General features: G+C 51.4%; 5 protein-coding genes and 1 pseudogene across 5 annotated transcripts; 2 read left to right on the forward strand and 4 right to left on the reverse strand.

The window, feature by feature from the left end:
* The first annotated feature begins 2,131 nt into the window (after window positions 1-2,131).
* LOC132334646 (olfactory receptor 14A16-like) lies at window positions 2,132-3,078 on the forward strand. Its single transcript, XM_059860742.1, has one exon. The coding sequence runs from the start codon at window positions 2,146-2,148 to the stop codon at window positions 3,076-3,078; it is 933 nt and encodes a 310-aa protein (XP_059716725.1). The 5' UTR covers window positions 2,132-2,145.
* A 3,097-nt stretch (window positions 3,079-6,175) lies between these two features.
* On the forward strand, window positions 6,176-10,618 carry LOC132334647 (serine/threonine-protein kinase pim-1-like). Its single transcript, XM_059860743.1, has 6 exons — window positions 6,176-6,189; window positions 8,012-8,669; window positions 8,786-8,836; window positions 9,041-9,407; window positions 10,050-10,226; window positions 10,475-10,618. The coding sequence occupies exons 1-6, from the start codon at window positions 6,176-6,178 to the stop codon at window positions 10,579-10,581; spliced, it is 1,374 nt and encodes a 457-aa protein (XP_059716726.1). The 3' UTR covers window positions 10,582-10,618.
* Window positions 10,619-25,371: 14,753 nt separating this feature from the next.
* Window positions 25,372-55,779, reverse strand: LOC132334648 (hydrocephalus-inducing protein-like). The gene is made up of 14 exons (XM_059860744.1): window positions 55,708-55,779; window positions 53,106-53,225; window positions 51,168-51,302; window positions 49,511-49,710; window positions 46,793-46,901; window positions 43,604-43,703; window positions 42,941-43,059; window positions 41,587-41,810; window positions 39,624-39,691; window positions 37,229-37,461; window positions 35,654-35,754; window positions 34,274-34,409; window positions 33,661-33,765; window positions 25,372-25,455 (listed from the first exon to the last, which is right to left on the reverse strand). The coding sequence occupies exons 1-14, from the start codon at window positions 55,777-55,779 to the stop codon at window positions 25,372-25,374; spliced, it is 1,806 nt and encodes a 601-aa protein (XP_059716727.1).
* A 4,670-nt stretch (window positions 55,780-60,449) lies between these two features.
* LOC132334743 (telomere repeats-binding bouquet formation protein 1-like) lies at window positions 60,450-67,137 on the reverse strand (annotated as a pseudogene).
* A 58,215-nt stretch (window positions 67,138-125,352) lies between these two features.
* LOC132334649 (serine/threonine-protein kinase pim-1-like) lies at window positions 125,353-127,867 on the reverse strand (the record flags this gene model as incomplete). The annotated part of the gene is made up of 5 exons (XM_059860745.1): window positions 125,353-125,459; window positions 125,708-125,884; window positions 126,527-126,893; window positions 127,098-127,148; window positions 127,265-127,867. Coding segments are annotated over 5 exons (1,305 nt in total), but the record flags the coding sequence as incomplete, so codon positions are not given.
* Window positions 127,868-132,615: 4,748 nt separating this feature from the next.
* LOC132334781 (olfactory receptor 14C36-like) lies at window positions 132,616-133,521 on the reverse strand (the record flags this gene model as incomplete). The annotated part of the gene is made up of 1 exon (XM_059860895.1): window positions 132,616-133,521. A coding segment is annotated over exon 1 (906 nt), but the record flags the coding sequence as incomplete, so codon positions are not given.
* Window positions 133,522-140,652: the final 7,131 nt, after the last annotated feature.

Consider the following 140,652-nt stretch of genomic DNA (forward strand, 5'->3'; position numbering starts at 1 on the left):
ATTTGGAGCTGAGCCCTTGAACCTCAGGGCCTGAGAGGAGATTGCACAAACCTTTCCAAGAGCCAAAGGCAGAAGAAAAGCCCAAAGTGCTTCAAAGCATGAATGGGTCCCACTGAGGTCCATCCCCAACACAGGCTCTTCATGGACTCCTTGGAGGAGAGAATTGGAGGAAAGGATTGCACTAAAATCTCTCAAAAATTCAGTGTGGAAAGGAAAATCCAAAGTACCTTAAAAACCTTGAGTATTTCAAGGTATTAATGAGCCCCACTGAGTGTCAATACAAAGCTATCAAGAGACTTCTTAAAGCAGATAATTGGGGCCATGATTGCACAAACCTCTCATAGAGTCTGTATCCAAAGGGAAACACCAAGTACCTTAAAAGAACTGAAGTACCTTGAAGCAATAATGAGCCCCACTGAGTGTTGTTACTGACAAAGCCTCTCCAGGGACTAATTACAGCAGGTAATTGGAGGCCATGATTGCTCACACCTCTCAGAGACTCCAAGGCAAAAGCCAAACCCAAAGTCCTTTGAAAACCCTGCAGTCCCTGGGAGCATTCAGGAGCCCCCAGGGCCATTGCTGAGCAAGGCTCCCCAGGGACTCCTTCCAGCAGATCCTTGAGGCCACTGGGATGTGGGCTAGGGGGGGATGCTGAGGGCAGGACAAGGGGCTGACAGTGCCCAGCTTGGCTGGGGCTGTGCCAGGAGGCCCCAGTGCCTCAGGACAAGGTGTCTCCTCCCAGCCCTTGGTGGCACAGACCCTGCTGTGCCCCAGGGCACCAAGACTTTGCTTCTCTTTGTCCCCAGCTGTCATCAGTGCCTCCAGTTCTCTGCTCTGCCTGGGGCCTGGGGACACTTTCTCAGTTGTGTCCCTCAGTGGGACCCATTAAAAGTTCAAGAAACTTTGGAGTTGGATTCTGACTTGGAATTCTGGAGAGGTTTCTTCAGCTCCCTGTCAGGAGCCTGAGCACAAAGCCCCAGAGGGTCATTAAAGTCCTTGTGCTGTGTCTGTGCTGCTGAGCTGGGCTGGGCTCCTGGCACAGAGGCAGCTCCTGGTAACCAAGAAGAGCTTCAAAAGCACATTTCTCTTGATGAGAAGCTTTTCTCCCTCCCAGCAGGGCTGGGGCAATGCCTGCAGCCACCCCGGGCACAGCACAGAGGCACAGAGAGCTTCAATCAGTCAGGGCTGGGAAGGTGCTGAGAAGTGCCTGGGGCACAATCACTGCCAGCCCTTGGCACAGGAACCTCTGGCTGCAGGACAATGCAGCTGCAGCTCCTGCAGTGATCTCCTAAAGCTGCAACATCCCAATGCCTGCAGACTCTGTGAGTACATTCTCTGATTCTCTCTTGTGCAGAGCAGCCAGGGGTGCCCAGGGCTGTCCTGCAGAGCAGGGTCCTGCAGCCCAGGGCGCTGTGCTGGGGCAGGGACTCTGCTGCCTGCCAGGGACAGCTCTCAGCCAGCCCGGGAGCTGCTCCCAGCCCTGGGGGACAAGATCTTGGTGAGAGGAGAGAGCTGGTAAGGCTTGGAAGTGTTCTCCTTCTGTGGGGAGGATGCTGCATTGTTCAGGACTGCTCCCATCATGGCATTTAGCTGCAGAACATTTCCATGTAGATTATACAGGGAGCACAGCAAGGGAGGGGCTGCATAAAAGGGAAAATCCTGCTTTATTTATCTACTGCTCTGGGTTGCCTGGATGGGAAATTGCCCAAAGATATTTCTCTTTCAGTTGAGGTTGAAAAAAAAAAAAAAATTACAGATCTGAATAAATGAGGCAGTGACAGAAATCAGCACAGGGCCCCTTAGAGGCAGCATCAGTGTTGCTTTTCCAGCCTCCTCAGGTATGCTCTGATGTTGCCATCAGAGCCTGCAGAGCCAGAGCTGCCCCTGGGCAGTGCCAGAGCTGGGAGGGGTCTGCAGGGCAGAGCTGAGCCCCCAGTGCTGTGCTGGGCTCTGGCAGCAGTGGCAGGGCCCAGCCCTGGGCACAGGGAAGCAGCTGCTGGCAGGGACAGCTCCAGGCAGAAGAGCCCTGGGCAGGCAGTGGGGGTAAAGTTGTCCCCAGGATGTGCTGGGATATTTAAAGTCCTCACCAAACAGAACTATTTCCTGATTACTTTTCTTACAGATCCCCATGCAAAGGCACTGCAAATGTCCAACAGCAGCTCCATCAGCCACTTCCTCCTGCTGGCACTGGCAGACACGCGGCAGCTGCAGCTCCTGCACTTCTGCCTCTTGCTGGGCATCTCCCTGGCTGCCCTCCTGGGCAACGGCCTCATCATCAGCGCCGTAGCCTGCGGCCACCACCTGCACACGCCCATGTTCTTCTTCCTGCTCGACCTGGCCCTCACTGACCTGGGCTCCATCTGCACCACTGTCCCCAAAGCCATGCACAATTCCCTCTGGGACACCAGGAACATCTCCTACTCAGGATGTGCTGCTCAGGTCCTTCTTTTGTATTTCTTTATCTCAGCAGAGTATTTCCTCCTGACCATCATGTGCTACGACCGCTACGTGTCCATCTGCAAACCCCTGCACCACGGGACCCTCCTGGGCAGCAGAGCTTGTGCCCACATGGCAGCAGCTGCCTGGGCCAGTGCCTTTCTCAATGCTCTGCTGCTCACAGCCAATACATTTTCCCTGCCCCTGTGCCATGGCAATGTCCTGGGCCAGTTCTTCTGTGAAATCCCCCCGATCCTCAAGCTCTCCTGCTCCAAATCACAACTCAGGGAACTGGGACTCATTGCAGTTAGTGCCTGTTTAGGACTCAGTTGTTTTGCGTTCATTGTTTTCTCCTATGTGCAGATCTTCAGGGCTGTGCTGAGGATCCCCTCAGAGCAGGGACGGCACAAAGCCTTTTCCACCTGCCTCCCTCACCTGGCCGTGGTCTCCCTGTTCCTCAGCACTGGCACATTTGCTCACCTGAAGCCCTCCTCCATGTCCTCTCCATCCCTGGATCTGGCCCTCTCAGTTCTGTACTCGGTGGTGCCTCCAGCCCTGAATCCCCTCATTTACAGCCTGAGGAACCAGGAGCTCAAGGCTGCAGTGTGGACACTGATGACTGGATGGTTTTGGAAACATTAAACTGCTGGCCAATTTCTGCCACTTGCTTGTAATACAAGTCGTCTTTGATACTTCTTGTTGGTTTCACTTTGGAGATTCTTTTTCTTTGTTTTAGTTTTTTCATACTATCCACAAGGAAAAGTCATTGTTTGTGCCATTATTCATTTTGTTTCTCTCCACCTTCCCTGTGGCCACAGGCTGTGTCAATTTGGGGCTGTGCTCTCAGTGGCTTTAAAGGAACTAAAGAATCTTCCAGCAGAGTTTTCTGCAGAGATGCCCATGTGTTGCCTTCTCTGGAGCTGCAGCAGCAATGTCTGTGTGCAGAGCTGGGGGCAGATCAGTGCTGGCCCAGCAGCTGTGCCCAGCAGCAGCAGCACTTGGTGTTGCCAGTGCTGCTCCCGTGGCCCTGCCCCGCTGCCCTGGTGGCCCTGGTGTTGCTGTAGGGCCTGAGTGCTCTCGGGGCCGGGCACAGCCCTGGGGGTGGCAGTGCCAGGGCTGCAGCAGGGACAGGCCATGGGCACTGCTGGGGCAGCGCTGACACCTCAGGCCAGGCCCTGGGGGCTCCAGGCTCCTTGCCCAGGCTCTCTCAAGAACACGGCCAGGCCAATGCTGAGCACAGAAAACCCCCGTGAGCAGCCCCAGGGTGGCCGTGGGCAGGCTGGGGGCAAACAGCATGGCTGGTGCTCTGCAAGGGCCCTGGGGGAGATGGGAAGGAGCAGCAGAGCAGGGGCTGATCCATCCCCAATGTGCTGGACAGCCCAGGGCAGCATCCCAGAGCGTCCTCATGGAGCTGCCAACAACATCCCCCCTCTGCAGCCCTGGCCTCTCCCCCAGCTCACACAGGTGCCCCATCCTTGCAGGCACAGACACGGCAGCACTGGAGCCCCTGTTTGCATTGCACAGAGCAGGGGGGAGCACCCCCATGGTGTTGGTGTGGGGACATGAACCTGAGGGAGCACAAATGCCATCAGCCCCTGGGGCCAGCAAGGGCTGGGGGACACCAGAGAAACCCCTCAGCTTTGTCCTGGCTTCTGCAGTCAGCCAGAAAGTTTGTTCCCATCAGCTGGGAGTGTCCTGTCCCACTGCAGATGCTGTTGCTCAGAGCCAGGGCTGCCTGGCAGCCACCCCCAAACTGCCCTGAACATTTCCTTGGCTTCACCTTTGCTTTCCTTACTCTTCCTGCTACAAATTTCTTCTCATTGCCCACCGCTGTTCCCTCCCCTGCAAACAGCCCATCCCTGTTTGCCCTTCCCTCTCTGGCCCCACTCCCCATTGCAGTTCCTGACTTGGCACCATGGGAACGTCCCTTGGGGAGCAGGATCATCCTACAAGTGCTGCAGGAATTGTCTGCAGGCTCCTGCAGTGCCTCCTGCTGCTCCCTTGCCAGAGGCACCACAGGCCAGGGGGACACATCTGGGCTGCTGTGTCTGGCTCTGGGGCTCCCTGTTCTGGGCAATGAGGAGGAGCTGCAGAGGCTCTGCAGGACTGACAGGATGGGCTTTGGGGCTGGCAGGAGAAGCTGAGGGACCTGGGCTGCTGGAGCTTCTGAAGAGGAGGCCCAGAGCTCATCCTGCAACTGCTCCAAGGGTGGTTTCAGAGAATCCCAGAATCAGCAAGGTTGGAAAAGACCCTGGAGATCACGAAGTCCAGCCTGTGCCCTGACACAACCTTGTCCCCCCTGAGCCTCCTCTTCTCCAGGATAAACAACCCCAGCTCCCTCAGCCACTCTGAATAGGACTTGTGCTCCAGACTCCTCCCCAGCCTTGTTGCCCTTCTCTGGACACGCTCCAGCCCCTCCATGTCCTTCCTAAATTGGGGGCCAGAACTGGACACAGCACTCAAGGCGCTGCCCAAGCAGTGCTGAGCACAGGGGAAGAATCACTGCCCTGCTCCTGCTGGCCACACCATTCCTGAGCCAGGCCAGGAGCCATTGGCCTTCTTGGCCACCTGGACACACTGCTGCCTCATGTCCAGCCTGCTGCCCATCAGTCCCTGCAGGTCCCTTTCTGCCTGGCTGCTGTCCAGCCACTCTGTCCCCAGCCTGTAGAGTGGGAGGGAGGAAGGGAGGAAGGAAGGAAGGAAAAGAGGAAGAGGGTCCAGATCCAGTCCTTCCTGAAATGTGCTGTTTGCTGGCACTGCCAGTTCCCAGATCTGGATATTTCCCTATTCTGGCACAGCCCAATTGCAGCAACGTGCTGGCACAGGAATCTGAATTCCTGGTACTTGTACGTACTATATAAACCTTCTTGTAAACCTCCTTGTAGACATACTATATAAACCTTCTGTCAAACCTTAAAAATTCTCTACAAATTCATGTCTAGCATTACTGGGTCTGGCCCCACCCAGATCTGGTGTTTGCTGGCACCGCCAGTGCTCAGATCCAGCTGTTTCCCAGTGGCAGCACAGCCCAAGTCCAGCAGGTTGCTGGCACAGAAAGCCAAAACCCGGCAATTTTCTGGTGTCAGCACCGGCACTGCCCAGATCTGCTATTAGTTGGCACTGCCAGTACCCAGATCTGGCAATTTCCCAGTGCTGGAACAACCCAAATGCAGCAATTTTCTGGCAAAGAAAGCCAAAACCTTGCAGCTTCCTGGTGCAGCCACCAGCACCGCCCAGATCTGGTGTTGGCTGCCACTGCCTGTGCCCAGATCCGGATATTTCCAGGTTCCAGCACAGCCCAAGTGCAGCAAGTTTTTGGAAAAGAAAGATAAAACACAGCAATTTCCTGGTGCCAGGACTGCCACTGCCCAGATCTGGGGTTTCCCAGCACTGCCAGTGCCCAAATCCAGAGATTTCTGGGTGCCAGCACAGCTCAAGTGCAGCAATTTGCTGGCGCAGAAAGCCAAAACCAAGCAAATACCTGGTACCTACAGCAACCCGATCTCATGTTTGCTGACACTGCTAGTGTCCCGATCAGGAATATTTCAGATGCCTGTCCAGTGTAATTCCAGCAGTTTGCTGGCACAGAAAGGTAACATTTGGCAATTTCCCAGTGGCGGCACAATCCCCGCCCAGATCTGGTGTGCGTTGGCACTGCCAGTGCCCAGATCTGGCAATTTCCCAGTGCCAGCACAACCCAAATGCAGCAATTTTCTGGCAAAGAAAGCAAAAACCTGTCATGGCCCAGACCTGGTGTGTGTTTGGGCTGGTTTAAAAGAAGAAGGAGGCCTTGGTTAAGGCCGTGGGAAAACCCTCTTTAGTTAGGGTCAGCAGGAGCTCCTGCCCATAATCCTCTTGTTCAGTTATATAGACTGTAACTAGAAAGTTCTGAGTTCTCTTTGCTACCATTGGTTACTTTTTACTGCAAAAATTATAATATTCTTAATTGTTCCTTCCTCTTGGATCCTTCCCTCAGATCCCACCTTAACCCCTCCCCATAAATAAATGTATAAATATCCCTGCTAGACCCTGGACCCAGGCTTTTTTCTGCTTCGCTCTCTGAACTGTGCACGCCGTCCTGTTTGTTGTGTTTGCCTTCATTAAAGTTCTGTTTCCAGACACCCAGATGAAAGCAGTCTCTCTCTGTAAAGGGCCAGAGCTGGTTCTCAGGGCAACCACTGGTCAAGGGTCTGGACAAGGACCAGAAGATTTCACTGGTGTTTGCTGGCACCACCAGTTCCCAGATCTGGAAATTTCCCTGTTCCAACACTGCCCACGTCCAGCAATTTGCTGGCAAAGAAAGCTGAAACCTGGCAATTTCCCCTTGCCAGCACTGCCCAATCTGGTGTTTGCTGCCAGCAGGACTCCAGGAAGGAAGGAAGGAAAGAAGGAAGGAAAGGGTCCAGATCCAGTCCTTCCTGGAGCCTGGAGCCTGGAATGGGATGTTTGCTGGCACTGCCAGTGCCCAGATCTAGAAATTTCCTTATTCTGGCACAGCCCAAGTGCAGCAATTTGCTGGTACAGAAATCCAAAACCCGGCAACTTCCTGCAACTGGCTCTGGGACCTCCCACATCTTGTGTTTGCTGCACCAGTGCCCCGATTTGGAAATTTCCCAGTGCCAGCAGAGCCCAAATCCAGCAGATTTCTGCCACTGGCAGCGACACGTCCCAGATCTGGTGTTTGCTGGCAGTGCCAGCGCCCAGATCTGAAAACTTCCTGGTGCTGCCACAGCCCAAGTCCAGTGATTTTCTGGCACAGAAAGACAAAATTTGGAAATTTCCAGGTTCTGGCTCCAGCAACATCAAGATCTGGTGCTGCACACACAGTGCAGTGTGGAAAGCCAAGAGAAGCGGCAGCTGGTGGCTGCAGAAGTTCAACCTTGTTCTCCACAAGAGGTTCTTGAAAAGAACAGACAGGAGAAGATTCCTGGAAAACTGAAACAGCTTTCCAGAAGTGACATGAAAACAGAAGACACAATCCAGGACATTTTCCTCTATTTATTTCTATGCTCCCCTTCTCCATGTTGCACTACTTCTCCATCCCAGTAATTGTAGATGCACCTCACCTACAAGACTGGTGACTTAGCAAGTTTTAGGCACTTTAAAATACCATGAGCCACACACACTTTTCCTTGCTCTGTTTTTACTGGAAAGCAACACTGGAGATGGAAGAGCAGTGCTGGGGTCAGGTAAGAATCCTACACCAAGGGAAGGTGTCCCAACAGTGTTTGACCCTCAGCAAGGACAATGCCCAGCAGCAAGCGAGGGGATTGCTCTGCCAGCATGCAGGAGTCAGGGCTCTGCATCTGGGCTCAACACAGCAAAGTTCCCGTGTTCAGACAGACGAAGGGGCTGTCCCCGGGGCGCGCGGGGCTCGGCCGTGGGGCTCGTGGGGCGAGCGGGGAAAGGACACGGGGACGAACGGCCCCGGGGCTTCAGTTGCAGCGGCGGCAGCGACAGCGGCGGCAGTAGCAGCGGCAGCAAAAAAACAGAGAAGCCTCTCTATTCTTTTTCTCTTTATCTTTCTCTTTTTCTTTCTCTCCCTTTCCCGCTCTCGGGCACCCCTCTCTCGGAGCCCGTTTCCCGGCGTTCCTCTCCTCTCCCCGCCTCCCTCTCTCCCCTTGCCGGGCCCGGCCATGCCCCCAGCCCGCCCCCGGCCCCGGCCGGGGCTGCCCCGTTCCCGTCCCCGTCCCCGTCCCCGTCCCCGGGCGTCCCGCCGCAGTCTCGCCTCCGCCCGGCTCTGGCCGTACTGGCGGTGGCGCTGCTGGGCGGGCATCAGTGCCTGGGGCTCGGGCGGCATCGCCGCCCTTTGTCTCCGCCTGGCCCGAGCCCGGCCCCGGCCCCGACGCCGGGCCCGACGCATGGTCCATCCCCGACCCCGACCCCGGCCCCAGCTCCTCCCGGGGCCCGCGGAGGACACACGCGGCGCGGCCGCTCCCGCCGCCTCCGCTGCGGCTTCCCCGGCCCGAGCTCCGCCGCTCGGCAGCGCGGCCGCCGGCCCCGAGCCTCCCGTGTCGCGTTCCCAAGAGCGAACGCCCGGGGATGGCCGGCCCGGGGCGGGTGAGGGGCGCTCGGGGGCCGTAGCTGGCCCCGGGCCGAGCGCTGACAGCCGCGTCCCGCCCGCAGGGAAGGCGCAGGAGGCCCTGCAGGAGCGGTACCGGCTGGGTTCGCTGCTGGGGCGCGGCGGCTTCGGCAGCGTCTTCGCGGCCACGCGGCTCTCGGACGGCGCCCCGGTGAGCGGCGGGGCCGGCGGCGGGCGCAGGAGGAGGGGGCGGAGGAGGAGGAGGATGGGGCTGTGCCTGGGCAGGGCGGGCGGCGAGCTCAGCCCGCTCTTCCCCTTGGCTTGCAGGTGGCCATCAAAAGGGTGCCACGAAACCGTGTCCGGTACTGGGGCGAGCTGGTGAGTGAGCGGAGCCAGCGGCAGAAGCCGGGGCTGCCGGGCGGGGATGAGCCGAGGCCCGGCAGGGTGGAAGCCTCCAGGACGTCTCGAGGGGGAGCGGGCGTGGGGCCAGCACAGGACGCAGAGCATCCCGGGCTGGGTGAGGGCTTCCCCAGGCCTGGCACGGCATCGGCTCCCACTGACGGCATCGTGCTCCTCCCGCAGCCCGACGGCACCAGCGCACCGCTGGAGATCGTGCTGCTGGACAAGGTGTCCACCGGCTTTCCTGGTGTGGTGCAGCTGCTGGAGTGGCTCGAGCTCCCCAACAAAATTGTGATGGTGCTGGAGCGGCCAGAGCGGTGTCAGGACCTGCGGGATTTCATTCGGGCACGGCGGTTCCTGTCCGAGGAGGTGGCGCGGGAGCTGTTCCGCCAGGTGCTGGAGGCCGCGCGGCACTGCACCAGCTGCGGGGTCCTGCACCGCGACATCAAACCAGAGAACATCCTGGTTGACCTGGCCACCGGGCAGGCCAAACTGATTGACTTTGGCTGTGGCACCTACCTGCAAGACACAGCCTACATGCACTTTGCAGGTGAGCCTCCACAGGGGTGTGCTCCTGGTGCTGGCATCTCATGGCCCAGCATCTCCCAGGCCAAGCTGGCTGTGGCAGAGGGGATTCTCCCTTTTGCTGCCAGTCAGGGGACTGAGTCTTCAGCTGAGTTGCTTTGGAGGGGGGCTGGGTGGGGAGCCATCTTCCAGCCCTGCTGGCAGCCTTTTCCAGCCACTCTGCCCAGGACAGGGGCTGGGCTGGGGCAGCCAGCCCGACAAAAACCCCCGTGGGTGGGGGTAGCAGAGAGGGGTGGCCAGAACCTGTGCCCCAGCCAGTTTGCTGTGCAGGCAAGAGGAAGGGCTTGGACTGCTCCACTCGCCCTGTTTGCCTTGGATTCATAATATTTTAGGAGCAATGCAAGCAGGGAGGATAAGGGAATGTTTTTTCCCCAGCACGGAGGGGTTTTCCCTTTGCATGTCATGGTCAGGCCTAGCCAGGCCTGCCCTCTTCCAACACCAGTGGCTTATTTTGCAACCCTGAGTTTGTGCACAAGTCCCAGGTGCTGGCGAGAGGGCAGTGGTCACCCTGTGTGCCACTGATGCAGCCCCTGCACACCCAGGGATGCTGGGGCCAGGCTGTGGGAGCAGCAGCATCCCCCTGCTGAACTCCATCTGTATTCCATAGGAACACCGTCATACAGCCCCCCAGAATGGAACCACTATGGCTGGTACCACGGCAGGGCAGCAACGATCTGGTCCCTGGGCATCCTGCTGCACCAGATGGTCTGCGGGGAGCACCCTTTCAGGAGGGGCTGGAACATCTGCTGGGGCCAGCTCTCACTGCCACAAGGGCTCTCTCAAGGTGAATCCTCTTCTCTGGGCATGGGGGGAATACCAGTGCTGGGAGCCAGCAGCGGGCTCGTGAGCATCCCGCTCTGGCAGCTGCTGAGGAGGGGGCACGTGTCCTGCTCTTCTCCAGAACAGGGAATTGATGGGAAAGTTGAGGCCCAGCTCTGAGCACATCCAGAATGGCCTGGGCATGGGAATAGTGGGGCAAAGCAGACAGGAGCCTTCTCCAGCTGAGCGGCAGTTTCTGCTTTCTCTCCCCAGAGTGCAAAGATCTGATCAGGTGGTGTTTATCTGTGCACTTCTTGGACAGACCCACATTAGAAGACCTGTTCTGTGATCCTTGGGTGCAGGATATTCCTCTGCCATAGAAGAAGGGAGAGAGCCACAGGCACACTTTGATCCAGGGCCCTGGTAAGTTCCAGCTCCACACACACTGTGGCAATCAGAAGCAAAGGAGCCCAGACCTTTTTGTGCTGCCTGTGTCACTGCCCAGGGGTCATGGGATGGGAACACGCAGCCCTTTTGCTGGAGCTGAGCTGCCCTGCCCAGCACTGGTGGCCACCATCCAGGCTGGTTTTGCTTGTCCTGGTTCCCTGACAGCTGGGGCCCTGGGCAGAGCCCTGAGAGCCTGGTCTCACTGCAGGCAAGGAGAAGGAGCCCCTGGAGAAGCTGTACCAGGTGGGGATGTTGCTGCTGCTGCTGCTGGAGACAGTGAGGATGACATCAAGGATGATAAGCTCTTCTCAACCTGGCCACCAGTGGCTGAGGGTGATGGACTTTGATTCTGGCACCTTCTTCAAAGCCAGAGTCCACAGGGTATTTGCAGATGAGTCCAGAGCTGGGGAAATGCTCCCAGATTCGGGCATTGCCCAGCCTGGCAGGGAAGCAAAGGTTCCCCCTTTGCTGGGGCAGATGCAACTCATTCTTCAGTCGGCTGCCCAGCTGCTTTTTGGCAGGGCTGGGGGGATGGGCTGGGGTGGGTACAAAATGGGAGTGGGCTCCTGGCCCTGCCAACAGCCCCAGTACCCACCGTGGCCTGGGCTGGGGCTGGGGCAGCCAGCCCGACACAAACAAACCCCATGGTGGGAGCAGAGGTGGGACTCCAGAAGCTGTGCCCAGCTGCTTTGCTTTGCAGGCAAGGAAGGGCTTGGGCTGCTCCACTGCTCTTGTTTGCTTTGGGATCCCTGTGATTTTGGGGGGCAGTGCAGGGGGGAAGAGAGAAAGTGTGGGCTTCCCTCCCCAAGGCTGGGTTCTTCCCTAGCATGTAGGGGTTGGGCCTTCCTCAGCCTTTGACAGAGATAAGAGTTTTTCCCTTTTTGTCTCTAATCTCTTTTCCATAATGTGTTGTTTCTTTTTCCAGAGCAAGCATTCTGGGTGGTCCAGACTGGATGGGAAGTGCTTGGGAGCAGCTGTAGCGTGGATGTGCCGTGCCCTTGGGGAAGGCTGAGGACATGGTTTGGGAGCAGCTTTTCTTCCAGCCGTGGATGGCGTGGGGTGGGTCCCTGTCTGCTTGGCAGGGTGGGATCAGAGCTTTTGGGAGATGGCAGCGAGCACAGGAGCATCCTGCTCTGGGCAGCTGCTGAGGGCTGGATGTGCCATGGCTGGCTGCAGGCTGGGCACATGTCCTGCCCTCCTGCTCTGTTCCAAAGGCAGCAGGGATGGGCAGCTCTGGGCACAGCTCTGGGCACAGCCAGCATGGTCTGGGCACCGCAGGCCTTGGCACAAGGGGACAGGAGCCCTCAGCTGACGGGCAGTTTCTGCTTTCTCTCCTTGCAGCCGGGCTCTGCGGGTGCTGAGGCTGCTCTGGGCTCTGCCAGGGCTCTGCTGGGCTCAGCCCTGGGCCCAGCTGGGCTGGCTCTGCCCTCTCATTGCTCTGACAGCTTTGCATCAGACGAGCCCGTTCTGAGCACAGCGCCTGAGCTTTCTGCTTTGGCAGGTGAGTGAGACTCTCCTGCAGGCCCAGAGATTGCAGCTGGGGACACACATCCAATTGGCAAGGACCCAGACTCTCCACAGTCCCATCTAAATGCCTGGGTCTCCACAGGGTGTTTTGTATGTCCCATTCTTCCTTCTTTATTGGCTGGAATTGTGCAATTGCACTTTTTTCCTCTAGAGATGCCACGAGTGGGCCAAAGCTGGCGAGTGGGCCGTGTTCCTGAGGCAGTGCAGGCTGGAGCTGATGGATGGAGAATTGCCCTTCTGCACTTCCCAGCCAGAGCAAGAAGCCGTAAGTGGGATTTGGTGTCTTTAAGAAATCCCTGACAGTTTCAAAGGGAATGTGCAGCTCATTACCAGGGTGAGGAGGAAGGTCATCTTCTAAAGGATTTGGGGATTGATGGGGCTTCAATTCCCAGTCCTGCTTGGAGCTAGAAGGGCACAAAACAATTTCCTCTTGCTTTGAGCACAATTTCAAATACCAGTGTTGGAAACTAAGCCCAAAATCTTTTAAAAGGCTGCTGAGGTCAGTAAGATGGATCCATGCCATCAGCCCATTTACAATGTAAATAACTAAGTTCTCTTTTTAAAAAGATCATTTACCTCTTAATTCAAAGAATGTAACTTTGCATTTATGTTTTGTTTTTTTCACTAACATTCTGTTATGTTTTTTCACTAACCGTTGATTTTATTCTTATCTTTTACAATTTATCAAGTTTTTTTTCTTTTTCTTTTTTTTCTCTTTCAATAGAAAACATGCCCTACAAAAGGAATGTCCTTTGCTCCTGGTTCCCGTGTGGAGCAGCTCCCTTCCTGCTGGCTGAGCTGCTCAGGCAGAGCCCAGCAGCTCCTGGCCCTGCAGGGCTGAGGCTTTTCCCCGTTGCTGGGCACAGACTGATGGAGCAGCACTGCTGAACACGGGCACACCCAGAGGGACCAGCAGCAGCTGCCTTTGGCCACCTGAGGCTCCAAGGGCCAAACTCTGAGCAGACAGGGCTGGAAGAGACTGGCAGGCTCCCTGCTGGCTGTGCTGCCCCACTTGTGCCTGGCCCAGCTTTGCTTGGGGCAGAGGGAGAACAAGGGGCAGCTCCCTGCCAGCCCCAGCCCAGGGACCCCTCCAGCCCCGGGGTTTGGGGCACTGTCAGCACCTGCAGCTCCAGCCAGGGCTTCTGCTGGCCCTGACAGCAACAGCCAAAGTGGGGCTGATCCCGAGGGAGCAGCAGCAGGGCCTGGATCTGATCCCTGACTCTGGGCCAGGGCTGCACAAATGACCCCACAGCAGCAGCAGCAGCAGCAGCAGCAGATGGAGCTGACTTTCAGCACAGCCCCTGCCCCTCTTCCCTCCCGTGTGCAGCGGTGTCACAGCAGCCTGAGGCACCTGGGAGCCCCCAGTGCCAGCAGGGACTTGAGATGGCAGCCCTGGGCTCCTGGAGATTGTGCAAGGAATGGAGCTGGGGACTCCCTGTCCATGGGGAGCTTCCAGATGGAAAAGGCTGCTGTGCCCAGGCAGCTCCAAGGGCACAGAAAGGAGGGTCTGGAGCACTGGATCTGTGCCAGTCCCACAGTCCTGGGCAGCAGCCAGTGAGCCCTGGGGGAACAGAGGGCACAGCAAGAGGGACAGAACCAGGCGAGGTCAGAGACTGGAGAGAGCCAGACCCAGGAGCAGGAACAGCTGCTCCATTGCACTCTTGGAGAAAGCTCTTGGCTGGTTCAGAGCGCTGAAAGGCGTGAAGGGCAGAGAGGAGGCCACAGCAAACAATGCTCCTGTTTCCACAGCCTCCCCTCTCAGTGTCCCAGAAGGAATTGGATGGACTGTGTTTGTCTCTCCGAGTCGTCTCGTTCAGCATGAGCAGCTCAGCACCAGGAGCTGAAGGAGCTGAAGCCTCAGGCCACAGGAGCTGGGCAAGAGGGAACTTTCTGAGCAAAGTCATGCTGCTAAAATAGCCCCAGCTGAATGCAGTGGATATAACCATGGAATCCCAGAATCCTTTCACTTGGAAAAGACCTCTGAGCTCACCAGTGCAGTCGGTCACCCAGCAGTGCCAAGCCCAGCACTAAACCACGTCCCTGAAGTGCCAAGGCCTGGACAACAGCCCTGAGTGAGGCCTGGACAGCAGGCCCTGAGCCAAAGGTGCCTCTGGATGAACCTTCCACCCAAAGGTTATCTTTGTATCTGCTCCCTAATGAAATATGCATGGTCATTAGCACTGTGATAGATGTAGGCACTCCTCAGTGAAACATGCATTGACCTTTCTGTGTTTAGAAGCCAGACAAGGCCATGAAATCTGACATCTGGCCTTGTTTGGGGCTGAAGGACCAAAGTCACCTCCCTTGGTTCCTCCTGGGGCCCTGGCCAGGCTTTGGGAGGGAGCCAAGAGGAGCATGAAACCAGATGTTCCCCCACTGGAAGTGCTGTCAGTTTGTTCATCCAGCACTGTCAGAGCTGGGCCCTCTCCCAGCGGGGTTGGAGCCTCACCTGTGGCTGGAGGCACCTGCAGGAATTCCCAGTGCCCAGGAGTGGCTCTGCAGCCCTGGGCTGTGACAGCTTCCCCCAGCTGCTCTGTGGATCTGGGGGATGGAAAAGGCTGGGGGTAAATGCTGCTGGATCTTTGTTAATGACTGCAGGCAATCTTTGGTGGGGAAGATTGGGTGCATTGCTGAGCTGCTCCTTTTGTGATTCTTTGCTGCTTTGAGCTGCAGGAAATGACACTGATTCCTTCAGCTGGAGTCTGTGTCCTTGGTGCTGTCCTTGTCCTCTGGCCCACTGGTAAAACAGAACTGGCACAGTCTGGCCAGATGACAACAAAATGTCACTTGTTCAATGTAAATGTGAGGAATCAGTCCCATCAGAAATTCCCAGATGGGAAGCCCTTCCTGGAGTTCCCTGGCTCTGGAGTGGGCTGAGGTCGGGGCACCGTGTGAGCAGTGGGGCAGTTAGTGAAAAGAAGCTGCACCCCTGGATGTCTTCAAATGCATCCAAAAATTATATATGGAAAAGGAAAAGAACTTGTGGGTTTGGGCAGACAAAGATGAATTTGTTAAGAGTTCATTGGAAATATCACCTTCAGAAGGAACAATTATTGTTGGAATGCTCCCACATGGAGCAAGAAAAGAAGGTTTTAATCTTGAGATCAGATGCATTTGTGCAAGTGAAATATTAATATAATAAATAATTATATATGTATTTATAGTATAATAGGACCTTTATATATTTTTTATATTTTTATATGTATGTCTATATCTATCTATATCTATACCAATATGAATATCTACATATAAAAGAATAATAATGTGAAATAGTGCTGACATTACTAATTTGGTAGCTTTGGCTTCTCAGGGATGTAACACTAAATTCCCTACAGAACAGGATTGGCCAGGACCCTAATGTCAGTGGTCAACTTTGTGAGATTGTATTCAATGAAAAAAGGAGGAAGGGATGAAATTGGCTATTTTTACAGGGTTTGCTGATACTGTGATGCAGAGTGCTTTGTCTGTTCCTGTGAAAAATACAATGGTTAAGCCTGCAGGGTTTTTTATGTACCAGACCATCCACAAGCTGCAGGATTGGTTGAACGGGTGAAGGGGTTGTGAAAAGAGCAGTTGAAAGAATGAGGAGATGGGAACCTGTGCCCATGGAGAACCCATCTCCCAGATGTGCTCCATGCCCTTAACAATGGCCCACTGGGGAAATGGAAACCCCCTGGCTGTGCAGGGCTGCCCCCAATTTGCAAATACAGCCATGGGCAGTGAGACTTGGACTGCCTGGGAAATTGCTCTGGCTGGGATGGCCCCTGGCAGGGCCAGCCCAGAGGCTGCAGGGCTGGGCCTTCATGCACTGGAATTAATTGGGATAAATTCAAAGCAAATGAGAGCTATCAATACTGAAACAGGAATTCAGATTCCTCCAGGACACTTTGCTTTGGTAACTGCTCACTTGGAGCTTGGCCTTGCAAAGTGTTCATGTCATGGCAGGAGGAATTGATGCAGAATATCAAGGAGAAATTGCAGTAATTCTGTTAAACAATAGTGAACAAGTTTGGATTATTCAACCCCATGACAGGGTAGCACAATTATTGAAATTGCAATTTTAAGAAAAGTTGTGAAAAAAGGAGCTCCACCTCCAATCACCACCATTTGTGGAGATAAAGGGTTTGGATCCAGCAGCCCTAATAATGGAGCCAGAGTGTGGGTGTGGAGGCCAAAAGGCCCTCCCAAGGCAGCTGAAGGAACAGCTCCTAGGAAAGACAACTCTGAGTCCTGAAACCTGGGCAGGAGCAATGGGAATGTGTCCCTGCAGCCAAGTGTTCTGTGTGAGACCCAGCAGATCTGACAGGATATTGTTTTACACATCCTGCCAGAGCAAATCTCCCTGTTTGCCCCAAGGGCCCCCTTGGAAAATGCTCTGATCCACGGGGCTCCATGTGCAGGCTGCTGTGACCCTGAGGGACTTCCAGAGGAATTCCATCCGGGAGCCTGGGTGCCCCTCAGGGACTGGGACCCGGCCCCCTTCCAGCCAGAGGGGAAAGGGCCCCCCCAAGCCTTGTTAGGCACAGACAACATGGAAAAGCTGAACAGCAAAGGGCCTCGGGGCATTATTCTGGAATTAAAAAGGCACCAGCTCCATGGACAACAGAATTATTGTTCCCAACTTGAATGAGACTGAGAAAAAAGAATGAAGAACTGTGTCACTAAAGTACTACTGATGTCTGTAAGTTGTACCTTGATGGTCAGCCAGAATCTTTGTCTGCACAAACACCTCTAGTGTTTCACCAAGGGGTGAGTGATCAAAATGGAATGATTAGTTATGAAAATGTGAAGGTCAGGGTAGCCAAAGCAGTGCATGTCACCAATTGCTGGGGATGTTCTCAGCTGGAGTTGGGAGGGAGGGATGGGGTTCCCTTGGAGGGCCCACCCTGTGGGGTGGCCAGAACTCTGTCCCTGGGCTCTGACTGTCACTGTCAGTGAAGGGACAGTTAAAGAAAACACAGGAATACAAGGATCACTTGGACAGGATTCCCTAAGATTTCCCTCCAGGAGAAACCCAACCCTGTTCTAGTTCTAGAGGCCCCAGTGTGAGAGGATTTCTGTGCTTTTCCATCCCTGCCAGTGTCAGTAGAACTCGGGGTGCTGGAGCTGCTCGGTGTCAGTGTCACACCACTCTTGGCTGCAGGGCCACCATTTCGGGTCCTTCAGCAACAACCACAAGGAAGAGTTGGGGCCCAGGGAACATTTTCCCCCCAAGGAGTGCCCTGGATTTCAGCAAGCAAAAGATTCTGGTTCATCCTGTGCCCCATGTGTGCTGCCCTGTCCTGTGGAGTTTCCATGAATAAACTGAATGGATTATTAGAAGAAGTAGCAACTGATCATGCTGAAATGTGCAATAGCACTTAATTGAAGCAGAAGAGGAGGTGCCTTTATGCCTAATATGGAAATCTAAACTGTGTTATTGAAAGAATTGTTGAGGGTTTTAGTTCATTGTAGGTCTGAGGGCTGATCAAAGTACCAAGGCCTGAACAGGCCCTGAGGCAAAGTTCACCTCTAGATGAACCTTCCAACCAAATGTTAGATTTGTATCCACTCCTTAAGGAAGCATTATTACCAACATGATCTGTGTATGTGTTCCTTGATAAAACATGGATTTATCTTTCTGTATTTAGAAACCAGAGCAGGCCCCACCTGGCCTTGTTTGGGCTGAAGGATCAAAGCCAACTCCCCTGGTTCCTCCTTGAGCCCTGGCCAGGCTTTGGGAGAAAGCAATGAGGAGAATGAAACCAGATGTTCCCAGAGTAGCAGTGATGTCAGCTTGTGTGTTTAACAGAGTAAAAGCTGTGCCCTCTCCCAGCAGGCTTGGAGCCTCCTTGCCTGCAGAGGTGGAGGCACCTGCAGGAATTCCCAGTGTCTGGGAGTGGCTCTGCAGCCCTTGGCTTCCCCAGCTGATGTGTGGATCTGGGTGATGGTAGAGCCTGAGGGGAACTGCTGATGGATCATTCTGTAATCACTGCAGGCAATCTTTGGTAGTAATGACTGGATGGATTGCTGAGCTTCTTTTGTAATTCTTTGCTAACAATGATGTGCTTTGCTGAGCTTATCCTTTTGTAATTCTTTGCAGCTGTGCATGATATAAATGACACAATTCCTTAAGTTGGTGTCTGTGTCTTTGGTAGTGACCCTGCCCACTGGTGAAACAGGGCCCCCTCTTGCCTAAGTGTTCCCTGGCAAGGCAAAATCCCTCCCTCCAAAATTACCCCCCTCCTCCTTGTTCCCCCCCTTCATACACTGAGCATGATGTCCTATGGTCTGGGGTATCCCCGGGCTCAGTTGGGGTCCCCTGTCCTGGCTGTGTCCCCTGCCCAGCTGCCCCGCAGCCCCAGCCCCTCCCCAGCGTGGCTGGACCAGGGGCAGGACAGGCCTTGGCTCTGCTGCAGCTCAGCAAGAACAAAACCATCTCTGCGTGCTCAGCCCTGTGCTCAGCACCCGGCCCAGCAGTGCCTCAGTGCCAGTGTCTGTGCCCTCAGTCCCTGCCAGGGCTTTCCATGGCAACTGCCAGCACAGGTGAGCCAGGTGTCACCCCCAGGGACGGCTGCCATGGAAACAGTGCCCAGCACTGCCCCTTTCTGTCTGGCTGACCTGGCCTTTGGCCCTGGCAGTGGCGTTGGCTGCTGGTTCCTGGTGCCTGAGCGGCCAGCGCGGCACAGGGCAGGTGGCCATGGCACAAGCCCCCAGCCAGGGATCCCCTCTGGCTCTGGGCAGTGACACCAGCCCCGAGCAAGGGGCCCAGGGCAGGTTTCCATGGCCACCAACCACCACAACGGGTCTGGGCATTGGTTGCCATGGCACCAAACTAAGGAACGGGTCCCCATGGCTGTTGCCATAGCACCTGGTGGCACCAAGGAGTGTTGCTGCAATTGTACCTGGAACAGCCCTGGCACCGCTTTGTCCTGAGGGCTGCCATGGCAGCCAAGGGCAGCAACAGCTCTGCAGGCACGTGGCCATGGAACCTGGCTGCAGAAATGGCTCCTTGGGCTGGTTTCCAAGGAAACCTGAACTGATGGGGTGTCCATGGCACCCAAACCCAGCAGTGGGGTCACTGCAGTGTCCATGGCAACAGTCCCTTGCAATGGCCCACTGCATGTTGGGATGATGATCCACCCTCTCAGCTGGCCCAGGGCAGGTCTGGAGTGCTCTTGGTGGCACCTTGGACTTGGCCTACACTTGAGGAGGATGTCTGTTTGCAATGGGGAAACTCAGGAGTTTTAGATTGCTTCAAAAATAAAGGAAGGAAAATTCCTCTTTGGCTGTGTGCAGCCAGTTCTCCAAGCAAAGCAGGTCCCAGGTGAGTGAGGAGAGACACGATGGGCTTGGGGAATGTGGAGCAAGGTTGTCCACGCTGGCTCAGACCTCAAGGCACAGCTTCTCTGAGCAGGCCAGACCTCCTTAGGACAATTCCTGCATCAATATCAGTCCCTGATTGCTGCAATCACCTCTTGTGTAATAAGAACAGCCATAAAAGACACTCTTTAAAATAGGAATCCATATTTCCTAGAAGCTCTTTGAACTATTTCTCCATAACTGTCAAAGGAAACCCTCCTCATGAACTGCACTAGAGCAGAGGGAAATCAAGGCAGAGCCATGGTTTGTCAGGACTTGTTTGATCCTAATGAGCCTCACTGTGCATTTGGAGCTGAGCCCTGGAACCTCAGGGCCTGGAAGGAGATTGCACAAACTTTTCCAGGAGTTCAAGACAGAGGAAACATCCAAAGGGTCTCAAGGCATGAATGGGTCCCACTGAGGTCCCTCTCCAACACAGACTCCTCATGGGCTCCTTGGAGGAGAGAATTGGTGGCCAGGATGGCACAAAAACCTCTCAGAGACTCAGTGTGTGAAGGAAAATCCAAAGTACCTTAAACACCTTGAGTGTCTCAAAGCATTAATGAGCCCCACTGAGTGTCAGTACAAATCTCTCCAGGGACTCATTAAAGCAGATAATTGGGGCCATGATTGCACAAACCCCTCACACAGTCTGTATCCAAAGGGAAACACCAAGTACCTTGAAAGAACTGAAGTACCTTGAAGCATTAATGACCCCCACTGAGTGTTGTTACAGACAAAGCCTCTCCAGGGACTAATTACAGCAGATAATTGGAGGCCATGATTGCTCAAACCTCTCAGAGACTCCCAGGCAAAAACCAAACCCAAAGTCCTTTGAAAACCCTGCAGTCCCTGGGAGCATTCAGGAGCCCCCAGGGCCATTGCTGAGCAAGGCTCCCCAGGGACTCCTTCCAGCAGATCCTTGAGGCCACTGGGATGTGGGCTAGGGGGGGATGCTGAGGGCAGGACAAGGGGCTGACAGTGCCCAGCTTGGCTGGGGCTGTGCCAGGAGGCCCCAGTGCCTCAGGACAAGGTGTCTCCTCCCAGCCCTTGGTGGCACAGACCCTGCTGTGCCCCAGGGCACCAAGACTTGGCTTCTCTTTGTCCCCAGCTGCCATCAGTGCCTCCAGTTCTCTGCTCTGCCTGGGGCCTGGGGACACTTTCTCAGTCATGTCCCTCAGTGGGACCCATTAAAAGTCCAAGAAACTTTGGAGTTGGATTCTGACTTGGAATTCTGGAGAGGTCTCTTCAGCTCCCTCTCAAGGACTGATGTTCAGGGCCTGAGCACAAAGCCCCAGAGGGTCACTAAAGTCCTTGTGCTGTGTCTGTGCTGCTGAGCTGGGCTGGGCTCCTGGCCCAGAGGCAGCTCCTGGCAAGGGCAGCGCTGCAGAGAGACAGCTCTGGGCAGGAGCAGCTCCTGGGCACAGCCCAGCAGGGCTGGGGCACTGCCAGGGCACCTCAGGGACACGAGCAGGGCACAGACAGAGCTCACAGGGGCTCAGCACTGGCAGGGGCTGTGGGATGTCCCTGAGGGGGCTGTGTCACAGCAACACCTCTGTGGCTGTGTCATAGAGGCACAGAGCAGCTGGGATGTCAGAAAGGGCCTGTGTGACATCACAGAGTGGGCTGTGTGACATCACTGATGGTGTTGTGACATCACAGAGTTAGCAGTGACATCATAGATGGTGGTTCTGTGACATCAGAATGTGGGTTGTGACATAGGGTATGATATCACAGAGCAGCTGTGTGATGTCACAGAGAAGGCTGTGACATCACAGACAAGGCTGTGACATCACAGGCTGGCTGTGACATCACAAAGCTGGTCTGTGACATCACATAGCAGCTGAATGCCATCATATGGAGACTGTGTGACATAACAGAGGGGCTGTGTGACATCACAGGGGCTGTGTGACATCACAGATGGCTGTGTGACATCACAGGTGCTGTGTGACATCACAGGTGCTGTGTGACATCCCAGGGGCTCTGTGACATCAAAGGGGCTGTATGACATCACAGGGGGCTGTGTGACATCACAGGGGCTGTGTGAGGTCACTCTGCCCTGTCCCCCCTCACAGCCCCCCCAGAGCAGTCCAACCCTGCTCGTGCCCAGCAGGGTCCCCTGTCCCCCCGGGTCCCCCCGCCCCCGGCCCCGCAGCCTCCCCCAGAGGATGTTCCACGAGATCGACCCCAGAGCCTGACACGGGGACGGGGGGCCGGGGCCATGGGGGTGGGACAGGGGGACAGGGACCCCCCGGCAGTGTCCCCGTGTCCCCCAGGGCCAGAGCCTGGGCCAGGGCTCCTTCACCCTGTTATAGATACATATTATAATATTGGCTTTTTGCAAATATTAAAATGGATTTTCTTTGTGTGATGTTAAAGTAACTTTGTTCTAAAGATACAGTTTTTATTTCTGTTGTTAATTGAGCTTAGACATGGTAGTGAAATAGCTGAGAGAAACATGCTTGTGTTAAAATGCCTGCTGGGATGGGATAACATCCAATGCACACAGGATGAGGACACCTGCACAGATCTGCCAACTATCAGCACTCCCCATCTGAAGGCAGAGTGGACCAAGGCCCAAAAACTGGAGGTGATAAAGAGAAGGAGCCAAAACCACAGCCAAGAAACACACATGCTCTGAAAAGGCAGACCCAAGGAGGGGCCATGTAGAACAGTTCCTGGAATATGTGAAGTAGTTTATGGATATGCATGAGGGTCTATGAATATGCAACAGGCTGGTGTAAGGGAAAAGGTATTCCAGGGGGATCCCCGAAGGGAACAGGGTGCTCCTGGCTGAGTGCCAAGATGCACCCGGCCATAATAACCTTTGCTCCATTGTCCTGGTCTCCCATTGTCCTTTATTAAACTTTTTACATTTTCACAGGAGGGTGAACGTGTTTTTCACAAATGGAATCTCAAGGAAACAAGGGTCAGTTTTTAACCCAAGGCTCTGCTTTGACCAAGTGGGGCCTCATGGACACAGGTGCCACTGGGACATTGTCAGGCCCAGTAGGAACAAGACACCCCTGTGGCAGACCAAGGCCTCATGGGACCCAGGAGAGCTCTGTGACACAATGGAACCTGATGGAGCCAAGGGCCCCTTGGGACACGGCAGGGTCTCATGGAACCCCTGTGCCCCTGGGACATTGCTAAGGCTCCTGCAAGCAAGGTTCCACTGGGACAAAGGCAGGCCTCATGGCACCCAGGAGACCACTGTGGGACAATGGAATCTCATGGAACCAAGGCTCCATTGTGACAAAGCATGGCCTCATGGAAGCCCAGTGCCACTGGGACATCTCCAGCCTTGGAGGAAGCAAGTGTCCATGGTGACACAACATGGCACCTGTGTCCCATGAGGCCCCACTTGGTCAAAGCAGAGCCTTGCTTCCATGAGATTGCCCTGTGTCACAATGTTCTGCTTGGTCTCATGAGAACCTGATGTGTTGGCAATTGATCCTTGGATCCATGAGATTCCATTGCATCACGGGGTGTCCTTGGTTTCATGAGGCCCAGCTTTGTCACAACTGGACCTTGGTTCCATGAGATTCCATTGCATCCCAGCGGTGTCCTTGGTTCCATGAGGCCCTGCTGGGTCCCAGTGGAGCCTTTGTGCCATTCATTCCATGGTGCCACAATGGTCTCCAGCATTCCATGGGGCCACGCAGCCAAAGAGTGGGCCCTTGGTTCCATGAGTTTCCATTCCATCAGGATGATCTCTTGCATTCCATGAGGCCCTGTTGTGTCACAGTGGAGCCTTTGTTCCCTGTGTTCCCACTGGGACACCATGGTCTCCAGCACTCCATGGGGCTGAGCCATGAAACTCTGGACACTTGGTTCCAAGAGATTCCACGGTGTCACCATGGTCTCCTGGGTCCTGCCACAATTCAGACTTGGTTCCATGAGGTTCCACGGTGTCACCATGGTCTCCTGGGTCCCATGAGGCCCACTGTGTGTCACAGTGGTTTTTTTCCTTGGTTTCCTGAGAAGCTGATGTGTTGACAATTGACCCTTGGTTCCTTGAAATTCCATTGCATCCCAGCGGTGTCCTTGTTTTCATAAAGCCCAGGTTTGCCACAACACAGCCTTGATTTCAGGATATTCCATTGTGTCACAATGGTCTCCCCACTCTCTGAGGCTGCACTGTGAAACAGTGGACACCTGGTTCCATGAGATTCCGTGGGGGAACAGTCAGTTCTTTTGCTTCTTCTCTGCCAAGGTCGGGATTAAATCACAAGACAGTGTTTCTTGTTTGGACTCAGGTGTTCATTAGCTCTTGTCTATACAACAGTCTCACAAGCTGTGAGTTCTGCAGCACTTTGCTAACAAGGTAAAAATGGAGCCCCATCTCTCCCTCTACAAGGTCTTTGAAGGATAAACTGTCCAATTAAGAAATGACACCTCAATTATTTTTCCTTTTAACCCAATAACCAACCACCCGTGCCTGACAACGGGGTCTCTTTTATCCAATTACACAATACCACCCAAACCTGAGGAGGAGGAGGAAGAGAGAGGACAAGGGTGAGGAAGAGGAGGAGGAGAAGAAGGTGAAGAAGGAGGAGAAGGAGAAGGAAAAGAAGAAGGTGAGGAAGAAGAAGAAGAAGGTGAAGAAAAAGGCAAAGAAAAAGGATCAGCCTCTGCCCTAAAACCTCCATCTTGTTTTATTTATATTACTATACTCTAAAACCTTAAACTCTAAGTTTTCCACCATGTGCTATTACACCCTTCCATTCAAGGGTGTAATCCCAGTTCCATCATTCCATTTTGGAAGCCTTCTCCACAGCCTCAGGTCAAATGCAGTGTTCTCTTAGGGGTCAGTGTCTGTCAGCTCAAAAGTCTAAAATTCTCAGCAGCCAGGGTTCCAACAGGTAACAATGTTCTCCTGTGTTCCATTAGGTTCCATCAGGCCTGGCTCTGTCACCATGGACACCTGGTTCCATGAGATTCCATGGGGTAACAATGTTCTCCAGCGTTCCATCAGGCCTGGCTCTGTCACCATGGACACCTGGTTCCATGAGATTCCATGGGGTAACAATGTTCTCCAGTGTTCCATCAGGCCTGGCCCTGTCACCATGGACACCTGGTTCCATGGGATTCCATGGGGTAACAATGTTCTCCAGTGTTCCATCAGGCCTGGCTCTGTCACCATGGACACCTGGTTCCATGGGCAGTGGCCGTGTCCCAGTGGCACCTGTGTTCCATGGCACCCCGCTGTCTGACAAGGGACAGTTTGTTCCAGGACATTCCATGGAGTCACAGCGGTCACTTGGGTTCCATGCAGGTGCCTGGGGAGTGGGAGCTCAGCCAAAATATCCTGGGGGTCCCTGGGCTGGTGATTTTTGGGGGGAAATCTTTGGATCTTGCAGGGCTCCAAAGGTGAGCCACGGATGCCCCTTGGGACAGAGTGGAGCATCATGGAAGCCAGGAGACCCTCATGGAAGCCAGGAGACCCTGATGGAGCCAGGAGACCCTGATGGAGCCAAGGCTGCAGGGACACAGAGGGACCTCATGGAAGCCAGGAGAGCGCTGTGAGGCTGTGGAACAATGCGGCACTGAGGTTCCACTGGGGCTTGACAGAAGCTCCTGGAGACAAGGAAGCTCTGGGAGCCTCCAGAGTCAGCGTCTGCAGGAGGATTTGGGGTTTGAAAAGGAAGATTTGGGTTGAGCTGAGCCTACCTGGGAGAGTGGGGGGTGGGGCAGGGTCAGGACTAGTTTTGGGCAGTTTTCTGGGATTTTGGAGTATTTCTATGGGATTAGAGGGCAGGTCTGTGGGATTTGGGACCAATTATATGGGATTTAGGGTGTTTTGCAGTGGTTTTTAGGGATTTTCTGGTATTTCTATTCGATTTGAGAGCATTTTATGACATTTTGGGTTTTTCCAACTGCACCCAGGCGATGTTGCGGTGCCTGGGCACCAGGGCAGCTCCTGGAACCCTGGGAACCTGGGATGGGAATTGGGTCAGGAGAGCCCCAGAAACCCGGGAACATTCCCCAGACACCTGGGAATGTTCTCCGAAAAAAATCAAGAAATGTTCCCCCCCCAAATTCAGAAATGTTCCCTGATGTGTAACAGTTCCCAAAAAAAGTCCAAAAATGTTCTCAAAAAGAAATCCTGAAAAATTCCCCCAAAAAGTCAGAAATGTTCCACAACGAAATCCAGAAATGTTCCTCCAAAAAATCCTGGAACATTCCCAAAAAACGAACTTTGCCCAGAAAATCCAGAACCAGTCCTCCTCAAAAAATCCAAAACCAACCTCAGTTCCCATCCAGAATAATTCCCAAAAACTACAGAAACATACCCAAAAATCCAGAAATCCCCTCACCCCAAATCCAGAAACATTCCTACAAAAATCCTGAAATTCCCCCTCAAAAAAAATCCAGAACCTCCCCAAAAATCCAAAATCTCCACCCTAATTCAGAAATTCACCCCCCAAAAAATCCAGAAATTTCCTATCAAAAATCCAGACATTCCTCCTAAAACCCCAGAAATTCACCCTCAAAAATGCAGACATTCCACCCCAAATCCCGATACTTCCCCCAAACAATCCAGCCCCAAGCCCCCCTCACCCCTCTCACCCCCCAAGCCCCCAAATCCCGCAATGCCCAAAGGCCGCCCGGAATCCCCGGAATCCCCGGGATGCCGGGATCGCCCCAGATGTCCCTGGGGGCAGAGCATGGAGAGCATCAGCTCCTTGGGCTCCTCAGGAGCTGGGGCAGGAACAGGATGTGCTTCGGGGCTTTGCCCACAGCTGGGCAAATGGGAGAAAAACCCCAACATCAGCAACAAACCTGCCCCAAACCTGCCCCAAGCAGGCCCCAAATCTGCCCAAAGTCACTCTGGATACACCAAACAATCTGCCCCAAATCCCACCAAAATCCTCCATGGTTTGACCCAGGGCTATCTCAGCATTTTCAAGGATTTTTCAGAGTTCCAAGAAATGATCTCTCAGCTCTGTGGGAAGCCTCCTCTAAACTGATGGTGTTGTGACATCTCCTCCAAGGAATCAGATGCAGCCCCAATTATTATTACAGAACCACTCCAACAGTTTGCTGGGTTTAAAGCATCTCTGTGCTGGGGGAATTTTGGAGGAGACAGCTATTGGATGGTTCATTAGTCTGTCACCCCCAGACCTTCACTCCTAAGTGCCATTCTCTAGAGCCTTGTTTTAAATTACCTTTAGGGAATTCTCTCCCACTTAGAGCTTGGGTGGTGGCCAGGCCTCAGCTCTGCCTGGACGGGAATTTGCCCACAGAGCCAGATGTTTTCTGCATCAAAACTAGATTTGAGTTGCTTGGACATGGCAATCTAACCCTCTAGACATGACTGTTGAACTATTTTTAAAGGGAGCTTGGGAATTATTGTCTGGAAATAATGATCCAAGTCCCCCCTGAATGGAGGTTTGTCAGCTGTTTGCAGACTCTGGGATGATGGTACATTATTTCAGGGATTGCTATTTACCTAATTCCACCTATGCTGTTAGTTTTGTCTGCTATTTGAAATATTCCTGATTGTTGTGTCCAAATTATTTCTAATTGCTGTAAGTTTCTTGTCCACTGCATGTATTAATTTACTATGATGTTGCTTCACACTCATAACAAAAGACATGCATCTCATTCTTAAAAAACCAAAAAGAAGAGGAAATAACACCTTAAGAACGTTCAGATAATGCAAATTGTACATGAGAAATTTGGACAACTAATCATTCTGAATGATGCAGTATTTACATGAGAAATTTGGAAAAAAAGCTCACCACATCTAAATCCCAACTGAGTGCACCACAGTGAAGCCCAATTGATTCATTACCTTCAGGAGAAGATGTGCCTGTGTTTTATCATCAGCAGCTCAAAGCTGTCACCTGTTCATTCCATCAGACACTGATCAGCTCTGAAAAAATGAGGCCCAGGGCAAAGAGAAATAACCTCATCACCTTGCAGCCTCTGTGGCCAGAGCAGGAGCAGGAGGAGGACTGCCAAGACATGGCTGGGTCTGGAAACTGACAGAGGCAATTTGCCAACAAAAGCCTCATGGCACCCTCATGGTACAGTGCTCCTACTGACCTTCTCCAGTTATTCCCTGTTCCAGCTCCCAGGAGGACATTCAGGGATGGCAAAGATCAACATTTCCAGCTAATGGACTTTCTCATCCTTCTCAACTAATTGGAAACAATGGTCATTTCTTTCCATTTCCCCAAGAGACATTGGACATTATTCTTCTGTTTTCTCATGCTGCAAAACCCTGTGTCAATGACTTGATAGAATTTGGTAAGTTTTGTTGATTGTAATTGCTCTTTTATCTACCTTATCCCATATCTAATAGATAACCAGTGATAACCTTGATGAGATAATACCCTCACAAGAGTGAGCAGTTTCAACATCAGAACATAGGAGCCTTTTTTAAATGAACAAAAAGGGGGAGATGCCATAGACAGGTAGAATAATGATAAAAGAAAGGCCCTATGAAATCAGGCCTTGCTCTGCTCTATTAACAGCTGGCCTGTCATCTCCTCTGAGTGCAGCTAAGCAGTTACAAGTTCCCATGTGAAGCGATTTTGAGAATGAGACTTTGTGAACAATCTATTCTGAGGGTGAGAAACAAATGCACCTGCAAGAACAAGGGATTTGTGCCATGAGAATCAGTGAAGAGAACAGAAAAACAATACAATAGAGAGATTTGATGCACAACTAAAATCTATTTATTAAACAATAATAGAAAAACTGCTAAGAAATTTGTTAACTAGCTAAAATTAAACAAGATGTCTAATAAACTGAGTATAATTAGTTGTGTGAATAAAAAAATTAGGAGTCCTTCTCCATCCCATGTGGTTTTTCTGGAATTTCAGTTCCCCCCCTTCTTTTGGACTTTGGCTTTCCCCTTCTGTGGGGCTTTGGTGACCTTCTTCTCTGGGGCGTTGGTTTCTTTCTTCTCTGGGCCTTTCTTTTCCTTCTTCTCAGGGGATTTTGTTTCTTTTTTTGGGATTTTGGTTTCCTTCATCTCTGGTGGTTTGCTTTTCCCCTTCTCTGCTTTTGGAGGCTGCTTCCCCACACAAACTCCTTTCTTTCCCTTCTTCCACCTCTCTTCCTCCTTCTGCCTCTTTTCTTCCTCTAAGGTTTTGGCCTCCTCCTGAAGCTTTTGAGCGGGCTGCTTCAGTTCCCTTCTGCAGACAAAACAGAAAACATGGCTGAGAGTCCCACCAGAAACTTGGGCTCACCAGTCCTGGCTGGCCCTGCACTTAATTCCTTCACCCTGAGGCCATTTCCGTGAATTCTCCTCAACCCACAGAGGCCGGGAACATCCCAAGTGAGGGCACTGGTGGAAGGGGACCTCCAGGACCAGCCAAACCTGAGCTTTGCCATCATCAGCTCTTGACTGTGCAAGCTCCCTCTTAAGGCTCAGCCAGAGCCCTCCAGCCCAGTGCCAAAGGCTGATCCACCAGCTCTCTGTGCTGGTGCTGAAAACGCCCTTTGTCTCTTGGCTCCCCAGGTTAGAGCAGAGCACAGATTGCTCACATCTGCTTCTCTCTCCTACCATTCTGACTCAGCTCATTCAGCCCCTTCTCCCTGGGCACAGCTGAAGCATGATTTTAAAGGGTTAAGATTTCAGCTGAGGGTTAGAAGCAATTCCCATGGATCAGGATGTAAGGTAGATAGGCAGACCATAGGTTAATGATTATGAGATGCTTAAGCTGGAGCTGATTGTTCTATTGTTTACCATTAGGAGCTTCTTTCTAGAAGGAAGGGGAGTAAGTGAACTGTTCCAAGAACAAATTGAAACCAGTAGAACAATGGGTTAGCACCTGGACTTGATGTCAATCAATCACTAAGCAGGGGACCTTGGATCATGCCAGAGGGTCACAGAGACCTGATGAAGACATTCCTGACTTCATCCCTTAAAACCACTGACCAATTTCAGACCACCGACCCAATTCAAGAGAAGAATTGCACAGGTGTGAAGGACCAATGACCTCATTTGAATACAGAGCAGGGATGGGAGGTGCTGGGGCTGTGCAGATGTATTGTATGTAAGATCTTGGGAAATAAAGAGAGGGCAGAGAACCTTGGGCAGCGCGGTCACGCCTTTTAGGGACGGCTCTGGTGCCGCCCGCCGGTGTTAATAAACACACCACTGTCTGACTTTAATTAGTTAGAGAGTCTCTGTCCCTCATCTTCAGTTTTAAGGACTCCTAGCCTGCTCCTTAATGAGAACAATCCTGTCAGTCAGAAAGCAAAGGCTGCAGGAACTCCTCTCCTGCCAGACAGGCTCTTGGCAGCCAGATTTCCTGCTGGAACCCAGCTGTGACCAAGCAAACCAGGGCTGGCTGCCGTGGAAACCATTGGAAGCAGCCTCATCCATCTCCTCCCCATGAAACCAACTTCAGCCTGGCCTGAAGAAGTCCTGATGCACAGGCTTACTTTGAGCAGCCTCCACTCCCAGCTCCACACTTGGCCTGTGTGTCCTGAGCTGGGCTGCCTTGCTGGAGCTGAGCTTCTCCTGTGCTTGCCTACTGCTGCAGCTGAAGGGGAGCCTCAAGGACATGAGCTTTTCTGGGTGCTGTCCCACCACAAGGAGAACCTGGCAGATCAGCATTGCAAGGACTTCATCTGGGGCAGGAGCAGGACCCAAAGCAAGGTTTGGTCTGTGCCCCATGCCTGCACATCCCACAGTCCCACTGCTTTGGTGAAGAAGGGAGATGATGAAGAAGATGCCACTCAACACCATGGACTTCAAGACACCTCCAGAGGCAGTGCCAAGGCAAGCCCAGAGCCCAGCTCCCTGCAGGCAGCAGCTAAGCCAGGAGGGCTCAGCACTCCTATAGAGCAGATGATGTTCTGTCTCAACAGAAGAAGGTCCTTCCTCTCTTGGGAGCCAGGGAGCTCAGAGTGGCCATCCCTGTGCTGCTTCTGGCCTTTGCTATGCAGCACCTCTGAGCTCAGAGTCCTTGGAGCAGGGAAGCCCTGCAGGGACAAGAACCCATGGCAGAGCAGTAACCCATGCAAGGCTCACTCACCTCTCCCTGAGAGGTGCCTGAGAGCCACAGCTGATCTCCCGGGGGCTCAGGGAGGAGCTGACACCTGAGGCCTCCCCGGTCACCAGCACCTCGCAGGTGGGGCCTCCCTCCACGTGGCACAGCTCCGTGACATTGGAGGTGCTGCTGAGGTGGCCAGAGAAGGTGGAGGAGACCTGCTGGCTCTGTCCTGGCTGCAGCACACCTGAGAGTGGCAGGATACTGAAAGCCTGGATGGAAGACAGGAGAGATTGAGGTGTTGAGCATGGAAATGGATGCAGAAGAGCATCTTGGAGCAAAGTGCAGCTGGACCTGGAGGGGCCTATTCTCCAAACACTGCCAGAATCGCCCTCACCTCATCCTGCATCCATGCCACTGACCAGGGCAGGGACCATGGGGAAAATCTTCTCCCATGCTCACAGGTCAATGCATTAATTAGTACATTACATGAAAGGGAACTGGGATGTCTCCCGGCAGTAGAAATTCTCTCTGATGCACAACTTGCCTTGAAAAAGTTTAAAAACTTCCTGCTTTTAGAGAAGGAGAAGACTCAGAGTGAAAGCTCTTGCAGCTGAGGGAAGGAGTCCAGCCCAGCTCATCTGACTCCTGAGGCTCTTCCCCTCTCTCTCTGATTGAAATGCTGCTTTCTCAAGGTGCTACAGCAAAAGCTCCTGCAAAAATTTCCTATGGACCACCTGAGGAGTTCCAGGGGGAGCAGTGCCCTCCACAGGTGCTGCACAGCGTCCTTGGGCAGCCCCACAACGTGTCCTGCACGGCCTCTCCAACAAGCAGCTGCTTCAGCAGCACTTTGTGCTGGGCCTGGAGGGAGGGGAGGCCCCTCTGTGGCCAATGCTGAGGGCCCCCAGTGGCACTGGGAGCTCCAGCCCTGCTGGCCACACTGACAATGGGCAAGTGAGACAGATTCCCTCTTGCCTTCCAGGGGAGTGTGTGCTACGTCCAGGGAGCACCTGAATCCCTCCAAGCCCCGTGGGAGGGGAGGGTTTTCAGGAGTTTGTGCTGGCACCTGAAAAACAAGCCATTTTCTGTGCTGGGAGGAAGAGACAGCCACTCTGCAAAGTCTCCCTTTGTAAGAGAGCTTCAGGGCCAGCAGTGCAACAGCAGCTCTGGGGTGAAAGCAGAGCCCTGCACACAGGGAGTCTGGCTGGCTTGGGAAGAGGCTCCATGGAGATCAGGACTCATCCCAGCTTGCTCTGGGAAGGAAGCTGGAGCTCTGAGCATGATGATGCAGATAAAAGTCTCATCTTACATTGGGAAGGAAACAAGGCAAAACATCCCACACTCAGCACAGGCCTGTAGGATCTGAGTCAGCTTCTCCAAGGAAAACTCTCCTCTTTCTCCCTCCCACTCACCCCATGTCCAGCCACTGGCCCTGCTGCCCAGCCCACTGCCAGGGCACAGGACAGCAGGGCAGCAGAAAGGGAGGTCAGCACGAGCATGACTTGGTGCTGGCAGGCTGGGGAGGCAACACAAGCACTGGGTGGACAAGAAAATCTACCTCTGCTCCTGAAGACTGGGCAAGATCCTGCACTTCTCTCAGGGCTGGGACTGGCTCCTCCCTTCTGATCTTGAAGTTCCGCCATCGAGATGCTGAGGAGTCCAAGCCGGTTCTCTGCTCCTTGGGTGGTTGGGGCTTGAATTTAGGTGGGTGAAGCTCATCTCTGGAAAATAAGAGAACTATGAACAGGGACCTGCAGTGGGAGGGAGGGACACCTGCACCAGCAGCTCCTGGTCAGGATGCAGCCCCTGGCTGGGTGCTGGCACCTTGAACTGAGAAATGGTTTGATCCAGCCCTTCCCAATCCAGGCTGGAGCAGCTCTGCTCTAAAGGCAGCCCAGGGATGACACTGAGCTGCTGCAGCAGCTGCAACTGCTTGCACTGAGCAGCTCCAGAGGACAGGCATGAACACCTTGTGGGGATGCCAAAAGCACAGTGGGAGAGGAAAGGACAGAGAAGGCAAGCAAAAAGGGGAGATCTGAGGCAGACCCAGGGGCAGACCCAGCCAGTGCCCAGCCAGCACAGCCCCCCCCCCAGTGCCCAAGGCCAGAAACTCTGCAGCTCCACCAGGGATTTATCAGGAATGTTCCCCTGACACTGCTGGGGCCTTGGTTGACATTTTCCAGCACTCCCAGGTGACTCAGGTCACATTCCCCATCCATACATACACAGGCTGTGGTGCTGGGATCCTGCCAAGCTCTGTCAGCCTTGGGCTTGGGGAGGTTTCTGCCAGCCGTCCTGAGCTCCGTAACTGTGCTCTCTGTGCCAGGAAGCAAGCAAGAAAGATTTTTAAAAAAACCCAAACCAAACTACAACAGGGAAACCTAAAAAACCTTCAACAGCTCAACCCTGCTCACGTTATTTCTTTAGGGACACCTAGCACTCTCCAGCTGAAATGCTGGGCTTTTGGGGAAAAAGAAAATTACATGTTCACCTCCAAATTGAAAAGGATTAAGGTAAGAGAACCTTTCAAAGTACAAATTATTGGCCCAAAGGTAAAAGATTTGCCAGAAATCTCTAGTTAAGACCATGCTGACAGTTAAACAACTGGTTCTTCTGGTGGGCAGAAACCCTCCTCTTTAAGGGAAGCAGCCTGAGAGTTGAAAGCAACTGTTTTGTCAAACTTCAGGCTCCCTGGCACAGCCTGCACTGCCTGTCCTTCCTGTTCACTGATTTACAGGCAGTGCCACAATGGCCCAGGTTCAGATGTTTGCTGCCATCCAGGGAATTTGGCATCACCATTTCCATATGTCTTAAGATAAGTTTCAATCTTTGCATCCACACTTCAAATGCCAGCTTTCCTTTCTTTTATAGAAAGCTCAAGGTTCTTAGAAGTCTTCTGACCTCCTCTTTTGTGCTCAGAGAGATGGCATTTAAACCAGATGTTTCCAAAGTGAACAGCATTTTAAAGAACAATGAACTAAAATGACCCTGGATCCCAGCTTAGCCCAACTCCATTCTGTGTCAGACACTGAGATTCCCACCTCTAAGGCACGAGCTGTTTGTGCCACCCATCCCTCCTGTCCTTCTCCACAGCAGCCTGTGCCTGTTTTCCCCAGAAGAATCCCTGTCCCTGTGGCCCCTGCCAGGAGCAGTTGCCCACAGGCACACAGCTCCCCTTGCCCTCACCAGGGGGTTTCTCTCATCCCCGAACACGCCGATGAGAACGTTGGTGCGATGCTCGCCCAGCGCCTGCACCTCCACCACAACTGGGATCTCTGCTGTGCTCTGGGGCTGGACAATCCCACAGGGCTGGGGGCTGGAGTAGAACACAGCAGAGTCCTCCTTGTGTTTCTGGAAGGGACAGAATGAAATGCAGCTTCAGAGGCACCTCTCAAGAAACTTTAGACTCCTTAACATCCACCGCAACAGCAACTTACACACACGTTTAAAACTCCCCAGGACAAAGGTAAAAGGAACAAACAAGATGCAAGAATTGGAGGCTTAACATTCGCAGGGGATCCTGCAAGGAGGCTGCCAGCACAGGCACTGGTGTCTCTGGATGCAGCAGCTTTTCACAACCCTCTAAGATCTCCCACAAGAAAACACCCTGAAGACTAGAACATCAACTGTTCCCTCAGCAGCTTACACTGCCTCCTCAAGTTTACATTCGGGTAGGATCCTGTTCTCAGACGATCTTTAAGACTGAATAGAAAGCAGCAAAGTCTTATCCAAACCATTTTTTTCCCCTAAGAATCTCCTCAATAATATTTGACAGGAGGAGGTGGATGTGATGCCAAACCTGGGGAATAAGCCCGTAGCAGCCAGGGAGGTGGCTGGGATTCCTGATGACGAGCTTCTTCTCATAGGGCACCTTCAGGTGGCACTCATCGTACTGGAGCACATAGGGGGACACTTGGAGCTCAGGAACGAGACATCTGGGCAAAGAGATGACCCCAGGGGAATCAGAGATACTGAGAGAATGGAGAACGTTTACCCCCAAAGATTGTGCAATGGAGCAGAACACATTGGTCACTGTCAAATGGACATTTAACAGCCCTACAGGGATAAATTGCCTTCTGCCTCTTCCCACTCAAACAGGTCCTGTCAAGGAGGGGCAAACCCTGAGGCAGCACCCAGAGGCTGCCAAGTGCCCCAGGCACAGCACTTTGTGCCACAGCTGCCTCAGCCCCTCCTTTGCCCAGGAAGCCTTGCAAGGACTCCTGTCACAGTCCCAGTGATCCACGAGCTCTGGGGGAGCCTTCCCAACAAGGATCAGGGCTCACTAAGGCTCAAGGAACACACAACTCCAGTGTCTCAGGAAAAATGACTCCCTTCTCTGCCATGGTGCTGTTGCCCTGCCTGAGAACTCAGCTCTTTGCCCCAGCCCTGGAGGGCACGAGACACCAGCTGCCCTCCAGAGTGGCTGATCACCCCCTCCCAGGCCCTGCAGCTCCCTCCCTCCTTCCCTGCACAGCTCCAGGCACTGAATGGCCCCAGCTCCACCTGCTTTACAGAATCGCAGCCCAGGCACTGACTGGATGGCTCTGCCTGGGACAGGGAACAGCACCAGGGAGCTGCATCCCTCTGGGCATTCAACTGGCACCCACAGCAGCACTGCAGGATGGAATTCTGCTGCAGCAACAACGGCCTTTAGTCTCAACTCTGAGAATATTAAAGCTCAAAATGGGAAGGAGAGGGAAGGAGAAAAACTGGACTGAGCTGCCACATCCAGGGCTGCTTTCCCCTCCTAAGACCTTGCCCTCGCCACTCTTGCTGAGAGCCACTTCCCCCCTGCCATGTGCCCTCATGAACAGAAGCAGAGCCTGACTCTCAGCAGGCTGCTTGCTGTGGCCCAAACCAATGCACGCTGGTCACAACCAGCACAACTCCACCTCTTGCAGCAAGAAAGAGAGGAGGCCCTCGGGAAATTTGTTCCACCTCAAGCACCAAAACCCAGGCCAAGAAATGATACCATTCCTGGTCCCTTTAGAAGAGGGCCCAGGACCGTGCTGGGCTGTGAGCAGGGCTGCTTTTCACCACAGGCTGCTGCCCAAGCCCTGCTGTTCTCATGTCCAGCTGGCACAACATGAGGCCATTAAGCAGCACTTCTCCTTGGCAGCTGCAGCCAGCAAAGCCTGTGCAAGGCAGTGCCTGGGGGAGGCCAGGCAAGGGCTGGTACCTGGCTGTGATGAACAGTTTTGTCACTCCCTTGCCAATGCCCTCCAGGTCCACCAGCATCCTCCGGCGGAACTCCATCACCGTGTTGGAACACAGGGTCACCTGGTGGAAGAGAAGAACAGGAAATTCTTCCTTACAAAAGCTCATTACCCACCTGTGATATCCTCCAGTTCTTGAGGAGGATTTGGCCTTCATTCTTCTGCAGCTCCATGTGCAGAGCACAGTCTCAGAGGAACAAAAGCCTTCTGGCAATACCAGATTTGTTAAACACACCTTGCTATCAGGGCATAGGTCAGCTACATTCAGACATTAGACTAAAGCTCTTTGCAATACTGAATTCAAATTAGGGGTCCAATTTCTCATCTGACTACAATGACATCCATGCAGAGGAAATCTGACTTGAACACAATGAGTTCAGCTTTACAGCAGCAAGCTGAGGGCAAAGTGTGGCCCAGCAGGTGCTGGGCACTTCATGGCTGCCGTGGGACCCGGAGCCCGGGCTGGCTCTCAGAACTCTGGCCCCATGCCAGGAGTGGGGAACTGCCTCAGGATGGGCACTTACCAGAGGCAGAACCCTCAGAGCCACTTGCTCTATGGTGCAAGAGACAAGCCACGACAGGGAGCAGGCAGAGAAGAAAGGAGGAGGCTCCCTGTCTTGAAGTTCCACAAGGAAGGGTTTATTCCAAGCAAGGGGATCAGAGGCAAAAGAGCCCTGGGCAATCATGTGAAACGGCTTTTGTACAGACACAAATCAGGGCGGGGGGGATACAAACAGCAAACCATTAGGGAATCCTCAGGGGAGCAGGGAGGGGATTACATCAAGTGTACATCTGGGGCCACTTGGGGTAGGAGGGTGGAGAGGATGGCTCACAAGGGCCAATGGGACCTCCAGGAATAGGGGAATTCCAAAGGAGTGTTGCAGACAGGGAATGGCTCGAGGTCAAATTGGCAAAGAAGGCTGGGGAACAAAAGGGGGTGGGTTGCCTTGAAAGGCAGGGAAAGAGCTGGAACAAGGGGCAAGGAATGGCATGAGGGACAGCTTTGAGGGAGGGTGAAACCCAGGGGTAAACCAACTCGGGGAGAACATGGGGGTACAACAGAACAAACCACTTAAGAAGAAATCAATAAAATAAATTTGAACCACTACACATGGCTGCAAAGTTTTCTGTCCCCTCTAGAGATTCCTGCAGTGAACACAAATCATTCTGCTCCCCAGGAGGGGGGAAATGAGACCAAGAAGAAAAGCCAACTGCTTTATACAATGACATCTCTCTAACAGCCACCTTCTGCCATCATCCTTGCTCTGCCCACTTGCAATCAAATCAATTGCTCTCAAAAACACAAGAATGGCTTCAGGCCTTGACCATAAGGTATGTGACCTCAGCAGATGATTTTGGAAACCAAACAGTGCTCCTGGAGGAACATCCCGAGTAAGCCAGCTAGCAGAGGCCTCCCAGCAGTGCAGATCTCTCCCTCCCACCATGCTCAAAGCTGGCACCAGAGCTAAAGCCCTCCCACACTCCAGTGCAGCTTCAGCCCTGGTGCTGCAGCGTCTGTGGCTGGACTCTGGCTGTACCTCAATGTCCTGGTGTCCCTGGGGGAGGATGGTCCCTCGGCTGGGATTCATGGTGAACTCCCTGGGCTCAACATAGAAATGGATTCCCTTCCTCCAGGCTGGGTCGCTGTGCCTGCGGATCTGATCCACGCTGTCAACAGCCGGCTGCGTGCCATCGTCCGACATGCGGAGCTGGAACGTCAGCGGCACCGCGGAGCTGTTGGTGAGGCGACAGCGCTGGGTGTAGGGAAAGCCTGGCAAAGGACACAAATATCCAGTCAGGCACCCATGATGGCATGATCCTGGGGTGAATATCCTGGCAGGATCAAAGTGGGATTGGAGTTCAGCTCTTTATTATCTGAACTACAGCTCACCGAGAAGGTGCGTGAGGAATTAATTGTCACTTAGTTCCCTTTGACACAGATTCCAGACTGCAGCCTTGAAAATGCCCACTCCTAGCCCTGCTCAACACTGCAAGCTTCTCTCTTTGGGATGGGGAGGAGCTCCCTCACCTGCCCCAAACCAGCACCACTTATCTCTCAGTGATGGGTGTGCATCCAGACCCAGCATTTACTCTGAGAATTCAAGCTGTCAAATTCCCTGGGAAGCCTGCCAACACTCCCACTGTTTTCAAGAGATATAAACAGGGAGTCGTCATTGAGAAGAAGCTACAGCAAAAGAAAGTGAGGATGGAATCAGGAACTAGAACGTGAGGCAAAGCACCCTAATGCAGCTTCTCTCTGCAGCATCCTTGAGGCATCTCTTGATTTGGGCCAAACAGACTGAGCACGGGACAGCTCAGAGCCCACTCAGCTGGGGGCACACCCAAGCCTTGCTTTGAGATTAGCAATTAGGAATCAGGTCCCACCTCACCCAACAAACAGGGACATCACAGCCATGCTGCTCACTGGGATTGCTGCCTGCAAGGGTTTAGCCCACTTTAGCTCTGAGATTTGCTTTCCATCCTGGAAAGCCAGAGATACAGCCACTCATGGTGGGGATGTCCTGCCGAGCCCGCAGAGCAGCCACAACCTGCTCTGCAGGGCACACCTGGCTGGGCTGGCCAGCTCTGTGGGGAGGAGACTTCTCCCCAGGCCTGCTCACCAAGAGTCCCTGGAACACAGATGGGGACTGCAGGTGCAGCCCAGAGCTTCTCTGGGCCCATCCAAATGACCACTGCCAGCTCCAGCAGTGACTCCAGCAGGGAGGTAGGAGAGGCACAAAAAGGACAAACCCAGATGTCAAAACATGAGCTCAATGAGACTGAGCTCAGCACATGCAGACAACAGTCAACAGTCACAAAGAAGCAAAGATACAACAGCTGCCTTCAGCTGGAGAGACCTTAGGAATGAAATTGGATTCAGCAGGATCAATCTCCTGGTTCAGAACCATATTTCTATCTGTTGCCTTGCTTGTTTCATTTCTTCACAAGGCAACTTGACAAGTGCCTCCATGCCGATGCAGGCTGGGGAAGAAGCAGCTCAGGAAAGGCAATGAGTTTCCTTCCAAAGTTCAGGAACTTCATTGTTCTGGGTTTAGGCTTGGCAGTGAATGTTGCCCTTGGTCTGGGAAGGGGCAGAGGGGTTTTGGGGTGTTTTGGCCCTGGGGCTGGGCTTTTCCCTTCGGGGTTTTTTGGGATTTCGGGCGTGATACTGGGGGCGGCTGTGCAGTCGGAGCTGAGCTCGGGCAGGGAGCGGAGCTTCCCTTCCTCCCGCTCGGGGATCGAAGCTCGGCCGCTGCTGCTGCGGGAGGTTGTGTGCTTGGCCCCGGGACTGCCCTGGCTGCAGCTCAGCGCTGCCATCGACCCTGCCTGCCTGCCCTGCTCCTGCCTGCTGCTGCTCCGCACTGCCGACATCCCCCTGCCCTTTGGCAGTTTGCAAAAGGAGCATTTCCTTCCTTCCTCCCTTCCCTTCCCTCCTTCCCTCCCTGCACCGGCTGGGAGGGGATCACTGCCCTGCCGGATCCCACAGCTCCTCCTGCTGGGACCCGAACTCCACTCAAGGGGAAAAACGGGACTTGGCGCCTGGGAAACGTCTGTTCTTGCCTTCTTATCTGTGCTCTCCTGATCGAGTCTAGGAAAGAACTGTTATTCCTTTTCCCATAGTTTTGCCTGGGAGCCCTCTCATTTCAAAGGTAGAATTATTTGGAGGGATGGGCTCATCTTTCCATTGCAGGAAGATTCCCACCTTCCTTGACAGACATCTGTCTTTTAAAGCAGCACAGAGACACCAGAAAACACTGACTTTATATTCCTTGCTTCTGTTGGATCTCCCAATGGCAAAATGCCACCTGAGGCAGCAGCAGCCCTGCAGTTCACAGCCTGGAGAGGCTGCTGGGGCAGAGCGTGAGTGAGGGATGCTGTTCTGTTGGAAGGCACAGATTCCTGAGGCTGTGTCCCAGCCCAGAGAACACTCACCAAAGGAGATGTCCCCGAAGTCGAGCTCAGGGAGGTCGAAGTGTAAACTCAGTGCACTGACGCTGCCCCTGGAGGGCGAGGACAGAGGAGGAAATGGCTCGGTTAAAGGAATTGCAAAGGTCTGGCTGTCCTGGCTCGGGGGCACAAAACCTGGGCTCAGGGCACCCTGGGTTTCCAACCAACACAGCCCCATGTGCTCAGCACAGGGCCCCGTGCACAGGAGGCAGCTAAAGCCAAGTGGCCAGCAGCCAACAGCCACTGATGGGCTCTGGGCACAGGGCAGGCAGGAGAAGCCCCCAGGTTGTTGCTGGTCCCATGAAGGACCCTGAACACACACCCAGACATGGCTCTGTGCCTCAGTTTCCCCGTCTGCAAGGGGATGGACATAAAGGTGTCCCCACACACTTCTGTAAGCAGCCCTTGCAGCCACAGGTTCCCTGCTTTGCTCCTTCTTAGCTGGAACTGCTGTTCCCATGGAGGAGCTTTCTCAGCAGAGTTTGACCCACACAATCATGACAGACAGAGTTCTGAGACATGAATCCAGGCCATGCCCAATCATCCTCTGAAAGGAGCAGCAACAGTTCTAGCCGGGGACAGATGGATCCCAGAGGAAAGGACCAGCTTGTCAGCAGTGCACCAGCTGGCACAGCCAAGAGCAACAGCTTCAGCAACCAAACCAGGGTGTCCTGAATCCAGCACAGCACCTCAGCTGTTCTTGAACTCAGCAGACAAACTCCAAAAGTCACCAACATCCACTGAAATCAGCACTTGAAGCTGCACAACACTCACCAGTTGATTTCATGATTGCTGCCAATCAATGCCCACTCTGCCTTTTGGTTCAAACTCAAGGAGCAGTGACCTGGGCCTTGTGTTGTGTTCACAGGACTGCCCCTGGCTCTGCTCTGCACATCTCAACAAGAGACACCTGCCCTTGCCCAAGGAGAAAGCTGCTTATGCAGAAACACCCCTGATCACTTTTGGGGAGGGACAGAGGAGAATCAATTATTTGATGGTGAAAGGTTCCCTCTTGATTTCCAAAATACAAAAGCAGCACTTTTCCTCCAAAAACAAAGCCAGCATCATTGTTTCTCCACTGTGGGCACACCTACTTGCCACTTTTCTCTTGCTAGGTAAGAACTTCCTTGCTCTTTTTTATCCCTCTCCCTTATCTTCTTGGTGTAATCCAGTGCAGATTGCTTCCATTTCTTTACTGCCTTGAGCCAGTGCCTGCCAACAGCAGCAGCCCAGCTCCAAAGCTGCAGAGCAGCCAGAACAGCTCTCCTGCTCCCACTACATTATCCCAGCAGCACATGGCTCAGCCTGGCAGGGACAAGGCCTCACGCTGCTGTGCTTCTGAGGACTGAGCTCTGCTTCCCCTGTGATCAGCCCTTCTCCCTTGTGCTGGGTCAGGATTATCTCTTGCCATGGCCCCAGCCCACGGGAGGATGCCCAAGTCCTTGGGACAGTTCCTGCTGCAGTTCCCTGACTCCCACCTCAGCCCTTTCCTGGCTGTGCCAAGGAGGCACCAGAGCACTCTGTGCACAGGAGCTGGGAGCACAGCTTGTCCCTCCCAGCAGGGCTGGCAGAGGTGAGCTGAGGCTGCTGCTGCCCACCTGCAATGGATTATTAACACAAGTTTTTACAAGCACTGCTGCTGCTGCAGAATCAGCCAGGCTGGCCCATTCAGGTGGGACATCCCAGAGCAGCTGCTGCCCAAGTCTGATCCATCCCACTGCCTGCCATGGCCCAAGGCACAGGGAGATCTCTGCAGGGAGGAGTCATTCCAGCTCCCAGGCACCACCAAGGGCAGGAGGCATCCTCACACTAAAGCAGTGCCAGCATCAGAGCACAGATTCAGACCTCAGGAAACACCTTTTTTCTCTGCTCCAGCCCAACATGAGGTAGGTGGGGGATGTCCCAGAGACAGCTACAGATGTGCCCACCCAGCTCCTAGGGTCCTTACTTGATGGTCAGGATGGCAGGCATAGGAGATCCAGCCACTCTGAGCTGGAACTCTTCCTCAAAGCTGCCCAACACGGTGGCACTGAAGGAGATCTGCACAGTCTGGCTCCCTCCTGCTGCAATGATGCCCTCCTCGGGTGCAAACTTGAAGCAGGAGCCCACCTTGGTGGCTGAAGGGATGCAGGTGAAGGGAGCATCAAGAGCTCCTTGGTTCATCAGTTTCACCTGCAGCAGCAAGAAAGCAAAGTGGAAATACATGTGGAACCTTCCCTTCTTGGGAGTTATTGTTTCATGATGCCAAGAACAGCCAGAAAAGGCAGAAGATGCTTTGTGCTGCTGAGTGGCAGAAGTCAAAAGATACAACAGGACAAGTTCTGCCTTTGGGTTTTCCTGCAGAGCAGAGGTAACTCCCCAGAACTGCACTCACCCTGGGGTGATCCCATGGACACAGAGCTGTGCACCTCTGCTCAGCATCACCAAGCTCACTGAGAGCTGGCCCTGAGAGCAACATGGGCTGATTGCAGCTGCGTAGGGAATCACCCCAGAGCTGCTGCTGCCCCAGTTAGCACAGCTCCACCAGCACCATCTGCTCATTCACCTTTCCCCACACCATGAAAACAATACATTGGGAATGAGGCATCAGCATCAAAATGTACAGACAGCACCAACTTTTGGTAAGAAAACTCAGGGTGTCTTTCTCTTCCCCAGCCAAGCTTTTGAAAATGTCTGGCATGATGCAGTGCCTCACTTTCTACCCCTTCAGTTGATCTCTCATGGGTTTTTTTGGCAAGCTTGACACTATTGTGCGGGAGGCAAATAGGTAGAAAAATGCTTTGCTTTATTCCCAGGGACACTTTTCTCTTTCTAGAGCCAGAGATGCACCAAGGCTGAAGTGTGCTGAGGGACTGGTCAGCAAGGGAGAGAACTCCCAAGGCTTTCCTGTGCCTTGCAGCAATCAGCAGGAGACACTTGCCTGGAAGCTGTTGCAGTGGGCTGAAGCTCAAAGGCAGCCAGTTTGTGTCAGCTGCTTCTGCAGAGCCCAGGCCAAAGGAACCTTGTGTCTGCACTGCCACAAAAGCCTCTGAACATGCAGCTTTTGGAGCCAGTGCTGGGTTCATGGGCCAAGGGGTTGTGGTGCAGGAAGCCTCCCAGCTGATCCCTAAGGAAGGCTGCCCAAAAGCAGGGACTGGGGCTTCAGGAACAACAGACACACCTTCCTGACCCCCCCCAGATTTGAGCAGGACATCAAATATTCCCTGCTCACGAGTGCCCAGGGTGGCAGGAATTCCACAGCTCCAGCATGCTTGCTGCTGCCTCAGGAGCCATCAGGATCCATCCCAAGTCCTGCTGCTCACCTCATAGACGTGGGGGGTGTTGACAAAAACGTTCCCAAGGTCCAGAGTCTGAGAGCTGAGTTCAACCAAGGGTCCTTGGCCTTCCCCTCGGAGCTGCAGGGGCAGCCTGCTCTCATGGCCTGGGGAGAGATGTCCATTGCAGTGCAATCATTCCCTCTGTTACACTGCATTTTCCAGGCTGCCTCAGTGCTAGTGCCTGAATGAGCTGGATGCAACCAGCTCCTGATGCTGCAGGAGAAGATCTGGACCCTGCGCTCCCCTCAGGAGGTGTCCCTTGGGGCTGACTTCTAATTTCTAACCCATTCCTCAGGCTGCTTTCCAATTTGAGCCACCACTTTGCTGAGTTTAAAACATCTCTGGTGTCCTGGAGTGGCAGGCCAAGGAGTAATGGGTAGAAATTGAAAGAAAGGAAATTGAGGTTAGATATCAGGGAAGGAATTTTTTACTGTGAGTGATTGGAGCAGGTTCCCCAGGGAAGCTGTGGAGGTTCCAGCCCTGCAAGTGCTCCAAGCTAGGCTGGATGGGGCTTGGAGCTTCCTGGTCTAGGGGGAGGTGTCCCTGCTGACCAGGGACTCTTCCCAGCAGTTCCATGGGAGCCCAGTGGGCTCAGGCTTGCACCATGGCTTTACTGAGGGGCAGAGAAGCAGGGCAAAGGAGCTGCACCTGAGATGCTGCAGTAAGCCACACTTCCATACTCCAGTGCTTCCAGGGGTTTGAAGGTCACCTTGATTTCGGCCGAACAATTCGGCCCGATTTCTCCTTCCTACAACAGAGAGAGACAGCAAAACATTGCTCTGCACACTTCACACTGCTTGTTTGCAACCACACTCCTGTAAGCCTTTGTTTAGAGCATCAGTGATGAGTGAACCACCCAAGGAGCCAAGGAAACCCTCCAAACCCAGCTCAACCCAGCGCTGGAAGCTCTCAATGCTCAGCTGATCAGCTCCCACTCTCCACAAGATTCCTGCTGCTCTGACACAAGCTCTTGCTCACATCATGCTGCTGGCAGCCACAGTGGGATGCAACTGCCCCTGTGCACTGGTGGCTCTTGGCCTTAGATGGGCCATAGGAGTGATCAAGAAGAGAACATGATGCCCTTCCTTGAAATGCAAATATTAGTTAAGCTGTTTTGAAAGAAAGCAGAGGTTGGGATTATTCTGGGCTTTACTCCAAGATGAGAAGGGATTTTGCACTGTGCACACACCAGGTACTCATCATCTCTCACAATGCCAGCACTCAGAATCAGGGCTCAGCTTGATGGTAGCACGTGGCAGTTTGCTTGCATCACCAGAAAAGGAAAAGGTTTTGTGTCCCTGTGTGCAGGACAACTCCAAAGGCCCATTTCAGCCTTGCACCCTGGTGTCCAGGCTCACAGATGACACTGGAAGGCAGACTCAGAAATAGTGCAAGGCATGCTTACAGGAGGGGATTGGCATTTCTGGCATTACCCTTGGGCTGAATTTGACCTCCTTTTGCCAGGGAACCATGGCAAGCTTCAGGTCAGTGTGTGAGCTGGCAGTGCTCCAACAGCCTCTGCTGAACCCCATGTGTTGGGGGAGCCCCTGCCTGCAATAACTGCTCCCTGTGACACTGCAGGGACACGCACACAGTGCCTTGAGCAGCTCGAGCCTGACAGCAGAGCTCGGCTTTGTCAGGCTCCCAGCCCTGCCTTGAGCCTGCAGGGCACAAATGCTTTGAGCAGGGAGCTCTGCAGCCACTCCAGAAACTCCATGTCCTCCCTCCCACCACATGGGGCCAGCTGAGGATCTGCCCAGTGACTGCAGCCGGGGGAAGGGGGACGGGGGCAGGGTGCTTGGGAGGAGCAAGTAGAAGAGGAGGAGGAGGAGGAAAATGAGGTTCTCAGCTATCACTTACCATTGGCTCGATGGAAAAAATGTCATGGGAGAACAGCATGGGGTCTTCTGGCACCTTTGCCATCTTCTCCTGGACCATGCTTTTGAAGGAACTAAGGGAAAGAAGAGGGTGTATCACCTTTGGAAAGAGGGGCTGGCAATTCAGGAAATGTTTAGGGATGTTGCCAGGTCATGTAGGAAGAAGATTAGAGAGACAAGAGCCCAATGAGAACCTGAGGAAATCCAGTCATCACAATCGACCTTTCCTTCCCAAAATGCCATCCCTGGCTGGAGTATCAATGGAACTGGAATGCTGAGTGCTGAGCTCCTGAAGGCCAGGGACACACACCCCAGTGCCGGGGATGGTTTACTTGGCCCAAAACATTCAAAAGCACCAACACCCCCCTGAGGCCAAACATTAGTTTCACTCTTGGGCCATGGATCTCACTGAAATGCATCTTTCAAACCAACCTCCTCTTCTCTTCATTCTCTTCTTCCTCACTAGGAAAAGCCTTCCACTGGAAGTGGGCTGTGATGTTACTCCTGTTCTCAATGAACACAGTTCTGTGGCTTGACATGGAGATGAAAGTCTTGTCAAGCTCCACGGAACTTGTGCTCAGCCCAACGTTGACATCCACAGCTTCTCCGTGGAGCTTTGTGTGGATAATTTCTTCCCCTGGAACAAAGCAAAGGGGAGTCTTTGCTCAGCTCACTGCCTGATGGAAGCACAAGGAACGGAGCAAACCACAGGGCACAGAAGAAAGTGTCCCAGTTTTGAGCTGAATGAGCAGTTCTGTGAATCAGTGCATTTATCCCATCCTGACAGCTCTGTGTTAGAGTGTGGGGATGTCCTGGGCAGCTCCTTAAACACCTTATTTCTGAGGGTGTTTGTGGAGATTTGGCCCCAAGGTGACAGTATGGACAGGGAGATTGGTCCATGTGCTCTGGTGACCACTCAGATCACCAGGATTTCTGCATCCAAGTCCTTCAGGTGACAGGGCTGAGGAGCCTTGCTCAGTCCTGCCTTGCCCAGACTCTCCCTGGGCATCCCACCAGACTCTGTCTCTCCTGATCCCTTGGATCCCTTGTTGCTGACCAGCAAATATGCCTGGGGGCAGGTGGGCAGCAAAAGGAGGCCCAGAGGAACAAGTGAAGTGACAGCCCCCAGCAGGAGGGGACACAGGGGAGGAAATACAACCAGCCTGTCTCTGCAATGTGACAAACCACTGCAAAATGAACACCATGAAAATCATCATCATCATCATCATCATCATCTCCCTGGCCAAAGCCACAGCCACATCAGTCTTGAAATATTTGATATTGTTCTGATCTGAAAAACCAAGCTGCAGCATTGCAAATGAAATAAAAAAGGGACAAAGATGAGTAAGTACAGAGCAGCTTCTCCATTAAGACAGAATGGGATTCCTCAGTGTAGAAATCAAATGGGAGACAGATGTGAGAGGTTTGCAACAGCAGGAACAGCCTGGGAAATGGGGACAGGGAAAAATTTGTTTGGGTTTGTCACAAAAAAAAGAACTAGAGCACCTGAAAATGTTGTTAGACAGAAACTACATCTATGTCTAAGGGCCACAGAGAAAAAGGGTCTGTGGCAAGCCAGGGGAGAAGACACACATGGGACAGAGGTGTGCAAGAAATCCACTGCATTGGAGAGAGTCTGATGGAGACCTCACCTACAGCACTGCCCAGGAATCAAATAAAACTTCAGCCAGGCATAGCCACATGGGAGTGGAGAATCAGGGATCCTCTTTCCTCCACTCAGCAACTCCCAGCACAACAGGAGTCCAAAATCTCTGCCTGTTAGAGGGGATTCACTTTCTCAAGCCCCTAAAGACCAAGGAGTTCTCAGTTTGCTTTGGGGTGAAGCTGAGCAGGGGAGGTACCTCTGGAGGGAATGCAGGGGATGGGACAGCAGGGAGCCATGGTGCAGAACTGTCCTGTGCCCGTGCAGGGCCCAGCACTCACCTGTGCTGCAGCTCACTGCCAGGGAGCCCCAGTGGTCACCGCTGGCCCGCGGGTGAAATCCCACTGTCACCTGCACGGTGTCACCAGCGCCCAGAGCTCCTGTGGCCGGCACCACGGAGAAAGGACTGCAACACAGAGAGAGGGAGCAGGGCTGGGGGGACACCTGGCCAGGAGATTCCTTCTGCACTGCAGCTCACTGCAGCTCCCTGGGGCAAGCAGGGAGCAAACCAAGCACAGGCAGCAGAAGACAGCCAGAACAGACAGCATCAGAAACAGCCACTGAGCCACTGCTGAGGAGATCCAGCCCTCACCAGATCCTGGGGCTAAAATGACCTCAGCTCCCCCATACTCTGCATCCAGCTCTCTGCAATGAGGCTCAAGGGTCCCACTGCCACCAATCCCATCAGAGAATGGTTTCTGAAGAGCACAGAGAGGGTTCAGAGCTATCTGCATGACGACTTGACACTGACTGCCTCAGGAATTTCTCTTTTCCTGCTGCCTATGAACCTCATCTCAGGAGATGCAAACGTTAGGGCACTCCCTGTCCTGGCAGATTACAGCCTAGCAATCAGACAGGGAGAAGGAACTATTCCCTGAAGACCAAGGAATAGTTACTGTTGCAGTGTGGTTCTTTGGTTTCTTTTCCATTGAAAACATCCTGATTTAGCCAAAAAGACACATTTTATCAGCATTTCAATGAGAGCTTCCTTTTCTAAGAAAAGGAGCAATAGAAACTCTGAAAGAGTGCAACTGCAGATTAGAGCAATACAGTGACCTGGAAACAAGACCCAAAAGGAGGATGCCATTTACAGTCCGAAGGGTACAATCCCAGCTCAATGAAGCACCATCAGCAGGAGCACATCAAGGAAACAGAACAGGAGGTTTCTGTGTATTTACCAGCAATGCAGTCTGGGACTCTGGGTTGTCATGCAGGCTGGTAACTGCTTGCTTGGCCCACCAGACAAACTCTGTGCAATGTGTTGGAAATAATTATGCAACTGTGTTGGTGCACACTTTGGATTTACCAGGAGCAATCAGCATTGATCACCAGGTAAAGAGCTCTTGCCTGACAAACACAAGACTCTGTGCTTTGATGCTCAGGGACAGCCCAGGGGAAAAGTGCTTCTGCCCAGCAGCTGCTGGGCTTTGTGCTCTTCTACAGCCCCACTGAGCAAACAAAAGTTCCTGGCCTTGGTGCTTTGCTGCTGGTCAATCTGTCACTTCAAAGTGTCTTCTGGGGACTTTGGTGATGAATGCATCACACACAAAAACAAAGAGAACATCTGGCAAGCTGAGCTTTGCTCATGTCAGCAGTGACAGCTGATGAACTTGCTTCAGGTTCTGCTCATGAAGGACCTCTTGCTGCAATGATGGGCTGAGCTGTTCCCATTGCCACTGGGGAGAACATCACTGCTGGCTGGTGGAGAAGCCTTGGGCCACCAATGTTTATGGGCTGGACGTGAGACTTTGGAGGGAGGGGAGGAAAGACAAGGCCCCAGCAGCCCCAGAGCCAGATCAGTGCACGTGCTCCTGCATCTGCCCCGGGGCTGATGCCAGCCCTGCTGCAGCTCTCTGCTGGGGCTCGGGGGATCAGTGCCTGCTGGGGGCAAGGCACAGGATTCTTCCCTTAGTCTTTTGCCAGAAATTTCATCAGAACAGAGAAGTTGCCAGTTAGGGGAATCCCTGGCCAGGCTTCAGCACTCCCTTCCATTCCATTCCCTTCCCACTCCTGCCCCCTGTTACATGCTCCTGCCCTCAGATGGCAGGATGGGAAGAACATTCCTGGAGGTGACTTCAGGGCTTGCCTGAGAAAGAAGGTGTCTTCTTTTTTTCAAATTATCAGGAGAAGAGGATCCAGCCAAGTCCAGGACTCAGTTTCAGGCCGAAAAAACTGAGTGCAATTCAGCCCCTTCACCTGCTACATCCCACCCTGGGCTGGACCCACCAGACTCTTCTGTTCCTGCTGTAGCAGTCATCTCTCAACTCCTCTGAATTTCAGCCAACAGCACTAAGCTGTTCCCTGAGCCCACAGATAGAAGAGCTGTGCAGGAGACATCCCTGACACTGTAATAACCAAATGAAAACCACTGCCAAGAGATGGGGCTGGCAAGCTCAGTTTTGGCCTTTTCTCTGTTCATTGTGAGCTGCTCCTTAAGACACTTCTCACCCTGTTAGATCCATCCTCTCAATGAATCACTACTGCAACTGACAGGCAGAAAAGATAAGGGACGGAGGGGGTTTTCTTGAAAAACACGTTGTTTTCTTCTGCTTTTTAGCTAGGTCCATTGATATGTTTGTTCCCTTCTATGGCATCTAAAGCCAGGTCCAGATCTCCCAATGGCACCTTGCAGTCCCCAGACTCTGCTCTTGCTTTCAGCAGTGTGTTTGCTCAGATGATTGCCAGAGGTCCCCTCCAGGACCACTGGAAAGCCACGTGCCTGTGGCCTCTCAGGGAATGGGTCTATTTGGCTGACAGTGCTGAGGAAGCATTTCAGAAGCTGCTTGTGCTCAGGAGGGCGCAAGCCAGCTACCAACATGTTCCAGCAGCCTCCAGGAAATCTGGGACCGAGAAAGCTCCAAGGCCACTGAAAGCAAGAGCAGATGCCATCCATCCTGCTCCCTTCCAGCCAGGCTGCAGGCCAGCAGCTGCAATGCTCTGGTTCCTTTTGCTGCTCTTTCCCAGCTCTGCTGTCACCCAAAGGTGTTTTGCACAAGGACAGATGAGCTGCCTCACCTCTGGGTGCTCAGCTGGTAACGAGCTGCCTGGGTACCGACATTGCGCACCAGCAGAGTCTTCTGGGTGCTGCCCTGGACTGCACACTTGGAGAAATCCAGCTGGGCAGGGAAGTCCAGGACAGCTCGGGCACCAATGGCCCGGATGGGCACAACGATCCTTTCCCTTGATGTCATGCAGACCAGCTGGTGGCAATAATCCTGCAGGAAAAGAAACTGCCTCAGCACAGGGCATTTAGTGCCATCCCCATGGCAGAAGAAAAACTTATTGTTCATTTTAGGGTGCAATAGGTAAATTGATGCTCCAAGGGCATCGATTTACCTATTGCACCCTAAAATGAGCACTAAGTTCTACTAATATGTCACATTTTAAAGGCACCGGGGCACTTTTGCAAAACCTATCTCTGTGGCATTCAGCTCTTGTATCACTAGGTCATACCCATACCCTAGGCCACCAAAATTTTACTCTAAATTTTAATGATTGTTAAACAATTCCTAAGTTCATTCTAAAGAACATGGTGCTTGGGAACACAGGACATTCCTCTAGGTTTCTATATTCCAACTGTCTGAGAATAGGACAAAGTCTTCAACTGGCTCTAAGCAGCAAAAGGAAGATGAGAAAACAGCTGCACCCAAAGAGATCCTGCACCTCTGGCCTGCTGTAGAAACATCAGTTGGCTCAGAACTCCTCTCTAACTTTGCCTCTCCTACCAAGCCAGGAGAAGAACAGTGCCAAGAGGTAGCAGGATGCTGTTGGAAAGGGCCTCTCTTTGTTTCCCTGCAAGGTTTCCTCCCTTCCATGCCATGTCCTAAACCCTTCCCTATGAACAAGCCTCCAGATCAGAACATGAACCCTCCAGATCCCAGCACTGAGATCAGACTTGCCAGGGCCTCAGCACTGCTGTTCAAACCTCCCCACAAAAGCACCTTTGGCACGGGATGGGTGCCAGCTGACAGAGCAAGCACAGGGACAGGCATGAAGACAGAGCCCCAGCAGTGTCACTGCCACAAGCCCTGGGCTCACAGCTCTGCCTGCAGCTTGTACCTGCCCTGCACGAGCTCCTTCAGGCAGGTGTCCCAGTCCCCTGCAGCTCAGCAACCTCCTGCTGACCAAGGGCACCCAGAGCCCAGTGTGCCTGTGCCAGGCCGGGCTCACGGGCACAGCACATCCTCTGCCCTGGCCCTGCAGCTGTACCATGCTCACTTGTGCTCTGGGACAGCACAGCTGCAAGGCTGGAGAGCAGAGGGGGTGAAAAAGCACCGTCTTTGCTCCAGCCCAGGGGCAGGCAGGGAAGCTGGTGCCAGTCAGCAAGGAGGAAAGCTCTCTGACCTCTTGGTTCCTCTGGTGTTTTCCATCATAATGAAACCCCTTCCCCTAGACCTAGAGATGGCCCAACATCTATCAACAGCCCTCTGTCATTTCCATCCTGTTCCCTCTGCATCTTCCCTTGGCAATGCTCAGGGATGTGCAGGGAGGGGAAGCAGAGCCTGTCAGGCCTGGCTGCAGTGCCTGCCAGTAGGGGCCAAGGTGTGACTGGCTGCAGGCTGCCTGCCCATGGCCTGAAGCCAAGCTCACAGCATGCAATGGGCTGGAGCCAGAGTGCAGGGAAAACAATGGCTGTGCAGATCATTCTGTGCTTTGGCTCCTCCACTCTCACCTTGTTCTCGGTGGGGCTGAAGCGGATGCGCACAGGGGCAGAGGCGCCTGCTGGCACCACATGGTACACATCCCTGGGGCACGCCAGCTGGAAATAAGGGCAGCTCTCCATGGACACCTTCACCAGCCAAGGAATCTGCAGCAAAGACACCAAATGATCATTGTGCCACTTGTGCCAACAGGACCAGAGGAGACCTGTCCGTGCCCTGCTGGCATCCCTCCTTGGCCCCTTCCCAAAGCACTTTCAGCTCTGCAGGCACAGGCACATCCTTCACAAGGGTGAACTGGAATCCCTTCTGTCTGCCTCCAGCATTTTGGCCAGGGCCAGTAGGGCAGTGCCTGCTGGCAAGGAAGGGCTGAGCAGGTCAGCACCAGGAGGATGGAGACAGAGCACCTGAACCAAGTCATCTGCCTATTCAACAAGGCCAAAAAACCTGCTGGCTTCTGCCTCCACACAGCCATGCAGTTGTCATGTTCCAGAGGGGAATGTGCTCCCTGAAAGCAAACCAGCACATTGTCCTGGGGGAAGGAAGAAATTCCCTTCTAGCAAATCTAGCTTTGGTAAGGATGTTGTGGGGATACAGTCAGGCAGGCAGAGCAGCAAGAGAGGAGACCAAGCCCTGTGGCCTTACTGGGAAGAAAAGCAAACCTGAAAAGCAAAAGAAGGAAGGAACACAGCAAGACAACCCCTAAAACAAGGAGATGGCAAAGAGAATTGCAATGCCCATTAAATCCCCAGTAAAGCAGCAAGGAAGAATCATTAAACCATGAGAGCAATCAGCTTGCCAAAAGTGACAGAAACACAGACAGGCTGTGCCTGTTGACTGTGGGCTTCAAAGGCCTTTTCTGCCTGGAGAAACATGACCAGCACTGACTGACAGTGTGGTTCCAGGATAAAAAGCCAGTCTTGGCTCTCCAGGCCTTCTTGCTGCCTGTGCAGGCAGGCCGGGCTGCTGGGCATTCCTGCCTGCAGCCAGCAGGCCAGGTTCTGCCCTCTGGCATTCACAGACACAGCAAACATGCATTTTCTGGCACACTGAGAGCATCAACCCCTGAGCACCAAAATGCTCTCCAAAAGTCTAAACCAGATGATTTGGATTCCCTCCTGTCTCCTCCCACCAGCCCACACTTGGCACAAGCCCCCCTTGAGAAAATAATTCCCTGACTGAAATTCCAATGGTCTCAAGTTTTCCTCTTTACGCTGGAACACAACTGCTGACATTTTTCAACTTTTCCCCCCTCTCAGCTCTCTTGGCAAAATGCAAAACAATCCCAATTTCTTCAAGTGAACGTGGAAACCTCCAGGAGCACATGGCTTTGGATCTGCTGTGGTTCTCCAAAGGGAAAGCAGAGCACTCTGTTCCTTTTGGAAAAGCTGAGCAGAACTGGATGAAGCTGAGCAGGAGCCTGAAGTGGCACCTAAAGGCCTCTCACTGCTTCTGCTCCATCAGCCTGATTGCAGGGCTCTTTCAGAACACGTCTCCTGCAGTGCCAATGCCATTGATGAGAAGTGATTCCAGCACAAAGTGCAGAAGACTCAGCCCCTGAGCTTTGACTGTCAGCTGCACAAAGGGAGCCAAACTGGCTGAGAGAGGCAGAGACTCCTACCAGGAGCCAAGATTAATTAAGGAGACACAGGGTGTGGGATAGACTCAAGGCACAGCATGAGAGCAGGAAAGAACTGTACAGCCCTCAACATTCCTGTCAATGCAGAGCTTGCAAGAGAAGGAAACTCCTTTGGGATAGAGACCATCACTGCATGGCCAAAATCAGGGGACAATTCCCAGCACAGGAAGATTTCCAGCATCTTGCAGAACAAGGTGCTGAGACATTTTCTTCTGCATGTGCTGCAGCAGACAACTTGCTTTGCTGTACACTGGGGAATGACAGCACTCTCCTCTTCCAGCACAGTGTTAAAGCTTTGGGTGCCAGCACTTACCTTGTCCTTATTAATGAGAGACAGCTCCATCTCAGAGACCTCCCGAGCGACGAAGTTCTGAAATACCAGCTCTGGTGGGGAAACCCCAAACCAGCTCTGTTTCGGGGCAGCTGACGGCAGCTGGAGAGGTGAGAGAGAGCAGGGAGAGCTTCAGCTGCTGGGAGGAAGGTTCATGAAGGAAAATCTTCCACTGATCCCCAGGGAAGTACAGACTCTGGGCGAGCACGTCTGCCCAGCCCACACTGGGCAAACAGTGGCTCACCCACCTCTGCTCTGAGTGATCCAGAGCTGCTGGGCCACACAGAGCAGGCTCAGGCCAAGCTGCTCTTTTGGCATCTATTTCTCCAGGTTTCTTTCTCCACAATGCCAGGCAGCACTTCCCTTAAGCACAGCCCTGTGCCCATGTGGTCACAGAGCTCTGGGGCACTGACTGAGCACTCATGGAGTAAGTAAAACCCATGGATTTACAGGAGACTCCATGGGAAACAATTCTGGGATGTCCTTTATTCTGAGACAGGGAAACCCAGGCCCACACAACTGCAAATATCTTTTTTGCTCTAGAACTTAAACATCAGAAGAAGAGCACAGGACCAGAGGAGGTCAAAAGCAGGTCTCCTATGGGACTTCACAGCAGACACATTCTGCTGAAGGGAATGGCTGCAGCACACTGTCCCTTAGTTGTGCCCTTCCCTGAGGTGTTCCCAATGCCCCTCTCCAGGACAATCCTTAACCACTTTGTTCCATGTCTCCTGCTGCCAATTTCCTGCTCAACAGCCCACCTTGGTCACCTACCCCTTTGGACTGTGCTTTCTACTGAGCCAATCCTGCCAGAAAAGCAGCTTTAAACACACCTCTAAGTAGGCACTGATCCTGATAAAGCACATCCATTCCTCTCTGCCCAGGGCCAGTCCCCTGCACATCTGGCAGCCTGCATAATCTAACACCCTGTAAGGGTCCAACACATTCTTCCAGCCCAAAGCAGGAATGCAATTTGTTTTGCTAAATCTGAAGTAATTCCTGCACATCCTTGGCCTTCAAAGGCCAACACTGCCACTCTGGAGGGAATCCTGTGACCCCAAGCATTTGATAGTGACCACACCAAAGCTAGAGGAGGCTCTCTCAGCAGGAGAATGGCAAATGGCAATGTTGTGCCTTTGTGTCCCCAGCCTTCCCCCATTAGCAATGGCAGCTACACTCCAGCACAGCCCAGCAGCTCCAGCAGAGGTTATTTGTGTAACTTAGTGCACACCAGGACTCCCAGTCCACCCCTTCCAGCAGTTTGCAATGACAACAGCACCTGGACACTGAGCTGTTTTGCTGGAGGCAAGCCTGTCACAAGCACACACCCCCTTCAAACTTCATGTTCAACAGAAAGGAAAAGAGCAGGAAAAGGCTACCTTTGGACCAGTCTCACTCCTGTCTGGAAATGGGCCAATTCTGGGCAGAATACTCCCCCCAGTGCTGGCCTCCTTCTTCCTGCTGGGAGTCTTCTCCCTCTGGAACTTAGAGGGAAGCAGCTGAAAGGCAAAAATACACCAGCTAGAGCCTCAGAGATGGCTTGTTCAGAAAGGCTTTTCTTGAACAAGTGGCACTGGTGAATAACTTGTGATCACAGCCACTAGGACAGTCCTGGGAGCCCTGGAAGTTTCCTGCTGAAATCCTTAGCATCAGTAAATTAATAATACAGAGTGCAATACACACACTCCAGCCACATGGCTCCGTCCCATTGGCTTCTCCAGGACAGGATGGGACATGGTTGGGGATTTCTGCTCTTTGGGCATTTGTTTCCTCTTACATTTCCTTGGATTGAGGCAGTGACCTTTCCAGAAAATGGGCAGGAGCTCTCAGAACTGCCTGAACTCCATCCCTGCACAACACTCAGAACTCACAGCAAGGAGATATCGCTGCTGGCTGAGTCCAACAGATGCAAGAAAACAAAGCTGTACCAAGAGGGAGGTGCACAGGAATGTGTCCAGGTTTTGGTTCTCCCTGTTAAATTGCTTTCTCTGTCTGGGCTGACAGAGCCCTCCACAGAAGAAAACAGAGGGATCTCCTTGACAGAGCCTCAGCACTGGGGCATCTTCAGCCAAGGGAGATCCAGACAGCAAGGGACCTTTGTGGCCATGGCTCCAGTGCTGCCTGCAGGGCTGGATCTGTGCCCACACAGCAGCTGGGAGAGAACAGCTGCTTTGGAAGCTCTTCCAGCTGGGACCAGCCATGGCTCCCAAGGCTTTGGGCAGAGTTTGAGGTTTCCTCCCCGACATGCCCGGGTGGCCAAGGGCAGGATGGTCAGAGCAGCACAGGTGAGTGCCCAGTCTGACAGAAGGAATTCCTGTGGCAAAGGGAAAGGGACAGAACACCTGCTCAGGGCTTCAGCTGTACATTGGTTTCACTTGGCTCCACTGGCACAGCCAGGCAAGACACAACTGAAGCATCCCACAGTGTTCCCTGCTGCACCAGGACAGCCCCCAGCAACAGGAGCACGGCACAGAGGGCTGGGGAGGGGCTCTGCAGCTTCACAGCGCTGCTGGACAACAGGGCCAGGGAGAGCAGGGACACCAGGGCAGGTGCCAGCCTTAACACAGCCCCAGTGGCCACTCACAGTGTCTGGCTTCAGCCTTTCCCTGAGCAAAAGACGAGGTGGTGGTGTCTTCTTGGGCAATCCAGACGCCATCTCCAAGGGATGATGTCACAGAGGGCGACAGTGCCTCAACAAAACTGGAAGGAGCAACAACGGAACTCTGAAAATCCACAACCCAATCCATGGCAGTTTCAAGGCATATACTGGTGCTAAACAATTTGATATGATTTGAAAGTAGCTGAGTGCTTGTTTGGCATAAATAGCTAGTATTGTTAGGCCTCTAGTTGGACTTTATTTGAGCTATATGGCTGCCTTGTGCAACTTAAATATGGATTGTACTGAAACCTGGAGCTCAGAAGATGAATATTAAGAATAGTTGGAACAGACCAAGCTGTAGCTTAAATATTACTTAAAAATAGCTAGAGTGGGCCTCCTCTTCTTTAGGCTAAAGCACCCCTGCTCTCTCAGCTGCTTCTCACAGGACTTGGGAGAGACTGAAATGTAATGGCTAATGGCTTAAATCTTGTTAGGAAGGACTTTTTGCCCATTCTGACAAAACTGAATCAAGAATCTGCCACCACTGAAGCCCACCCCTCCCTGAAAATGCCTCCTTATTCAAACTTGGGACTGTGAGTTAAGCCACCTAAGGGAACTTGAGACAAGATCAAGGAGACACTATTGTCCTCCTAGCTCAGGTCTGGGGAGAACTAAACAAGGCTAATTGAGAAAAATGTATCCACAACCAAGCCAAACCCAGCAGCTGTCCTGAAAATCAGCTCTCTCTGCCTTCAGGCTGGGGAAGTCATAGCTACAGACTCATCTGCTGAGGCCAGCTTTGCACACAAACCTCCCATCAACATAGGGGGAAAGAGGAAATTTTGGGCTTGTGGCACAACCTCTGGTAAGGGGCAGTGGACACCCATCCTCCCTCAGACAATCTGGCTCAGCTCTAAAACCCCCCAGCCCCAGAAGGCCACATCCAGGGGACATTCCCATCAGGGGCAGCTGACGGGGTGTCAGAACCCATCAAAGACCTCCAGAGTGCCCCCAGACCCATTCCTGAGGCCTTGCACCAGGTGACTGCATGGCATGCAAAGGAACACAACAGATCTGAAAATCCACAACCCAATTCACAGCAGGCTCAAAAGGATATACTGGTGCTAAAGATTTTATCTTATTTGAAAGTAGCAAGAGACAGAGTCCAACTTGCCCCACCCCAGGCAGGAACCTGGGCAGTCCCACCTTGCCCAAATCTGCATGAATCCATTGGAGTCTCATGTTTTGTGACACCTCACCACAGAGAAGACCAGAAGAGGATTTCATGGAATGCCAGTGAGATCCATGCAATGGTGATACTTTCTACTTTCTATTTAATTGGCCACTCTCTTTCTCTCCCCCTCCCCAACTCCCTTCTCTATTTCTCTCTCTCTCTCTTCCTCACATTTGCTGTTACATCAAATCCAGACAATTGACTTTGGCATATGGTCCTGTTTGCACCTTAATTCAGGAGCATCTCCCTAATAATTTTAAGAACCAGACCATAACAACCCACAGACACCTGAGTAGAACTCATTCACCTTTAAGCAGTTTAAGTCATCACTATAGGGAAAAAAAATGCCTATAGACTACTACATTTAGGAAATTCTGCATTTCTTCAGGGGAAAAAAAGCACCATCAGTAGACCATATATCGTTCATCTATTCAGCTGCACATTATCCCATCCTCTGTTTCCTTTTGGAATTCTCTTTCAGAGCACAGATGGGACAAAACAAAAAAGCACAATCAATCTTTACCTTCAAATGAAATTGAGGACTCCTCGCTGGCAGAGACCAATGCCCTGCGAGTCCAGGGATGGCTGGCAGAGACAATCTCTGTGCACAAGACCCTTAGTGAATCGCTGAGTGCAGCCGTTGCACGAGCCCAGGCTGCGAACAACCAGCCCGGAGCGCGCTCTGCGGCAACTGAGGCGGCGGCGCCGTCACAGCCGCTGTGGCCGCGCCCGCGGTTCCCCGGCAACCGCAGCACCCGATTGTCGGGGCCGGGCCGGGGGCGGTGACGCCGGGCGGGCCTCGGTCCCCGCTCCTTCCAGCCCTGCTGCCCCCTCGGTCCCCGGCCGGAGGGGGAGGAATCCGCTCCGGGGCCCGGAACGTGACGGGCCACAGCGGCAGCGCTCGATATCGCCGGGGCCTCGGCCCCAGCTCCGGGCTGCTCCTGCACAAGGAAGGTGCGGCCGGGGGGGAACCCAGGCTCTCGACACTTCCCATAAGTGTCTTAAATCATGCACTTCAATTAAAACAGTGAGATGATTGCACAGAAAGAAGGAGTGTTCAGCCTTGAAGTGGAGGGAGAAGCAAAGGCTCTGATCTGTCTGTCCAAGTGGCTCGACTTTGTATTCAGTTCCCTTCAATCCCGTGTCTCAGATCTTTGCCCTTCCGTGCAGCAATGCACACTAGAATAGCACAGAGGGGGAAGCATGTCCAAGTGGCTGGTAACGATTTTAGTCGGGGGAAGGGAGAAAAGGACAATTTCTTCTGCAAAATCATATCTATTCTTGCTTTTCCTGTGCACTTCAGAAGAACCTGAGAACCTCCTGGACAGTCACTAGAAAGACTGACTGGATACCTGATGCTTAAAGCAACTGTTTCTACAGAGCATTGTGGTTACTTGACAGACACAGGGATATTCCACACAATTTCTTTTGAGATCTACTAAAAGCAGATCTAGAATGCTACTTGAAGTCATCTTCCCAGGGCTGACAGACTCTCAGATTCTGAAAACCTCTATGGTTGACAGTATGAAGAAATATTATGAGTGTTGTCATTCTAGTATGGAGGCAACTGAGGTGGTGTTAGAAAAGCTATGGAAAGAGCTGAATTTCCTTCAAACATAAAGTAAGAAACAGGGAATCCATCAGACTTGATGACTGCATGGCAAGAGCCATAAAACCTTTTTATAATTATCTGAGCAGTGAAGATGGCAGTGCCCTGGTCCCTTTCCCAGCTGAAGAAACAGTTAATTTTTCAGCAGCTGGATAAGGATTACTTCCTGCATTTGCTTCCTCCCATTCCAAACTTCAAGCCAAACAAGCACCTGTCAGCATACACTGCCTATTGACCCAAATGAGTTGAAGATGTTAGTTAGTGGCTTTATCCTTGTACCTTACAAGGATCTACCTCTTACCATCCCTTGGTTTCTTGTCTTTTATTTTGGAAAGCAGAGCTTTCATTGTTCCACCAGTCTCAATCATGTCCTGAAAGACATAAAAAAGGAAATGATCTTTCAGGTTGGAAAGGAAACCAGACTGTCAGTGGATGAAATGAGAGCATACCAACCTGGCAGCAGAGTAAGATACTTTATTTTATGCAGTATGTATTAATTTGAAAAGAAGGGGAAAAAAATCCATGTCATTGCACGCCTCCTTCAGTCATTACCTACCTCTACTACTAACACATTCTCTAGGAGAGGGGAGGTTATATATATATATATATATATATATAAAAAAAATATCCACCATTTGGGGTAGATCAGTAAATCAGTTCCCACAGCCATACAATCCTGAGCATTTCATGCACCCAAATATTAAAATTACAGGTTTGAATGTCTAGCAATTACAAATTACTTCAACTTCTTTTTCTAGCTTATAGAAAATCTGGGTTTACAGGAAACTAGAATACTTCCTACAATACAGATGCCTCCATTCTCTGCACATCTGTAACTCAGGCTGATCTACAATACTGATAAATGTTGCAGGTTGTCGTTTCACACAAATTCAACGTTTTTTCCTAGGTTTTTTGCTCACATTGAACTTATCTTAAGGCTTTACTTTTGCTTGCTCCTCAAACTCTGGAAAGATGTGATTAGTTTTATCCCATTTCGGTAAGTAGGCCAACCTCATCATGCTGTTTTTCAATTGAGTTTATTCTCTGTAAAATTACTTTTGCTTTCTTCCAGCTATCTTGCAGACATCTTTTTCTGACTTGCATATCCAATTCTTCTGCACTGTTCACATTTAATGAGTTATCATATCATTTCAGAGCAACTGTTCAGCTTTATAAAATATAAAACAACATTAATAAATAAAATTTTATCATGTAAACACAACATTTAAGAAGCATTTATTACATTTTTGTATGCTAAGGGACAGCCCCAATAATTTAATGCAAAATTACAATTTTTATAAAACTATGATTTCTACATAAATGTTAACACACATGAAATATAAGCTGCTGTTACAAAAGGTGAACTTGCAATTAGAGTTCCTACAAACTGTTTCCACAATGATGCTGTGAAAGAAAAAAAAGCTTTTTCATTGAATTAACTCTGGGTTCTTCACCAGTACGAGTCACTGCTTTTTTAAAAAAACAACTCCATAGTAATGGACACTACAAATCTCCACACCTCCCTAATCTGACACAAACCTCTCTGTTGTGCTTGCAGCACAGAAATGGAGATACAGGTTTGTTTTTTCCTAATTAGCAACTGCACACCCTCCACACTCTAGAGATTAGAGGACAAGGTCTCTCTGCTTCATGGGAGGAATTGTACAGATAATTTATAAAAAACTGAAACGGGGCCCAAAAATACATCCTACTTTAGGAAAAAAAGATCAAGATTTCTTCAGATTGGAAATCAGTGCAGACACAATGATTTCAGGCTTGATTATCTCCTGGTTTATCCTCTCCCACTAGTGGTACATCCCCAGGAAGAAAGTATCCCCTGGGTGTTAAATGACAATGTTGATCTTTTCCACACATATTAGAGATGGGAAAGCTTTAAGAACTGGCCCTACATGGAGAGGTTTCACAAATGCATTTTTTCAACACTCTTGGAATTTTTTTACTTCTTTTTTATTTTTGCCTAAGTCAGTTCTTGATGACAAATAGGCAATTTCTGTGCAGAAAACAAAGATATTTTGGAGTACACAGAATTACAAAAAAAGCTGCCACAAAAGTTAAAATCACTTGGGGAATCAGCAGAACACAGAGATGGAAACAATCCCTCTGCTTTTTAAAGCAGTCACAGCAAGCTTACTCATTTGTTTGCAGCTCTGCAGCACAAAAGTAGCAGCTTTGACGAGCTCCTCGTCCTGAGATTCTGTCAATACCTGAATCATGAGTGGCAGACCATTGTTCTGAGGCAGCTCACACTGGTTCTCTTCTAGAACAAGACATGGTAAAGGAAAGGTTTGGTTTCAGCCCCACACACCTTCACCTTACAGTCATTGTAGGGGCCAATACTGGCAACTCTCTGCAAGTTTCTGCAGAAAGAGAGATTTTCATTCCAGACCCGAGCCTGCTGCAGTGACAGCAGGAGAGCTTTACATCCCACAGGATGATGTGACCAGAACTCAGGTTGCTGTAAGAAAACTGAAGGACTGAGACCACTTATTCGATGGAGTTCCAAGCTCATTTAATTGTGGCCTAAAACATTTGAATAATGACTCCTGTATTTCTTCTCTTCCATGACCTGCTCTTGGAGTAGATAGGAAACATTTCTGTGAGGCCTGGGATGCAGAAATATCAAAATCTCAAGGTTTCTATTTAGCAAAATAAAATTAGTAGCTTAAGCCTGGTCTAGCCAATCTGTTCCTCCTCATTTCTTCTGTCATTGGCTGAATTTTTATTGTGATCTCATTCACATACGGAATCATATAACTGGTAACTTGCTAAACATTATTCTTTCTTCTTTAAACTTAAAAAAAAAAGGAAATAAAAACTTTTAACATTTTTATTTTGACAGTGTTGACATTTGAAGAGAAACCTTTTTTCTGTTGAAATAATTTTTAAATAATTTTTCTATTCAAAAGACATTTTCCATTAATTCTTGTTTCACTAATTCTTCATGAAAAATGTCTGTTCAAATAAATTTGTGACCTCTTGAGCTAATTATTGAACATGTTATTGGCACTCAGAGGATAAAAATCAACCTTTTTGAACAAAAGGCCTTTTTCTTGTTTCTCTGAACATACATGAGAAAAAACAGAAGTACAAATGAATTTCCCTTTCTCTTTGCTTGCACTACCACAAAATACCAACTGAAGTGCTGTATTTGTACCAGATATGCTTGGGCAAGCCCTGAGGAACATGACAAAACCATTTCAGAGCTACCAACTGCTTCTGTGTCTTGAAACCAATGCTCTTACATGGCTTTTACAAATATCCCTGGCCTTGTAAGCAGTGGAGAGAAGCTGTATGTGCCAAGGACCATGAAAAGGGTGCTCAAGATAACCCATTTAGGGTTGTAGGTAGGATTGTAGTAGGATTGCTAGGTCTGGATTGTAGTAGCTTTCAGGTCTGGATTAATTATTCCCTGTGACACCTAAGCCCAGCTCTGCATTCTAGCAATATTAGTCTACTTTTCAAAGCTACTAAAGACACTTCCTGCTAACAAGCTTTAAAATTTAAAGATGGAACATTCTAGAAAACTTTTTGTCCAAATACTGACATTGTATTATTTAACTGAACTCTCTCATGTTCCAGTCTTGATGAAGTGACACCACAGGAGGAGTCAGTGGATGAGAATTTAGGAAAAGCTGACAGACAGGAAAAAGAAAAAGCAAATCTTACCACAAACTTCAGTACAGTGTCCAATTGTTAGAACAATACTGATTTTTTTCTCCTGTGCTCAGTGTCTCATTGGACAGCAGCTTCAGCAGCTCTGACACAGTGGGATACTTTGCCAAGACAACACTCATGGCAGCTGTTGGTTAAAACGATTGGAAGGAAAAGAAAGTCGATTGTGAGTGTACAGGAATTATCCAAGGATCAAATGCTGGGTTTGGAGGGAACTGTACAGAGCCCTCAAAGCCTTGGGCCTGCTCAGCCCTGCCCTGCTCCACCTTGAACAGCTCAGATTACCCCACCCCTCCTGTGCTGCTCCCAAATCCAGTCCTGCCCATCCTCCCAGCCTGTGCTCCACGGAGAGGAGGCAGAAGATCTGATGAATGAGGAGGGCTTTGCACTGTGCAGCTTCTGGAGATCCCTGCTGAGTTTCTCCATGTCCGTGATCAGCTCCAGCATGGAGCCAGAGAGAGTTGAAAAAGCTTTGACACGCAGAGTATCTGCCATAAAAAGAGCAGGGGGCAAGCCCTTCCTGGCACTGGCAACACCACTGCTAGAGCATCCACGCTGAGGCCCAGTCCTGTCACACCCAACTGAGCTGAAACTACCCTCACAACTAGTGCAGGCTGATGCTTTTCAACTTTTGGCAACTTCCATTTGAAGCTCTTATGGCAGAAGTGTGAGATACAGCCACCATGGCCACAGCACAGGCTCGTCAGGATCACAGGTTTCTGCAAACCTTCTGTGGAAAACACAAAACCTCATCAGGAGAGCAGTACCCGGCCAGCAAACCAGAGCAGAGTGTGCTGTGCAGAAACACCACGTCCGTTCAGCTCCACCTCTAAATGACTAAAGCTTCCTAAAGCTACACAATTTATTATTCAGCCATAGGCACAACTCCAGGATCCAAACTGACTGGTCAAATCCAGGCCCAGAGCTCAGCTTTACTTACCCAGCACGGGCTGGAGCATCTCAGTTTTAATTTTCAGTTGGGTTTAAATTTCACTGCATTTATTTGAGCAACGATGGGACAGTAATCCACCTCAGATGAACTGAATCACTCCCCACTTACACCTCTGAGTTTTAAAAAGCATTGCAACATCCACTGGGATGTGGAGAACTTAACTGCCTTTAAGCATTCATTTCAGCAACTTTTCCACCAGCACAAGACTTTAAAAATAGCATTTTAAAGTTGCCACAGATCAAAAATGTCTTTCCACTCACAGTTAGTAGCATTACAGGCATCCAGAGTCTTTGTTACTACCACTGCAAGTCTCATGCTGGAGTGACACAAACAGGAATCAGGCACAAGCTCAAGGAGAACTTTGGCTAATGTATCCAATCCTCCAATAGAAACAAAAGAATTCTGCACATCTGCTCAGTGGAAAAAAGAAAAAATGTGATTTAAGCAACAGAGTCTGCAAATTCTTTTAGCATTTCACCAAGTAAGTCCATCAGAGTTTTTCTGTGCATGTGTCAGTCATTATAATTCTTCTACAACAGAAGCTGGAGATACATTAATCTCAAGAAATGCAGTAACTGCATATAAAATAGTTCCAGGAAAACATGACCCTGATATGTGCACACAAATGGCAAACATCATGCCTGAGTTCTACCTAAGTCATTGTTTTCAGCCATGTCACAAGGACTTTTTTTTGGACACACTTTTAATCAGAGCAGCTCCCAGCAGTTTCACTGACCCTATCAAATGTAAGCAGACTGTGGCTCTTTCTGGACTTGAGCACAGCGCAGTGTAAGTAAAGATGGTGGAGTACAGTGGTCAGAGTAAAAGTGGGAAGAACAGCAAATGACTCTGTAGAGATTGACAAGAAAGAAAAACCCATTTAGCTCTCGAATTAAACTTCCTTTTATCAAATGCAAAGCTGTGTAAAGCTTGAGCTGCACTTCCAGTTGTTTGCAACTGTGAGACCAAGAAATGAACAGATGGGACGAACTATCTCAGGCTCTGTGCAACTCTCGAGCCACCCTTTGGCATAGGAAAAAACCCCACAGCAAATGTTCTGATTATCTTCTAGAAAAGTAAAAACAAATTACCCCAAATCAAAACACAATGAAATAAACTTCAGCTGAACAGTAAAAATGAAACCAAAGTGTTACTGATTAGGAGAATATCTCTGAACTTCTACCACAATTTCCAGAGAAACACTTCCCATTCTGGGGGTTGTTGACACAGGCACAGAGAGTGCTGCACACTGAGGACCAGAGCTGATGGCAGGGATCAGTGTTTTCAGCTGACAGATTCTTCTCAGATGTGGAGAGGGTTGTTCTGTTAAGGACAATTAAAACAAGTCCCAGACAGTCAAGGAAACATAGCTGCTAACCAGCCTACTATTTGTCTGTTTGAATTGCAACCCTGTTCACCTGAACAACTGCAGCAGCAGGCTGATGCAGCCTGTGTCTCTGACATGGGTTTGCCCATTTTCTAAAAGAGAACACACACAAGACTCCAGAGACAAATGCAACTGCAGACAAAATCTTAACAGCAAGTTGAATTTACATACATACATTCCCTTTCCTAAGCACATATCCTCCCCACAAGGAAATACAAAATCATATCAACATATTGGTAAATAACCTTCCTATGTCTCTCTCTTTCTAGACACTCTCAGAAACTATGGGTTTGCATTTGCAAACTCTCTTTTTTGAACTAAACCACATTCTGCTGTTTAAGGAAATCCCAGTGAGCAATGACCTACTTCGACAATTCAGGTTCGGTTACATGCAAACATTCATCTTTATAAATTCACTTCACCACAACATTGCTTATTGCATGTTCCAAATTTTGGACTGCAGATTGCCAAATAGAAAAGGACTGTTGTCATAACACAGAAAAAAAACCAATTTACCATTATTTGACACCAGTACTAAGATGACAGAAACAGACATTCTTTTCAAGTTCACATCAGAATCCTTTTTAATTCAAAATAAAATGAGTTCTTCAAGCAATGCAGAAGTACACAAAGTCTGTGGACAAGACACTGAAAACAAAAAGTGAAAACCATTAAGTCCTAAAGTAAGCTACTTATCAACCATTAAGTCCTAAAGTAAGCTACTTATCAATAACTTAAATTATTAAGTTTCAATTGTGGCCACTATGTGGGGAGCAGAGACAGGGCAGGACTATGAAGTGCCTGAGGGCTTCCCCCTGCAGTGAGTTCTACACCAAGCAGGACCCTGGCAAGCTTTGGAACAATCCAGGAGTCACTGAACACTTGCTGCTGAGGGACAGGGGGAGTGCAGCTGTCTGGTAACTTAAAGACACCCTGTGTGCACAAGTCAGCAAGGCACAGATCAAATCTGGGGATGGACAGGGCAACTGGGGCACCTTCCCTGCCCTTGCTCCAACTGACAATCTGGTAGTCCCATTTTGTGAGACCAAAAGAAAATGGAGACAAAGCAGGAGCACAAGTAATGACAGGGGTCATAGCGCACTCAGAAATACAAACAGTGTTATTTTTATTGCCATTACTCTCTAGAATAATCCCCAATGTAAATAAAGCTGCTTCCTTTACAATGCAATGAGCACTCGACTTGGCAAGGTCATTTTTAAACATCAAACCACCAATTTCTCCAAAGTATTCGCTCGCTTCACCTACAAGAGGAAAAAAGAACAGAAACTTTTGCTTCTGTTTCTCTGCAAAATGAAAGGCTTCTAAGATTTTCCAACATCTCAAGCCTCATGTCCTTTAGACATTCTTACAGTGCCCACCAGTTCCTTGGCATATATGGGGAACATTAATGCCTGCACTGTTTCTAAGGAAAAGCCTTTCTTACTGTTTTGTTGGCAAATGGAATAGACAGTGACCACAGCCTCCTGCTGAGACAGAGGGCAGTCCAACTGAGATTTAAGGCATTCCAGCAGTAAGGTCAGTAAGGTTTAAATATCTAGGAGCAAACACAAAAAACTTCATTAAAATTGTTATCTTTTCTATCTATTAATCTAGTCAGTATTAGAATAAACCTGTGAAAATGCAGTATGTAGGGGTATTTAAAAAAGGGGGGGAAGTGAGCCAAAATGGAGCTACATCACTTCTATTCAGCCACAAACAACAAACCTAGAAATATTTCTGTCCATCCTTTGTTATTTGAGCATGAGTTCCTTTGCAGAGTAACGGCCTCCTTTTAATATTTCTGGCCTTTCATTACTAGTAACTCTTAGTAAGTCTGATGTAAACTACTAAATGTTACATTCACAGTTGCAAGGTGCATTAAGTGTAAATAATACACAGCCATTAAAGTATTCAGAGTGCAAATAAAATTGAGAGTGCAGTTGAAAATCTGTGGAGTAGTAAGGAAAGAGTCCAAGAGCACAAGGCTGCTCCGTGGTACTGAGGTACAGGAGACATAAACCATGCAGCACAGCAGCAGAGCCCTCAGTCAGGTGGGTGGAGATGTAACACAAAATATTCTCTGGGCACCTACACACAACCCTAGGTGGGAAAACAGACTTGGAAAATCTGCTTCTTAGTCTTTGGGGTATCATTAAAAGACTTAGTTGATAATTATTTCTAACAGTGACAGAAGGTATTGTTAACAGTAAACCTTTACAAGGTCTGAGGGTTCTTAAAGAAGTTAAAATACAATGAAAATGTGGATAAATATTAGCAAATTAAAAACAAAAAAAGTGAATTTGTGGTGGTGTATTTTACTATGTGTTTAGGTTTGGCATTGGATTTACCCTTTGCATATCCAATACAGTATCCAAAATGTGGAAACTAGGAAAAAGCATGTTCTCCCAACTGCTCACCACCCCACAACAGGCCTATCTCAGTGGTCTACTAAAACATTGTAAAATTGATGCAAATTATAATGACAAATTATATTAGATTATTTTACCACACTGATTTATCTGCACCTTTTGAGTGTTCATTTTTGTTTTATCTCTGTTCTTGTTCTACAACAGCAAGGAAAAAGTTTTTTCAGTTCTGTTCAGATTAGCAGTGTTTATAATATATGCAGTAGAAATGACATCATTTTTCTAAAATGCAATTTCCCAGTTTTCTGCTTTTACTTTGTCATCTCTCACACACACAGTTGAATGTATTGTTGTATTGCAGAGTTTTCCTTTGGAAATACAGTCTTTTATGACAGCCCTGCATTTGTAACCACCAGGTGATCATCTTTTGAGAGTGGACATTCTGCAGAAATCAGGTCATTCCATGTTACCCCTGAGGGGCACTGTCAGTAAAGAACATCCCCTGCTCTGTGTCACTGACCACAACAAAGCTGATCCAAATTTCCTTACAAGAGTGGCCACCTTTGCCATCAGCCAACAACTGGCACTAAGACCAAGTCATGTTACTTAGGGGATGGACACTCTAAAACATTCGGCCTCCTGCTGCTCAAGGAGCCACCAAACCATCAGCATTGTTCTGGCAGCACTGATCAAACCCAGGGCAGTGAGCACAGAGACGTGTTCCTTACAGTGAGAACTCATTGAAATTCCCCAAAGACATTGCCACATTCCATGAACCATGCAACCCACAAAACCCCACAGCATTGCTTCTTCACAAACCCCACGGGGCAGCCTCTGAGAGCAGAGCAGCAGAGTGACATTCAGCTTTGGAGGCACAAAGATGCTCCCTCAAACATGCCCCAAGTCCCAAACAGAGAAGGTTGATGCAAGCATCACAGTAACCTCTTACAATTTCTCCAAAAATGACTTGGCTCCAGGTAGAAACTTTAAATCAGTGGCAAATGCAGCTTAAGAATGAATTCATTTTCCTTCTCCAAGTGGAGCAAAGGCTCAAAGCAAAATCATTGTCATCCTAATGAAGACAGCCAGCCCTGCTTTCTCTTGGGAGTTACTGACTGCCCCCATTCCTTTGCTGCTTCCCTTACACAGCGAGAATTGAGAGTGGTCATCTCCCTGCAGCCTTTCAGAAGTGATAACAGACATGCATTTCATTTTCCTGCAAATCCTACCCTGCCACAACAAGGAAAAGCTTGCCAGCCTTCCTCACCTCTTTTTGTTCTACTGCCACCACCCTGCCAGCCTAAGAAAAAACACAACTCACCCAAACAAAAGGAAGGCTGTAAAAATGAGTTTGCTCTGGAGCTAATTGCTTTTCAGAAGAGTTTCATTTAATACATGTTTATACAATTATGCAATATAAGAAGCACAAGGGGTTTAAAACTGGATGTATACAAGGACACATCTTGACCTTTACCTGCATCTTTTTGACTTTTGCAGCCTACAGGAGGTACGCAAAATAGTATTGATAAGCCAGCATACATTAATTAGATGCAAATAGCTCACCTCGGTTGTTGCATCACAGAGCAAGGTGGAAAGAAAACTAGATTTGCTTCAACAAACAGCTGGCAAATGTTGCATCTAAAACTCTTCTCCATCAGTTATGGAAAATAACCCAGTAACATTCCTTCAAACCTCAGAAACCACTCCTGGAGAAGTGCATATCTGTCAATGTGTGTGCTCAGCAGCACCAGAGCACATGGCTGGCACGGTGAGCAGACCAGCCAGCCTGGGCAGGACTTATCCTTCAAAACCCAGGGAGCAAAGCCCAGAGGGGAGAAGTGCGGGTTGTTGGCGTCCTGTGGAAACCAAACCCCACAGCAGCAGCTGAGGCCGTGAGGACGCTGCTGTGGAACAGGACTTGGGGCTGTCCTGGCCTATTTCAGCTCCCTCGCACCCTCCTCCCTCAGATGGGCCGTGAGTGATTTACAGCTCGTTATCAGAGCTCCCCTCTGAAGCCTTAGCAAGCACCCCAGATCAGCCCAAATATAAAAGGGAAAGAACATATACAAATTTAAAATAAGGGTGGGGGGGGGGGGGTGGGGAGTGGGGGTTGGAAGGCAACAGTTTAAAGAGAAACTGTAGCTGCATTCTTCTGTGGGAAGGCTGGGGAGTCCCCAGGGGGGAAATGGGGCACGGCTCGGGTACCTGTGATCCAGTGGTGCGGGTGGCTCCGGGCAGACCCCGAGGCGAGGCGGGCGCCCGCTGCCGAGCGCTGTCCGGCTGAGGGGTGGGATCTGTGGTCTGAGGGGTGGGATCTGTGGGCTGAGGGGTGGGATCTGCGGGCTGAGGGGTGGGATCGCCGGGCTGAGGGGTGGGATCACCGGGCTGAAGGGCAGCGGAGGCCCCGCCGGGCTGAGGGCGGGGATCTCGCGGAGCTGAGGGCAGAGCCCGGCCCGGCCCCTCGGGAGACGCCGCCCTCGCACTCGGGACAGCCCTGAGCCTTCCCCTCGGCCAGGCGGGAAGCGCTTGGAATTGTAGAACCGTCAGAGATGAAAGAGATCTTGAAGAGCATCAGTTCACCGTCAGCCCAGCACTGACACTGCAAACCCAGACCACTAAACCATTTGCCAGTGTCAGATCCAGACAGAGGCTTCTTTAACACCTCCAGGAATGGCAAGTGCACCACCTCTCTGGCCAACCTATTCCCAGGCATGAGCACCTGAGCAGTGAAATATTTTTCTAAAGTCTAACCTGAATTTCCTCTCAACGTGAGGCCACTTCCTCTGGCTCTCAGTGCAGGCCCAGCAGAAGAGAGCAGCCCCCCCTCAGTGCACGCTCCTGTCAGGGAGTTGGAGAGAGCGGTGAGGTCCCTCCTGAGCCTCTTCTCCAGACTGAACAAACCCAGCTCCCTCAGCTACTCCTCATGGGACATGTTTTCTAGAGCCTTTGTGAGCCTTGCTGCCCTTCTCCGGACACACTCAGCCCCTCAATGTCCTTTTTCCCGAGGGGCCCAGAGCTGACACAGCCCTCGAGCTGTGGCCTCAGCAGTGCCCAGCACAGAGGGGCAGGCACTGCCCTGGTCCCGCTGCCCACACTGCTGCTGATCCAGGCCAGGTGCCATTGGCCTCTTGCCCCCTTGGGCACACTCTGGCTCACACTGAGGCGGCTGGTGACCTGCAGGATGTGGCACTTGGCCTTGCGGAATTTCACGCCCTTGTCCTTGGCCCATTGATCCAGTCTGTCCAAATCTCACTGCAGAGCCTTCCTGTCCTCCAGCAGATCCACACTCCCACCCAACTGGGCATTTGCAAATTTACTGAGGGTGCTCTCAATCTCGATCTCCAGATCATCAATAAAGAAGTTTACAAGGACCAGCCCCAAAACTGAGCCCTGGAGAACACATTTCAGTGCAGCTCAGTTTGCATACTCTGCAGTTGGAGGCTGCAATGCCCCCACAACAGAAAGAGCTGCCATCCCTTGGCATTGGCCACACACACAGGTGCAGGAAAAAAACCTTTTACTCGGTGAATATGGCTGACAGGACTGAGCTTTCGGGCACACACTCCCTTTCCCTAATGACCCTGAACTCAAGAGAAGGTATTTCACCTTCCAGCTCTTTGCACCATTGGGTCCTCAGACCATCAGAGCTCCACCAGCCTCTCTCATCCTTTTGCACCTTCTCCCCACTCAAACTGAGGAGCAGCTTTGATAAGAAAAAATGCAGTTCTGCTGCCAAGGAGGTGAGCCAATTTGCAAATGTAACTTACCCTGCCAAAAACAGCTACTGCCTTTTTCTTTGAGAGGCGAGTCATGAGAAGTAATGAAAATGTGTTGCATTTTAAACCAAAAAGGAAAAGAAACGAAAGCACTCACAGAGGATTTGGCAAAGCCAATAGGTGCCAGTGTGGCTTATCCTGTTGGCTGCTCAGTTATTGCAGCCCTTTGCTACTTTACCATATGTCTTGTTTGGAGATTGTGCTCAGATAATTCAATGATGGGTACAAGAGAAATCTAAAAAATCATAGCTGATCTCAAGATAATACAATTTAGGAAAATTTAAATAGATTGTGAAGTATTTACATCAGGGTGATGACAGTTACCACACACAGAACAAAAGCAGCCCTTTTAACAAAACTTCAATTATATCCTTGTTCCTCAAGCCCTACTATCCATTTGTTTGGCTGATGTAGGATAATGTAGAAATACTGTTCAATACCTTGTATTGTTTATACTTTCCAACACTTCTGTTGTGTTTTCTAAAAGCTGTGAGTATTTTTTAGTTTGAAAAAAAATCTATTATTTTGGTAGTAACATTGCAGTTCTGTCTTTTCCTTTTGGTACTCAGCTGAAGAAAAAAGAAAAAAAAAAGAGCAGAAAAAGTTGCTGAGGTGGACAGTAGATCACAAGGAACAAAGTTACAGGAGATGAGTACATTACTATTGCCACTGCTTAAGAGCATCTCTCACAAAAAGCAGACTGGCTACACTGTCCCAACTCCATCATTTCAACTCTCCATCACTTGTTTCTTGCTTTGCAAAGCTAAGCTGAGCCATTTGTACCTAATATGAATAACAACTAGTAATACACACTTACAGTTCTCTTGTATTACTGCAACAGCACTAGGCACCCTTAGAATTTTTTAGGGCAATTGCAATGCTGTCCCTGAATTTAAACCGGTTCAAGATATTATTTGTAGCTTATTCTTGAAGGTAATTTGTAGCAAAAGTCAAAAAATTATTGCAGCTGGTCAGGGACTGGACTGTTATGTGTATGGGATGCACAGGATGATTTAAGTGCTGCTTCATTCTGTGTGACTCCAGGCTTTGAAAAGAGTAATCCCACTTGGCCTTTGGACTCCATTTGGTCTCAGGAATTATGGATCCAGAGTAACTTGTTAGAAGCTTGTGAAAAAATGTCTCTGAAGTTTACAGCAGAGCTGAAGTGTACAGAAGGATGAGAATTCAATGAATAATTCAATGAATACTAAGAATAAGTTTGAAAAGCATATCCAGTTATCCTGCTGGCTATGTCCAGTGGCTGTCCCCTGCTACAGTACAGTGCACAATGTCACCAGGAAAATTGTGAATGTCATCTTCAGACCAATCTATTCACACTTTTTTTTTATCAGAGTTACTTTCTACAAATTACCAAGCTGTTTTGCCTTTTTGAGGCTCTTGGTTTTTCGTGTGAAGTATTTCCATGTATAATACAGGTGGCTCCTGTGTCTTGGTTTGGAAAGACAGGTGTTTGCTACGGAAGGCAGGAGCCTTTCTTGAAATGGAAAAATGTAAACCCCTTCCTTCTGAATTGTTATAAATTTGAAATTAAGGGGGCTCTCAGGTAAAAATATGGGAGCAGGAATAACAGTTCTTTATTAGGGAAGTGTCAGCTAAGGAGAGAGATGGGGAGACTGACTCGGGGATCAGAATCTGATTTTATTGTGGGATACAAGCACTTATATACTATTTTAGGGAGACTAGTAATGTGCACTGCAGTGATTAGGTTACAGTCACCTACACAAACTTATGCATAAAACAACATCCCTTGCTTGCAGAGTTTCATGGGATTTTCTTTTTCCAGTAAACCCATCTGATTCAATCTTCTTGACATCGAGGTCTAATTTTCAAAGTTCCATTTGGTTTTGCCAAGGCATCCTGGTATCAAATCTCTTCTGTTAACCAGGTCCAAAGTCCATCATCTGTCTTCTGTCCTCCAACATTCCAACATCTTAACACCTGAATTATATTACTGACTGATGGGAATGGTTTAGATTGTAACCTCTGTCATATATGTACAGCTCAGATTCTTAAGGAAGCACCCTGAAGGAGATGATGCCTATTTGGAAAACGTGGGGGTTCCCAGGAGGGGGCACCCCTGATCCAGGGCATCTAGGTGCTGCCTGCAATCGTCCATAACCACCCCTAAGGAGCCTCCAGGGCTTCACCCTCCATGAGCTGCAGCAGACGTGTCAGGAAAGTTGACAAGAGCCCCTGGAATGGTCCTTGTTGCAGGCAGATTAGCCACTTGTGGCTCTTCAAAACTCCCTCCTGTGAAAAATGAAAAAACTTAAACCGTTCCTAAATGTGAAAAACACATTCACTCTCCTGTGAAAATGTAAAAAGTTTTATAAAGGACAATGGGAGGCCAGGACCATGGAGCAAAGGTTATTATGGCTGGGTGCATCTTGGCACTCAGCCAGGAGCACCCTGTTCCCTTCGGGGATCCCCCTGAAATACCTTTTCCCTTACACCAGCCTGTTGCATATTCATAGACCCTCATGCACATCCATAAACTACTTTACATATTCCAGGAACTGTTCTACATGGCCCCTCCTTGGGTCTGCCTTTTCAGAGCATGTGTGTTTCTTGGCTGTGGTTTTGGCTCCTTCTCTTCATCACCTCCAGGTTTTGGGCCTTGGTCCACTCTGCCTTCAGACAGGGAGTGCTGATAGTTGGCAGATCTGTGCAGGTGTCCTCATCCTGTGTGCATTGGATGTTATCCCATCCCAGCAGGAATTTTAACACAAGCAGCTATTTCATGAAGCTTAATTAACAACAGAAATAAAAGCTGTATCTTTACAACAAAGTTGCTTTAACATCACAGATATAAAATCCATTTTAATATTTGCTAAAAGCCAATATTAGAAGATGTATCCATAACATTGCTCATATCTTTCCTTACCCTTTTGTTCCCAAGTGTGCAGCAAGGAGTGAAAACTGCCAGCATGGCACGGGATTGCTGCCATCTCTCCATCACCCCGTGTCCCTTTCCTGTAAGAGCCTGAATGAGAGATGAGGGGCTCCAGGCAGCTCTCCAAAATGCAGTTTATTGTATCCAAGATGTTACAGCAGTCCAGGGTCTGGTGACAGAGCCTGTGCCTCCAGCTGTCAGCTCCAGCTGCAGGCAAGCCTGGAGATCCTTTAGCTTTGGTTACAGTGCATTATATACTCTGCTTTGCTGAGCATCTTAATACAGTAGAACCAATCTTTACCTTTACTTTTATCTATAGCCTATCATAACTCCTGTAATTACCATATTCATATTACTATTCTCCAGTCACTAAAAGTTAGTACCTTACAGTTTAAGCTAGAAGTTTTTTTTCAGTTTTCTTGCAGTGGAAAATTCTGAGACCTTTTTTCTACTTGCAACTTTGCTGACTTGTTTACCTGTGGAATCTTTTTGGTTGGTAAAAACATCTGATTGAGGTAGGTTTATCCTTTGCTCTAAGCCATAAAAACCCCTTGTAAGTAGCACACCCTTTGCCTTAGTTACCCAGTAAGACTGGCTCAGCAATTCTTTTCTTCTATATCAAAACTTGCTTTCATTTCGATTCCTTCTTCAGATTCTACATTCAAAAATCTTTCTGCCAAGCACACATATCTGTTAAAGTTTCTTGTCGAACTTTCATCCTTCCCAACGCTCTGTGCCACCCTGTCTCTCTTTTCCTGAGGGCAGAACAAGGGACAGAATCCATCCAGAGGTGACACGGGAGCGCTGCCGTCCTCTCTCCGTTCTGTGTCCTCCTTTGCCCCCCATCTTTCCATGTTCCCCTTTCCTGCCTGTCACTGTTGAGTCAGAAATGACACGGATAAATGAGTGACACACTCCATGCATCTTCAGAAGGCCAATAATCATCTTTATTAGGAAACCCATTTTTTTGGTACTCGATCCCAATACAGGTGGACCTGATTGGTTATTTTACATTTTACATGATTGGCTAATTAAGAAAACACCCCTTGGGGTAAACAATCCGTGAGGAAAACAATTGTCACAAACACCACCTGCGAGGTTGTTCAGGATTCTTCATCTCCAGCTCCCTAATGTTTCCCAGACGGATCCATGGGAAATCTTACCTGGATTGTGTATCCACACCTACCCGGGAAGGTGACGGCCGCGCCGTCCCGGGCCCTCCCTCTAGAAATGGCGCTTACCACGCTGTTTAAGGTTCCCCTTTTTCCTGCCCAAGTCCTTCTTTTCCTGTCCCCAACCTCCCCTTCCCCCCTGCTGTTGGAACCCAGGGCACAGGGAATGTCTCCCTGCCTGTCCTGAGAAGTCCTGATCCCCAAGAGATCACTGCTTTTAACTTTTGTCCATGGAGAAAGCTTCCAAGACTTTGGGATGAATTGGAATCTACAAGTGTGTGAAATAGAGAGTAGTGTAGTTTATCACAGGGTGAAAAACTGAGAGCTTTGGGGTTTTAGTATGAGGGTGGATAGAAGGGAGGATTTTGGGCATTGCCTGATCTCCTTCTTGTTCTTCATCTCCTCCATTTTCTGTTGTGTTGGGAGCACAGGGTGATTGGTTGGAAAGAGCTGCAATGCAGATGCTGAGTGGTAAACAAAGAATTAGTTACTGGTAGAAAGGTAGAAATAAAATGTGTTCTAAGAGTTAATTGGGTAAAATGATTTTAAAAGACCTTGAACCTGTGGGTCCTTGTTAGCAGGAAGTGTCTTTAGTAGCTTTGAAAAGTAGACTAAATATGAAAGAATGCTGAGCTGGGCTTAGGTGTCACAAGGAATAATTAATCCAGACCTGAAAGCTACTACAATCCAGACCTAGCAAATGGGTTGTCTTGAGCCCCCTTTTCATGGTCCTTGGCACATAGAGCTTCTCTCCACTGCTTACAAGGCCAGGAATATTTGTAAAAGCCATGTAAGAGCATTGGTTTCAAGACACAAAAGCAGTTGGTGGCTCTGAAATGGTTTTGTCGTGTTCCTCAGGGCTTGCCCAAGCATATATGGTACAAATACAGCACTTCATTGGTATTTTGTGGTAGTGCAAGCAAAGAGAAAGGGAAATTCATTTGTACTTCTGGTTTTTCTCATGTATGTTTAGAGAAACAAGAAAAAGGCCTTTTGTTCAAAAAGGTTGATTTTTATCCTCTGAGTGCCCATAACATGTTCAATAATTAGCTCAAAAGGTCATAAATTTGTTTTAACAGACATTTTTTCATGAAGAATTAGTGAAACAAGAATTAATGGAAAATGTCTTTTGAATAGAAAAATTATTTTAAAATTATTTCAACAGAAAAAAGGTTTCTCTTCAAATGTCAACATTGACAAAATAAAAATGTTAAAAGTTTTTATTTCCTTTTTTAAATTAAGTTTAAAGAAGAATGAACTATGTTTAGCAAGTTACCAGTTATATGATTCCGTATGTGAATGAGAGCACAATAAAAATTCAGCCAATGACAGAAGAAATGAGGAGGAACAGATTGGCTAGACCAGGCTTAAGCTACTAATTTTATTTTGCTAAATAGAAACCTTGAGATTTTGATATTTCTGCATCCCAGGCCTCACAGAAATGTTTCCTATCTACTCCAAGAGCAGGTCATGGAAGAGAAGAAATACAGGAGTCATTATTCAAATGTTTTAGGCCACAATTAAATGAGCTTGGAACTCCATCGAATAAGTGGCCTCAGTCCTTCAGTTTTCTTACAGCAACCTGAGTTCTGGTCAAATCATCCTGTGGGATGTAAAGCTCTCCTGCTGTCACTGCAGCAGGCTCGGGTCTGGAATGAAAATCTCTCTTTCTGCAGAAACTTGCAGAGAGTTGCCAGTATTGGCCCCTACAATGACTGTAAGGTGAAGGTGTGTGGGGCTGAAACCAAACCTTTCCTTTACCATGTCCTGTTCTAGAAGAGAACCAGTGTGAGCTGCCTCAGAACAATGGTCTGCCACTCATGATTCAGGTATTGACAGAATCTCAGGACGAGGAGCTCAGGAGCTCGTCAAAGCTGCTACTTTTGTGCTGCAGAGCTGCAAACAAATGAGTAAGCTTGCTGTGACTGCTTTAAAAAGCAGAGGGATTGTTTCCATCTCTGTGTTCTGCTGATTCCCCAAGTGATTTTAACTTCTGTGGCAGCTGTTTTTGTAATTCTGTATACTCCAAAAGATGTTTGTTTTCTGCACAGAAAGTTGCCTATTTGTCATCAAGAAATGACTTAGGCAAAAAAAAAAAAAAAAGTAGTAAAAAAATTCCAAGAGTGTTGCAAAAATGCATTTGTGAAACCTCTCCATGTAGGGCCAGTTCTTAATGCTTTCCCATCTCTAAATTGTGTGGAAAAGATCAACATTGTCATTTAACACCCAGGGGATACTTTCTTCCTGGGGATGTACCACTAGAGAGAGAGAATAAACCAGGAGATAATCAAGCCTGAAATCACTGTGTCTGCGTTCATTTCCAATCTGAAGAAATCTTGATCTTTTTTTTCCTAAAGTAGGATGTATTTTTGGGCCCCCTTATTCAGTTTTTTATAAATTATCTGTACAATTCCTCCCATGAAGCAGAGAGACCTTGTCCTCTAATCTCTAGAACGTGGAGGGTGTGCAGTTGCTAATTAGGAAAAAACAAACCTGTATCTCCATTTCTGTGCTGCAAGCACAACGGAGAGGTTTGTGTCAGATTAGGGAGGTGTGGAGATTTGTAGTGTCCATTACTGTGGAGTTGTTTTTTTAAAAAAGCAGAGACTTGTACTGGTGAAGAACCCAGAGTTCATTCAATGAAAAAGCTTTTTTTTCTTTCACAGCATCATTGTGGAAACAGTTTGTAGGAACTATAATTGCAAGTTCACCTCTTGTAACAGCAGCTTATATTTCAAGTGTGTTGACATATATGTATAAATCTAAGTTTTATAAAAATTGTAATTTTGCATTAAATTATTGGGGCTGTCCCTCAGCATACTAAAATATAATAAATACTTCTTAAATGTTGTGTTTACATTGTTATGAACAAAAAAGGTTACCGTTTTTTTTTAAGAGAAGGAGCTGCAGAGGAGTTTTCAGTTGAGCTAGGAATTGATCGCTGGCCAAGAGTTCTTTGTTAGTGAAATGTTGGAATCACCCTTTGAGTATCCTTAAGTACCACCGTTTAACTCTCTATTGTAGAGAATTCTTGTTTTTCAGAACCACCCTAGCCTGTTGCCAGGAGGATGACAACCTCCCCTCGGACGGTGGGGAGAGGGAGAAATTTGCATCTCAGGAGACATGCAAATTTATCTCAAACCCAAACTGCACTGGGACGGGACCTTCACCAAATCCTAGAAAATACCCCAAAAAAGACGAGCCAAAGCAGAATTGAGAAGTCAGAGTAGTGGCTGGACATCAAGGCCGTGGTCCGGAGCCGGCAGAGATGCTTGAAAGCCTCGGTCACTACTCGCCCCAACTAAATGATGCCAGTCGGACCCAGGACCCCCTGGACTGATAACCCAAACTGAGAAACCTGGCTATACCCCTACTGCCCTAGCAAGAGCAGGACTCCCAACTTTGGCCCTTAAGGGACAGAGATACAAATCCTCCTGTTCTGAATCACTTCTGAGAGTGGAGGCAGAACTCTGCAGATCTGCCAAAACTCCATTTTGAGCTGATCACAGTAATAAAGGCTTTAAAAGGAGGAAAATCTCCTGCCCTGTTCATTTCAACATGATAAAATTTTAATTGTTAATTTTGTTTTGTATTTTATAAAGCTGAACAGTTGTCTCTGAAATGATATGATAACTCATTAAATGTGAACAGTGCAGAAGAGTTGGATATGCAAGTCAGGAAAAGATGTCTGCAAGACAACTGGAAGAAAGCAAAAGTAATTTTACAGAGAATAAACTCAATTGAAAAACAGCACGATGAGGTTGGCCTACTTATCAAAATAGGATAAAACTAATCACATCTTTCCGGAGTTTAAGGAGCAAGCAAAAGTAAAGCCTTAAGATAACTTCAATGTGAGCAAAAAACCCAGGAAATAACCTTGAATTTGTGTGAAACTACAACCTGCAACTTTTATCAGTATTGTAGATCAGTCTGAGTTACAGGTGTGCAGAGAATGGAGGCATCTGTATTGTAGGAAGTATTCTAGTTTCCTGTAAACCCAGATTTTCTATGAGCTAGAGAAAGCAGTTGAAGTAATTTTTAAATGCTGGACATTCAAACCTGTAATTTTAATATTTGGATGCATGAAATGCTCAGTGTTGTATAGCTGTGGGAACTGATTTACTGATCTACCCCAAAGGGTGAATATTATATATAGATACAATCTCCCCTTCAGAATGTGTTAGTAGTACAGATAGGTAATCATTGAAGGAGGCGTGCAATGATATGGATTTTTTTTCCCCCTTCTTTTCATCTTAATGCATACTGCATAAAATAATTAAGTATCTTACTCTGCTGCCAGGTTGGTGTGCTCTAATTTCATCCACTGACAGTCTGCTTTTCCTTTCCTACTTGAAAGATCATTTCCTTTTTTATGTCTTTCAGGACATGATTGAGACTGGTAGAAAAATGAAAGCCCTGCTTTCCAAAATAAAAGACAGAAAATCAAGGATGGTAAGAGGTAGATCCTTGTAAGGTACAAGGATAAAGCCACTAACTAACATCTTCAAATCATTTGGGTCAATAGGCAGTGTATGCTGACAGGTGCTTGTTTGGCTTGAAGTTTGGAGTGGGAGGAAGCAAATGCAGGAAGTAATCCTTATCCAGCTGCTGAAAAATTCACTGTTTCTTCAGCTGGGAAAGGGACCAGGGCACTGCCATCTTCACTGCTCAGATAATTATAAAAAGGTTTTATGGCTCTTGCCATGCAGTCATCAAGTGTACTGGATTCCCTGTTTCTTACTTTATGTTTGAAGGAAATTCAGCTCTTTCCATAGCTTTTCTAACAGCACCTCAGTTGTCTCCATACTAGAATGACAACACTCAGAATATTTCTTCATACTGTCAACCGTAGAAGTTTTCAGAATCTGAGAGTCTGTCAGCCCTGGGAAGATGACTTCAAGTAGCATTCTAGATCTGCTTTTAGTAGATCTCAAAAGAAATTGTGTGGAACATCCCTATGTCTGTCAAGTAACCACAATGCTCTGTAAAAACAGTTGCTTTAAGCATCAGTTATTCAGACAGTATTTCTAGAGACTGTCGAGGAGGTTCTCAGGTTCTTCTGAAGTGCACAGGAAAAGCAAGAATAGATATGATTTTGCAAAAGAAATTGTCCTTTTCTCCCTCCCCCCGATTAAAATCGTTACCAACCACTTGGACATGCTTCCCCCTCTGTGCTATTCTAGTGTGCATTGCTGCATGGAAGGGCAAAGATCTGAGACACGGGATTGAAGGGAACTGAATACAAAGTCGAGCCACTTGGACAGACAGATCAGAGCCTTTGCTTCTCCCTCCACTTCAAGGCTGAACACTCCTTCTTTCTGTGCAATCATCTCACTGTTTTAATTGAAGTGCATGATTTTAGACACTTATGGGAAGTGTCGAGAGCCTGGGTTCCCCCCCGGCCGCGCCTTCCTTGTGCAGGAGCAGCCCGGAGCTGGGGCCGAGGCCCCGGCGATATCGAGCGCTGCCGCTGTGGCCCGTCACGTTCCGGGCCCCGGAGCGGATTCCTCCCCCTCCGGCCGGGGACCGAGGGGGCAGCAGGGCTGGAAGGAGCGGGGACCGAGGCCCGCCCGGCGTCACCGCCCCCGGCCCGGCCCCGACAATCGGGTGCTGCGGTTGCCGGGGAACCGCGGGCGCGGCCACAGCGGCTGTGACGGCGCCGCCGCCTCAGTTGCCGCAGAGCGCGCTCCGGGCTGGTTGCTCGCAGCCTGGGCTCGTGCAACGGCTGCACTCAGCGATTCGCTCGGGGACTTTTTCACAGAGATTGTCTCTGCCAGACATCCCTGGACTCGCAGAGCATTGGTCTCTGCCAGCGAGGAGTCCTGAATTTCATTTGAAGGTAAAGATTGATTGTGCTTTTTGGTTTTGTCCCATCTGTGCTCCGAAAGAGAATTCCAAAGGGAAACAGAGGATGGGATAATGTGCAGCTGAATAGATGAACGATATCTGGTCTACTGATGGTGCTTTTTTTCCACTGAAGAAATGCAGAATTTCCTAAATGTAGTAGTCTATAGACATTTTTTTTCCCTATAGTGATGACTTTAACTGCTTAAAGGTGAATGAGTTCTGCTCAGGTTTCAGTGGGTTGTTATGGTCTGGTTCTTAAAATTATTTGGGATATGCTCCTGAATTAAGGTGCAAACAGGACCATATGCCAAAGTCAATTGTCTGGATTTGATGTAACAGCAAATGTGAGGAAGAGAGAGAGAGAGATAGAGAAGGGAGTTGGAGACAGGGAGAGAAAGAGAGTGACAGATGAAATAGAAAGTAGAAAGTATCACCATTGCATGGATCTCACTGGCATAGCATGAAATCCTCTTTTGGTCCTCTCAGTGGTGAGGTGTCACAAAACATGAGACTCCAATGGATTCATGCAGATTTGGGCAAGGTGGGACTGCCCAGGTTCCTGCCTGGGATGGGGCAAGTTGGACTCTGTCTCTTGCTTCTTTCAGATAAGATAAAATCTTTAGCACCAGTATATCCTTTTGAACCTGCTGTGAATTGGGTTGTGGATTTTCAGATCTGTTGTGTTCCTTTGCATTCCATGCAGTCACCTGGTGCAAGGCCTCAGGAATGGCTCTGGGGGCACTCTGGAGGTCTTTGATGGGTTCTGACACCTCCTCAGCTGCCCCTGATGGGAATGTCCCCTGGATGTGGCCTTCTGGGGCTGGGGGGTTTTAGAGCTGAGCCAGTTTGTCTGAGGGAGGATGGGTGTCCACTGCCCCTTACCAGAGATTGTGCCACACCCCCAAAATTTCCTCCTCCCCCCTATGTTGATGGGAGGTTTGTGTGCCTCAGCAGATGAGTCTGTAGCTATGACTTCCCCAGCCTGAAGGCAGAGAGAGCTGATTTTCAGGACAGCTGCTGGGTTTGGCTTGGTTGTGGATACATTTTTCTCAATTAGCCTTGTTTAGTTCTCCCCAGACCTGAGCTAATGGGACAATAGTGTCACCTTGATCTTGTCTCAAATTCCCTTAGGTGGCTTAACTCCCAGTCCCAAGTTCTAATAAGGAGGCATTTTCAGGGAGGGCTGGGCTTCAGTGGTGGCAGCTTCTTTATTCAGTTTTGTCAGAATGGGCAAAAAGTCCTTCCTAGCAATATTTAAGCCATTAGCCATAACATTCCAGTCTCTCCTAAGTCCTGTGAGGAGCAGCTGAGAGAGCAGGGGTGCTTTAGCCTAAAGAAGAGAAGGCCCACTCTGGCTATTTTTAAGTAATATTTAAGCTACAGCTTTGTCTGTGCCAACTATTATTAATATTCAGCTTTTGAGCTCCAGGTTTCAGTACAATCCATCTTTGAATTGCACAAGGCAGCCATATAGTTCAAATAAAGTCCAACTAGAGGCCTAACAATACTAGCTACTTATGCCAAACAAGCACTTAGCTACTTTCAAATCATATCAAATTGTTTAGCACCAGTATATGCCTTGAATCTGCCTTCAGTTGGGTTGTGGATTTTCAGAGTTCCATTGTTGCTCCTTCCAGTTTTGTTGAGGCACTGTCGCCCTCTGTGACATCATCCCTTGGAGATGGCGTCTGGATTGCCCAAGAAGACACCACCACCTCGTCTTTTGCTGAGGGAAAGGCTGAAGCCAGACACTGTGAGTGGCCACTGGGGCTGTGTTAAGGCTGGCACCTGCCCTGGTGTCCCTGCTCTCCCTGGCCCTGTTGTCCAGCAGCGCTGTGAAGCTGCAGAGCCCCTCCCCAGCCCTCTGTGCCGTGCTCCTGTTGCTGGGGGCTGTCCTGGTGCAGCAGGGAACACTGTGGGATGCTTCAGTTGTGTCTTGCCTGGCTGTGCCAGCGGAGCCAAGTGAAACCAATGTACAGCTGAAGCCCTGAGCAGGTGTTCTGTCCCTTTCCCTTTGCCACAGGGATTCCTTCTGTCAGGCTGGGCACTCACCTGTGCTGCTCTGACCATCCTGCCCTTGGGCACCCGGGCATGTCGGGGAGGAAACCTCAAACTCTGCCCAAAGCCTTGGGAACCACGGCTGGTCCCAGCTGGAAGAGCTTCCAAAGCAGCTGTTCTCTCCCAGCTCCTGTGGGAACAGATCCAGCCCTGCAGGCAGCACTGGAGCCAGGGCCACAAAGGTCCCTTGCTGTCTGGAGCTCCCTTGGCTGAAGATGCCCCAGTGCTGAGGCTCTGTCAAGGAGATCCCTCTGTTTTCTCCTGTGGAGGGCTCTGTCAGCCCAGACGGAGAAAGCAATTTAACAGGGAGAACCAAAACCTGGACACATTCCTGTGCACCTCCCTCTTGGTACAGCTTTGTTTTCTTGCATCTGTTGGATTCAGCCAGCAGTGATATCTCCTTGCTGTGAGTTCTGAGTGTTGTGCAGGGATGGAGTTCAGGCAGTTCTGAGAGCTCCTCCCCATTTTCTGGAAAGGTCACTACTTCAATCCAAGGAAATGCAAGAGGAAACAAATGTGCAAAGAGCAGAAATCCCCAACCATGTCCCATCCAGTCCCAGAGAAGCCAATGGGACAGAGCCATGTGGCTGGAGTGTGTGTATTGCACTCTGTATTATTAATTTACTCATGCTAAGGATTTCAGCAGGAAACTTCCAGGGCTCCCAGGACTGTCCTAGTGGCTGTGATCACAAGTTATTCACCAGTGCCACTTGTTCAAGAAAAGCCTTTCTGAACAAGCACATCTCTGAGGCTCTAGCTGGTGTATTTTTGCCTTTCAGCTGCTTCCCTCTAAGTTCCAGAGGGAGAAGATTCCCAGCAGGAAGAAGGAGGCCAGTACTGGGGGGAGTATTCTGCCCAGAATTGGCCCATTTCCAGACAGGAGTGAGACTGGTCCAAAGGTAGCCTTTTCCTGCTCTTTTCCTTTCTGTTGAACATGAAGTTTGAAGGGGGTGTGGGCTTGTGACAGGCTTGCCTCCAGGAAAACACCTCAGTGTCCAGGTGCTGTTGTCATTGCAAACTGCTGGGAGGGGTGGACTGGGAGTCCTGGTGTGCACTAAGTTACACAAATAACCTCTGCTGGAGCTGCTGGGCTGTGCTGGAGTGTAGCTGCCATTGCTAATGGGGGAAGGCTGGGGACACAAAGGCACAACATTGCCATTTGCCATTCTCGAGCTGAAATAGCCTCCTCTAGCTTTGGTGTGGTCACCATCAAATGCTTGGGGTCACAGGATTCCCTCCAGAGTGGCAGCGTTGGCCTTTGAAGGCCAAGGATGTGCAGGAATTACTTCAGATTTAGCAAAACAAATTGCATTCCTGCTTTGGGCTGGAACAATGTGTTGGACCCTGACAGGGTGTTAGATTTTGCAGGCTGCCAGATGTGCAGGGGACTGGCCCTGGGCAGAGGGGAATGGATGTTCTTTATCTGGATCAGTGGCTACTTCGAGGTGTGTTTAAAGCTGCTTTTCTGGCAGGATGGGCTCAGTAGAAAGCACAGTCCAAAGGGGCAGGTGACCGAGGTGATCTGTTGAGCAGGAAATTGGCAGCAGGAGACATGGAACAAAGTGGTTAAGGATTGCCCTGGAGAGGGGCATTGGGAACACCTCAGGGAAGGGCACAACTAAGGGCCCGTGTGCTGCAGCCATTCCCTTCAGCAGAATGTGTCTGCTGTGAAGTCCCATAGGAGACCTGCTTGTGACCTCCTCTGGTCCTGTGCTCTTCTTACTGATAGGTCTAAGTTCTAGAGCATAAAAGATACTTGCAGTTGTGTGGGCCTGGGTTTCCCTGTCTCAGAGTAAAGGACATCCCAGAATTGTTTCCCATGGAGTCTCCTGTAAATCCATGGGTTTTACTTACTCCATGAGTGCTCAGTCAGTGCCCCAGAGCTCTGTGACCACACGGGCACAGGGCTGTGCTTAAGAGAAGTGCTGCCTGGCATTGTGGAGAAAGAAACCTGGAGAAATAGATGCCAAAAGAGCAGCTTGGCCTGAGCCTGCTCTGTGTGGCCCAGCAGCTCTGGATCACTCAGAGCAGAGGTGGGTGAGCCACTGTTTGCCCAGTATGGGCTGGGCAGACGTGCTCGCCCAGAGTCTGTACTTCCCTGGGGATCAGTGGAAGATTCTCTTTCATGAACCTTCCTCCCAGCAGCTGAAGCTCTCCCTGCTCTCTCTTGCCTCTCCAGCTGCCGTCAGCTGCCCCGAAACAGAGCTGGTTTGGGGTTTCCCCACCAGAGGTGGTATTTCAGAAATTCGTTGCTCGGGAGGTCTCTGAGATGGAGCTGTCTCTCATTAATAAGGACAAGGTAAGTGCTGGCACCCGGAGCTTTAACACTGTGCTGGAAGAGGAGAGTGCTGTCATTCCCTGAGTGTACAGCAAAGCAAGTTCTCTGCTGCATCACATGCAGAAGAAAATGTCTCAGCACCTTGTTCTGCAAGATGCTGGAAATCTTCCTGTGCTGGGAATTGCCCCCAGATTTTGGCCCTGCATTGATGGTGTCTATCCCAAAGGAGTTTCCTTCTCTTGCAAGCTCTGGATTGAGAGGAATGTTGAGGGCTCTACAGTTCTTACCTGCTCTCATGCTGTGCCTTGAGTCTATCCCACACCCTGTGTCTCCTTGGTAATCTTGGCTCCTGGTAGGAATCTCTGCTTCTCTCAGACAGTTTGGCTCCCTTTGTGCAGCTGACAGTCAAAGCTCAGGGGCTGAGTCTTCTGCACTTTGTGCTGGAATCACTTCACATCAATGGCATTGGCACTGCAGGAAACGTGTTCTGAAAGAGCCCTGCAATCAGGCTGATGGAGCAGAAGCAGTGAGAGGCCTTTAGGTGCCACTTCAGGCTCCTGCTCAGCTTTGTCCAGCTCTGCTCAGCTTTTCCAAAAGCAACACGGTGCTCTGCTTTCCCTTTGGAGAACCACAGCACATCCAAAGCCATGTGCCCCTGGAGGTTTCCACCTTTACTTGAAGAAATTGGGATTGTTTTGCAGTTTGCTAAGAGAGCTGAGAGGGGGAAAAATTGAAAAATGTCAGCAGTTGTGTTCCAGCAGACAGAGGAAAACTTGAGACCATTGGAATTTCAGTCAGGAAAAGATTTTCTCAAGTGAGGCTTGTGCCAGGTGTGGGCTGGTGGGAGGAGACAGGAGGGATTCCAAATCTTCTGGTTTAGACTTTTGGAGAGCATTTTGGGGCTCAGGGGTTGATGCTCTCAGTGTGCCAGAAAATGCATGTTTGCTGTGTCTGTGAATGCCAGAGGGCAGAACCTGGCCTGCTGGCTGCAGGCAGGAATGCCCAGCAGCCCAGCCTGCCTGCACAGGCAGCAAGAAGGCCTGGAGAGCCAAGACTGGCTTTTCATCCTGGAACCACACTGTCAGTCAGTGCTGGTCATGTTTCTCCAGGCAGAAAAGGCCTTTGAAGCCCATAGTCAACAGGCACAGCCTGTCTGTGTTTCTGTCACTTTTGGCAAGCTGATTGCTCTCATGGTTTTATGATTCTTCCTTGCTGCTTTACTGCCCATTGATATTCTCTTTGCCATCTCCTTGTTTTAGGGATTGTCTTGCTGGGTTCCTTCCCTCTTTTGCTTTTCAGGTTTGCTTTTCTTCCCAGTAAGGCCACAGGGCTTGGTCTCCTCTCTTGCTGCTCTGCCTGCCTGACTGTATCCCCACAATGTCCCTACCCAAAGCTAGATTTCCTAGAAGGGAATTTCTTCCTTCCCCCAGGACAATGTGCTGTTTTGCTTTCAGGGAGGACATTTTCCCTCTGGAACATGACAACTGCATGGCTGTGTGCAGGCAGAAGCCAGCAGGTTTTTTGGCCTTGTTGAATAGGCAGATGACTTGGTTCAGGTGCTCTGTCTCCATCCTGCTGGTGCTGACCTGCTCAGCCCTTCCTTGCCAGCAGGCACTGCCCTACTGGCCCTGGCCAAAATGCTGGAGGCAGACAGAAGGGATTCCAGTTCAGCCTTGTGAATGATGTGCCTGTGCCTGCAGAGCTGAAAGTGCTTTGGAAAAGGGGCCAAGGAGGGATGTCAGCAGGGCAACGGACAGGTCTCCTCTGGTCCTGTTGGCACAAGTGGCACAATGATCATTTGGTGTGTTTGCTGCAGATTCCTTGGCTGGTGAAGGTGTCCATGGAGAGCTGCCCTTATTTCCAGCTGGCGTGCCCCAGGGATGTGTACCATGTGGTGCCAGCAGGCGCCTCTGCCCCTGTGCGCATCCGCTTCAGCCCCGCCGAGAACAAGGTGAGAGTGGAGGAGCCAAAGCACAGAATGATCTGCACAGCCATTGTTTTCCCTGCACTCTGGCTCCAGCCCATTGCATGCTGTGAGCTTGGCTTCAGGCCATGGGCAGGCAGCCTGCAGCCAGTCACACCTTGGCCCCTGCTGGCAGGCACTGCAGCCAGGCCTGACAGGCTCTGCTTCCCCTCCCTGCACACCCCTGAGCATTGCCAAGGGAAGATGCAGAGGGAACAGGATGGAAGTGACACAGGGCTGTTGATAGATGTTGGGCCATCTCTAGGTCTAGGGGAAGGGGTTTCATTATGATGGAAAACACCAGAGGAACCAAGAGGTCAGAGAGCTTTCCTCCTTGCTGACTGGCACCAGCTTCCCTGCCTGCCCCTGGGCTGGAGCAAAGACGGTGCTTTTTCACCCCCTCTGCTCTCCAGCCTTGCAGCTGTGCTGTCCCAGAGCACAAGTGAGCATGGTACAGCTGCAGGGCCAGGGCAGAGGATGTGCTGTGCCCGTGAGCCCGGCCTGGCACAGGCACACTGGGCTCTGGGTGCCCTTGGTCAGCAGGAGGTTGCTGAGCTGCAGGGGACTGGGACACCTGCCTGAAGGAGCTCGTGCAGGGCAGGTACAAGCTGCAGGCAGAGCTGTGAGCCCAGGGCTTGTGGCAGTGACACTGCTGGGGCTCTGTCTTCATGCCTGTCCCTGTGCTTGCTCTGTCAGCTGGCACCCATCCCGTGCCAAAGGTGCTTTTGTGGGGAGGTTTGAACAGCAGTGCTGAGGCCCTGGCAAGTCTGATCTCAGTGCTGGGATCTGGAGGGTTCATGTTCTGATCTGGAGGCTTGTTCATAGGGAAGGGTTTAGGACATGGCATGGAAGGGAGGAAACCTTGCACGGAAACAAAGAGAGGCCCTTTTCAACAGCATCCTGCTGTCTCTTGGCACTGTTCTTCTCCTGGCTTGGTTGGAGAGGAGTTCTGAGCACACTGATGTTTCTACAGCAGGCCAGAGGTGCACGATCTCTTTGGCTGCAGCTGTTTTCTCATCTTCCTTTTGCTGCTTAGAGTCAGTTGAAGACTTTGTTCTAGTCTCAGACAGTGGGAATATAGAAACCTAGAGGAATGTCCTGTGTTCCCAAGCACCATGTTCTTTAGAATGAACTTAGGAATTGTTTAACAATCATTAAAATTTAGAGTAAAATTATGGTAACCTAGGGTATGGGTATGATCCAAGTGACACAAGAGCTGAATGCCACAGAGATAGGTTTTGCAAAAGTGCCCCAGTGCCTTTAAAATGTGACATATTAGTAGAAGTTAGTGTTCATTTTAGGGTGCAATAGGTAAATTGATGCCCTTGGAGGGTTATAGTAATGGTTTTTCTTCTGCCATGGGGATGGCACTAAATGCCCTGTGCTGAGGCAGTTTCTTTTCCTGCAGGATTATTGCCACCAGCTGGTCTGCATGACTGCAAGGGAAAGGATCGTTGTGCCCATCCGGGCCATTGGTGCCCGAGCTGTCCTGGACTTCCCTGCCCAGCTGGACTCCTCCAAGTGTGCAGTCCAGGGCAGCACCCAGAAGACTCTGCTGGTGCACAGTGTCGGTACCCGGGCAGCTCGTTACCAGCTGAGCACCCAGAGGTGAGGCAGCTCATCTGTCCTTGTGCAAAACACCTTTGGGTGACAGCAGAGCTGGGAAAGAGCAGCAAAAGGAACCAGAGCATTGCAGCTGCTGGCCTGCAGCCTGGCTGGAAGGGAGCAGGATAGATGGCATCTGCTCTTGCTTTCAGTGGCCTTGGAGCTTTCTCGGTCCCAGATTTCCTGGAGGCTGCTGGAACATGTTGGTAGCTGGCTTGCGCCCTCCTGAGCACAAGCAGCTTCTGAAATGCTTCCTCAGCACTGTCAGCCAAATAGACCCATTCCCTGAGAGGCCACAGGCACGTGGCTTTCCAGTGGTCCTGGAGGGGACCTCTGGCAATCATCTGAGCAAACACACTGCTCAAAGCAAGAGCAGTGTCTGGGGATTGCAAGGTGCCATTGGGAGATCTGGACCTGGCTTTAGATGCCATACAAGGAAACAAACATATCAATGGACCAAGCTAAAAAGCAGAAGAAAACAACCTATTATCCGTCCCTTATCTTTTCTGCCTGTCAGTTGCAGTAGTGATTCATTGAGAGGATGAATCTAACAGGGTGAGAAGTGTCTTAAAGAGCAGCTCACAACAGAGAAAAGTCCAAAACTGAGCTTGCCAGCCCCATCTCTTGGCAGTGGTTTTCATTTGGTTATTACAGTGTCAGGGATGTCTCCTGCACAGCTCTTCTATCTGTGGGCTCAGGGAACAGCTTAGTGCTGTTGGCTGAAATTCAGAGGAGTTGAGTTTAGCTGTAGAGGTTGTGTCCTTGGGTCTTGGGGAGCCAGGTGTGTGTGAGAGATGACTGCTACAGCAGGAAGAGAGGAGTCTGGTGGGTCCAGCCCAGGGTGGGATGTAGCAGGTGAAGGGGCTGAATTGCAGTCAGTTTTTCAGGCCTGAAGCTGAGTCCTGGACTTGGCTGGGTGCTCGTCTCCTGGTAATTTGAAAAGAAGAAGACACCTTCTTTCTCAGGCAAGCCCTGAAATCACCCCCAGGAATGTTCTTCCCATCCTGCCATCTGAGGGGAGGAGCATGTAACATGGAGCAGGAGTGGGAAGAGAATGGAATGGAAGGTAGTGCTGAAGCCTGGCCAGGGATTCCCCTAACTGGCAGCTTCTCTGTTCTGATGAAATTTCTGGCAAAAGACTAAGGAAAGAATCCTGTGCCTTGCCCCCAGCAGGCACTGATCCCCCGAGCCCCAGCAGAGAGCTGCAGCAGGGCTGGCATCAGCCCCGGGGCAGATGCAGGAGCACGTGCACTGATCTGGCTCTGGGGCTGCTGGGGCCTTGTCTTTCCTCCCCTCCCTCCAAAGTCTCACGTCCAGCCCATAAACATTGCTGGCCCAAGGCTTCTCCACCAGCCAGCAGTGATGTTCTCCCCAGTGGCAATGGGAACAGCTCAGCCCATCATTGCAGCCAGAGGTCCTTCATGGGCAGAACCTGAAGCAAGTTCATCAGCTGTCACTGGTGACATGAACAAAGCTCAGCTTGCCAGATGTTCTCTTTGTTTTGTGTGTGATGCATTCATCACCAAAGTCCCCAGAAGACACTTTGAAGTGACAGATTGACCAGCAGCAAAGCATCAAGGCCAGGAACTTGTGTTTCCTCAGTGGGGCTGTAGAAGAGCACAAAGCCCAGCAGCTGCTGGGCAGAAGCACATTTCCCCTGGGCTGTCCCTGAGCACCAAAGCACAGAGTCTTGTGTTTGTCAGGCAAGAGCTCTTTACCTGGTGACCAATGCTGATTGCTCCTGTTGAATCCAAAGTGTGCACAAACACAGCTGCATCATTATTTCCAGCACATTGCACAGAGTTTCTCTGCTGGGCCAAGCAAGCAGTTACCAGTCTGCATGACGACCCAGAGTCCCAGACTGCATTGCTGGTAAATAGACAGGCAGTGGGATGGATCAGCTTTGGGCAGCAGCTGCTCTGGGATGTCCCAGCTGAACCCCCAGCAAGGCCCCCAGGGCTTTGGAGATGGGCCAGCCTGGCTGATTCTGCAGCAGCAGCAGTGCTTGTAAAAACTTGTGTTAATAATCCATGCCAGGTGGGCAGCAGCAGCCTCAGCTCACCTCTGCCAGCCCTGCTGGGGGGGACAAGCTGTGCTCCCAGCTCCTGTGCACAGAGTGCTCTGGTGCCTCCTTGGCACAGCCAGGAAAGGGCTGAGGTGGGAGTCAGGGAACTGCAGCAGGAACTTTCCCAAGGACTTGGGCATCCTCTCGTGGGCTGGGGCCATGGCAAGAGATAATCCTGGCCCAGCACAAGGGAGAAGGGCTGATCACAGGGGAGGCAGAGCTCAGTCCTCAGCACCACAGCAGCGTGAGGCCTTCTTCCTGCCAGGCTGAGCCATGTGCTGCTGGGACAATGTAGTGGGAGCAGGAGAGCTGTTCTGGCTGCTCTGCAGCTTTGGAGCTGGGCTGCTGCTGTTGGCAGGCACTGGCTCAAGGCAGTAAAGAAATGGAAGCAATCTGCACTGGATTACACCAATAAGATAAGGGAGAGGGATAAAAAAGAGCAATGAAGTTCTTACTTAGCAAGAGAAAAGTGGTGAGTAGGTGTGCCCATAGTGGAGAAACAATGATGCTGGCTTTGTTTTTGGAGGAAAAGTGCTGCTTTTGTATTTTGGAAATCAAGAGGGAACCTTTCACCATCAAAGAATTGATTCTCCTCTGTCCCTCCCCCAAAGTGGTCAGGGGTGTTTCTGCATAAGCAGCTTTCTCCTTGGGCAAGGGCAGGTGTCTCTTGTTGAGATGTGCAGAGCAGAGCCAGGGGCAGACCTGTGAACACAACACAAGGCCCAGGTCACTGCTCCTTGAGTTTGAACCAAAAGGCAGAGTGGGCATTGATTGGCATCAACCATGAAATCAACTGGTGAGTGTTGTGCAGCTTCAAGTGCTGATTTCAGTGAATGTTGGTGACTTTTGGAGTCTGTCTGCTGAGTTCCAGGACAGCTGAGGTGCTGTGCTGGATTCAGGACACCCTGGTTTGGTTGCTGAAGCTGTTGCTCTTGTCTGTGCCAGCTGGTGCACTGCTGACAAGCTGCTTCTTTCCTCTAGGATCCATCTGTCCCCTGGCTAGAACTGTTGCTGCTCCTTTCAGAGGATGTTTGGGAATGGCCTGGATTCATGTCTCAGAATTCTGTCTGTAATGATTGTGTGGGTCAAACTCTGCTGAGAAAGCTCCTCCATGGGAACAGCAGTTCCAGCTAAGAAGGAGCAAAGCAGGGAACCTGTGGCTGCGAGAGCTGCTTACAGAAGTTTGTGGGGACACCTTTATGTCCATCCCCTTGCAGATGGGGAAACTGAGGCACAGAGCCATGTCTGGGTGTGTGTTCAGGGTCCTTCATGGGACCACCAACAACCTGGGGGCTTCTCCTGCCTGCCCTGTGCCCAGAGCCCATCAGTGGCTGTTGGCTGCTGGCCACTTGGCTTTAGCTGCCTCCTGTGCACGGGGCCCTGTGCTGAGCACATGGGGCTGTGTTGGTTGGAAACCCAGGGTGCCCTGAGCCCAGGTTTTGTGCCCCCAAGCCAGGACAGCCGGACCTTTGCAATTCCTTTAACCGAGCCATTTCCTCCTCTGTCCTCGCCCTCCAGGGGCAGCGTCAGTGCACCGAGTTTACACTTCGACCTCCCTGAGCTCGACTTCGGGGACATCTCCTTTGGTGAGTGTTCCCTGGGCTGGGACACAGCCTCAGGGATCTGTGCCTTCCAACAGAACAGCATCCCTCACTCACGCTCTGCCCCAGCAGCCTCTCCAGGCTGTGAACTGCAGGGCTGCTGCTGCTGCTGCCTCAGGTGGCGTTTTGCCATTGGGAGATCCAATAGGAGCAAGGAATAGAAAGTCAGTATTTTCTGGGGTCTCTGTGCTGCTTTAAAAGGGAGATGTCTGCCAAGGAAAGTGGGAATCTTCCTGGAATGGAAAGATGAGCCCATCACTCCAAATTATTCTACCTTTGAAATGACAGGGCTCCCAGGCAAAATTATGGGAAAAGGATTAACAGTTCTTTCCCAGACTCGATCAGGAGAGCACAGACAAGGAGGCAAGAACAGACGTTTCCCACTGCCAAAGGGCAGGGGGATGTCGGCAGTGCGGAGCAGCAGCAGGCAGGAGCGGGGCAGGCAGGCAGGGTCGATGGCAGCGCTGAGCTGCAGCCAGGGCAGTCCCGGGGCCAAGCACACAACCTCCCGCAGCAGCAGCGGCCGAGCTTCGATCCCCGAGCGGGAGGAAGGGAAGCTCCGCTCACTGCCCGAGCTCAGCTCCGACTGCACAGCCGCCCCCGGTATCACGCCCCAACTCCCAAAAAACCCCAAAGGGAAAAGCCCAGCCCCAGGGCCAAAAGCCCCCAAAACCCCTCTGCCCCTTCCCAGACAAAGGGCATCATACACTGCCAAGCTAAACCCTGAACAATGAAGTTCCTGAACTTTGGAAGGAAACTCATTGCCTTTCCTGAGCTGCTTCTTCCCCAGCCTGCATCAGCACGGAGGCACTTGTCAAGTTGCCTTTTGAAGAAATGGAACAAGCAAGGCAACAGATGGAAATATGGTTCTGAACCAGGAGATTGATCCTGCTGAATCCAATTTCATTCCTAAGGTCTCTCCAGCTGAAGGCAGCTGTTGTATCTTTGCTTCTTTGTGACTGTTGACTGTTGTCTGCATGTGCTGAGCTCAGTCTCATTTGAGGTTTTGACATCTGGGTTTGTCCTTTTTGTGCCTCTCCTGCCTCCCTGCTGGAGTCACTGCTGGAGCTGGCAGTGGTCACTTGGATGGGCCCAGAGAAGCTCTGGGCTGCACCTGCAGTCCCCATCTGTGTTCCAGGGACTCTTGGTGAGCAGGCCTGGGGAGAAGTCTCCTCCCCACAGAGCTGGCCAGCCCAGCCAGGTGTGCCCTGTAGAGCAGGTTGTGGCTGCTCTGTGGGCTCTGCAGGACATCCCCACCATGAGTGGCTGTATCTCTGGCTTTCCAGGATGGAAAGCAAATCTCAGAGCTAAAGTGGGCTAAACCCTTGCAGGCAGCAATCCCAGTGAGCAGCATGGCTGTGATGTCCCTGTTTGTTGGGTGAGGTGGGACCTGATTCCTAATTGCTAATCTCAAAGCAAGGCTTGGGTGTGCCCCCAGCTGAGTGGGCTCTGAGCTGTCCCGTGCTCAGTCTGTTTGGCCCAAACCAAGAGATGCCTTAAGGATGCTGCAGAGAGAAGCTGCATTAGGGTGCTTTGCACCATGTTATAATTCCTGCTTCCATCCTCAATTTCTTTTGCTGTAGCTTTTTCTCAATGACGACTCACTGTTTATATCTCTTGAAAACAGTGGGAGTGTTGGCAGGCTTCCCAGGGAATTTGACAGCTTGAATTCTCAGAGTAAATGCTGGGTCTGGGTGCACACCCATCACTGAGAGATAAGTGGTGCTGGTTTGGGGCAGGTGAGGGGGCTCCTCCCCATCCCAAAGAGAGAAGCTTGCAGTGTTGAGAAGGGCTAGGAGTGGGCATTTTCAAGGCTGCAGTCTGGAATCTGTGTCAAAGGGAACTAAGTGACGATTAATTCCTCACGCAGCTTCTCGGTGGGCTGGAGTTCAGATAATAAAGAGCTGAACTCCAATCCCACTTTGGTCCTGCCAGGATATTCACCCCAGGATCCTGCCATCATGGGTGCCTGACTGGATATTTGTGTCCTTTGCCAGGCTTTCCCTACACCCAGCGCTGTCGCCTCACCAACAGCTCCGCGGTGCCGCTGACGTTCCAGCTCCGCATGTCGGACGATGGCACGCAGCCGGCTGTTGACAGCGTGGATCAGATCCGCAGGCACAGCGACCCAGCCTGGAGGAAGGGAATCCATTTCTATGTTGAGCCCAGGGAGTTCACCATGAATCCCAGCCGAGGGACCATCCTCCCCCAGGGACACCAGGACATCGAGGTACAGCCAGAGTCCAGCCACAGACGCTGCAGCACCAGGGCTGAAGCGTCACTGGAGTGTGGGAGGGCTTTAGCTCTGGTGCCAGCTTTGAGCATGGTGGGAGGGAGAGATCTGCACTGCTGGGAGGCCTCTGCTAGCTGGCTTACTCGGGATGTTCCTCCGGGAGCACTGTTTGGTTTCCAAAATCATCTGCTGAGGTGACATACCTGATGGTCAAGGCCTGAAGCCATTCTTGTGTTTTTGAGAGCGATTGATTTGATTGCAAATGGGCAGAGCAAGGATGATGGCAGAAGGTGGCTGTTAGAGAGATGTCATTGTATAAAGCAGTTAGCTTTTCCTCTTGGTCTCATTTCCCCTCTCCTGGGGAGCAGAACGATTTGTGTTCACTGCAGGAAGCTCCAGGGGGGACAAAAAGCTCTGCAGCCATGAAGTGCCCAGCACCTGCTTGGCCACACTTTGCCCTCAGCTTGCTTCTGTAAAACTGAACTCATTGTGTTCAAGTCAGATTCCCTCTGCATGGATGTCATTGTAGTCAGATGAGAAATTGGCCCCTTAATTTGAATGCAGTGTTTCAAAGAGCTTTAGTCTAATGTTTGAATGTAGCTGACCTATGCCCTGATAGCAAGGTGTGTTTAACAAATCTGGTATTGCCAGAAGGCTTTTGTTCCTCTGAGACTGTGCTCTACACATGGAGCTGCAGAAGAATGAAGGCCAAATCATCCTCAAGAACTGGAGGATATCACACATGGGTAATGAGCTTTTGTAAGGAAGAATTTCCTGTTCTTCTCTTCCACCAGGTGACCCTGTGTTCCAACACGGTGATGGAGTTCCGCCGGAGGATGCTGGTGGACGTGGAGGGCATTGGCAAGGGAGTGGCAACACTGTTCATCACAGCCAGGTACCAGCCCTTGCCTGGCCTCCCCCAGGCACTGCCTTGCACAGGCTTTGCTGGCTGCAGCTGCCAAGGAGAAGTGCTGCTTAATGGCCTCATGTTGTGCCAGCTGGACATGAGAACAGCAGGGCTTGGGCAGCAGCCTGTGGTGAAAAGCAGCCCTGCTCACAGCCCAGCACGGTCCTGGGCCCTCTTCTAAAGGGACCAGGAATGATATCATTTCTTGGCCTGGATTTTGGTGCTTGAGGTGGAACAAATTTGCCGAGGGCCTCCTCTCCTTCTTGCTGCAAGAGGTGGAGTTGTGCTGGTTGTGACCAGCGTGCATTGGTTTGGGCCACAGCAAGCAGCCTGCTGAGAGTCAGGCTCTGCTTCTGTTCATGAGGGCACCTGGCAGGGGGGAAGTGGCTCCCAGCAAGAGTGGCGAGGGCAAGGTCTTAGGAGGGGAAAGCAGCCCTGGATGTGGCAGCTCAGTCCAGTTTTTCTCCTTCCCTCTGCTTCCCATTTGGAGCTGTAATGTTCTCAGAGTTGAGACCAAAAGTTGTTGTTGCTGCAGCAGAATTGCATCCTGCTGTGCTGCTGTGGGTGCCAGTTGAATGCCCAGAGGGATGCAGCTCCCTGGTGCTGTTCCCTGTCCCAGGCAGAGCCATCCAGTCAGTGCCTGGGCTGCCATTCTGTAAAGCAGGTGGAGGTGGGGCCAGTCAGTGCCTGGAGCTGGGGAGGGAAGGAGGGAGGGAACTGCAGGGCCTGGGAGGGGGTGATCAGCCACTCTGGAGAGCAGCTGGTGTCTCGTGCCCTCCAGGGCTGGGGCAAAGAGCTGAGTTCTCAGGCAGGGCAACAGCACCATGGCAGAGAAGGGAGTCATTTTTCCTGAGACACTGGAGCTGTGTGTTCCTTGAGCCTTAGTGAGCCCTGATCCTTGTTGGGAAGGCTCCCCCAGAGCTCGTGGATCACTGGGACTGTGACAGGAGTCCTTGCAAGGCTTCTTGGGCAAAGGAGGGGCTGAGGCAGCTGTGGCACAAAGTGCTCTGCCTGGGGCACTTGGCAGCCTCTGGGTGCTGCCTCTCAGGGTTTGCCCCTCCTTGACAAGACCTGTTTGAGTGGGAAGAGGCAGAAGGCAATTTATCCCTGTAGGGCTGTTAAATGTCCATTTGACAGTGACCAATGTGTTCTGCTGCATTGCACAATCTTTGGGGGTAAACGTTCTCCATTCTCTCAGTATCTCTGACTCCCCTGGGCCATCTGTTTGCCCAGATGTCTCGTTCCTGAGCTCCAAGTGTCCCCCTATGTGCTCCAGTATGATGAGTGCCACCTGAAGGTGCCCTACGAGAAGAAGCTCGTCATCAAGAATCCCAGCCACCTCCCTGGCTGCTACGGGCTTATTCCCCAGGTTTGGCATCACAACCACCTCCTCCTTTCAAATATTATTGAGGAGATTATTAGGGGAAAAAAGGGTTTGGATAAGACTTTGCTGCTTTCTATTCAGTCTTAAAGATCTGCTGAGAACAGGATCCTACCCGAATGTAAACTTGAGGAGGCAGTGTAAGCTGCTGAGGGAACAGTTGATGTTCTAGTCTTCAGGGTGTTTTCTTGTGGGAGATCTTAGAGGGTTGTGAAAAGCTGCTGCATCCACAGACAGCAATGCCTGTGATGGCATCCTCCATGCAAGATCCCCTGAGAGTGCTAAGCCTCCAATTCTTGGCATCTTGTTTGTTCCCTTTACCTTTGTCCTGGGGAGTTTTAAACGTGTGTGTAAGTTGCTGTTGCGGTGGATGTTAAGGAGTCTAAAGTTTCTTCAGAGGTGCCTCTGAAGCTGCATTTCATTCTGTCCCTTCCAGAAACGCAAGGAGGACTCTGCTGTGTTCTACTCCAGCCCCCAGCCCTGTGGGATTGTCCAGCCCCAGAGCACAGCAGAGATCCCAGTTGTGGTGGAGGTGCAGGCGCTGGGCGAGCATCGCACCAACGTTCTCATCGGCGTGTTCGGGGATGAGAGAAACCCCCTGGTGAGGGCAAGGGGAGCTGTGTGCCTGTGGGCAACTGCTCCTGGCAGGGGCACAGGGACAGGGATTCTTCTGGGGAAAACAGGCACAGACTGCTGTGGAGAAGGACAGGAGGGATGGGTGGCACAAACAGCTCGTGCCTTAGAGGTGGGAATCTCAGAGTCTGACACAGAATGGAGTTGGGCTAAGCTGGGATCCAGGGTAATTTTAGTTCATTGTTCTTTAAAATGCTGTTCACTTTGGAAACATCTGGTTTAAAATGTCATCTCTCTGAGCACAAAAGAGGAGGTCAGAAGACTTTTGGGAACCTTGAGCTTTATGTAAAAGAAAGGAAAGCTGGCATTTGAAGAGTGGATGCAAGGAATGAAACTTATCTTAAGACATATGGAAATGGTGATGCCAAATTCCCTGGATGGCAGCAAACATCTGAACCTGGGCCATTGTGGCATTGCCTGTAAATCAGTGAACAGGAAGGACAGGCAATGCAGGCTGTGCCAGGGAGCCTGAAGTTTGACAAAACAGTTGCTTTCAACTCTCAGGCTTCTTCCCTTAAAAAGGAGGTTTCTCCCCACCAGAAGAACCAGTTGTTTAACTGTCAGCCTGGTCTTAACTAGAGATTTCTTGCAAAGGTAAAAGCTTTGGACCAATAATTTGTAGTTTGAAAGGTTCTCTTACCTTAATCCTTTTCAGTTTGGAGGTGAACATGTAATTTTCTTTTTCCTCAAAAGCCCAGCATTTCAGCTGGAGAGTGGCAGGTGTCCCTAAAGAAATAACTTGAGCAGGGTTGAGCTGTTGAAGGTTTTTTAGGTTTCCCTGTTGTGGTTTGGTTTGGTTTTTTTAAAAATCTTTCTTGCTTGCTTCCTGGCACAGAGAGCACAATTACGGAGCTCAGGACGGCTGGCAGAAACCTCCCTAAGCCCAAGGGTGACAGAGCTTGGCAGGATCCCAGCACCACAGCCTGTGTATGTATGGATGGGGAATGTGACCTGAGTCACCTGGGAGTGTTGGAAAATGTCAACCAAGCCCCCAGCAGTGTCAGGGGAACATTCCTGATAAATCCCTGGTGGAGCTGCAGAGTCTCTGGCCTTGGGCACTGGGGGGGCTGTGCTGGCTGGGCACTGGCTGGGTCTGCCCCTGGGTGCCTCAGATCTCACCTTTTTGCTTGCCTTCTCTGTCCTTTCCTCTCCCACTGTGCTTTTAGCATCCCCACAACGTGTTCATGCCTTTCCTCTGTAGCTGCTCAGTGCAAGCAGTTGCAGCTGCTGCAGCAGCTCAGTGTCATCCCTGGGCTGCCTTTAGAGCAGAGCTGCTCCAGCCTGGATTGGGAAGGGCTGGATCAAACCATTTCTCAGTTCAGGGTGCCAGCACCCAGCCAGGGGCTGCATCCTGACCAGGAGCTGCTGGTGCAGGTGTCCCTCCCTCCCACTGCAGGTCCCTGTTCATAGTTCTCTTATGTTCCAGAGATGAGCTTCACCCACCTAAATTCAAGCCCCAACCACCCAAGGAGCAGAGAACCGGCTTGGACTCCTCGGCATCTCGCTGGCGGCACTTCAAGATCAGGAATGAGGAGCCAGTCACAGCCCTGAGAGAAGTGCAGGATCTTTCCCTGTCTTCAGGAGCAGAGGTAGATTTTCTTGTCCACCCAGTGCTTGTGTTGCCTCCCCAGCCTGCCAGCACCAAGTCATGCTCATGCTGACCTCCCTTTCTGCTGCCCTGCTGTCCTGTGCCCTGGCAGTGGGCTGGGCAGCAGGGCCAGTGGCTGGACATGGGGTGAGTGGGAGGGAGAAAGAGGAGAGTTTTCCTTGGAGAAGCTGACTCAGATCCTACAGGCCTGTGCTGAGTGTGGGATGTTTTGGCCTTGTTTCCTTCCCAATGTAAGATGAGGCTTTTGTCTGCATCATCATGGTCAGAGCTCCAGCTTCCTTCCCAGAGCAAGCTGGGATGAGTCCTGATCTCCATGGAGCCTCTTCCCAAGCCAGCCAGACTCCCTGTGTGCAGGGCTCTGCTTTCACCCCAGAGCTGCTGTTGCACTGCTGGCCCTGAAGCTCTCTTACAAAGGGAGACTTTGCAGAGTGGCTGTCTCTTCCTCCCAGCACAGAAAATGGCTTGTTTTTCAGGTGCCAGCACAAACTCCTGAAAACCCTCCCCTCCCACGGGGCTTGGAGGGATTCAGGTGCTCCCTGGATGTAGTGCACACTCCCCTGGAAGGCAAGAGGGAATCTGTCTCACTTGCCCATTGTCAGTGTGGCCAGCAGGGCTGGAGCTCCCAGTGCCACTGGGGGCCCTCAGCATTGGCCACAGAGGGGCCTCCCCTCCCTCCAGGCCCAGCACAAAGTGCTGCTGAAGCAGCTGCTTGTTGGAGAGGCCGTGCAGGACACGTTGTGGGGCTGCCCAAGGACGCTGTGCAGCGCCTGTGGAGGGCACTGCTCCCCCTGGAACTCCTCAGGTGGTCCACAGGAAATTTTTGCAGGAGCTTTTGCTGTAGCACCTTGAGAAAGCAGCATTTAAATCACAGAGAGAGGGGAAGAGCCTCAGGAGTCAGATGAGCTGGGCTGGACTCCTTCCCTCAGCTCCAAGAGCTCTCACTCTGAGTCTCCTCCTTTTCTAAAGGCAGGATGTTCTTAAACTTTTTCAAGGCAAGTTGTGCATCAGAGAGAATTTCTGCTGCCAGGAGACATCCCAGTTCCCTTTCATGTAATGTACTAATTAATGCATTGACCCGTGAGTATAGGAGAAGATTTTCCCCATGGTCCCTGCCCTGGTCAGTGTCATGGATGCAGGATGAGGTGAGGGTGATTCTGGCAGTGTTTGGGGAATAGGCCCCTCCAGGTCCAGCTGCACTTTGCTCCAAGATGCTCTTCTGCATCCATTTCCCCGCTCAACACCTCAATCTCCTCTGTCTTCCATCCAGGCCTTCAGTATCCTGCCACTCTCAGGTGTGCTGCAGCCAGGACAGAGCCAGCAGGTCTCCTCCACCTTCTCTGGCCACCTCAGCAGCACCTCCAGTGTCACCGAGCTGTGCCACGTGGAGGGAGGCCCCACCTGTGAGGTGCTGGTGACCAGAGAGGCCTCAGGTGTCAGCTCCTCCCTGAGCCCCCAGGAGATCAACTGTGGCTCTCAGGCACCTCTCAGGGAGAGGTGAGTGAGCCTTGCATGGGTTACTGCTCTGCCATGGGTTCTTGTCCCTGCAGGGCTTCCCTGCTCCAAGGACTCTGAGCTCAGAGGTGCTGCATAGCAAAGGCCAGAAGCAACACAGGGATGGCCACTCTGAGCTCCCTGGCTCCCAAGAGAGGAAGGACCTTCTTCTGTTGAGACAGAACATCATCTGCTCTATAGGAGTGCTGAGCCCTCCTGGCTTAGCTGCTGCCTGCAGGGAGCTGGGCTCTGGGCTTGCCGTGGCACTGCCTCTGGAGGTGTCTTGAAGTCCATGGTGTTGAGTGGCATCTTCTTCATCATCTCCCTTCTTCACCAAAGCAGTGGGATTGTGGGATGGGCAGGTGTGGGGAACAGACCAAACCTTGCTTTGGGTCCTGCTCCTGCCCCAGATGAAGTCCTTGCAATGCTGATCTGCCAGGTTCTCCTTGTGGTGGGACAGCACCCAGAAAAGCTCATGTCCTTGAGGCTCCCCTTCAGCTGCAGCAGTAGGCAAGCACAGGAGAAGCTCAGCTCCAGCAAGGCAGCCCAGCTCAGGACACACAGGCCAAGTGTGGAGCTGGGAGGGGAGGCTGCTCAAAGCAAGCCTGTGCATCAGGACTTCTTCAGGCCAGGCTGAAGTTGGTTTCATGGGGAGGAGATGGATGAGGCTGCTTCCAATGGTTTCCATGGCAGCCAGCCCTGGTTTGCTTGGTCACAGCTGGGTTCCAGCAGGAAATCTGGCTGACAAGAGCCTGTCTGGCAGGAGAGGAGTTCCTGCAGCCTTTGCTTTCTGACTGACAGGATTGTTCTCATTAAGGAGCAGGCTAGGAGTCCTTAAAACTGAAGATGAGGGACAGAGACTCTCTAACTAATTAAAGTCAGACAGTGGTGTGTTTATTAACACCGGCGGGCGGCACCAGAGCCGTCCCTAGAAGGCGTGACCGCGCTGCCCAAGGTTCTCTGCCCTCTCTTTATTTCCCAAGATCTTACATACAATACATCTGCACAGCCCCAGCCCCTCCCATCCCCGCTCTGTATTCAAATGAGGTCATTGATCCTTCACACCTGAGCAGTTCTTCTCTTGAATTGGGTCACTGGTGTTAAGGGATGAAGTCAGGAATGTCTTCATCAGGTCTCTGTGACCCTCTGGCATGATCCAAGGTCCCCTGCTTAGTGATGGATTGACATCAAGCCCAGGTGCTAACCATTGTTCTACTGGTTTCAATTTGTTCTTCTAACAGTTCACTTACTCCCCTTCCTTCTAGAAAGAAGCTCCTAATGGTAAACAATGGAACAATCAGCTCCAGCTTAAGCATCTCATAATCATTAACCTATGGTCTGCCTATCTGCCTTACATCCTGATCCATGGGAATTGCTTCTAACCCTCAGCTGAAATCTTAACCCTTTAAAATCATGCTTCAGCTGTGCCCAGGGTGAAGGGGCTGAATGAGCTGAGTAAGAATGGTAGGAGAGAGAAGCAGATGTGAGCAATCTGTGCTCTGCTCTAACCTGGGAAGCCCAGAGACAAAGGGTGTTTTCAGCACCAGCACAGAGAGCTGGTGGATCAGCCTTTGGCACTGGGCTGGAGGGCTCTGGCTGTGCCTTAAGAGGGAGCTTGCACAGTCAAGAGCTGATGATGGCAAAGCTCAGGTTTGGCTGGTCCTGGAGGTCCCCTTCCACCAGTGCCCTCACTTGGGATGTTCCCAGCCTCTGTGGGTTGAGGAGAATTCACGGAAATGGCCTCAGGGTGAAGGAGTGAAGTGCAGGGCCAGCCAGGACTGGTGAGCCCAAGTTTCTGGTGGAACTCTCAGCCATGTCTTCTGTTGTGTCTGCAGAAGGGAACTGAAGCAGCCCGCTCAAAAGCTTCAGGAGGAGGCAAAAGTCTTAGAGGAGGATGAGAGGCTGAAGAAGGGAAAGAAGGGAGTCTCTGTGGGGGAGCAACCTATAAAACCAGAGAAGGGGAAAAGCAAACCACCAGAGAAGAACAAAACCAAAATCCCAAAAAAGGAAACAAAATCCCCAGAGAAGAAGGAAAAGAAAGCTGCAGAGAAGAAAGAAACTAACGCTCCAGAGAAGAAGGTCACCAAAGAATCAGAGAGGAAGAAAACCAAAATCCCTGGGAACGAAAGCGAAGCACCAGAAAAGAAGGAGCCAAAACCCCAACAAAGGGGGAAGCAAAAGCCCAAAAGAAGGGCGGGAAGTGAAATCCCTGAGGACCCAGCAGACATGGAGAAGAACTCCTTTTTCTTTATTCTCTCAACTTATTTTACATAGCTTGACAGACCTCATGTGCAAGTTTAGTTAGTGAATATGTTTCTTAGCAGTTTTTCTATTATTGGTTAATAAAATAGATTTTAGTTGTGCATCAGATCTCTCTATTGTATTGTTTACCTGTTCTCTTCACTGATTCTCATGGCACAAATCCCTTGTTGTTGCAGGTGCATTTGTTTCTCACCCTCAGAAGAGATTGTTCACAAAGTCTTATTCTCAAAATCGCTTCACATGGGAACTTGTAACTGCTTAGCTGCACTCAGAGGAGATGACAGGCCAGCTGTTAATAGAGCAGAGCAAGGCCTGATTTCATAAGGCCTTTCTTTTATCATTATTCTACCTGTCTATGGCATCTCCCCCTTTTTGTTCATTTAAAAAAGGCTCCTCTGTTCTGATGTTGAAACTGCTCACTCTTGTGAGGGTATTATCTCATCAAGGTTATCACTGGTTATCTGTTAGATATGGGACAAGATAGAGAAAAGAGCAATTACAATCAACAAAACTTACCAAATTCTATCAAGTCATTGACACAGGGTTTTGCAGCATGAGAAAACAGAAGAATATTGTCCAATGTCTCTTGGGGAAATGGAAAGAAATAACCATTGTTTCCAATTAGTTGAGAAGTGTGAGAAAGTCCATTAGCTGGAAATGTTGATCTTTGCCATCCCTGAATGTCCTTCTGGGAGCTGGAACAGGGAATAACTGGAGAAGGTCAGTAGGAGCCCTGTACCATGAGGGTGCCATGAGGCTTTTGTTGGCAAAGTGCCTCTGTCAGTTTCCAGACCCAGCCATGTCTTGGCAGTCCTCCTCCTGCTCCTGCTCTGGCCACAGAGGCTGCAAGGTGATGAGGTTATTTCTCTTTGCCCTGGGCCTCATTTTTTCAGAGCTGATCAGTGTCTGATGGAATGAACAGGTGACAGCTTTGAGCTGCTGATGATAAAACACAGGCACATCTTCTCCTGAAGGTAATGAATCAATTGGGCTTCACTGTGGTTCACTCAGTTGGGATTTAGATGTGGTGAGCTTTTTTCCAAATTTCTCATGTAAATATTGCATCATTCAGAATGATTAGTTGTCCAAATTTCTCATGTCCATATTGCATTATTTGAACGTTCTTAAGGTGTTCATTCTGCTTCTTTTTTTTGTTTTTAAGAATGAGATGCATGTCTTTTGTTATGAGTATGAAGCAACATCACAGTAAAATAATACATGCAGTGGACAAGAAACTTACAGCAATTAGGAATAATTTGGATACAACAATCAGGAATATTTCAAATAGCAGACAAAACTAACAGCATAGGTGGAATTAGGTAAGTAGCAATCTCTGAAATAATGTACCATCATCCCAGAGTCTGCAAACAGCTGACAAACCTCCATTCAGGGGGGACTTGGATCATTATTTCCAGATAATAATTCCCAAGCTCCCTTTAAAAATAGTTCAACTGTCATGTCTAGAGGGTCAGATTGCCAAGTGCAAGCAACTCAAATCTAGTTTTGATGCAGAAAACATCTGGCTCTGTTGGCAAATTCCTGTTCAGGCAGAGCTGAGGGCTGGCCACCACCCAAGCTCTAAGTGGGAGAGAATTCCCTAAAGGTAATTTAAAACAAGTCTCTTGAAAAATGGCACTTAGGAGTGAAGGTCTGGGGGTGACAGACTAATGAACCACCCAATAGCTGTCTCCTCCAAAATTCCCTCAGCACAGAGATGCTTTAAACCCAGCAAACTGTTGGAGTGGTTCTGTAATAATAATTGGGGCTGCATCTGATTCCTTAGAGGAGATATCACAACACCATCAGTTTAGAGGAGGCTTCCCACAGAGCTGAGAGATCATTTCTTGGAACTCTGAAAAATCCTTAAAAATGCTGAGACAGCCCTGGGTCAAACCATGGAGGATTTTGGTGGGATTTGGGGCAGATTGTTTGGTGTGTGTCCAGAGTGACTTTGGGCAGATTTTGGGCCTGTTTGGGGCAGGTTTGGGGCAGGTTTGTTGCTGATGTTGGGGTTTTTCTCCCGTTTGCCCAGCTGTGGGCAAAGCCCCGAAGCACATCCTGTTCCTGCCCCAGCTCCTGAGGAGCCCAAGGAGCTGATGCTCTCCATGCTCTGCCCCCAGGGAGGTCTGGGGCAATCCCGGCATCCTGGGGATTCCGGGGATTCCGGGCGGCCTTTGGGCATTGGGGGATTTGGGGGCTTGGGGGGTGAGAGGGGTGAGGGGGGCTTGGGCTGGATTGTTTGGGGAAAGTATCGGGATTTTGGGGGGAATGTCTGCATTTTTGGTGGGAAATTTCTGCGGTTTTTTTTAGCGGGCAATGTCTGAATTTTTTTGCCTTCTGGATTTTTTGGGGGAATTTCTGGAATATTTTTTGAGGGGGAATTTTGGGGTTTTTGGAGGAATGTTTTTGCATTTTTGAGGCAGAAAATTCTGGATTTTTGGAAATGTTTCTGCACGTTGTGGGGATGTTTCTGCATGGAGAACAGGGTTGATTTTGGAATTTTTGAGGAGGAATGGTTTTGAATTGTCTGGGGAAAGTTCCTCATTTTTTGGGAATGTTCCAGGATTTTTTGGATGAGCATTTCTGGATTTCTTTGGGGAACATTTCTGACTTTTTGGGGGAATGTTTCAGGATTTCTTTTTGAGAACATTTCTGGATATTTTTTGGAAAACTGTTATTCAGCAGGGAACATTTCTGAATTTGGGGGGAGAACATTTCTGTATTTTTTGGGGTAACATTCCTGGGTTTCTGGAAGAACATTCCTGGGTATCTGGGGAACATTCCCAGGTGTCTGGGGAACGTTCCCGGCTGTCTGGGGCTCTCCCGGCCCCGTTCCCATCCCAGGTTCCCGGGGTTCCAGGAGCTGCCCTGGTGCCCGGGCGCCGCGACATCGCCTGGGTGCAGTTGGACACCGAGGTGCAGGCGGGCGCCGCCCGCGAGGCCCTGCAGGGCTCCAGCATCACCCAGAGCAGCGCCAGGAAGATCTCCTGCGCCAAAAAGTGACCCAGAACACCCCAAACCCCACCTAAACAGCCCCAAACCCAAAAAAACAGGTCTGAAATCCCCCCAAATCCTGAAAAACTGCCTCAAACCCGCCCCTAAAGATCCAAAAACTGCCCCAAAACCCCCAGATCCCTCAAAACCACCCCAAAATCCCATAGAAATGCCCTGAAATCCCTCCAAACCTCCCAAATATCATTCAAAACTGCCCCTGAATACCCTAAAACTCCCCCAAAACACCTAAAATGCCTTCAAGCTGCCCCAAAATCCCATAAAAAGACCCTAAAGTCTCTCCAGACCACCCCAAAATCCCATAGAAATCCAATTAAATCCCTCAAAACCACCCCAAAATCCCATAAAAGTGCTCTCAAATCCAATAGAAACACCCCAAAATCCCTCAAATTCATCCCAAAACACCCTAAATCCCATAAAACTTCTCCCACATCCCATAGAACTGCCACTAAATCTCATAGAAATACTCCAAAATCCCAGAAAACTGCCCCAAAAATGGTCCTGACCCTGCTCCAAACCCCCCCACACACCCCTACTCCCCCAGGTGTGTTCAGCTTAGCCAAAAACCTCCTTTTTTTAACCCAAATCCTCTTTTATTCCCCCCAAATCCTCCTTTTTTCAACCCCAAAATTTATTTTCATCCCAAATCTCATTTTTTTACCCTAAATCCTTCTTTTCCCACCCCAAATTTCCTTTTCCCACCACAAGTTCTCCTTTTTCCACCCCAAATCCTTTCTGTGTCCCCAAATCCCTATTCCCATCCCAAAATCTCCCTTTTACACCTCAATTTCCCACCCCAAATCCCGTTTTTCCACCCCAAATCCTTCATTGTGCATCCCAAATGTCCTTTCCCACTCCAAACCCCCTTTCCCCACCCCAAATCTCCTTTTTAACCCCAAATACCCTTTCCTCATCATAATCCTCTTTCCCCATCCCAAATCTCCTTTTTTCAACTGCAAATCCCCTTTTCCCACCCAAAATCTTTCTCCATCCTGAATCCCCCAGTTCTGACCCCAATCCTCCTTTTTCCACCCCACCCTAAATCCCCCTTTTCTACCCCAAAATCCCCTTTTCCCGCCCAAATCCCCTTTTCCCACCCCAAATCCTTCTTTGTACATCCCAAATCCTTCTCCTTTCACCCCAAACCCACTTTTCCCACTCCAGATCCCTTTTTCCCACCCCAAATGCTCCTTCTTTCACCCCAACACCTCCTTTTTCCATCCTAAATCCTTCTTTTTCCTCCCCAAATCTCCTCACTCCAAATCCTTCTCCTTTCACCCCAAATCCCCTTCTGCCACCCCAGATCCCCACCCCAAATCCCCTTTCCCTGCCCCCAGGGGTTTTGGGGTTCCTGAGGGTTTTTTGGGGTTTTTCCCATCATTGTACCCAGGGTCTCTCTGCAGACATTGCACCTGGAGCTGCCCCAAATAACCCCAAATAAATCCCAAATTTTGGGGATGGGGGGAGGGGGGTGTGAAACTAAAATTTGGGGTTTGGGGGAGTTTGACCCCAGAATCGGGGATTTGGGTGTGTTTGACACCCCAGGGTTTGGGGTCAGGGGGTTTTGGGTTTTGACCCCAAACTTTGAGGACTGGGAGGGTGTGATCCTAAGATTTGGGGTTTGAGGGGGGTTGACACCTCAGGGTCAGGAATTTTTGACCACACACTTTGGGAATTGGGGATGTTTGACACCACAGAGTTTTGGGATTTGGGGTTTTTTGTCCCCAGGATTTGGGGATCAGGGGATTTGACCCCCAAACTTTGGGATCAAGGCAGTTGGACATCCCAGATGTTTCAAACCCCAGGATTTGGGGTCAGGGGGTTTTGACCCCAAAGTTTAGGAGCTAGGGGGGTTGAACCCAATATTTGGGGGGATTTAACCCCAAAGTTGGGGAGGATTGGGGGTTTGACCCCAGGATTTGGGGGAATTTAACCCCAAAGTTTGGGGGATCAGGGGGGTTTGACACCCCAGAGTTTGGAATCGGGCGACTTTGATGCCAAAGTTTGAGGATTGGGGGGTTTGACCCCAAACTCTGAGGATGAGGAGGGTTGGACACCCCAGATATTTCAAACCCCAGGAGTTGGGGATTGGGGGCTTTAACCCCAGACTTTGGGGGTTGGGGCTGTTTGACACCTCAGGATTTTAGATTGGGGGGTTTTTGATCCCAGACTTTGGAAACAGGTGCTGTTGGACACCCCAAATGTTTCAAACCCCAGGATTTGGGGTCAGGGAGATTTTACCCCAACGTTTGGGAACTGGGGAGTGTTTGATACCCCAGGATCTGGGATTTGGGGATTTGATCCTAAAAATTGGGGTTCGGGCTGGGGGGGGAAGTTGAGATCCCAGAGTTTGGGTTTGGGGGTGTTTGACCCCCCAGGATTTGGGGTCGGGGACGATTGACCCCAGGATTTGGGGTGTTTGACCCCAATGTTTGACCCCCTGGGTTTGGGTTGAGATCGGAGCCATTCCCTGGGAACAGCGGCGGGATCAGGATTGGGAACGAGATCGGCAAGGGGAGAGACCCTGACCCAATCCCGGACCCCAATCCCAGGGAGAGACCCCGCCCCAGTCCCGGAATGGACCCAACCCCACAATCCCGGACCCCTCCCCAGTCCCAGCCCCTCCCCCAGTCCCAGCCCCTCCCCAGCCGCTGAACGGACCCTCCCTCAATCCCAGCCCGCCCCAATCCGGACCGGAGCCATCCCCAGAGCTTCCCCCATTCCCGGCCCGGACCCTTCAATCCCTTTTTGGGGCGGCTCCTGCCGCTTCCAGCCCATTCCCGGGGGTTCCAAAGGGCCCCGGGGACCCTCCCCATTTTGGGGGTGTTGGGGTGGCCCCAGGGCCGCCCCGAGGGCCGAGGGGGGATCGAAAGCCCCAAACCCGAGGGGCTCCTGGGGGTGCCCAGTTCCTCCCGTCCCCACCCCAAAACAGATCCTGGCCAATCAGAGCGCGGGGCGCTGATGACTCATCAGTGTCCAGGAGCGGAATTTGGGGAGGGGGGAGGGGACCCCGGGGATGGGGATGGGGCGTGCGGGGGCAGCTGGGGCCGTACTGGTGGCACTGGGGGTGCTGGGAACGCTGTGAGAGAGGGGGCGGGGGCCCCGAATTCATCCAAAGGAGGGTCGGGACCCCCAAAGGGAGCAGGAGGGGCCTGGAACCCCCAAAACCAAGCACGGGGGAGGGGATTGGGGGAACGATGGGGAAGGGGCGGGAGGGCGGGGGGAAAGAGAGGGATGGGATCCCCAAATTGAGCTGGGAGGGAGCTGTGGACTGGGGGAATGCTGGGAGAGGGGAGGAGAGGGGAGGGAAAGGTGGAGTGGGACAAACTGGGCCAGAAAATCAAACTCTGCAGTCAGACAGAGCAGGGATTTCTTTATCCACCACGGGGAGCAAGGGGGATCTCTCTGGCAAAAACCCTCTCGATTTCCTTTAGCCTTCAGTTACATTTTAAAAGTCCCAATTACAACACCTCATTAGCATACTCACATTTGCATAAAGCTGTGTCACGGTTTCACAGCCGTGTGTGGCTTCAGCGCCTGCGTCAGCTCCTCCTGTGGTGCTCGGAAGTCTTCTGGTGGTCTTTTGATGAAGGCTTCTGTAGTCCTCCTCACGTTGGAACTTTTTCCCTGGATCATCAGCCCATGCCTGGTGCTCCTTGTTCTTCAGTCTAACCTGGTTTTAGCTGATTTTGCCCTTTGCAAGTTCTGTTAAAACTTGCTCTCCTGCTCTTGGTGCGTTTGTTGTGTCCCTTGCTCTGCTCTCTGGCTTTCTCTGCTGTCTCGCTGGCTTTGCCTGCACATCTCGCTCCAGTGCTGCTCCTGGTGAACCTTTCCCTGCACAGCCCTGAGGATTCCCCCCAGCCCGGGCTCCCAGCAGCTCCACGCCCAGCCAGGAGGAGCAGCAGGGCCGGGGCTGACAGGGCTTCCCCCCAGATGTGGCCCCCGCTGGTGACACAGCCGGGCACTTGGGAGGCTGCCTCAGGCTTTTTTGTCCCCCAGCATCCCAGGAGGGAGCAGAAAATCCTCCTGCAGACGCTGATTCCGGAGGCTCCCAGCGCTTCCTTGTCTCCAGGAGCTTCTGTCAAGTCCCAGTGGAACCTCGGTGCTGCATTGTTCCACAGCCTCACAGCGCTCTCCTGGCTTCCATGAGGTCCCTCTGTGTCCTGCTGCAGCCTTGGCTCCATGAGGGTCTCCTGGCTCCATGAGGGTCTCCTGGCTCCATGAGGGTCTTCTGGCTCCATGAGGGTCTCCTGGTTTCCATGAGGGTCTCCTGGCTTCCATGATGCTCCACTCTGTCCCAAGGGGCGTCCGTGGCTCAGCTTTGGAGCCCTGCAAGATCCAAAGATTCCCCCCAAAAACACCAGCCCAGGGACCCCCAGGATATTTGGGCTGAGCTCCCGCTCCCCAGGCACCTGCAGGGAACCCAAGTGACCGCTGTGACTCCATGGAATGTCCTGGAACAAACTGTCCCTTGTCAGACAGCGGGGTGCCATGGAACACAGGTGCCACTGGGACACGGCCACTGCCCATGGAACCAGGTGTCCATGGTGACAGAGCCAGGCCTGATGGAACACTGGAGAACATTGTTACCCGAAGGAATCTCATGGAACCAGGTGTCCATGGTGACAGAGCCAGGCCTATTGGAACCTAATGGAACACAGGAGAACATTGTTACCTGTTGGAACCCTGGCTGCTGAGAATTTTAGACTCTCTGCTGACAGACACTGACCCTGAAGTGAGCGCTGCATTTGACGTGGGACTCTGGAGAAGGCTTCCAAAATGGAATGATAGAACTGGGATTACAGGTGTGAAGTTTGAATAGAAGGGTGTAATATCACATGGTGGAAAACTTAGAGTTTAAGGGTTTAGAATATAGTAATATATATAAAGGAAGATGGAGGGGTTTTAGGGTGGAGGCTGATTCTTCTTCTTCTTCTTCTTCTTCTTCTTCTTTTCTTTTCTTCTTCTTCTTCTTCTTCTTCTTTTCTTCTTCTTCTTCTTCTTCTTCTTCTTCTTCTTCTTCTTCTTCTTCTTCTTCTTCTTCTTCTTCGCCTTCTTCTTTGCCTTCTTCTTCTTCTTCTTCTTCTTCGCCTTCTTCTTCGCCTTCTTCTTCGCCTTCTTCTTCTTCTTCTTCTTCTTCTTCTTCTTCTTTGCCTTCTTCTTCTTCTTCTTCTTCTTCTTCTTCTTCTTCTTCTTCTTCTTCTTCTTCTTTGCCTTCTCCTTCTCCTTATCTTTCTCCTTCTCCTTCTCCTCATCCTCCTGGTCATCATCATGTCCTCATCCTCATCCTCCTCATCCTGCTCCTTCTCCTCCTCATCCTCCTTGTCCTCATCCTTGTCCTCATCTGCCCTCCTCTTCCTCCTCCTCCTCCTTGGGTTTGGGTGGTATTGTGTAATTGTGACCCCGTGGAATCTCATGGAACCAAGTGTCCCGAGTTTCATGGCTCAGCCTCATGGAGCGCTGGAGACCATTGTGTCCCAGTGGGAACACAGGGAACAAAGGCTCCACTGTGACAGAGCAGGGCCTCATGGAATGCAAGAGATCATCCTGATGGAATGGAAACTCATGGAACCAAGGGCCCCCTCTTTTGCTGCGTGGCCCCATGGAATGCTGGAGACCATTGTGGCACCATGGAATGAATGGCACAAAGGCTCCACTGGGACCCAGCAGGGCCTCATGGAACCAAGGACACTGCTGGGATACAATGGAATCTCATGGAACCAAGGTCCAGTTGTGACAAAGCTGGGCCTCATGGAACCAAGGACACCCCGTGATAGAAGGGAATCTCATGGATCCAAGGATCAATTGCCAACACATCAGGTTCTCATGAAACCAAGCAGAACATTGTGACACAGGGCAATCTCAAGCAAGGCTCTGCTTTGATCAAGTGGGGCCTCATGGGACACAGGTGCCACTGGGACATTGTCAGGCCCAGGAGGAACAAGACACCCCTGTGGCAGACCAAGGCCTCATGGGACCCAGGAGAGCTCTGTGACACAATGGAACCTGATGGAGCCAAGGGCCCCTTGGGACACGGCAGGGTCTCATGGAACCCCTGTGCCACTGGGACATTGCCAAGGCTCCTGCAAGCAAGGTTCCACTGGGACAAAGGCAGGCCCCATGGCACCCAGGAGACCACTGTGGGACAATGGAATCTCATGGAACCAAGGCTCCATTGTGACAAAGCACGGCCTCATGGAAGCCCAGTGCCACTGGGACATCTCCAGCCTTGGAGGAAGCAAGTGTCCATGGTGACACAGCACAGCCTCAAATCACAGGAGAGCAGAGGGATGCCATGGAATCTTGGGGAACCCAGTGTCAATTCTAAACACAGCGAGGACTCATGGAACCCAGGAGACCATTGTGACACCGCCCTTTGTCACAATGGGGCCATGCTCCTATGAGAATCCAGGGGCCCACCATGTTCTCCTGGGTTCCAGGAGGCCCCCCTGTGTCACAATGGCCCCTTGCTCCCACGAGCCACAGCAGGGTCCCTGTTGCCCCTGGGTTCTGGGAGGCCACGCTGCGTTCACAGCTGACACTTGCTGCCATGAGATTCCACTGTGTCCCAGTGGTCCCCATGTTTCCATGGGGTTCTGCTGTGTCCCAGTGGACACTGGGTTCCACAAGAGCTGGCAATGTCCCGGTGGCACCTGTGTCCTGTGGGCCCCACTTTGCCAAAGTAGAGCCTTGGCTCCATCAGATTCCAGGTTGTCCCAGTGCTCTGCTGAGTTCCATGAGGCTGTGCTGTGTCACCATGGACACTGAGTTCCACCTGCCCTGGCAATTCCCAAGTGGCACCTGGCTTGCACGAGGCCCCGTTGTGTTTGCAGCTGACACTTGGTTCCCCAAGATGTCATTGTCACAGAGCTCTCCCAGGTGACCTGAGGCCTTGCTGTGCAATAATGGAGCCTTGTTCCCACCAGACCTGGCAATGTCCCAGTGGCACCTGTGTCCATGAGGCCCCACTTGGTCAAAGCAGAGCCTTGGGTTAACAACTGACCCTTGTTTCCTTGAGATTCCATTTGTGAAAAACACGTTCACCCTCCTGTGAAAATGTAAAAAGTTTAACAAAGGACAGTGGGAGACCAGGACCATGGAGCAAAGGTTATTATGGCTGGGTGCATCTTGGCACTCAGCCAGGAGCACCCTGTTCCCTTCGGGGATCCCCCTGGAATACCTTTTCCCTTACACCAGCCTGTTGCATATTCATAGACCCTCATGCATATCCATAAACTACTTCACATATTCCAGGAACTGTTCTACATGGCCCCTCCTTGGGTCTGCCTTTTCAGAGCATGTGTGTTTCTTGGCTGTGGTTTTGGCTCCTTCTCTTTATCACCTCCAGTTTTTGGGCCTTGGTCCACTCTGCCTTCAGACAGGGAGTGCTGATAGTTGGCAGATCTGTGCAGGTGTCCTCATCCTGTGTGCATTGGATGTTATCCCATCCCAGCAGGCATTTAACACAAGCATGCTTCTCTCAGCTATTTCACTACAATGTCTAAGCTCAATTAACAACAGAAATAAAAACTATATCTTTAGAACAAAGTTACTTTAACTTCACACATATAAAATCCATTTTAATATTTGCAAAAAGCCAATATTATAATATGTATCTATAACAGGGTGAAGGAGCCCTGGCCCAGGCTCTGGCCCTGGGGGACACGGGGATGCTGCCGGGGGGTCCCTGTCCCCCTGTCCCACCCCCATGGCCCCGGCCCCCCGTCCCCGTGTCAGGCTCTGGGGTCGATCTCGTGGAACATCCTCTGGGGGAGGCTGCGGGGCCGGGGGCGGGGGGACCCGGGGGGACAGGGGACCCTGCTGGGCACGAGCAGGGTTGGACTGCTCTGGGGGGGCTGTGAGGGGGGACAGGGCAGAGTGACCTCCCCAGTGACCTCACACAGCACCTGTGATGTCACACAGCCCCCTGTGATGTCACAGAGCCCCCTGTGATGTCACACATCCATCTGTGATGTCACACAACCCGTGTGATGTCACACAGCCCCTGTGATGTCACAGAGCCCCCTGTGATGTCACACAACCCCCGTGATGTCACACATCCATCTGTGATGTCACAGAGCACCTGTGATGTCACACAGCCCCTGTGACGTCACACAGCCCTCTGTGATGTCACAGAGCCCCCTGTGATGTCACAACCCCATGATGTCACACATCCATCTGTGATGTCGCACAGCACCTGTGATTTCACACAGCAATCTGTGATGTCACACATCCATCTGTGATGTCACACAGCCACTGTGATGTCACAGAGCCCCCTGTGATTTCAAAGAGCCCCCTGTGATGTCACACAACCCCCGTGATATCACACAGCCATCTGTGATGTCACACAGCCCCTGTGACGTCACACAGCCCGCTGTGATGTCACAGAGCCCCCTGTGATTTCACAGAGCCCCCTATGATGTCACACATCCATCTGTGATGTCACACAGCCCTTGTGATGTCACAGAGCCTCCTGTGATGTCAGAGCCCCTGTGACGTCACACCCCCTATGATGTCACACATCCATCTGTGATGTCACACAGCACCTGTGATGTCACAGAGCCCCCTGTGATGTCACACAACCCCTGTGATGTCACACATCCATCTGTGATATCACACAGCCACCTGTGATGTCACACATCCATCTGTGATGTCACACAGCACCTTTGATATCATACAGCTCCTTTGATGTCACAGAGCCCCTGTGACATCACAGCACCGGTGATGTCACACAGCCATCTGTGATGTCACACAGCCCCTCTGTTATGACACACAGCCTCCATGTGATGTCATTCAGCTCCTACGTGATGTCACAGAGCAGCTTTGTGATGTCACAGTCACCCTGTGATGTCACAGCCTTGTCTGCGATGTCACAGCCTTCTCTGACATCACACAGCTGCTCTGTGATATCATACTCTATGTCACAACCCACATTCTGATGTCACAGAACCACCTTTGATGATGTCACAGCTAGATCTGTGATGTCACAACCACCTCAGTGATGTCCCACAGCCCACTCTGTGATGTCACACAGGCCCTTGCTGACATCACAGCTGCTCTGTGCCTCTATGACAGAGCCACAGAGGTGCTGCTGTGACACAGCCCCCTCGGGGACATCCCACAGCCCCTGCCAGTGCTGAGCCCCTGTGAGCTCTGTCTGTGCCCAGCTCGTGTCCCTGAGGTGCCCTGGCAGTGCCCCAGCCCTGCTGGGCTGTGCCCAGGAGCTGCTCCTGCCCAGAGCTGTCTCTCTGCAGCGCTGCCCTTGCCAGGAGCTGCCTCTGTGCCAGGAGCCCAGCCCAGCTCAGCAGCACAGACACAGCACAAGGACTTTAATCACCCTCTGGGGCTTTGTGCTCAGGCCCTGAACATCAGTCCTTGAGAGGGAGCTGAAGAAACCTCTCCAGAACTCCAAGTCAGAATCCAACTCCAAAGTTTCTTGAACTTTTAATGGGTCCCACTGAGGGACACGACTGAGAAAGTGTCCCCAGGCCCCAGCCAGAGCAGAGAACTGGAGGCACTGATGGCAGCTGGGGACAAAGAGAAGCCAAGTCTTGGTGCCCTGGGGCACAGCAGGGTCTGTGCCACCAAGGGCTGGGAGAAGACACCTTGTCCTGAGGCACTGGGGCCTCCTGGCACAGCCCCAGCCAGGCTGGGCACTGTCAGCCCCTTGTCCTGCCCTCAGCATCCCCCCCTAGCCCACATCCCAGTGGCCTCAAGGATCTGCTGGAAGGAGTCCCTGGGGAGCCTTGCTCAGCAATGGCCCTGGGGGCTCCTGAATGCTCCCAGGGACTGCAGGGTTTTCAAAGGACTTTGGGTTTGGCTTTTGCCTTGGAGTCTCTGAGAGGGTTGTGCAATCATGGCTTCCAATTAGCTGCTGTAATTAGTCCCTGGGAGGCTTTGTCTGTAACAACACTCAGTGGGGCTCATTAATGCTTCAAGGTACTTCAGTTCTTTTAAGGTACTTGGTGTTTCCCTTTGGATACAGACTGTGTGAGAGGTTTGTGCAATCATGGCCCCAATTATCTGCTTTAATGAGTCCCTGGAGAGCTTTGTACTGACACTCAGTGGGGCTCATTAATGCTTTGAGACACTCAAGGTGTTTAAGGTACTTTGGAATTTCCTTTCCACACTGAGTGTCTGAGAGGTTTTTGTTCAGTCCTGGCCACCAATTCTCTCCTCCAAGGACTCCATGAGGAGCCTGTGTTGGAGAGGGACCTCAGTGGGAACCATTCATGCCTTGAGTCCCTTTGGGTGTTTCCTCTGACTTGGACTCCTGGAAAGGTTTGTGCAATCTCCTCTCAGGCCCTGAGGTTCAAGGGCTCAGCTGCAAATGCACCACAGAGATCATTAGGATCAAACAAGTCCTGACAAACCAGGGCTCTGCCTTGATTTCCCTCTGCTCCAGTGCAGCTCATGAGGAGGGTTTCCTTTGACAGTTATGGAGAAATAGTTCAAAGAGCTTCTAAGAAAAAATTGGATTCCTATTTTAAAGGGTGTCTTTTATGGCTGTTCTTATTACACAAGAGGTGATTGCAGCACTCAGGGACAGATATTGATGCAGGGTCTCTCCTAAGGAGGTCTGGCCTGCTCAGAGAAGCTGTGCCTTGAGGTCTGAGCCAGCGTGGACAACCTTGGTCCACATTCCCCAAGCCCATCGTGTCTCTCCTCACTCACCTGGGACCTGCTTTGCTTGGAGAACTGGCTGCTCACAGCCAAAGAGGAATTTTCCTTCCTTTGTTTTTGAAGCAATCTGAAACTCCTGAGTTTCCCCACTGCAAGCAGACACACTCCTCAAGTGTGTGCCAAGCCCAAGGTGCCACCAAGAGCACTCCAGACCTGCCCTGGGCCAGCTGTGAGGGTGGATCATCATCCCAACAGGCAGTGGGCCATTGCAAGGGACTGTTGCCATGGACACTGCAGTGACCCCACTGCTGGGTTTGGGTGCCATGGACACCCCCATCAGTTCAGGTTTCCTTGGAAACCAGCCCAAGGAGCCATTTCTGCAGCCAGGTTCCATGGCCATGTGCCTGCAGAGCTGTTGCTGCCCTTGGCTGCCATGGCAGCCCTCAGGACAAAGCGGTGCCAGGGCTGTTCCAGGTACAATTGCAGTGACACTCCTTGGTGCCACCAGGTGCCACGGCAACGGCCACGGGGACCCGTTCCTTAGTTTGGTGCCATGGCAACCAATGCCCAGACCCACTGTGGTGGTTGGTGGCCATGGAAACCTGCCCTGGGCCCCTTGCTCAGGGCTGGTGTCACTGCCCAGAGCCAGAGGGGATCCCTGGCTGGGGGCTTGTGCCATGGCCACCTGCCCTGTGCCGCGCTGGCCGCTCAGGCACCAGGAACCAGCAGCCAACACCACTGCCAGGGCCAAAGGCCAGGTCAGCCAGACAGAAAGGGGCAGTGCTGGGCACTGTTTCCATGGCAACCGTCCCTGGGGGTGACACCTGGCTCACCTGTGCTGGCAGTTGCCATGGAAAGCCCTGGCAGGGACTGAGGGCACAGACACTGGCACTGAGGCACTGCTGGGCCGGGTGCTGAGCACAGGGCTGAGCACGCAGAGATGGTTTTGTTCTTGCTGAGCTGCAGCAGAGCCAAGGCCTGTCCTGCCCCTGGTCCAGCCACGCTGGGGAGGGGCTGGGGCTGCGGGGCAGCTGGGCAGGGGACACAGCCAGGACAGGGGACCCCAACTGAGCCCGGGGATACCCCAGACCATAGGACATCATGCTCAGAGTATGAAGGGGGGGAACAAGGAGGAGGGAGGGAATTTTGGAGGGAGGGATTTTGCCTTGCCAGGGAACACTTAGGCAAGAGGGGGCCCTGTTTCACCAGTGGGCAGGGTCACTACCAAAGACACAGACACCAACTTAAGGAATTGTGTCATTTATATCATGCACAGCTGCAAAGAATTACAAAAGGATAAGCTCAGCAAAGCACATCATCGTTAGCAAAGAATTACAAAAGAAGCTCAGCAATCCATCCAGTCATTACTACCAAAGATTGCCTGCAGTGATTAAAGAAAGATCCACCAGCAGTTCCCCTCAGGCTCTACCATCACCCAGATCCACACATCAGCTGGGGAAGCCAAGGACTGCAGAGCCACTCCCAGACACTGGGAATTCCTGCAGATGCCTCCACCTCTGCAGCCAAGGAGGCTCCAAGCCCCCTGGGAGAGGGCACAGCTTTTACTCTGTTAAACACACAAGCTGACATCACTGCTACTGTGGGAACATCTGGTTTCATTCTCCTCATTGCTTTCTCCCAAAGCCTGGCCAGGGCTCAAGGAGGAACCAGGGGAGTTGGCTTTGATCCTTCAGCCCCAAACAAGGCCAGGTGGGGCCTGCTCTGGTTTCTAAATACAGAAAGATAAATCCACGTTTTATCAAGGAACACATACACAGATCATGTTGGTAATAATGCTTCCTTAAGGAGTGGATACAAATCTAACATTTGGTTTGAAGGTTCATCTAGAGGTGAACTTTGCCTCAGGGCCTGTTCAGGCCTTGGTACTTTGATCAGCCCTCAGACCTACAATGAACTACAACCCTCATAACAATTCTTTCAATAACACAGTTTAGATTTCCATATCAGGCATAAAGACATCTCCTCCTGTACTTCAATTAAGTGCTATTGGACATTTCAACAGGATCAGATGCTACTTCTGCTAATAATCCATTCAGCTTATTCATGGAAACTCCACAGGACAGGGCAGCACACATGGGGCACAGGATGAACCAGAATCTTTTGCTTGCTGAAATCCAGGGCACTCCTTGGGGGGAAAATGTTCCCTGGGCCCCAACTCTTCCTTGTGGTTGTTGCTGAAGGACCCGAAATGGTGGCCCTGCAGCCAAGAGTGGTGTGACACTGACACCGAGCAGCTCCAGCACCCCGAGTTCTACTGACACTGGCAGGGATGGAAAAGCACAGAAATCCTCTCACACTGGGGCCTCTAGAACTAGAACAGGGTTGGGTTTCTCCTGGAGGGAAATCTTAGGGAATCCTGTCCAAGTGATCCTTGTATTCCTGTGTTTTCTTTCACTGTCCCTTCACTGACAGTGACAGTCAGAGCCCAGGGACAGAGTTCTGGCCACCCCACAGGGTGGGCCCTCCAAGGGAACCCCATCCCTCCCAACTCCAGCTGAGAACATCCCCAGCAATTGGTGACATGCACTGCTTTGGCTACCCTGATCTTCACAGTTTCATAACTAATCATTCCATTTTGATCACTCACCCCTTGGTGAAACACTAGAGGTGTTTGTGGCAGACAAAGATTCTGGCTGACCATCAAGGTACAACTTACAGACATCAGCAGCACTTTAGTGACACAGTTCTTCATTCTTTTTTCTCAGTCTCATTCGAGTTAGGAACAATAATTCTGTTGTCCATGGAGCTGGTGCCTTTTTAATTCCAGAATAATGCCCCAAGGCCCTTTGCTGTTCAGCTTTTCCATGTTGTCTGTGCCTAACAAGGCTTGGGGGGCCCTTTCCCCTCTGGCTGGAAGGGGCCGGGTCCCAGTCCCTGAGGGGCACCCAGGCTCCTGGATGGAATTCCTCTGGAAGTCCCTCAGGGTCACAGCAGCCTGCACATGGAGCCCCGTGGATCAGAGCATTTTCCAAAGGGGCCCTTGGGGCAAACAGGGAGATTTGCTCTGGCAGGATGTGTAAAACAATATCCTGTCAGATCTGCTGGGTCTCACACAGAACACTTGGCTGCAGGGACACATTCCCATTGCTCCTGCCCAGGTTTCAGGACTCAGAGTTGTCTTTCCTAGGAGCTGTTCCTTCAGCTGCCTTGGGAGGGCCTTTTGGCCTCCACACCCACACTCTGGCTCCATTATTAGGGCTGCTGGATCCAAACCCTTTATCTCCACAAATGGTGGTGATTGGAGGTGGAGCTCCTTTTTTCACAACCTTTCTTAAAATTGCAATTTCAATAATTGTGCTACCCTGTCATGGGGTTGAATAATCCAAACTTGTTCACTATTGTTTAACAGAATGACTGCAATTTCTCCTTGATAGTCTGCATCAATTCCTCCTGCCATGACATGAACACTTTGCAAGGCCAAGCTCCAAGCGAGCAGTGACCAAAGCAAAGTGTCCTGGAGGAATCTCAATTCTTGTTTCAGTATTGATAGCTCTCATTTGCTTTGAATTTATCCCAATTAATTCCAGTGCATGAAGGCCCAGCCCTGCAGCCTCTGGGCTGGCCCTGCCAGGGGCCATCCCAGCCAGAGCAATTTCCCAGGCAGTCCAAGTCTCACTGCCCATGGCTGTATTTGCAAATTGGGAGCAGCCCTGCACAGCCAGGGGGTTTCCATTTCCTCAGTGGGCCATTGTTAAGAGCATGGAGCACATCTGGGAGATGGGTTCTCCATGGGCACAGGTTCCCATCTCTTCATTCTTTCAACTGCTCTTTTCACAACCCCTTCACCCGTTCAACCAATCCTGCAGCTTGTGGATGGTCTGCTACATGAAAAACCCTGCAGGCTTAATCACTGCATTTTTCACAGGAACAGACAAAGCACTCTGCATCACAGTGTCAGCAAACCCTGTAAAAATAGCCAATTTCATCCCTTCCTCCTTTTTTCATTGAATACAATCTCACAAAGTTGACCACTGACATTAGGGTCCTGGCCAGTCCTGTTCTGTAGGGAATTTAGTGTTACATCCCTGAGAAGCCAAAGCTACCAAATTAGTAATGTCAACACTATTTCACATCATTATTATTTTATATGTAGATATACATATTGGTATAGATATAGATAGATATAGACATACATATAAAAATATAAAAATGTATATAAAGGTCCTATTATACTATAAATACATATATCAATAATTATTATATTAATATTTCACTTGCACAAATGCATTTGATCTCAAGATTAAAACCTTCTTTTCTTGCTCCATGTGGGAGCATTCCAGCAATAATTGTTCCTTCTGAAGGTGCTGTTTGCAATGTACTCTTAACAAATCCATCATTGTCTGCCCAAACCCACAAGTTCTTTTCCTTTTCCATATGCAATTTTTGAATGCATTTGAAGACATCCAGGGGTGCAGTTTCTTTTCACCAACTGCCCCACTGCTCACATGGTGCTCCAACCTCAGCCCACTCCAGAGCCAGGGAACTCCAGGGAAGGGCTTCCCATCTGGGAATTTCTGATGGGACTGATTCCTCACATTTACATTGAACAAGTGACATTTTGTTGTCATCTGGCCAGACTGTGCCAGTTCTGTTTTACCAGTGGGCAGGGTCAGCACCAAGGACACAGACTCCAGCTGAAGGAATCAGTGTCATTTCCTGCAGCTCAAAGCAGCAAAGAATCACAAAAGGAGCAGCTCAGCAATGCACCCAATCATCCCCACCAAAGATTGCCTGCAGTGATTAACAAAGATCCAGCAGCATTTACCCTCAGCCTTTTCCATCCCCCAGATCCACACAGCAGCTGGGGGAAGCTGTCACAGCCCAGGGCTGCAGAGCCACTCCTGGGCACTGGGAATTCCTGCAGGTGCCTCCAGCCACAGGTGAGGCTCCAACCCCGCTGGGAGAGGGCCCAGCTCTGACAGTGCTGGATGAACAAACTGACAGCACTTCCAGTGGGGGAACATCTGGTTTCATGCTCCTCTTGGCTCCCTCCCAAAGCCTGGCCAGGGCCCCAGGAGGAACCAGGGGAGGTGACTTTGATCCTTCAGCCCCAAACAGGGCCAGATGTCAGATTTCATGGCCTTGTCTGGCTTCTAAACACAGAAAGGTCAATGCATGTTTCATTGAGGAGTGCCTACATCTATCACAGTGCTAATGACCATGCATATTTCATTAGGGAGCAGATACAAAGATAACCTTTGGGTGGAAGGTTCATCCAGAGGCACCTTTGGCTCAGGGCCTGCTGTCCAGGCCTCCCTCAGGGCTGTTGTCCAGGCCTTGGCACTTCAGGGACGTGGTTTAGTGCTGGGCTTGGCACTGCTGGGTGACTGACTGCACTGGTGAGCTCAGAGATCTTTTCCAACTGAAAGGATTCTGGGATTCCATGGTTATATCCACTGCATTCAGCTGGGTCTATTTTAGCAGCATGACTTTGCTCAGAAAGTTCCCTCTTGCCCAGCTCCTGTGGCCTGAGGCTTCAGCTCCTTCAGCTCCTGGTGCTGAGCTGCTCATGCTGAACGAGACAACTCCGAGAGACAAACACAGTCCATCCAATTCCTTCTGGGACACAGAGAGGGGAGGCTGTGGAAACAGGAGCATTGTTTGCTGTGGCCTCCTCTCTGCCCTTCACGCCTTTCAGCGCTCTGAACCAGCCAAGAGCTTTCTCCAAGAGTGCAATGGAGCAGCTGTTCCTGCTCCCGGGTCTGGCTCTCTCCAGTCTCTGACCTTGCTTGGTTCTGTCCCTCTTGCTGTGCCCTCTGTTCCCCCAGGGCTCGCTGGCTGCTGCCCAGGACTGTGGGACTGGCACAGATCCAGTGCTCCAGACCCTCCTTTCTGTGCCCTTGGAGCTGCCTGGGCACAGCAGCCTTTTCCATCTAGAAGCTCCCCATGGACAGGGAGTCCCCAGCTCCATTCCTTGCACAATCTCCAGGAGCCCAGGGCTGCCATCTCAAGTCCCTGCTGGCACTGGGGGCTCCCAGGTGCCTCAGGCTGCTGTGACACCGCTGCACACGGGAGGGAAGAGGGGCAGGGGCTGTGCTGAAAGTCAGCTCCATCTGCTGCTGCTGCTGCTGCTGCTGCTGCTGCTGCTGCTGCTGCTGCTGCTGCTGCTGCTGCTGATGCTGCTGTGGGGTCATTTGTGCAGCCCTGGCCCAGAGTCAGGGATCAGATCCAGGCCCTGCTGCTGCTCCCTCAGGATCAGCCCCACTTTGGCTGTTGCTGTCAGGGCCAGCAGAAGCCCTGGCTGGAGCAGCAGGTGCTGACAGTGCCCCAAGCCCCGGGGCTGGAGGGGTCCCTGGGCTGGGGCTGGCAGGGAGCTGCCCCTTGTTCTCCCTCTGCCCCAAGCAAAGCTGGGCCGGGCACAAGTGGGGCAGCACAGCCAGCAGGGAGCCTGCCAGTCTCTTCCAGCCCTGTCTGCTCAGAGTTTGGCCCTTGGAGCCTTGGGTGGCCAAAGGCAGCTGCTGCTGGTCCCTCTGGGTGTGCCCGTGTTCAGCAGTGCTGCTCCATCAGTCTGTGCCCAGCAATGGGGAAAAGCCTCAGCCCTGCAGGGCCAGGAGCTGCCAGGCTCTGCCTGAGCAGCTCAGCCAGCAGGAAGGGAGCTGCTCTACACGGGAACCAGCAGCAAAGGACATTCCTTTTGTAGGACATGTTTTCTTTTGAAAGAGAAAAAAAAGAAAAAAGAAAAAAATATATATAATGTGAAAGATAAAAGCAAAAACCAAGTGTTAGTGAAAAAACTCGTGTAACTTTGCATTAAGAGGTAAATGATCGTTAAAAACGAGAACTCAGTTATTTACACTGTAAATGGGCTGATGGCATGGATCCATCCTACTGACGTCAGCAGCCTTTTAAAAGATTTTGTTTCCAACACTGGTATTTGAAATTGTGCTCAAAGCAAGAGGAAATTGTTTTGTGCCCTTCCAGCACCAAGCAAGACTGGGAAAGGAAACTCTGTAAATCCCTAAATCCCTTAGAGGATGACCTTCCTTCTCAGCCTGGTAATGAGCTGCACATTCCCTTTGAAACTGTCCGAAAATTCTTAAAGACACCAAGTCCCACTTACGGCTTTTTGCTCTGGTTGGGAAGTGCAGAAGGGCAATTCTCCATCCCTCAGCTCCAGCCTGCACTGCCTCAGGAACACGGCCCACTTGCCAGCCTTGGCCCACTCGTGGCACTTCTAGAGGAGGAAGAAAGTGCAATTGCACAATTCCAGCCAATAAAAAAGGAAGAATGGGACAGACAAAATACCCTGTGCAGATCCAGGAGTTTAGATGGGACTGTGGAGAGTCTGGGCCCTTGCCAATTGGATGCGTGTCCCCAGCTGCAATCTCTGGGCCTGCAGGAGAGTCTCACTCACCTGCCAAAGCAGAAAGCTCAGGCGCTGTGCTCAGAACGGGCCCGTCTGATGCAAAGCTGTCAGAGCAATGTGAGGGCAGAGCCAGCCCAGCTGGGCCCAGGGCTGAGCCCAGCAGAGCCCTGGCAGAGCCCAGAGCAGCCTCAGCACCCGCAGAGCCCGGCTGCAAGGAGAGAAAGCAGAAACTGCCCGTCAGCTGAGGGCTCCTGTCCCCTTGTGCCAAGGCCTGCGGTGCCCAGACCATGCTGGCTGTGCCCAGAGCTGTGCCCAGAGCTGCCCATCCCTGCTGCCTTTGGGAGCAGAGCAGGAGGGCAGGACACGTGCCCAGCCTGCAGCCAGCCACGGCACATCCAGCCCTCAGCAGCTGCCCAGAGCAGGATGCTCCTGTGCTCGCTGCCATCTCCCAAAAGCTCTGATCCCACCCTGCCAAGCAGACAGGGACCCACCTCACGCCATCCACGGCTGGAAGAAAAGCTGCTCCCAAACCATGTCCTCAGCCTTCCCCAAGGGCACGGCCCATCCACGCCACAGCTGCTCCCAAGCACTTCCCATCCAGACTGGACCACCCAGAATGCTTCCTCTGGAAAAACAAACAACACATTATTGAAAAGAGATTGGAGACAAAAAGGAAAAACAAGAAAAAAGGGAAAAACTCTTATCTCTGTCAAAGGCTGAGGAAGGTCCAACCCCTACAACGCTAGGGAAAAACACAGCCATGGGTGAGGGAAGCCCAAACTTTTTCTCTTCCCCCCTGCACTGCCCCCCAAAATCACAGGGATCCCAAAGCAAACAAGGGCAGTGGAGCAGCCCAAGCCCTTCCTTTCCTGCACAGCAAAGCAGCTGAGCACAGCTTCTGGAGTCCCACCTCTGCTCCCACCATGGGGTTGGTTTGTGTCGGGCTGGCTGCCCCAGCCCCAGCCCAGGCCACGGTGGGTACTGGGGGCTGTTGGCAGGGCCAGGAGCCCACTCCCATTTTGTACCCACCCCAGCCCATCCCCCCAGCCCTGCCAAAAAGCAGCTGGGCAGCCGACTGAAGAATGAGTTGCATCTGCCCCAGCAAAGGGGGAACCTTTGCTTCCCTGCCAGGCTGGGCAATGCCCAAATCTGGGAGCATTTCCCCAGCTCTGGACTCATCTGCAAATTCCCTGTGGACTTTGGCTTTGAAGAAAGTGCCAGAATCAAAGTCCATCACCTTCAGCCACCGGTGGCCAGGTTGAGGAAGAGCTTGTCATCCTTGAAGTCATCCTCGCTGTCTCCAGCAGCAGCAACATCCCCACCTGGTACAGCTTCTCCAGGGGCTCCTTCTCCTTCCCTGCGGTGAGACCAGGCTCTCAGGGCTCTGCCCAGGGCCCCAGCTGTCAGGGAACCAGGACAAGCAAAACCAGCCTGGATGGCGGCCACCTGTGCTGGGCAGGGCAGCTCAGCTCCAGCACAAGGGCTGCGTGTTCCCATCCCATGACCCCTGGGCAGTGACACAGGCAGCACAAAAAGGTCTGGGCTCCTTTGCTTCTGATTGCCAAGGTGTGTGTGGAGCTGGAACTTACCAGGGCCTGGGATCAAAGTGTGCCTGGGACTCTCTCCCTTCTTCTATGGCAGAGGAATATCCTGCACCCAAGGATCACAGAACAGATCTTCTAATGTGGGTCTGTCCAAGAAGTGCACGGATAAACACCACCTGATCAGATCTTTGCACTCTGGGGAGAGAAAGCAGAAACTGCCGCTCAGCTGGAGAAGGCTCCTGTCTGCTTTGCCCCACTATTCCCATGCCCAGGCCATTCTGGATACGCTCAGAGCTGGGCCTCAACTTTCCCATCAATTCCCTGTTCTGGAGGAGAGCAGGACATGTGCCCCCTCCTCAGCAGCTGCCAGAGTGGGATGCTCACGAGCCCGCTGCTGGCTCCCAGCACTGGTATTCCCCCCATGCCCAGAGAAGAGGATCCACCTTGAGAGAGCCCTTGTGGCAGTGAGAGCTGGCCCCAGCAGATGTTCCAGCCCCTCCTGAAAGGGTGCTCCCCGCAGACCATCTGGTGCAGCAGGATGCCCAGGGACCAGATCGTTGCTGCCTCGCCGTGGTACCAGCCATAGTGGTTCCATTCCGGGGGGCTGTATGACGGTGTTCCTATGGAATACAGATGGAGTTCAGCAGGGGGATGCTGCTGCTCCCACAGCCTGGCCCCAGCATCCCTGGGTGTGCAGGGGCTGCATCAGTGGCACACAGGGTGACCACTGCCCTCTCGCCAGCACCTGGGACTTGTGCACAAACTCAGGGTTGCAAAAGAAGCCACTGGTGTTGGAAGAGGGCAGCCCTGGCTAGGCCTGACCATGACATGCAAAGGGAAATCCCCTCTGTGCTGGGGAAAAAACATTCCCTTATCCTCCCTGCTTGCATTGCTCCTAAAATATTATGAAGCCAAGGCAAACAGGGCGAGTGGAGCAGTCCAAGCCCTTCCTCTCGCCTGCACCACAAACTGGCTGGGGCACAGGTTCTGGCCACCCCTCTCTGCTACCCCCACCCACGGGGGTTTTTGTCAGGCTGGCTGCCCCAGCCCAGCCCCCATCCTGGGAAGAGTGGCTGGCAAAGGCTGACAGCAGGGCTGGAAGATGGCTCCCCACCCAGCCCCCCTCCAAAGCAACTCAGCTGAAGACTCAGTCCCCTGACTGGCAGCAAAAGGGAGAATCCCCTCTGCCACAGCCAGCTTGGCCTGGGAGATGCTGGGCCATGAGATGCCAGCACCAGGAGCACACCCCTGTGGAGGCTCACCTGCAAAGTGCGTGTAGCCTGTGTCTTGCAGGTAGGTGCCACAGCCAAAGTCAATCAGTTTGGCCTGCCCGGTGGCCAGGTCAACCAGGATGTTCTCTGGTTTGATGTCGCGGTGCAGGACCCCGCAGCTGGTGCAGTGCCACACGGCCTCCAGCACCTGGCGGAACAGCTCCCGCGCCACCTCCTCGGACAGGAACCGCCGTGCCCGAATGAAATCCCGCAGGTCCTGACACCGCTCTGGCCGCTCCAGCACCATCACAATTTTGTTGGGGAACTCGAGCCACTCCAGCAGCTGCACCACACCGGGGAAGCCGGTGGACACCTTGTCCAGCAGCACGATCTCCAGCGGTGCTCTGGTGCCGTCGGGCTGCGGGAGGAGCACGATGCCCTCAGTGGGGGCTGATGCCGTGCCAGGCCTGGGGAAGCCCTCACCCAGCCCGGGATGCTCTGCGCCCTGCGCTGGACCCACGCCCGCTCCGCCTCGAGCCGTCCTGGCGGCTTCCACCCTGCCGGGCCTCGGCTCATTCCCGCCCAGCAGCCCCGGCTTCTGCCGCTGGCCCCGCTCACTCACCAGCTCGCCCCAGTGCCGGACGCGGTTCCGTGGCACCCTTTTGATGGCCACCTGCAAGCCAAGGGGAAGAGCGGGCTGAGCTCGCCGCCCGCCCTGCCCAGGCACAGCCCCATCCTCCTCCTCCTCCGCCCCCTCCTCCTGTGCCCGCCGCCGGCCCCGCCGCTCACCGGGGCGCCGTCCGAGAGCCGCGTGGCCGCGAAGACGCTGCCGAAGCCGCCGCGCCCCAGCAGCGAACCCAGCCGGTACCGCTCCTGCAGGGCCTCCTGCGCCTTCCCTGCGGGCGGGACGCGGCTGTCAGCGCTCGGCCCGGGGCCAGCTACGGCCCCCGAGCGCCCCTCACCCGCCCCGGGCCGGCCATCCCCGGGCGTTCGCTCTTGGGAACGCGACACGGGAGGCTCGGGGCCGGCGGCCGCGCTGCCGAGCGGCGGAGCTCGGGCCGGGGAAGCCGCAGCGGAGGCGGCGGGAGCGGCCGCGCCACGTGTGTCCTCCGCGGGCCCCGGGAGGAGCTGGGGCTGGGGTCGGGGATGGACCATGCGTCGGGCCCGGCGTTGGGGCCGGGGCCGGGCTCGGGCCAGGCGGAAAAAAAGGGCGGCGATGCCGCCCGAGCCCCAGGCACTGATGCCCGCCCAGCAGCGGCACCGCCAGTACGGCCAGAGCCGGGCGGAGGCGAGACTGCGGCGGGACGCCCGGGGACGGGGACGGGGACGGGGACGGGGACGGCGCAGCCCCGCCCTGGGCCGGGGGCGGGCCGGGGGCATGGCCGGGCCAGGCAAGGGGAGAGAGGGAGGCGGGGAGAGGAGAGGAACGCCGGGAAACGGGCCCCGAGAGAAGAGTGCCCGACAGCGGGAAAGGGAGAGAAAGAAAAAGAAAAAAAGAGTATAGAGGCTTCTCTGTTTTTTTGCCGCCGCTGCTACTGCCGCCGCTGTCGCTGCCGCCGCTGCCGCCGCTGCCGCCGCTGCAACTGAAGCCCCGGGGCCGTTCGTCCCCGTGTCCGTTCCCCGCTCGCCCCACGAGCCCCACGGCCGAGCCCCGCGCGCCCCGGGGACAGCCCCTTCGTCTGTCCGAACACGGGAACTTTGCAGGGTTGAGCCCAGATGCAGAGCCCTGACTCCTGCACGCTGGCAGAGCAATCCCCTCGCTTGCTGCTGGGCATTGTCCTTGCTGAGGGTCAAACACTGTCGGGACACCTTCCCTTGGTGTAGGATTCTTACCTGACTCCAGCACTGCACTTCCATCTCCAGTGTTGCTTTCCAGTAAAAACAGGGCAAGGAAAACTGTGTGTGGCTCATGGTATTTTAGAGTGCCTAAAACTTGCTAAGTCGCCAATTTTGTAGGTGAGGTGCATCTACAATTACTGGGATGGAGAAGTAGTGCAACATGGAGAAGGGGAGCATAGAAATAAATAGAGGAAAACGTCCTGGATTGTGTCTTCTGTTTTCATGTCACTTCTGGAAAGCTGTTTCAGTTTTCCAGGAAGCTTCTCCTGTCTGTTCTTTTCAAGAACCTCTTGTGGAGAACAAGGTTGAACTTCTGCAGCCACCAGCTGCCGCTTCTCTTGGCTTTCCACACTGCACTGTGTGTGCAGCACCAGATCTTGATGTTGCTGGAGCCAGAACCTGGAAATTTCCAAATTTTGTCTTTCTGTGCCAGAAAATCACTGGACTTGGGCTGTGCCAGCACCAGGAAGTTTTCAGATCTGGGCACTGGCGCTGCCAGCAAACACCAGATCTGGGTCGTGTTGTTGCCAGTGGCAGAAATCTGCTGGATTTGGGCTCTGCTGGCATTGGGAAATTTCCAAATCTGGGTACTGGTGCAGCAAACACAAGATGTGGGAGGTCCCAGAGCCAGGAGCAGGAAGTTGCCGGGTTTTGGATTTCTGTACCAGCAAATTGCTGGACATGGGCGGTGCTGGAACAGGGAAATTTCCAGATCTGGGCACTGGTGGTGCCAGCAAACACCAGTCCAGACCCTTGACCGGTGGTTGCCCTGAGAACCAGCTCTGGCCACTTTACAGAGAGAGACTGCTTTCGTCTGGGTGTCTGGAAACAGAACTTTAATGAAGGCAAACACAACAAACAGGACAGCGTGCACAGTTCAGAGAGCGAAGCAGAAAAAAGCCTGGGTCCAGGGTCTAGCAGGGATATTTATACATTTATTTATGGGGAGGGGTTAAGGTGGGATCTGAGGGAAGGATCCAAGAGGAAGGAACGATTAAGAATATTATAATTTTTGCAGTAAAAAGTAACCAATGGTAGCAAAGAGAACTCAGAACTTTCTAGTAACAGTCTGCATAACTGTACAAGAGGAATATGGGCAGGAGCTCCTGCTCAGCCTAACTAAACAGGGTTTTCCCACAGCCTTAAGCTGAGGCCTCCTTCTTCTTTTAAACCAGCCCAAACACACACCAGTGTGCCAGGTTTTTGCTTTCTTTGCCAGAAAATTGCTGCATTTGGGTTGTGCTGGCACTGGGAAATTGCCAGATCTGGGCACTGGCAGTGCCAACGCACACCAGATCTGGGCAGGGATTGTGCCCCCACTGGGAAATTGCCAAATGTTCCCTTTCTGTGCCAGCAAACTGCTGGAATTACACTGGACAGGCATCTGAAATATTCCTGATTGGGACACTGGCAGTGTCAGCAAACATGAGATCGGGTTGGTGTGGGTACCAGGTATTTGCTTGGTTTTGGCTTTCTGTGCCAGCAAATTGCTGCACTTGGGCTGTGCTGGCACCCAGAAATCTCTGGATCTGGGCACTGGCAGTGCTGGGAAACCCCAGATCTGGGCAGTGGCAGTCCTGGCACCGGGAAATTGCTGTGTTTTATCTTTCTTTTCCAAAAACTTGCTGCACTTGGGCTGTGCTGGAACCAGGAAATGTCCGGATCTGGGCACAGGCAGTGGCAGCCAACACCAGATCTGGGCCGTGCTGGTGGCTGCACCAGGAAGCTGCAAGGTTTTGGCTTTCTTTGCCAGAAAATTGCTGCATTTGGGTTGTTCCAGCACTGGGAAATTGCCAGATCTGGGTACTGGCAGTGCCAACTAACAGCAGATCTGGGCAGTGCCAGTGCCGACACCAGAAAATTGCCGGGTTTTGGCTTTCTGTGCCAGCAACCTGCTGGACTTGGGCTGTGCTGCCACTGGGAAACTGCTGGATCTGAGCACTGGCGGTGCCAGCAAACACCAGATCTGGGTGGGGCCAGACCCAGTAATGCTGGACATGAATTTGTAGAGAATTTTTAAGGTTTGACAGAAGGTTTATATAGTATGTCTAGAAGGAGGTTTACAAGAAGGTTTATATAGTATGTACAAGTACCAGGAATTCTCATTCCTGTGCCAGCACATTGCTGCAATTGGGCTGTGCCAGAATAGGGAAATATCCAGATCAGGGAACTGGCAGTGCCAGCAAACAGCACATTTCAGGAAGGACTGGATCTGGACCCCTTCCTCTTTTCCTTCCTTCCTTCCTCCCTTCCTCCCTCCCACTCTACAGGCTGGGGACAGAGTGGCTGGACAGCAGCCAGGCAGAAAGGGACCTGCAGGGACTGATGGGCAGCAGGCTGGACATGAGGCAGCAGTGTGTCCAGGTGGCCAAGAAGGCCAATGGCTCCTGGCCTGGATCAGGAATGGTGTGGCCAGCAGGAGCAGGGCAGTGATTCTTCCCCTGTGCTGGGCACAGCTTGGGCAGCACCTCGAGTGTTGTGTCCAGTTCTGGCCCCCCAATTTAGGAAGGACATGGAGAGGCTGGAGCGTGTCCAGAGAAGGGCAACAAGGCTGGGGAGGGGTCTGGAGCACAAGTCCTGTTCAGAGTGGCTGAGGGAGCTGGGGTTGTTTATCCTGGAGAAGCGGAGGCTCAGAGGAGACAAGGTGGTGTCAGGGCACAGCTTAGGCCTGATGATCTCCATGGCCTGTTCCAACCTTGCTGATTCTGGGATTCTCTGAAATCACCCTTGGAGCAGTTGCAGGATGAGCCCTGGGCCTCCTCTTCAGAAGCTCCAGCAGCCCAGGTCCCTCAGCTTCTCCTGCCAGGCCCAAAGCCCATCCTGTCAGTCCTGCAGAGCCTCTGCAGCTCCTCCTCATTGCCCAGAACGGGGAGCCCCAGAGCCAGACACCTGGCCTGTGGTGCCTCTGGCAAGGGAGCAGCAGGAGGCACTGCAGGAGCCTGCAGACAATTCCTGCAGCACTTGTGGGATGATCCTGCTCCCCAAGGGACGTTCCCATGGTGCCAAGTCAGGAACTGTAATGGGGAGTGGGGCCAGAGAGGGAAGGGCAAACAGGGATGGGCTGTTTGCAGGAGAGGGAACAGGGGTGGGCAGTGAGAAGAAATTTGTAGCAGGAAGAGTAAGGAAAGCAAAGGTGAAGCCAAGGAAATGCTCAGGGCAGTTTGGGGGTGGCTGCCAGGCAGCCCTGGCTCTGAGCAACAGCGTCTGCAGTGGGACAGGAAACTCCCAGCTGATGGGAACAAACTTTCTGGCTGAGTGCAGAAGCCAGGACAAAGCTGAGTCATTTCCCTGCCATTCCCAGCCCTTGCTGGCCCCAGGATCTGATGGCATTTGTGCTCCCTCAGGTTCATGTCCCCACACCAACAGCATGGGGGTGCTCCCCCTGCTCTGTGCAATGCAAACAGGGGCTCCTGAGCCAGTGCTGCCGTGTCTGTGCCTGCAAGGATGGGGCACCTGTGTGAGCTGGGGGAGAGGCCAGGGCTGCAGAGGGGGGATGTTGTTGGCAGCTCCATGAGGACGCTCTGGGACGCTGCCCTGGGCTGTCCAGCGCACTGGGGATGGATCAGCCCCTGCTCTGCTGCTCCTTCCCATCTCCCCCAGGGCCCTTGCAGAGCCCCAGCCATGCTGTTTGCCCCCAGCCTGCCCACGGCCACCCTGGGGCTGCTCACGGGGGTTTTCTGTGCTCAGCATTGGCCTGGCTGTGTTCTTGAGAGAGCCTGGGCAAGGAGCCTGGAGCCCCCAGGGCCTGGCCTGAGGTGTCAGCACTGCCCCAGCAGTGCCCATGGCCTGTCCCTGCTGCAGCCCTGGCACTGCCACCCCCAGGGCTGTGCCCGGCCCCGAGAGCACTCAGGCCCTACAGCAACACCAGGGCCACCAGGGCTGCGGGGCAGGGCCACGGGAGCAGCACTGGCAACACCAAGTGCTGCTGCTGCTGGGCACAGCTGCTGGGCCAGCACTGATCTGCCCCCAGCTCTGCACACAGACATTGCTACTGCAGCTCCAGAGAAGGGAACAAAAGGGCATCTCTGCAGAAAACTTTGCTGGGAGATCCTTTAGTTCCATTAAAGCCACCGAGAGCACAGCCTCTTATTGACACAGTCTGTGGCCACAGGGAAGGTGGAGTAACACAAAATGAGAAATGGCACAAAGAGTAACATTTTTTTTTTGGACCATATGAATAGCTAAACCAAAGAAAAAATACCACCACAACCTAATTACAAGAAGCTTGAAAGATTACTTTTATTACAAGTGATTTGCAGAAATTGGCCAGCAGTTTAATGTTTCTGAAAGCAGCCAGAAATCATTCTCCACACTGCAGCCTTGAGCTCCTGGTTCCTCAGGCTGTACATGAGGGGGTTCAGGGCTGGAGGCACCACTGAGTACAGAACTGACAGGGCCAGATCCAGGGATGGAGAGGACATGGAGGAGGGCTTCAGGTAGGTAAATGTGCCAGTGCTGAGGAACAGAGAGACCACGGCCAGGTGAGGGAGGCAGGTGGAAAAGGCTTTGTGCTGTCCCTGCTCAGAGGGGATCATCAGCACAGCCCTGAAGATCTGCACATAGGAGAAAACAATGAACGCAAAACAGCCAAGTCCTAAACAGGCACTGACTGCAATGAGCCCAAGTTCCCTGAGGCTGGATTGGGAGCAGGAGAGCTTGAGGATTGCAGGCACTTCACAGAAGAACTGGCCCAGGGCATTGCCATGGCACAGGGGCAGGGAAAATGTATTGGCCGTGTGCAGCAGTGAATAGAGAAAGGCACTGGCCCAGGCAGCTGCTGCCATGTGGGCACAAGCTCTGCTGCCCAGGAGGGTCCCGTGGTGCAGGGGTTTGCAGATGGACACGTAGCGGTCGTAGCACATGATGGTCAGGAGGGAAAACTCTGCTGAGATGAAGAACATAAATAAAAAGAGCTGTGCAGCACATCCTTTGTAGGAGATGGTCCTGGTGTCCCAGAGGGAATTGTGCATGGCTTTGGGGACAGTGGTGCAGATGGAGCCCAGGTCAGTGAGGGCCAGGTTGAGCAGGAAGAAGAACATGGGCGTGTGCAGGTGGTGGCCGCAGGCTACGGCGCTGATGATGAGGCCGTTGCCCAGGAGGGCAGCCAGGGAGATGCCCAGCAAGAGGCAGAAGTGCAGGAGCTGCAGCTGCCGCGTGTCTGCCAAGGCCAGCAGGAGGAAGTGCCTGATGGAGCTGCTGTTGGACATTTGCTGTGGCTGCACTTGGGGTCCTGATCATGGAGAAAGGACAGTGACAAGTCAGGAGAGGCTGCTTTGAGCCAAACCTGGGCCATTCCCTGCAGACTGTCCTGCTGGGACTCACCCATCCTTGTTCCTGCTCTGGGAAAACCTTCACCCAGGTCCCTGCCTGAGCTCCAGTTGTTCTGGCTGAGTGTGCCAGGAGCAGCCAGGTATGTGTGTGGGGGCTCTTGAGGAGCCATCCCTGCCCCACTGCCCTGGGTTTGTGGCCATGTGGAAAAGGGACAAGGCTGGTATTCAGGATTTGTCAGGGGAATCACTCCTAATGCAGACAGGCTTGGTGGCATCTGCACTCCCATTTCTAAAGGGAGGAGTTGGTTTTAGGAATTGTTTTCCTACCAATATATCTTTCCTGGGGCTTTTTGAGGTCAGAAATCCCCAGCATTTCTGCTGTACTCCAAGTTTGCCACTGAGAGATGTGAGAGCCAAAGAATTCTCTGTGGCTCAGGGAAGGTGAGGGGCTGGATGGGCTTGTTCCCAGCTGCCCTGGCTTTGCACCTTTGCCTGCAGTCAGAGCACAATCACACTCTGCGGTCATCCTGGGATAAACCAGACCCTGCCCAGAGCAGAGGGATCCCTGAATATCTCACTCTCTCTCAAGGTCTCTGGGCAAGATCTCAGCACCCCCTTGTGCCAAGGACACTCATGGCTCCCTTGGCAAACCCAGCAGCATTTCCTCAGCTGTGGCAGCTCTGCCCTTCCCTGTGGGACATTCAGGGAAGTCCCAGAGGCTCTGGCACAGATTTGCACCCAGGAGGGCAGCTCAGAGCATGGAAGGGAACAGCAAGGGGATCCCTGGCTGTGCCCATGATGGGATCTCAGGGAGTGGGCTCAGCTCATTCCCCTTTCCCATAGACTGCTTTGCCCTCAGCCCCACAGGTGCCAGGGAAGCTTGGACACCCCATTCCCATGGATCCCCCATGCCTGGCAGGAATGCCAGGGGCAGTGCCTGACCCAGCTGCTGCAAATTCCAGGGCCTCCCTGAGAGCAGCAGATAACAGTGACAATATCAGGGCAGTGCAGAAACAAGAGAAGATGTTGTGGTGCTGTGCCTGAGAGGGCAGGGCAGAGACAGCCGGGCACTCAGGACAGTGTTCCCGTGCCCAGCTGTGCCCGGCACCTCCCACACACCAGCAGTGCCCTCCTGCCCCCAGCACTGCTCTCCTCAGCCCCCTCTCCCTCCCTGAGCATCTCCCTGGGCCTGGACATTCCCTCCTGAGAGGAGCCTTGTCCCTGCCAGCGCTCACAGAGCCCATCCCACCCTGTGTGCCCTGGCCCTGGCCCTACAGAAACCTGCCTGTGTGCAGGGCCCTGGCTGGGGCAGGCTCTGTGTGCAGGTGGGCAAGGGCAGCTCAGGAGAGCCCTGCTGGGCCCTGCAGAGGTGATGCTGCTGCTGTCCAGGGCTGAGGAGTGGCTGAGGGACCTTTGGGAGGCTCCCAGCAGAGAGACTGACCACCCAAAGTTACAGTTCTGGAGTCTCTGTAAATGTTCAAACATTCCTTGGATGATCATCTCTGTCCCTTTTAACTCAGAATGTTCTGTGATTCTGGGATTACAATTCCTGTTCTTCTTCTCTCATCCCCTTGTGGTCTATAATCAAAAGAGAAAAAACCCCTTGCAACCGTGTTAGAACAATAAAGTAAAAACCAGACATTTATTGGAAGCTTCCAGGTGTCCCAGTGGGGATGGGGCACACCTGGGGCCTGGTTTTACCAATTTATTAGGGTTGATAAATCAGGATATTTAACAGGAACATCCAATAGGAGATTCAGTTGCCCCAGTTACGCACCCCTGGCTCAACTCATTGGAGTAGGTCCAAGGGCTTCTTTGCCTCTACTTTTTGTTGTGACTGCTCACATTCTGGTCAAAAAACAAAATTTTCTTGTAGGCTCTCTTCCTAATAATAAGGCTATTTGATAATAACACAGATAATAAGACAGTATTTCAGGAATGTATTTAGACAGTCAGCCCGTTGTTCTAAAATCTAAGAGAAAGGTTAGGAAATGTACCAGAGTTAATTAAGGATTCTAGTTATAGAAGTATATAATAGCAGCTTAATAAGAGTAAAAAAAAAGAGTTTAATAGAAAAAAATAATGATTATAGATTTACAACTATATAATTGTATTTTACAGAGGCATGAATATATGAAAAATATAGAAAAAGCAAAAATGTTTTGGCACCACCCCAACATTCCCATCCTTCTCCAAGAAGGAAATTGAAAACACTCTCAGGAAACCTCCTGATCCTTACAGCAATCCCAGTTTACCTTCTTTGAGAAGTGCCCTCCAGAGCTGTGCCCAGGCTGGTCTGGAGCTGGGAGCAGCCCTGCCCCACCCAGCCCCTCTCAGCAGCAGCACCTGCCCTGCTCAGGGTGGCTCCTTCCCCCCAGATCTTGTCCCCTAGTGCTGGGAGCAGCTCCCGGGCCGGCTGAGAGCTGTCCCTGGCAGGCAGCAGAGTCCCTGCCCCAGCACAGTGCCCTGGGCTGCAGGACCCTGCTCTGCAGGACAGCCCTGGGCACCCCTGGCTGCTCTGCACAAGAGAGAATCAGAGAATGTACTCACAGGGTCTGCAGGCATTGGGATGTTCCAGCTTTAGGAGATGGCTCCAGGAGCTGCAGCTGCATTGTCCTGCAGCCAGAGGTTCCTGTGCCAAGGGCTGGCAGTGATTGTGCCCCAGGCACTTCTCAGCACCTTCCCAGCCCTGACTGATTGAAGCTCTCTGTGCCTCTGTGCTGTGCCCGGGGTGGCTGCAGGCAGTGCCCCTGCCCTGCTGGGCTGGGAGAAAAGCTGCTCATCAAGAGAAATGTGCTTTTGAAGCTCTTCTTGGTTACCAGGAGCTGCCTCTGTGCCAGGAGCCCAGCCCAGCTCAGCAGCACAGACACAGCACAAGGACTTTATGACCCTCTGGGGCTTTATGCTGAGGACCTGAACATCAGTCCTTTAGAGGGAGCTGAAGAAACCTCTCCAGAACTCCAAGTCAGAATCCAACTCCAATGTTTCTTTCACTTTTAATGGGTCCCACTGAGGGACACAACAGAGAAAGTGTCCCCAGGCCCCAGGCAGAGGAGAGAACTGGAGGCACTGATGACAGCTGGGGACAAAGAGAAGCCAATCTTGGTGCCCTGGGGCACAGCAGGGTTTGTGCCACCAAGGGCTGGGAGGAGACACCTTGTCCTGAGGCCCTGGGGCCTCCTGGCACAGCCCCAGCCAGGCTGGGCACTGTCAGCCCCTTGTCCTGCCCTCAGCATCCCCCCCTAGCCCACATCCCAGTAGCCTCAAGGATCTGCTGGAAGGAGTCCCTGGGGAGCCTTGCTCAGCAATGGCCCTGAAGGCTCCTGAATGCTCCCAGGGACTGCAGGGTTTTCAAAGGACTTTGGGTTTGGCTTTTGCCTGGGAGTCTCTGAGAGGTGTGAGCAATCATGGCCTCCAATTACCTGCTGTAATTAGTCCCTGGAGAGGCTTTGTCAGTAACAACACTCAGTGGGGCTCATTAATGCTTCAAGGTACTTCAGTTCTTTTAAGGTACTTGGTGTTTCCCTTTGGATACAGACTGTGTGAGAGGTTTGTGCAATCATGGCCCCAATTATCTGCTTTAAGGAGTCCCTTGAGAGCTTTGTACTGACACTGAGTGGGGCTCATTAATGCTTTGAGACACTCAAGGTGTTTAAGGTACTTTGGAATTTCCTTCCCACACTGAATCTCTGAGAAGTTTTTGTGTCATCCTGGCCTCCAATTTTCTCCTCCAAGGAGTCCATGAGGAGCCACTTTTGGGATGGACCTCAGTGGGACCCATTCATGCCTTGAGATGCTTTGGGGTTTTCTTCTGCCTTTGGCTCCTGGAAAGGTTTGTGCAATCTCCTCTCAGGCCCTGAGGTTGCAGGGCTCAGCTCCAAATGCACAGTGAAGCTCATTAGGATCAAGCAAGTCCTGACAAACCATGGCTCTGCCTTGATTTCCCTCTGGTCTAGTTCATGTCAGCAGGAAGTTTTCCTTTTACAGTTATGGATTCCTATTTCAATGAGCTTCTAAGAAATATTTAATTCTATTTTAAAGAATGTATTTTATTACTGTTCTCTTTAGGGAAGAGGTGATTGCAGCACTCTGTGTTTGATATTGATGTTGGACCACTCCCAAGGAGGTCTGGCCAGGTCAGAGAAGTTGTACCTTGAGAGCTGACTCAGCGTGGACAACCTTCCCTCACATTCCCCAACTTCATGTGAGAAACCATTATCACTTTCAAAAATTTAAATTATTAAGATCTTATCAAAACACAACAGAAGACTGAATAAAGAGAAGGACACAGCACTGGGAGCAAAGGATTCAGTCACCGTGTCCTTATTTACTAAATGGATGTTCTGTCTTTTATACTTCCAGCCCCTCCCAAAGCTTTGTCAATCGACTCCTGTCCAGTGGTGCAGATCACTTTATTACACCTTGATTGGAGGTCAGGTGCTGCCATAGTAACAAGCTGACCCTCCCAAATGCCCCAACTACTGAGGCCATCCCATGATAACAAGGCAAGGGGGAGGGGAAAGATAATTATACATCCACAAAACTTCTCTTAACATATATTTAATATTCACCCCTTGATTGTGAGAGTCAACCATAGCATTACTCATCTATAACAAACCCCCCTTTTCTTTTTCTATTAGTCATTTGGCTCAAACAGTTAAGTAAAAAATTTCCTCTCTCTCTTGAATGAGTCATACCAGCATCTGTTGATGTGGGCGAGGACAGCGGGAAGAGGAGAAAAAGTCTCAGGTTTTCCTTGGACACACTTATTTGGAATGGACAAAAGGGCATCACAGAGGTCCAGTATGGCTTTGACTCCCATCTACCATGCCTGTGTGGCTGCTACCCATAGTCAGTGTATCTTAGGGGTGAGTACAGAGGCCAGCTCGGCCCTGCCCTCCAGTCCCTGTTGTATTAAAAGACAACTGAGGAGAGGAATGACAGAGGTCTGGTCTGGCCTTTTGTCCCTACCTTACCATGCCTACGGGGTTGCTGCCCGCAGCAGGGCTATGGAGCCTTCTTGGTAGTGAGCAAAGCGGCCAACCCGGTCTTGCTCTCCTCCCTTTGTCTTATTTTCTTGATGAAGCTGTCCCATTACCTTTACAGTCCCTTGTGTACTTCTCCTCAACAGATGCTGGTAATTCTCACCCATTAAAACAGGAAGACAGTTCTCGAGTTGGTTGGTGGAAGCTTGACTCTACTTTTTGGGCATCTTGGTGTTTTTCTGGTTTTCTTTCAGTCTCTGCTTGAGAGTCAATCTCATTTCCCCTTTTTCTATATCCACAAGCAGATAGAAGGGTTTGTCTAAGGCAGGAAGACTCGGTGCCAGTGCACTGACTAATTTTTGCTTTAAAGCTTCAAACTTTTGTTCATCATCTTTTTCCCACCTAATCTCTTCTTCAACCAACTTTTCATACAAGATCTGGATGGCCTGCATGTATCCTTCAATCCATAGCCTACAATATCCCCACAAGCCTAAAACCTGCTGACTTCCCTCTTAGTTTTTGGCCCTGGGAGTGAGACTATCCCCATAATTCTCTCAGGGTCAGCTGCCAGCTCCCTTGACAAATCACATGTCCTAGGTACTTTACTTCCATTTTTACAAATTGTAGAATCCATTTTGAGATCCAAAAACTTAGTTCCCCAGAAAATTTAACAACACTATGGTGGATTCCCAAACTTCTTTTTCTTCCAGTCCTGAGAGAAGCAAATAATTTACATATTGGATGAGCTTTATCCCAGGTTTAATGGAGAAGTGTTTTTAGTACTTCTCCTCCTAGGGTTTGACCAAACAGGTTTGGGGATTTGGAAAACCCTTGGGGAAACCCAGTTCACTGAAGCTGTTGCTTCCCCCAGAATCAGGGTTCTCCCATTCAAAGGCAAATATAACCCACTTTCCTCTGCCAGAGAGCACACCCAAAAAGCATCTTTTAGGTCTATCACACTGGACCACTGGGATGTTACTCAGTAGTCTATAGGGATTAGGCACCACTGGGTACCGATTCACTGTTCTTTTGTTCACTTCTCTCAACTCTTGGACAAGCCTGTAAGTCCCTTCTGACTTCTTTCCTGGTAATATGGGTGTATTATGGGGGGACATACATGGCTTTAAGGGCCTGTCCTCAAGTAGGTCCTGGATCACCAGCCGTAGTCCTTGTCTCCCCTCCAGGGAGAGTGGATGTTGCCATACCCAAACTGGATGGTTTTCATTAACTATTTTTATTACTATAGGTTTGATGTTTAATTTACATCCATTTTTTAGTTTTGCCCACATCATCTCATGAATTTTCTCCTCATTTCCTTCCCTTAACTGGAGAAGCTTAACTACCATCTTCCCTTTCTCTGGGAGCACTCCATCCTAATAAATTTCACCCTGCATTTGGAACTAACAGAACATCCCCAATTCCTATTTTATTTGTTCCTTCAAACTTTATTGGCATTATAACTGAGGCTTTGAACCTTTCCCCTTGTCTTGGTTTGAAAAGACAGGTGTCTGCTAATGAAGGCAGGAGCCGCCCCTGAAATGGAAAATGTAAACCCCCTCCCTCCGAATTGTTATAATTTTGAAATTGAGGGGGCTCTCAGGCACAGATATGGGAGCAGGAATAAGGGAAGAAAATAAAAATTAGGGAAGAAAATAAAAGAAACGATGCAGTAATACAAAACAGCACTGACAGAGTCAGAATATGACCTGACACCCTGTGGGTCCGGGTGTTGGTAGCAGTGCAATTGAAATGGTGGCTGCAGTCCTCCTGCAGTCTTCCTGCAGACAGGTGTGGTTCTGTTGGAGCAGTGATCCTGTAGAAGGGTGTAGTCTTCCTCTGAAGATCCAGTGGTGGTATAGATGGGCCTGGTCTTCCTCTGGGAATCCAGTGGAAAAGGCTGCTCCTCCTCTGGGAATCCAGTGGAAAGGCTATTCGGTTGTCCCAAAATCTCAGATTCTATCCAGGTAGGAATGCTTGGCCCCTCCCTCTGGGCGGAGCATCTCACAATGGGATGATGTAACTGTTATCAGTCATGCAGTGACATTCATTAGCCCATTAACACCAGATGCCTCCCAGAGGGAGG

The sequence above is a fragment of the Haemorhous mexicanus genome, chromosome 16, assembly GCF_027477595.1.
Source record: "Haemorhous mexicanus isolate bHaeMex1 chromosome 16, bHaeMex1.pri, whole genome shotgun sequence".
Taxonomy (NCBI): Eukaryota; Metazoa; Chordata; class Aves; order Passeriformes; family Fringillidae; genus Haemorhous; species Haemorhous mexicanus.

Bases quoted from the DNA above. Each gene is read 5' to 3' on its own strand.
- LOC132334646 (XM_059860742.1), top strand. From the start codon at position 2,146: ATGTCCAACAGCAGCTCCATCAGCCACTTCCTCCTGCTGGCACTGGCA.
- LOC132334647 (XM_059860743.1), top strand. The intron at 8,670-8,785 runs GTGAGCGGCGGG...CTTGGCTTGCAG, and splicing joins GGCTCTCGGACGGCGCCCCG to GTGGCCATCAAAAGGGTGCC. The intron at 8,837-9,040 runs GTGAGTGAGCGG...CTCCTCCCGCAG, and splicing joins TCCGGTACTGGGGCGAGCTG to CCCGACGGCACCAGCGCACC.
- LOC132334648 (XM_059860744.1), bottom strand. From the start codon at position 55,779: ATGGCGTCTGGATTGCCCAAGAAGACACCACCACCTCGTCTTTTGCTC. The intron at 41,811-42,940 runs GTGAGCAGCAGG...TTGCTGCTGCAG, and splicing joins ACACCCCCCACGTCTATGAG to GTGAAACTGATGAACCAAGG. The intron at 35,755-37,228 runs GTACAGCCAGAG...CTCTTCCACCAG, and splicing joins AGGGACACCAGGACATTGAG to GTGACCCTGTGTTCCAACAC.